Source organism: Solenopsis invicta, chromosome 8, assembly GCF_016802725.1.
Source record: "Solenopsis invicta isolate M01_SB chromosome 8, UNIL_Sinv_3.0, whole genome shotgun sequence".
Taxonomy (NCBI): Eukaryota; Metazoa; Arthropoda; class Insecta; order Hymenoptera; family Formicidae; genus Solenopsis; species Solenopsis invicta.
The window spans coordinates 9,688,682-9,797,294 of record NC_052671.1 but is presented as its reverse complement, the minus strand read 5'-3'; the positions used below and the strand labels follow the sequence as shown (position 1 = coordinate 9,797,294).

General features: G+C 40.8%; 1 protein-coding gene across 1 annotated transcript; it reads left to right on the top strand.

Moving 5' to 3' along the window:
- Positions 1-46,035: 46,035 nt before the first annotated feature.
- On the top strand, positions 46,036-106,823 carry LOC105200897 (toll-like receptor 6). Its single transcript, XM_011168699.3, has 3 exons — positions 46,036-50,793; positions 104,868-104,938; positions 105,353-106,823. Exon 1 carries the CDS (start codon positions 47,091-47,093, stop codon positions 50,775-50,777), a length of 3,687 nt encoding a protein of 1,228 aa, XP_011167001.1. The 5' UTR covers positions 46,036-47,090; the 3' UTR covers positions 50,778-50,793; positions 104,868-104,938; positions 105,353-106,823.
- The last annotated feature ends 1,790 nt before the right edge of the window (positions 106,824-108,613 follow it).

Sequence of the window (108,613 nt, the reverse complement as noted above, 5' to 3'; positions counted from 1 at the left end):
CTTCCGCGCCATTTACGCCGATACCCGATTCAACTTCATTTCTATTCGCAACGTTGCTCCTCGCGTATTGCAAGCCGCGGGACAGCCAGGTACGTCCGAAGAATTGATAAGAACCGTTGGAGGGTGGGAACGTAAATACACCGGGAATGTTAGCGTTAACGCAAACAACGAGACAATTTTTCCCTCGCTCTCCGCCGACCGGGCGCGACCGTAATTCGTTTACGCTTAATTCCTCATTGAGCAGAACGAACGTATTGTTTCGTCGCACCCTCACAGGCAGGCAGAGCGGGGACACTCCATGCCTCGCATTCTCCCCAGCCCCGCTGCACACGTTTAGAACGGTACACCGTACAACTAGCACGTAGTACATTTTATGGCTGGCTAGCCGGTAATGCTGTAATTAACATTTCTTTCATGTACTCTTTCGTTTTCGCCGCCACTTTAACCAGCTGTGCTGCTCGCGTGTGCACGTGCATGTGCGACTGATTGCCCGTAAACAGGTACGCGCAGCACGAGCATGTGGATGGAGGAAACACGTATGAGGCCGCGTACTCGTACGCGTGCGTCAGTGCGGTTCAGTTTTCATCCCTGTCGACCGATGGAGACCCCCCGTTTCCTCCCCCCGCCCCATCGGACAATGTATCTCCGCCTCTTCCGCCACGTTTAAAAAATAATTACCTACTACCTCTGCTCTGAGAGAGTCGGTCCGTTTCACGCAGGGGTCCCTCGCCGTGTAATTTTTCGCGTCTAATAAAGCAGCGCATTCACAGAAACGGCCTTGTCCGATTAACGTGTCGCCTGGTGCCGCTATTCAGCCGCTATTCAGCTTCCCAGCCCTTCTAGGGCCTCTCAATCAAGTTGTACTTACTTCAATCGTTTTAAGTATTGAGCACGATAGGGTAACTCCGATTTATTTGCCGCACCGATTGTAAACTTAATTTATCAAGTATTTAAGGACCAATGAAGTATATCAATAAAAACTTTATATTGTCTACTATTATAAAAAAATTAGAATTACAAAATGCTTAATTATTTTCTTAAAAAATTCTTGTATTTTGGCGTGTACTAAAAGCGATGGGATTTATGGTCACTTATGTGGAACAATGAAATTGGGCAAAGAATAGAGCTAAGCACTTGTATTTTCGTTTACTCCTTTATTATCTCCCTACATTTATGTATCATGAAATAATCAATAAATCTTTCACATTTTTTACAGACAGGGTAATCATTCTATGTAAATTGTAATACATCGCTGTGTCATTCATAACGTTGACAAATTGATTCAATTCAATGGTTTCGTTAATATTAAGAATAAAAAATTAAAATTACAACACAATACTGGTATAACATAAAGGCATACAACGGAGTGGTTGCAAGCAAGAGCAAGTCGTCTCCATTTCTATTATTTCTTCTAATTTTTGCAACATAAATCCCGGAATTATCCTATTTCTAACCCATCAAACTTATAATTTATTCGAAGAATATAGCGTAAAGATTACGCCAGAAAATCTAGAAAAAATTTATTATTTTGCAAGTTCATACCTGCATTTGCTCCGTACTATAAATTATATACACCTAATCATTCAGGATGTTTCTGTCTCACCGAGAAAATGCATTTTACTTATATACGCGATACCAGAGAAAGAAAGAGAGAGAGAGAGAGAGAGAGGAAGTCATTAATCGCATCGCTTTTTAAAATCGCGGATTTTAATTTCTGCATAGCGTTTGTGCATTCGGCCGCTTTGATAAACAATTTTAAAATCCATTCAGCGCGTCGTAAAATCGATTGCCGGCGAACCGGGAATCGCGCACATATACGTCGACGCACGGAATATTAAAAAATCGTTTACGCTACGCGGAGTTTATTTCAATATCAACGAATCGACGGCGGCTCTCCGTCGCTCGATATGAGACATAACGACATGGCACGATTACAATTCGCTTCACATTACTTCGAAATACACATTACGCTTCGCTTATTGCGTCAAATATTAATTTTGTTTGGACAGTTTTAGTCCGTGACGTGATGCACTGTAACGAAATTTTATTGCGCGCATTTTGCGCCCGTTCGCATAACGTAAAATTTATATTCCTCTCTTGCCTTGTTGTGATAGCGACGATAATGCGTTCACTCAGTGATTAAGCCATTCGTCACGAAATTACAATATTGAAATGTATGATATTATCGATGCGCTACTGTGGTACTGCGCCATACTTGATATTTTTAGTTATATATTTTTGAAAAGTGCTGGAAAGGGAAAAGTAATTAAACGTATATTAAAACGATTCATTTGTCATATTTTATATGTTTTTAAAAACACCGAAAAGATGTCCGAAAAATCTGTAAAAGTTCTCGTGTTCACATTCAGAGAAAAAAGTATCAGTAAATAGAAATTCGAGCACAAATAGTACTTCAACTATATATTACAAAGTAAGAGCAATAAATAAGTTATATGAACTAAAAAATATAATATAACCGTTCGTTAAATAACTGCAGAAAATAGTAATATAAATGTAGAATGTAGAGGATGGAAAAATTGAGCTTGCTGAGATTTGAAACCGGAATCCTTCGTTCTTCTATCCTAACACTTTGGATGCGTCATTGTCATAATGATGATCATAATTATTTTGGTCATATATGAATACTTAATCAATTTTACTATCTTACATATCTACACAAAGTCTCAACGAAAAATATATTATTGTTGCCAAAGTGCGTTGCAGTAAATAAGTAACTAATTATTATGACATTCGGCTTTTTATTAAAAAAAAAAAAAAGTTGTCTTAGCTAAAAGAATGTAATTGTCATAACTTGTGTGCATGAAGTCTATATTATTGTTTAGTGTAGCTAACAATAAGCTTATTTCATTATCAAATGATAGTGCACATAAGTTGTTGCATTAACTGTATTTTTTTAGTAGTACTTTGGCACTTATTACCTCGAAAAAGCGACGGTATAGTTTATAGTTGCCAAAACTATTTCGTTTTCTCTCACTGCATCAAACATTAACTGCATTTCCGAGAGGGAAATGCAGTAGTTCCGAAATGCAGACTGAATTCTTATTAAAACACATAATTTATTTGATAAAGGAAAATGCATTTTACTGTACGATTATTAAACGCGAATCAGACATTTAAACTATTCATTATTTGCAATTTTTTTCTTTATAAGATATTTGACAATCTATTTACGAGAAATTTATATTTCTCCGTAATTAAGTTTCGAGATTCGAGGGGAGAGTAAAAAACAAGCTTTATTTTTCAAGTTATTACAAATAAACTTTTTACTTATAACTCACTTTTTTATTCCATATAAAATTTTTTATTCTGTATTGAAATTGAAAAATTATTACAAGTGATGGGTTTCCTTCGAAATTTAGCTGCAGAAAAAATTGATTTTAATTTCGGCAAACTGTAATAATCTCTTTCATGATAAAGCGTTATTTTTTAAGAATTTGAGTGACCAATTAAAAAGCGTTGTATAAGCCAAATATGATATAATATTGGACACACAGCTTGTCTGCAATATTGCTTTGCAAAGAGAAAATAAAACAAGCAGTTTTTAATATACGAAATTAATAAATTTTTGAGATATTGGCAAGAGATATAGGCAAGAAGATATTTCCTCGATATTAAATATGATAAATTGTATAGATTAAATCGATAATAATTTACGAATTCAGCGATATATGTGTTCGCGGTTGTATTGGCGACTGCCTTCGCTTCCAATATACTTGGCCGTTCTCCGCATCGCATTGTTTTTTCTCTCTTTGTATTGGCATATTTTTATTACTCGCGCCATCCATGGGCATCGGGAATTGAGACGCGATAGAAACGAAAGCACTTTGCATTCGTTGGCGTTGCCGCGCTTCGCGCACATAAAAAGCGTGTTCGATCGCCAATCGAGTCTCTGGTCTGGAAAGGAGAAGTCTCGTAAAGGCACGGCAATAAAAAAAGAAAAAAAAAAGGAATCGTTCGTTCGCGTTGCCGAAGGTGAGACTGGAAACTGGCTGCTGATGAAATAGGGTCCCTCCGATGCGTTTGCGTTTTTTCTTTCGTCGACCCATCTTCGAACTCATTTTTTTCTCCCAATAGCGAAGCTCGCGACGCACTTTACGCTTATTCACGTATATAAGTGAGTGGTCTTGGGACGATGATCGTTTTCCTCCGCGGTTTATTTCCGCGTGCTGCATTAAACGTACGCGAAACGGAGAATTCCGGCAGATCTTGTCGCAAGTTCTCGTAACGATTATGGCCCCCCCGAGCGTGTAGCGACCCGTGCTTTACTTACGATACGAATTTGCTCCGCGTATCCGTTGCGTGCGCGGCATGCACGTACGATACGGTACGTATTGGCCGGCTGTATGCCCACGTACGAGCAACCGGTAGTGCCTGTGCGAAAAGGTATCGCGTATTCTAGACGCGCGGCGTAATGCACTTTCGCGATGCGGCGCGGTGGCCGTTTGCCGCGCGGCGATGCGCTCGACAAACAGCGGCATCCGAGGCTTTCATGTCTACGTCCTCGGGAAACGTGCGATCGCAAAGAAATGCGAGTGTCGCGTCGTATACACCATCGCACATTACGATCTAACTATTAAAACGAGCTAACTACTTCCCTAGAAGCAATGAGAATTTTGCGGAAGTGTGGAATTCTCCTTCTATTATCTATCGAAATTGCGATTTTTAATTCGCGGAATCGTGGAATCGTGGAAGATTTCTATCTGATAATTGAAAAATACCAAAATCTCTGGTTGGAGCCGAAGTAAACGAAAGATTTTGGTGATTTTCTACAATATAGAAAAAACATTTTGTATTTATGTTAAAATCCTTGTTAAAATGTTTGTGTTAAATTTTGAACATATGTAAATGTTAATTTAACATAAAGTAATTATATTATTTGAACATTTCGTGTTAAACTGATATTTAACATTTCTTAGCGTTAAAATAATACAATTTATGAACGAATAACAAATAACATAAAAATAATGTATTTCTACTGAGGTAAACTAAAGATTTTGGTATTTTTTTAATTTTCTGATAGAAATCTTTGACACTTCCATGAGTTAAAAATTTTTTTACGCTTAACCGTTAGAATTCTTTTTGAAGTACATCAAGGATTCTCGTTTTCTCTTTCTTTATAAATATCTTTGAAGAGAACGTGGGAAAGCTCTTCTAAATATTACTAAATTATATTGAAATTTCGAAGATGGAATGCTAATATTACATCGTTAATTCGGATAATCTATTTGCTACATCGCAGCGTCGTCGTCGTCGTCGGCGGCGGCGGTGGCACGGCGGCCCCGGCAATTAGAAATATCCCCTGATTCGCGACATTCTGATAGCTATGCACGAAATATCTTCCGTCGAATAACTTTGAACAACGTCGCCTCCCTTCTGCCCACGTCCTTCCCTTGACACTTCATTACCCTGAAATAATTAATTTCTATCTGGGAGTACACGAGATACCGGCCGTTAAAGTCCGTGACACTCGTAATACGCTCAGTTAATGATATCCATATCGCGCGACTAGATCCGCCGCGCATATACGTATTATAAGCTGACATGAGATGTACAGATCCTCTCTAAATATTTAATTTGCCAGCTTCACTCCCGTCGCGACTGGACTACTATTCAATGTCATCAAAAATAGATTGGCATCATTCGATATTATCGTGCGTTTGGTGGAATCTTGAAGAGAGGGTGGCAGAGCAAAAGGGAAAGATAAGAAGAGCGAGGGAGAGAGAAAAGCAGATTTATTATTCAGAAATAAGTAATTGTATAACTAATATAATATTAAGTGTCGTGAAGATACGTAAAATTGTCAGTATATTATAATAATTGCAATCTATATTTGTAGTCTATATGTGTAGCCTTGAATATAATTATCGTACACATTTAACACATTTGAATTTCAAAAGAACCCCGCACTCTTCTTATTGGGTATAAGTAAAATATTTAAAAAAATGATTTATACGATATTGTGATTTATAGAGTACAGTTTACACAACGTTAAATAAAAAGATTGCATAAATAGGAAGCACAGCATTGTTCAGTGTCAACTGTCGACTGCTTCAGCGTTGACAAATGCGGAACCATATACTAAATCTGCGTACAGCAGGCGCGCAATGGACACAGATGTTCAATGCTTTTTGCAATTTCGATTAATCTCGGATGTAATGTCTGAATAAACACGGCAGCAATAATCGATGCGTAATAACCAAAGTTGAGCTCGGCTGTTTACTTCTTTCGTCGTAGAGAAAATTGAAATGAAACGCGACTCCGTAATGTCGATTGGCCGACTGTGATTTATCGATTTACCGCGGCGCGCGAAATTGCCGCGTGTTCAAGAAATTTAACGTACTTATCCCGTGCACGCGCGAATCGCAAGGCAATAGCTATTGGTTCTCCGGGGAGAAACGAATCGCTAACGACTGCCGTAGCCAATGGTGAAATATTCTGTGTATTGATTCGATAAAAGTTAGATTACAAGTCTTATATTGTTCACGGTAAGTCACCCGCGGCTCAACTCAGCCGTGTAGTCTGCATTTTTCAATAAGACGTCTTATTCGCGCGACGTTTAGATTTCGTTTATTCTGTTCTCGATGTCGATCGTAAAATTCATTATGATTTTACGGCTCGTTGTACACGGTACGCCGGGAATTCGCGAAATCTCGCACCGATCATTACTTGTCTAATTATCGTGTTCCTTCGCGTTCAATCTTAAATAGAGATGTGCGATTTTGCGATATAACGCAAGCAGCGTGATTGTTTTTCTTGAATCGCAGTGCGACGTGCAATTAGTTTTTAATCGCATGCGATTTAAATCGCGCCTGCGAATGATTTTATATAACTGTGTGTCTGTTATTTATTTCTTTTTAAAATGACTTTTGAAAGTTGTATTTTGTTTTAAATAGAGTAAAATTTAAAATGTCACGTAATTCACGTTTGTAATACAAAATTACGTACAGTTTAAAATATAAGATAAAAATCCAGGGTGACCTCTACCTGAAAAAACCTAGAAAATTCTGGAAAGTCATGGATTTCAGATTGTGCCTCCTAAAATCCTGGATTTTCCTGGAAATTTGATCATCAGTTCTGGAATTTTTTGAAATTTTACTTCTAAATTTAAATTTATATATTTTTCTGACAAAATAATTTCCTACATTTTTTAAAATCTAGTTCACTGAAATTGTATAAAAATTATATATAAACATTATTTAGCTTTTCTTTGGATACATAAATTACGTTTATTATTACAATTTTAAATAAGTTATGTTTATATAGTTTTTAAACTATTTTTTCTTAAAAGAGATTTGTGTTAAATATTTTTTGTAATTCGTAAATTTTATATCTCAATGTTTACGTTTTTGCGAAAAAATTTTATGAGTGTCGAGTTTTATTCTATTACCAAAGACTTATATAATTAATTACTCAATATTAATTCCTTCTGTGCTCGATATATATTTTTCAATTAATATAATATTTCTTATGTATCTATGCTAAATTAGCGTAGTATGTTTTATCATTTTTCGAATTCTGCACTTCTAATAGCTAGATCAGTATACATATTGTAGACAGATTATTGTACGGCATTAGTTGATATTGCTTCGTTTCAGTACTTTCTCTAATTTAATATTCAAATCTCAGATGTCTTTTTGTGATTACATATTTAAAGTATGTTAAAAAGTGCGCGTTGAATAAAATAAATTTATTTCAAAGCTGCATTCAAAAATTCTCTAATCCTACTTGGAATTTTGATAAAAATTCCTGGAAAATACCGGAATTTTCATGGAACGAGTTTACAAATTTTAAGTGGACACCCTGAAATCACAATGCGATATATGTCGCATTCATCGCGATTCTCGTTTCTTGTATGGCATTAGTTGATATTGTTTCTTTTCAGTACTTTCTCTAATTTAACATTTAAATCTCAAGTGTCTTTTTTGTGATTACATATTTCAAGTATGTTAAAAAGTGCGAGTCGAATGAAATAAATTTATTTCAAAGCTGTATTCAAAAATTCTCTAATCGTAACTGGAATTTTGATAAAAATTTTTGGAAAATCCCAAAATTTTCATGGAACATGGATTTACAAAATTTGAGTGGACACCCTGAAATCGCAATGCGATATATATCGCATTCATTCTCGTTTCTTAAAATATAAAATAAAAGCCTATAAAGTAAAAATGTCACAGCAAATTCAAATGGTCTAATTCCTTTAGATCGTCGCATACAGCGCATACGCACATGTAAAAAGTACGTAAGAAATCTTTTCCGTGGAGATATCGTGCGCGTCGTGCAAAGTGTGAAATATTCGCGCGCGCGGAGCCTGACGAGATAATATTCAATTTACGTAAAGGAAGACTCATAATTCTGATAGATCGTTCGGCCCAAAACATATGCTCCCGTCGTCCATCTGCTCGACGATCTCGCCTTGCGTGCTCGATAAACCGCGAACGTCGCTTCTCATCGAGACACGGGCACTTCCTCCATCCCCATACAGACGAATGGACGAACGAGTGGACGCGTATCCTGTAAATCGCACGGCTCGCGCGCAACGTAGGAAGCTACTTAACCCCACCACCACACGCGCGCTCATTATACGGCATAATGATATGGCACTTACGTGCGTACGGCGGCAGCTTGCGATCGCGATTCAGCCCGCCTCAATAGACGCGAATCGGTCGGATTGCGGAACGAAGAGAGGGGAAGAATTCATGAGGATCCGGAGGGGAAACAGAGAGACGTACCCCTTTTGTTCCTCGACGTCTTTGCGACCGGCGACATGTCAAACGATCCCTCTTACTCTCTATTCTCAGAATATAAACAAAGAGCCGGCTACACAGAGAGCTAGAAGCAAGTATAATGTCCCTCCTGATCTGCCGTCCCTCCTCCTACCGCGATTTACGGCGTTCCTCGTTCTACATGATCCATACCATCGGGCGTCCTCGTTCTTCCCGAGGAACTTCACTTTTTCCCTCTCTCGCTCCTGTACTTTCACCTTCTCATCCTTTCTCTCACTTTTCGTCTTTCATTCCCCTCCTTCGCGTTGCGTTCCTCTCCTCTTTCTCTTCGTCTCTTCCTCGCTCTTTGGACAGCTTCTTTGCATTGTCAGAGAGCCTTCGGCGAGATCTTAATTCCTCTTTGCCAGCTCCATTCCCGGACTTCTCGAGCGTGAAATCGGCGTTGCGCCGCGCACCCGCGCTCAGCCCGCTTTTCTCATCGAGAAGCCCGCGACAATTCGTAAGAATAAGACCGTGTCCCATTATCGGATCAAGATATTATCATAATTGCCCGAAGCTTTGAGTAGCGTCCGCGAGGAATTGCCGAAGACTTAAAATTAAAGCAAATACGAAATTAAGATTGCCAAATAACGACCTCTTATGTTCGCACATTTGTGATTGCCTAAATCTTAAGAGTATGCAAATCAATACCAAAATAGGTAAATTTTATAAATAGAGCAATATTCCATGTCAATCTAAGGCAATTTACCACAAATATCAAAATATTGATGCTTTTTTTAACTCTCAGGAATTAAGATTTTTCGACATTCGGAATAAAATAAACGATAAAAAAAATTAATCTTAGCTAAAATATAATTATTAAAATATTTTGAGATCTTAAAATTAGGAAATACGTCCAACAATCCTTGCAAAAGTGATTAATATGAAAATTATTTTGTCTTCTGAAGAAGATTATCATCTTATTGATTAAATTATATCTCTTATGGCAATTTCTGCAATGCTGTGCACACTATGCAAATATTCATACAAGTCATGTATAAATTCCATGTATGTGGTTATTTATATTTAATTGAAAAATTATATATTTACATAACTTATATTTATTATATAAAATTTATACATATGTATATAATTATATAATATATATAAATTATTTGCTATTATAATAAAAATTTTATAAAAATTATTACAACAATTATAATTGCATTGTTACACAGAAATAACAACTAAAAAAAATCTAAAAAGATTTAGTCGAGCTAATAAATTTTTTTCTCAGCGTAGATGCTGAAAATAATTTTGCTAGATCATCCAAACAATTATGTAAGTTGCTCAAGTTGATTGCTAAAATGTCAAAATTTTTTGCTACTTAGCTTATCATGCAATTTCCTTTATTTTAATGATCCAACAAAAATTTTTTCAAATCTGTATCTAATTAAATTTTTAGATACTTCAACAAAACTCTTTCCACGTAGGTGTAAGAGATATTATAATCTTATTTCACGAGGCAAGAATTTTATCGTTTTGATAACCATCAATGTAATATTTATAACCAAATTTATGACCATTTGGCAAATCTACGTTAATTTTATACTTGCTGAATTTCTGTGCAAAAATAAGATACTCATAATACTTCTAGATTTTAGCTTCGTAAGAGTCTTAGCTTAAGTAAGAAGATTTGGAGGAAAAAAAAGGGATAGTAAGTAATAAAGATAACAGGTTTTTTGCGGTGCCATCGAGGAACATCGAATGAAATACGGCGGCTAGAGAAGCTAGTACAGTTGGAAGTCTAAAACATTTTTGCGGTGGCGTAGGGGAACCAAGTCTCCCCTACTCGTGCACGTTCTCCCGTGGATATCCATGACTCTTGGCTTGGGATGAGGGAATTGCCAGCACGAACGTGCGGGAAGTTTAGCGTGATCTATTGGCTGAGTTTTCGTAGCGCGGAAGCGCCGTCGGAATTTAACGAGCCACTCAGAATGAATATTTTGTTCTCGCGGACACGGGTAATGCATGGCCGCGTTCGGCTTTCCTCGAATTTGTTGCCAGGTAATGAAATTGATCTCAATGATCCGCAACCGGCGTCACGAGCGTATAAATAATCGAAAAGACTGGGCGTCCAATAAATCGTTGCTGCCTGCCTGCCTGCCTGCCCGTCCGCCCGCCCGCGTGATCTCCGCGCGAGCGTTAAGCACCCGCCGCCGGGCGACTTCCGCGACTCGGTTTCTAAAATCGAACGTTCGTCGCGACACTCGTGATTCACCTCGGCACCTCGTCCAACGCTGAGCTTATATCGTATTATATGCCCGAGATGATTAAGTAACCTTGCCGGCGTGCACCGCGGATTATCGTGGGCATCAAATTAAATTTTCATATCTCGGAAGTTACCGCGCGAGCGAGCCTTTACGAGTAATATCCTCGTGATTACGACCGAAGTCGGCGATGTCGAAATTGAGATATGTCTTAATTTGCACGCCCGAATCATCGGATCGCATGAATAGTATAATCCTCAAAGCATGATCCCGTATAATCCTTATGAGTTCGCGGCGAACACCGCAAATGTGATCATCCCCTCCCCTTCCCTCCCTTCCCCCGTCTCGTATCTTCTTCCACGCCTGGCGTAAATATTTTGCGCGACGTCGGCCTCGGCTTCAGCCTCGACGGCACGAGGCGTGCAACTGCCATCCCGGATTAACCGCGCCCTTACCGAACCTAGCCGAAATTCGACCAGACTGAATTTAATTATTTACTTTTGGCCGCCAAGCGTAATGGCAGACGTCTGGTCTCGGTGGCGATGCAATGCCAGACTGAAACCGTGGATCTTTGTTTAATGAATTACCCTTCTCGACGTGGCATTAGATTAAATCCGAAGCAAGTCGATGGACGTCGGGGTGGCTGGGGTAAATTGATACAAACGACACGCTGGCCAGGCTCTTTCCCCATCTTCCACCGGTTTTCTCTCTTCTCGCTTTCCCTTTCCCTCTCCTAGCCCTGGTTCACCCTCCCTCATCCGACCACCTCCGGCTTACCGTGATTGGAGAAAAGGTGTTCGAAGTTATTTCGCCGTCGTATCTCGCCGATCAAAATGCTGAGAGGTGCGGGAATTAATCTCGAAAGTACCTCTATTCCGTCAAACGTCACCTACCCCGACGCGTCTCTCTGATAAGTGTGCGTCTTGTAAATTGAAATTGAAGATCGGCAGGTACCCGAGCCCTTTTTTCTCCCGAGACCGGTTAAATAAGGCGCGAGAAATAAAATATCCTGATATAACGTGGAAACTAATGTGAACGGGCGTGGCATATATAAATTTATGCACATTATACATCACGGAACGCATTCAATTAAGTATAAACTTGATTTCCTAAATTATTCAGTATACATATAATGGAATGTTACATTTCTGCTTTTAAACATTCAGTGACGCAAGGAGTTTGCAATATTCTATTTAAAAAATAGCTGTATCCTATAACCTATCTAACTTTGTAATTTTTTCTAATTTCTTGCTCAGTCCAAAATTAAAAAGGGAAAACATTAATTCATACTATGGGACAATTTTAAATATTTACATACAATTTAATGAAGATGTTTTAGAAAAAGTGCCATTTAGGTCGTATTGGTGTTCTTTTTCTTTTACACAAAAAAGTTAGAAAAATGATTAATAAAGTGATCCAATGTTACATTTATATGTTTATAAGTTTAACATATTGACGTGTTTATTGACATATTAACATAAGAATACATAAAGAATTATTTTTGTCAATAATCTATTATAAGTAAGTAAATTACGAATCGGAGTTTAGTGAACGGATTAAAATTTATGATTTGAAGTAATAAAAATAAAAACCGAAGAACATTGTGTTCATATTATACTTTTTATTGATCTAGGCTATATTGGTTCTACTTTACAAAGAGTTTTTTCTTTTTTGACTATAAACGGGATGCCATGACGAAAAAATATATAAACAAAATACAGCAGTGTTGCAAAGTAAAAATATAGAGATACAATAATATGAACTATGGAAATTAATAACCATCACTTGATAATTATAGAATACAATACTTTTCTATGAAATATTAGATCATAAGAGAAACGTAAGAAAATTCTATTTTTGATCTCACTGTCAACAACAGAATGCACAAACTGATCAGTGAATTTTTGCAAACAATTCACGTGGACAACTTAACGACATATTAGCGTTATTTGTTCAATTCACCATGTAACTATTTAAAAACGGGAAGTAGGTCATATTGGATATTAGGCCATGTACACTTACTTTATTTGTAATATTCTAGTTACTCGGTTTTTGCGATGATTATAAAATGCTGTTAATAAAATGTCAACGACTATTTGATTATTGAATTTAAATAATGCGAATCGGATTATTTGAATTTGACAAACGTCAAAATCAATCTGATTTATAAAAGTATTACCAGAATTTATTTTCTGTTTATATTAGTTCGCGCACAAGAAGAAAGAGCGTGTGATGGGAAAATGATGAGTTATAGAAAATTTCCACTTTTTTGCAGCGTAACGTTTCGTTCGATTAGAATTTGTCCAAACCACACAGGACGAATGCTCTGCTTTGAGGTACTTTCTTTCCGTTTGCGAACGGTAGGTTTCATGGGATCGATTTATCACGCGCCAATGCATCCGGGAGTCTATCACGGCGGGTGGCGGCGGGTGGCGGGGGCGCGGACGGTGGGAAAACTCGCGGAGCCCGGTTTTTTCGCCGATTCAAAATACCTAATATAAAGTTTTCGCGATTTACGCCGGCCGACTTGTTTTTCAGCGCTGTTTATCGCGGAAAACTCCCGGCCGAATGACGTGCATTTTTCCTACGCGTTTTTTTCCTCCCTCCTCACCCCGGCCTCGTCCGGATCGCGCCGGCGAGCGCGGCGGGAATTGCAGCGTCGTTGCATCGACGTCGGCAGTCGACGTCGGCACTTATTTATTCGCTTCGCGGCTCGTTGGGTTTCGCCTATTTCGCCGCGGCAGCTAGTAAATTAATTTTAGACAGCGGGGCCAACAAATTTCTTCCGACGGCCAATGAGATGCGGCGAATTACGATGAAGAGAGACGGAGGGCGGGAGGAAGACAGAGAGCGCGAGAGCCCGGCGGGGGCCACCTAAGAGATTATCCTAAGAAAACTTTCACGGGAGTTTCTCGTATCCGGCGTTACCCGGGGTTAAACAATCTACAAAATTGAAATAATATGCAGATGTAATTTCGAGTAACTTTATATTGCTCGCTGCGCTGCCCCGGGTCATACCCCTTTCGAGAGTGTCCCAGGGCGGCGCAACTTCAGGAACGATACTCTCCTTCCGCCCCCTCCCTCTAACCCTCTTTACCCTCTCTGTCTCCAGGTCGTCGAGCAACTGCGACTGCGAATGCAACCGACGAGACGTTACGACGGGGACAAATATTTTTTCAGCGCCAGACCTCGGTTATTATATCCCGTCTTCTGGCAAATTAAACTCCCGGTTCCTTTCGATTGAGACGCCTTCGCAGATAAACAAGTTTACCTTCCGACTGCCTGCGGGCGTGGTTTAAAAGAACGCAGCCGGTAAATAAGATATTGGCTAGAGAAATTGAAACGTTAAAATTTGAGGAACAAATACATAATACCCGGAAGTATTGAGATGATTCTATAATGGTGAGGGGGGCAGGATGAAAAATTGGAAAATATTTAAGTTTTCGTATTCCCCCGATATTTGTGGAGATCCAAGACGAAAATAACCGAACGGAAAGTCGTATTCGAAATGGCTGAACGTTCCCGAATCCTCCATAGATCTGCCAGTGTCATGAGACGTCCGGCGTGGGCGCGGTCCGCCCCCGCTATCGACCATCGATCGGCTGACCCGCGTGAATTTCAGATTGCCCCTTTTACTTTAGGGTTCATCGTCGCCCATAAATCTCGGTCGTTTCTTCGCGCGAATAAAACGGGCGACGTTCGAAATGCAGCGGCGGGAATTATCGCGGCTCACCAGGCAACCGTCGTCGCTGCTGACAATTTCTTACCTCCCTCCCTCCCGCTGGAGGAATTCCATTGCCGCACGGCGGCGACGGCGACGGCGACGAGCGACGGCGATCGTTATCCGCGAGAGTCGTATTTGCCGCGCGCGGCGGCGACTTCGCGGTTCCAGTTCACGTCTTACGCGGTCCCAGCGGTTCGCGGAAGCGCACGACGGCGGCGTGGCGCGGCTCCACGGCCACGACAGAGACGCCCGCCACCGCGAATTCTTGCCCGCGGCGCCTCGCGGGTAGACGAATTCGCGTAATAACGGCGAGAGAGAATGGCGCGGGCGCGCGGCCGCGCGCGCGTGTGTACCCGTTGCCGAAAATGTCCGGTATGCGGGACTGTATATCGTGTACGGTCTACCGCGGCTTCCAAAATGCCATGAATACTCGGGCACGTGGCGCGGTAGGTAGGCACTCGGACCGCGAGTGAGAAGAAGTAATATCGATCCGGCGTCATCCATCATGGCTCAGTCTATTAAACCACCGTACCCTATTTTCCCTCTGACCCCCTTTTCGCAATCACTTTACTCGTCCCGCGTAAACCTTTCTCGCCCCTTCGTTTTCTCCCCTTACGGCCTCGAAATGCCGGAGAGAGTACCCTTTCGATCTCTCGCGGCTTTGCTTCTTCTCCGTCACACTCGTTCTCTTTTATCCCAGATCGATGTTATCCTTCTTCCGCCATCGCTGCTGCTGCTGCCGTCGCTCTTTATCCCTCGGTCGACATCACACGGATTTCTTTTCTCTCTCTCTCTCTCTCTCTCTCTCTCCCCCTCTGCTCCTCCTCATCATGTCTCCACCGGCCGACTTGCTCGGTTCCGAGGTTTTCGTCAGCAACGCCCAACCGAGACAGCTCTGACGTATGTGAGACGGACGCCCTGCCTGAGTTTACACCAGGGCTAATTACGATCCTCTCCCTCGAAGGGTACGAGGAAAGGGCGTCGTTCCTGCCTGCTTGCCTGCCTGCCTGTAGTCGTTTCATGACGGAGACGAGGCCCGGACGCGCGGCACGCCAAGTGGCTCGTTCGCGTGTTAAGCGGAAATAAGATTTCGGTGTAACGCGATTTAACGCTGCTCCGTGAATTTTCTCGTAAGCTGCAGCGCAAGACTGTATTTGTAGCACTCGCTGTATTTGTCGCGTCGTCGGCAGTGGCAGCGCAGCGACGGCAGCTGACCCGCTTCTTGTCGCGGATAATATAATTTAAAGCGGCTTCCATTTTAAATGCGACTTGAGCGCATAGATTATGCTGCCGGGGCTCGGGCTACGTGTTAAAGTCAATCCTAAATTTAAAGTGGCTTTAAGTTTCCCGTGAGACCCGGACCCGCGCTTGGTCACGTCGTTCACACGTACCCGCGTGAATTCAACGACCGGTAATCGCGCTGATTTTCGAGCTAATGCCGAGTAGAAGGTAGCGTGTTGAAAAATCTGTGCCAGATGCGCGTATCTTTCTGTATAATAACTGGAGTAGCGCTCCTTACTCGTAGCAAAATCTTTCTCACCAGAAAAGAACGAACAAAATTTTTTAAAGCGCGCACAGAAAAACAAAACAACATCATTGTTTTGAAAATATCTTTATTTTCAAAATGTTTAATATTGAAATGAGATTATATAGCGTTAAATAGACGTAACTCGCTTAGCTGAAGAATTTTTTTTTATAGTTTTATCGTGAAAAATATATTTTCATTATTCAACATTAATTTTCATGAGTTGAGAGAAAAAATCTTGGGTAGAAAATCATAATATCTTGAAGAAATGGAATTTTTTTTAATAGTATTATTATAATTATTAAAACAGTCATATTGTGTTTTTTAGATGACTATCATAATATTGAAAGAAAAATAAAAAAAGAGATCTAGCTGAAATTTAAAATATTAAATTCTTCAAAGAAGGTTATATGCAATTATATAAAGCAAGATTATCATTGTTCAATATGCAAATAAGAATACAATTTCTTGTTTATATGTGAAACAATGAGTGTTAAATAGAATGTATTAGTTTTAATTTGATGCTAATGTTTTTGATACTGTTTTTTTTTTGTGGGATATTTAGGGGAGACTGCTGTACCGAAAAACTCTTTTTATCTTGCTTTTTCGAATTTTTTAATCATTTTTTCATTTGAAATATTTATATAACTAAAATAAAAAATTAATAGTTTTTGTAATAAATAATATCTTAATTGCTCTTGTTAACTATTTCAGTCTTCATAAACTTTTCCTAAATACAATTTATAAATGTAAATTCGATGTGATAAAAAACCTCAAAACTGCCATTCTGGAAACAATAAAATTCCATAGAAACACTTTAAGAAGCTATTCAATAACATATCAAACAGAATTTTGTCTGTAATTATATTTAATGTAACACAAAGTATTAAATCGTTTCTCTTCTACTAAATAATCCGAATTTCCATTTTATTCCCGTTGGCTCTATTATTTTGTTGCATTTCAAAAAGCGGAATTTTTAATAATCGGGATTTAAGAATTTAAAGGAAGATTATAGATAAATTATTTGCACTGCATTGCTATATTTATGTACATCCGTTCTGAATGGAAATATATAAAGAAATGAATTTTGAATATCTTTAAGCCGGAGAATGGATATAACATGAAAATTATACCTGTAACATTTTGTCGTGGATATTACATATCGATACGTATATAAAGTAATAATTGAATGAATTAAATAAAAGTTTACGCAATTAAATAGTCTAAGAATAAAATACCATAGACGTTACCCACTGATGAAGCTTTGTATCATGTTAACCGTGTTTGGCGACAATAATTACGTACGGTATTGAATGTAATTTGATTACTGCTGCCTCAGTCAGTTGGAGTTACCTGCGTAATAGCAACGGCAGGCGAGAGAGCGCTGGACTTTATCTAACTTCCTCTCTGCGTTCTAAATTGACTGCTAAAGATTAACCCCTTAAGTCCGCCTAACTCTATTCATGTCGTGTTAGATGAACTTCCGAAAATCAATAATGCGTCCACCCCCCTCCCCTCTCCTTTTCTCTCACTAGTTTTGCGAGATTGAGAGCAAAGTTCGACCCTCGCGCGACTAATTTACTGCACAATATTTTCAGCTCGTTGTACAAAGGTCTCTGACATGTTTCTCGAACGGAGAGGGGGGAAATAAACCGTCGTTCATTAAGAATTCAACATAGTTATTTCCGGGATTATTCAGACGTATTGGTACTAATGATGAGAACAACGCGAGCGCTCAGACGCGAAGGAAATTGCAATAGCAAAACGCAATCCCGAGTAATCGGCTTTGAAGCTCGCGCTTTGTCTTCGGTTCTTTGATCGCAAGAACAAATACGAAGCGTCGTGACTTCGATAAATTCCCGTCAGTATTTCTGCTCAATGAGAAATTGATTAGCTCTTGATAATCCCGGAGAGAGAAAACGATCATCTCGTTTTTACTTAGTATTTGCTAATTGCTAATTGCATCGTGAAACTTTTTCACGAGAGCCCTTTCAAATACCAAGTTTAGAATCTCGAAATCCTTACAAGAGCGAAATTTTCTAGCTGCACTTTATGTAATCAGGATGATCTTATTTATGAGAGTCTCTTCGTGTTAGTGTTACGGTAAAACCAGCTTTGATTTAATATTTATTTATGAATTATGAATAAGTTATTAATAATTTGAGAAGCATGTAGCTCCAATATATATTCATGGAAACTTTGATATTCGGAGCATGGTTAAGTTTGTTTGCTCGTACCGTTTATTGTTAAAAATCATCAGATTTTTCTCGATAAACATTGAAATGGTAAACTCGTCTAGTATATTGCATTAAATCAGGTCAAATCCGATCGCTGCAAATACATCGTACGACATAAAGCATTTCGTAGAGTTCGTGCTGCTCTCTTTCTCGTGCACGCTCGACGTGCGCGCTTCGAAAACAAGAACCGATTTGCCGGTGAGTTTGCGGAAAATATTTTTCGTAAGAATTGAACGCGCACGCGCGTGTGTTCACACTTGTGTGTGTGTGTGTGTCAACAGGAAGAAAGGACGAGGATAACTATACGTTTGTAATACTTCGGTTTGTCTATAAACGCGAAGAGCGTGCCTTCAGCTACGCAGTAAATCGATTTCCTATTATCAAGCACTATTCTTTGCTATAAAGGAGCCGAGTAGATAGATTATCCAGCGTATTATCAGTCCATTCTTTTTTACGAACGACCATAATGGATCGACGGAGAGCCAATGACATGCTCCATTCCCGAACTCGCAACAGGATGACTCGGCGCTATCTGCAGAAGCTGAGAATACACGTTTGCGCGCATAGGCGTAAACACGAGGCAAACGTACCAGAATTATTGATTTCCCTTTGGGGAAAAGGAGCTTCTTTCGCGAAGAAATGTAATACGAAGCAAGCGAAATGTGAGACCGACGGGAAAACCGATCGCGCGAATTCCGATAATATCGACGAATGCAAATAAATCCATCTCGACGAAAAGAGATACGCTGCCGGTTGTGCACGGAAAAACAAAGGGCACTTAGAATGGATCCGAATTCGTAAAATGAAATTGTCTAGCACATAAATATACTACGAGCATTTTCTTGAGATAAATAAGACATTTTCTTGCAATCGTACGAAATATCGTGTTACAAATGTTTATTCACTCTTATATCCAATTTTCTAGAGTACAAATTTTTCTCTCGAGTTTCCTTTGTATAATCATAAATTACAATCATTGAATTTCAAACGTTATGTGTCTTGACAATTAAGCGATGGATTAAATCTTTGCTGACACAAAATCCAATTGAAATTAAGCGGAAACTTTTTTGTTCTCCAAATTTAGTAATAGGGAAATGTTGCCGAATGCCGCTTAAATTATTTTTTATGATACTTCGCGTTTGATGCTGTTTTCGATGCAAATCAAATTTCAAAATTGTAGTTTGATTTTTCAGTTATCTATTATTACATTTTAGACCTTTTAATAACAATAAATTAACTTGTCATAAGTTTTCCTGTATGCCATTCCATGCCACGATAGGTGTATTTTAGAAAAAGTTTATTATGAAATAAAATAATTGAAAACATGAGGAAAAAATCATTAATATTTATTTTATTAATAACTTATAGAAAATAGGGACCAAATATTCAATAATTAATAAATAACAATAATGCAAAGATAAGAATACCGAAACAAAGCTGATTTGAATTTATTTTTGTAATTGACATATTTCTATTTATTAGCCATTACTAGTTTTACTATTATTACTTACATTAGTAACATTTCTTTATAGTAAAATTTGCGGTGTGAATTAGGAAACTTGATAGAGTTTATAAAAATATTGATTTAATTTTTATAATAATTGTAAATGTATATATACAATGAATGTAAAATCTTCTATAACAAGCCTTGTTTTATGAAAATATGACAATACAAAATAAAATTGCACAATTACTTTATCAGCTACATAGTTGACGAAAAGATTGTAAAGGTGTAGCTGATTTTTTTAAATGCTGATAGCATGTACAAAATAGAATAAATCTTGTTAAATTTTTATCTATATTACTTGGTTCTTATTCACTTTTTATTTCCGTCACTAAATTTTGCTTACACGAAGTAAAAATGTAAAATATTGAATAGGCTTTTGGAGACCGGCACACATTCGTCAACTTTTCGCTAAATGTTGGCTAGCTCAATAACAATCGGTGTCAAGCTATTAAAACAACCGCAATTTTTTATTTTTTTTAATAATAATTTATCGTTCCGGCAACTGCCGTTGAAAAGACATTCTGTGGTCTGGAATATTGATATTTGCTATTTCAGTTTAAAGCAACATATGTTACGTGACACGAACACTCACGAGTTAATGACGAATTTTGCCTATGTCCGTAACAAATCGGTAGAAATGAACCCATCAATTGAGTATATTTGTATAAAAATACTTGTCCTCGTGTTGTCGGCGCCGTTTGGGATTAAAGTGATTCTATTTCGACAGCTGCCGCATTATCTCGTTTGACAGAAGTAAAATGTATCGCACCATTGTCAGCCGGTTAAGCGTGCCTTTTCGATAAGCCCATGCAAATGACGCGAACATTTAATCGAGATTGTATATTTTTTAAATATGCGTGTAAGTACTCTTCGAACGTCACGTTCACCTCGATAATCGATAATCGCACAAGAATCAGGCGGAAGGTGACGATCACAGCTTGTCGTTTCGAACGATGAGTTTCCTTCCATCACGATTAATTAAACGATCTACTGTCGGCATTCCTCTTCGGGTGCTCTTTGGGAAAATTACGTAACAGCCAAGTCAGCGCGTCTCACCCACAGCTTCTTGCCGACACCGCGCCGTCGAATTTCCCTTTCAAAGTGCCGTCCGCAGTTTTCCAGCGGGAGGAAGGGGAGACGGTTGGTGGTAGCGCACGAATGACTTTATGGCACCGCCCAAGACCTATCTCTACATTTTGCTGGTTGAGCACCTCACAATAGACCGAGTGTCATTCACGGCGTAACAATCGTTCAGTGAATCTACCAGCGCCATCAGCCTGTACATGTTAACGTGTCTTCCGCCGGATTGCCCATCGGCGTTTTGTCCCGACAACTATCGCGAGAAGCGTAGCGGAGAAGTGTGATAAACTTAATGCGGTGACTATAGGCCAACGCGGGGGACGATGGATCGTCTGGATGCACAGTAAAATGTTCATTACGAAACCTCCGTGTAATTTCACGGCGGATCGTGAAGATTGCCTCGTTTTAAGGAGATTTCCCTTTCGAAGGAGGAGCGTCTGGGAAGAGACGAAAAAATTTTTCACTCGACCGAAAGGAACAATCGGTCCCGCGCGTCTTTCCTCGCGCACTTTAATGGAGTCTCTCGCGAAAGAAAAAAAACGAGGAGGGGGGGGGGAATCTCGGAAATAAAATTCTCGCCAGGATTTAACTCTTGACGACGGCGGCGACCGATGCGACATGTTTCCGGACCGATGGGCTCTCGGCTTGCCCGAGCGAGCGAGCGAGCGAGCGCCGAGGAATCGAGTATTATTTACTGCGCGAGTTGGTTTATTAACGAGCCAGTGAATGCGCGATCCAGACCAGCAAACTGGTTTTCTTGATCGTTAATTAACACTGACGCTTTAACGAGAGTTCGCGATCGCGCCGATGTTTATGTGCGGCGGTGATTCGACGAGCAGCTTGTAAAAGCAAAGGCCTTACGCCGCGAATTCATATTTATGACGTGTCAGCGGAATTAGAGTAACCGGCGAAGAAGGTCTGACAAATGTCTCCGACAATTTCGCAACGCATTACCAACGAAATTGCATGATTTTAAATTTGCAATTCTTAATATGTATAAATCCACCGACGCACGCGACCATCTCTCGCAGCTTTTCGCCTCGCGTAAAATTATCAACTTCCTTCCTGACCCTTTCTCCACCGTCACGAGCGAGGACAACTTGTATGCGCCACATTTTGAGAGAATTATGCGTGTTCATGTCCGCGAGTTAATGCGGAATATGCGCCCAGACGGTAAGGCGAAATATGGAGCGTATTTTTCGCTCCGCCACTTCCAACGGGAAATTATAGTGTTTAATAATTGAACTGCCTCCGTAAAATTGCTCTGTATATACGAATTCTTGAATCTTATCGCGCTTTATATCCACAGATGACTTTTTTTCGTAGCGGTACTAAACACTTTTTTTTGCGATCGCTGAACGTGCACGTGCACCCGTCAGGCTTGTACGTACGAAATTTAATTTTAAATTAGTACAACGTCAAATTATGCGAATTAAACGCTCGAGTTGTCTCGGCGAAACGACTGACTCTCGCGGATGCGAGAAATGCATCTCAAACATGCATATTTGACTATTACGACGGATCTAGTCTCTAAACTCTCTTCAATCACAACTCAATGCGGTTCTGTAAAGGGAACGCGTAATACGTATCGATTAGTGGATTCAATTATGCATTAATACTACCAAAGGGCTTTCGCAACCGAACGATTCAGCCGTTTTCTTACTCCCTAGCGTATCGTCACGCCCGCGAAGCACAGCTCGCGCTCCATTAAGTCAGAATAAATGCGCCGAGCGAATACACGCCAGCCAACCGGCAATTGGGTCGCGCACGGCAACAGGTGAACAGATATTGATATTACAATTCGTAAACTCTGCCGCAGATAGAGAGAGATGAAGCGAGAGAGAGAGAGAGAAAGAAAGAAAGAAAGAAAGAAAGGGAAAGAGAGATTTGTTCTGCCGTTTCCATTTGGTAGATGGGAGAGAGAGAAAGAGAGATGCAGGTCGTGCGGCTCTCTCATTGTCAGTCGCGAACTACATCTGTTTCGGGTTCGAGACACACCCAGAGTCGATACTCTAAATCCCAGGCTGTTTGTCGCCGGTCGTTGCTCAACGCGCCGCCGTCCGTGTTGTTCTACTGACAGCGCGGATGTCTTTCCGAACTGTCTCCGACAACGACTCCGCGAGTTAACTAGACGCAACCACTTGTTGTTGGCCCTTGCTCAAGTACGGTCAGGACTAATTCTCCGTGTTGAGGATTCGGCGGGCGTGCGGGCCAACTTCTGTTCTGTACCGGAGGACGATTTCGGATCGTAGAATCAGTTCTGACGTGATGCTTTCAGCGTCGCAGCATGCTTTCGCGCACCGACGAACAGTTCGAGAGAAATAGAGAACGGAGAGAAAGGGAGAGAAAACTTGCACTGTCCTCCATGAATTTAAAGAGGAATGAGCACAACGGAGCGCTTACTTCGCTCGCTGAACCGTCAAGATGCGCCGGAAGAGTAGAAACGCCGACCGTCGTTTGAAATAATGTTTAGCGTCGCCGGAGGGATTTGTGGCCGTGAGCTCGCGCTCGAGAGAAATGCCCTCGACCCCGTTTAATCCGTGCTTTTTTCTCGTTCTTCTTCGTGCCGAGAATTTGTCGCGCGTCAGCTGGCCTCGAGAATGATTGTCATATTAAGGGGGTCTCTCGCTCGCGGAAAACGCTAAGTTCGCTATCTTTTCGAAATAACACACCGACGAAAGGGACCCCGTCGGAAATGTCGTCGCGCCGTTATTACGCCATTCGTATTTCCCGGAACGGCGCGGCGCGACAGACTCCCGCATTCTCTCGCGAGCAGAGATTATCTATTATTTAAATTACACGCGAGCACATCTCATTTTTGATCTATTGCGCTCCTCGCCGTTACGACAGTACGTCGCGTAATCCCGCTCCGTAATAATATAAATACTTTTGGATTTGGATTTACGAAAAAATTTGCACAGTTTGAACTTATTTAAATGGGAGAGTAATTAGAGAACTCTTACGCATTTTACATGTTTTGCGCGGTATATTTTGTAATCACATTTGTCGCTCGCGCGTTATGGTGTGAATGCTGCAACGTTAACTTACGTATATTATTTAAACAAAAAAAAAAGAGCGTTGCGCCGCTAAAAAATAAAAAAATATTGTTAAAAATAAATTTTTGCAGAGCGTAAGAGATTTTAGTTGCGTGTAACGTGTAAGGAAACGTTGACAACTTTTTAAATTTCATACAGAATTTTTCACATTTTATTTTTTCAGCTGTCGCGCGGTCCAGATGTAAAAACCTAAATAATACTACGTTCTCGAAAATTTGCATTTCGTCCAGCAAGCGCGTGAAAAACACCAAATCCTCTCCGCATCTGTAGAAGTAATAAGCATCGCGCAAACGAAAATAAATAGCGCGCAGTTTACAAATACGAAATTTGTGAAAATTATAAACTACGTACGCCATATTATACGCCATTTTTGCGAAGATGGACTTTTTTTGCAGAAAATTCATTCGTCTTTCTCTCTCTCTTTCTATTTCGGAGTTATAATAAACTAATATTAAATTCATCGATTCTCGATAACACTACGAAAAATTCCACTATGGATAATAAACACAACGCCGCGCGTCGTTGGCACTTTTTTGCTACGTTACCTTTATTACCGCGGCTATTTTTCTATACGCGAACGTTGCAGCAACAAAGATACGAACCTATAATCCAGATTCCAATGGTACGGCACTATGGCGGTATCTTAGAATACATTTTTTGCAGGATCTTCGTATAAAAAGGGAAGCAGGTCAGAAAGTTTCCCTTGGTATCTGTGATCTCGAAGAAGACAGTAAAACGTTGGCTCAATTGAAATATCAACGACACTATAAAACCTTTCGTTTTTTTTTTTTTTCGTTCTTTCGTTCCTTTCGAAAATGCTTTTGAGTTCGTAATTGAGTATAATTCGTCGTAATTCGTCGCATAATGATTATTAAAAAAACTGGAGCGTAAAATAACAATCATTTGTGTTTCTGTAATTATATATATTGTCATACGTCATAATGAGGATAATCAAATTTTAAAAGATAATCGATATGAATTTTAAAAAATATTAATGTTGTATCATTTCTTACATCACAATAATCTTTATAATATTTGAAATTTTTTAAGCTTTCATGTGAATATAATTTTTGTTTTCTTTTGCGTTCTTTCTTTAATATTTTATGCTTATGGAATTATTCTACTTGTGATCGAGGTACTTTTAAGAAAATGTTATTTATACATCTCAGGAATTTGTGTCACGTAAATTGAACTTACATTTATATTTCTTTAGATTTTAACAAGTCTGTAAATTCTATTTATGAGTCCCTTGAAATATTTATTATGCAGAATACCAATACAAACATTTTATCTATACATTTATAGATTTCTCTAGCTTTTAGCAGTTCTCTATATACGTTATTATGTTTTTCTAACTGTTAGGAGGTCCCTAGGCTTTTAGCAGGTCTCTTTACTGCTATTCATTTTAGCCCCTTAAGAAAATCCCATTCAAGAGTGTTTCCCCTTTTCTCCTTTTCGGCAGACTTAAGAAAAGGGATAATCGCGGGAAATCTACTGTCAAGGCGTTAAAAACTTTAGGTAAAGTACGGACCACAAAATAAAAAGGAACTGAAAGGAAAAATTCATAAAACATTTGCAGCGAACTGTCTAAGATCTTGATGAGCTGAAGTATATTGTAGAATAGTTAGGAATAAGAAAAAAATATATAAGAAAAATTAGTGCAATTTTTATTAATAAAAATTAAAAATAAACTTGAAAATTAATTCGATTGATTCTTGCTATCGAGCGATATCATAGAAATTCTGCGTTAATTCTTTTAAACAAATGAAGTACTTATAATTATATATAATACACAATTATATATAATTATATAAATGTTTTTATATAATATACATTACATAGTAGAAAATATTTTGTACTTATGTTAAAACCGGTAGAAATTTTTGTGTTAAATTTGTAATAAATCTAAGTGTTAATTTAACATGATTATATTATTTGAACATTTTGTGTTAAATTGATATTTAACATTTCTTAACGTTAAAATAACACACAATTTATGAGAGGACAAATAAATAACATGAAATTAACTTAAAATATAAAGTCTAAGATAAATGAATAAAATCGTACGTGTCAACAAATTATAAATGTTAATCTTACTGAAGAAATATGTTTCCATACTTTATTTGTGTTTTTCTTTTCGTACTTTTTAATAACATATTCTTCTTGTATTAAATTATTATAAAAATTTGAATAAATTGTTTGGGACATATACGATATATGTTAAATTTAATACAAATTTTTCAACTGTGTATAAAACATTGCGCAAAGTGTACTTAATTATTATTATCGAAGATCGATGCCGAATTAATTCCAAAGGATTGTACTTCTAGACTTACATTATGCATATAAAAAATACGTACTTGTTCGCTAAGCGCGCATATCAGAAATTAATTGAAGATCGAAAAGGGGAATCGCTGTTAAATGCCTCCTTATTAATGCGCCACGCGACGCGAGTCTGTTCGCACGCTGTTGCGCAGCGTGCGAATATGCTTGTGAGAAAACAACAGGCCGGTACTAATTGCGATTAAATGCCGTGGCGGCTACGCGATATCGACGACCGTGTGGCAATAAATCAAGAATTACTTTCGCCCGCTTCGTTCTCTCGATAATAAACGCGTCGAAACTCGTTCAATATTGGCAATCCTCCCTCGACCGCCGAGTGCACCAGGTAGACGTCCTCGCTGCTCGTGTGCTGCATGTACGCTTGTACGAGAGTCAGGACATGTATGCACATACGGTGATACGGCACGAGGCGAGAGACGAATTTGCGCGCGCGCGCGCGCGTTTGCACGCACGCACGATACATCAACGACTGATATTACCGAGGGATGGAAAAACTCGGAAGGACCCTCCATCTCTTTCCGTCGTTCCAACCCGGAGGCTATGTTTGATCAGTTAGTCACTACCGGGACCTGGGATATTGTTACCAATAGCCCCGGTTAATATTCTCGGATTACTCTCATGGTGGATAGCGGCGTGGCGTCAGCGGCGGCGGCGACGACGACGACGACGACGACGATGACGATGACGATGGTGACGGAACAATTCGTTTTCGAAACATGACGAAATTCTCGCGAAGCGATATTGATGAGGACGGATCGTCGAGCGTGCGTTAATTGGCGCACTTGGCAGTATTCATTGCGCGATGGAATTTCACCGGTCGAAATTAATTGCAGTCGCTAACGCTCGCAGTAAGCTTAAAACCGATAGGACTTGATTTTGTCAATCAGCGCTTTGACTCTTGCAAAAATGACGAATTCCATCGTTCTATTGTACGCATGAATGCGCACCTGAATTTTAGTCGGCGAGATAGTTTCGTATTTGGAATGGCGCATAGGACGACGGAGAAATAATATTATACATATATATTGCTTTCCGATATTGATTTGGATGAAATTGAAATACAGAGGAAGAGAGAGAGGGGAGGGGGGGAGGGTAGAGAGAGAAAGAGCTTTTATTATATTAATACTCTCACGGTGGACACGTGGATTTCATGCATTATAATGCAATCGGCACAAAACTGTTATTGGCAATATATTCTGCACTCTACATAATTGAAATAATTTGTAAATGTCCAAGACTCTCGAATAAGCAAATGTATGGGAGAAATTTGCAACGGTAATTATATCTTGGTGAAGTAGTTGCGAATTTTTGTCCCGATGGTGTTCTTTTGCAGCACCGTATATTTTTTATTCGAGTAGAGACGCAGAATCGTCAAGAATAACATGCTTACGCATTTTTTATTTTTTACATTTCCCATTTACAATTGCTCGTGTCGATAAGAACAAAATTGGATTCTGCCTCACCACATACGGTCGTAATGAAATGAAGAAATGCTCGTTTCTTACCGTCTTTTGTCACGTACACCCCGTGTTCCACTCCGGTCCAGGAAATACCGATAAGTGCGTGACCGGGGTTTTGAGCGCGAACGCGTCGATAACGAGGCGATTCTGCGGCAAAGAGGACGATAAAGCTCCGCTTGCGCCCGACGGTAATTAATTAAACGTTAAGACCACCGTTTACGGCCAGATCTTCCGTGTGCGGCGAAGGATTTTCGAGACAACGACGTCTAGGCTGCACTCGGCTCCTCTCGCTCGCCCGAGTTCTGCTAATTGAACGCGTAATTGATGAGGAGGCTGCAGTCTGTACTTACACAATGCTCCAATTGTGCTCAGCCAAGCGCCGGCACGGTGTGCCAATATTAGCGATGCACTCGACGTCCCTATAACGGACCCCTCTCCACGCACAAATAATGCCCCAAGTACCATAAATACTCAACAGCTTCCGCAATATGCCGCCGTTGCCCGGCCGGGACTTTTCAAAAACTCGAGAAATCCTCGAAGAAAACGAGACCGCGCATGCTGCAAGGAACAAATTGATTTTACCTGCCTCCCGCGAACCTAATCGTTACCCGGAATATCCGCGAAATTGCTTTGCGCGCTCATTTTCGTATCGCTCTCGTTTTCTGCAATTATTACACTTGACAAGTAGCATTTAACACAATAAAATAGTTTATTACAGCAATCATAATAAGATGTAGTAGTTTCTTTAGGCATTGTTTGAAACCGTAGAAAATAAAATAATATTAAATTGACAATTTGTACGCAGCAATAACCAGAAAAAAATTATATTTAATCGATGATATCGTTCCTTTGATTTTTTTTAAGTCGAAATAAAAATATCTTTGAGGAGAATAAAAATTTATTTAATTTCGACGCGGAAAGAACAATTATATTGTAGTATCTAAAAATTTAGCTAAATGCAAATAATTATGTGAAACGTTCAAGCATGATGATACTGCTGCGAAAAGTTTCGACGTTCTAGCAACTAGCTTAAATGTCTAAAATAAATTTTTTAATAATTTAACATAATTATTTTCAGATCTGTATTTCAGTAAAATTGTTCTTTCCTTGAAGAAATGACGTTATTAGTCTTTTTTAAAGTAAATAAATTATTTGTTTAATTTAAACTGATAATTTTTTAATTCAAAAAAAGTACTGACAGAAATGTAAGAAATAATTTAATTGTTCTGGTTTTTAAAAATATATTTTGTTTATTTAAACAAAGATTTGCGTTGCATAATCAAACCATTTTGTTTAATTCTAATAAAAGGAACAACCAAAAAATTTTTTCAAATCAAAGAAACTTTTCTTCAACCGTATACAGCAATACATAAATTTTTTGATCCAAATATATATATATATATATATATTTTTTTTTACTTGGAAAAACATTTTTTCTGGATGAAAATATGAATATAAAATTAATGAATTTGAAGTTTATGTCAGCGAAATGTGTAATAGAGTATAAATTATTAAACTTTACAGTAATTGTATATAATTTCAATATTGCTATATTCATACTAAAGAGTGGATAAAAAAAAGTTGCTTTTTTTTAAATCTACTCTTTAGAGGAAGGAAGATAAAAATTCGAGCGAGTTCGAGCAACTGAATGAACTTGTTAAAAAAAGATATGAAATTTATTCTTTCATTGCGCACGAGAAAATATTATCTCTGCCATACGTAGAACGGGGCTACGTTCGCAATAGAAAGAGTAAATAGAAAATTCGATCGGCGCGAATAATTTAATCCTCAACGTTTACCATTAACAAAGTAAATACTCCCCTTAATTATGCTCCTGTATGCGACTTCCTTACCGTTCGCCGGCGGATAAACGTGGCAAGTTCTCACGCGACGGTGTATAATTTAAATGCGTTAAGCTTTTAATTTACCAAGCTCCTCCCGGAAAGGAAAGCGCACTCGCGATCCCGAGTAACGTCCTCCGATCGGCAAAATATCCGTTCGTACGAAATTTTTTTTAACGACATTTTGTTTGCCCATATAATAAAAAACAGCGCCCCGTCTCGTGCAAATACACATCAACCGTATCGGCCGGTATCGGTCTACGTGTGCGTTCGTGCGTGTTTGGGCTCCGCGCCGGAAATACGGAATTAAACCCTCGCGCGCAAACAGTCAATATCGCGGGGCGAGGTATGAGTTCGCGGCCACCATCTCTGGATATTTCCATTTCCGGGACCGCTGCCTATCGTCCGGCGATATTATTTGTAACTGGATAAATAAGTCTGATTTATATGCCGAGCGACGTTGCGCGCCCTTTCATCGTCCCTTCATGCAAAAAATAATGCCGCATCGCGTAAAAATAGCGTGGCTACTGATGTACGCTTGGTTTCTCGACTCGGTTTGCGCTCGAATCGTTTCTACCGCATGAGAATGAGAGGAAGTATTATACTTGAAGAAGATACGAGATACGAATTCGGAAAGATGTTGTCGAATTGTTTTTACGAAGTTACAACTTTTGGGCTCTTTAAAAATTCGCCGCGGCTTTGTGAACTCACGACCTGTGTACTTTATATTCGACACGGTTTTGCCGGTAAAGAAAGCTTATCAGCTTGGACTTGCGAAGGTTTTAATATCGTCTTCAATAACTCTTCATTGTTTAAATTTTGACAAATTATTGAGCCTACAAGCGGGATGAATTGCAACAATTATAATAATATTTTTATAAGATGTTTGCTTAAGTGTTGAGTACATGTTTAATTGGAGTTTTTGAGATTGATTCATCGATTGAGATAAATTGTTTTTTGTTTATGAGATGTTTACGATTGTTTGATGGACGTCCGAAAAATGTTGCACGTTTTCAGAAGCATGCTGCAAATGTTCAAAGGATGAAAAACATTTTACAAAACATCTTTTGAACATTTGCAACATTCTGAAAACATAGAACACTTTTATTAAAACATTCCCCGAACATTTGTAACGTCTATCAAATTGTTGCGGACATCTCATAAACAATTCCATCTCATAGACACTTCAATAAATGTTTAATAAGCATACTATTTTCGCCAGGGACAAGAAATTCTAATTATTTTGAACGAAATTATACAACGTAACATGATTAAAAAAAAAAAAATGCTTCTATAATTAAAAATGAAGTAAAGCTGAGGGGGAACGAGACGAATAATTCGCGACAAATAAGATCATATCGACCGATTGAGCATCCTCGTTCGACTGTGGAAAGTTGTGCGCCTTGATGCGTATAAAAAAAAAAAAAAAAAAATACGCCCCGCGAGACACTGAATCCTTGAATATACTTAACTCGTGTTTTTTTGACCCTTCCTGTTGAAAGTTGCAGTCACGTATATGAATACAAAAAGTCCTGCTCGGTTTTATGAGGCTCTGCATATATACGAGCACGTACAGAACGAGACAACGACGACGACGACAGCAGCGACGATGGTGCGCGATATGGGAGGAGAAGGAAGTTTGCGTTCCGAAACTTTTATAATACACGCAGTGCGGGATCATAGATTTGAATTAATTCGGCGGCGAAGTTTCGCCAGGCAAATAAAAATAATTCACTATATCAATTTAATATCGCTTTATGGTCGCCTCGTATTCTGCTAGTGGCGGATTGTTCAATGGGCGCTTTAGTACAAAAAAATATATGAACTGGTATAAAAAGATTGCACTCCGAAAATATAATTTTGTAGCAAATCCATATAAAATTATTTCAATTAATTGTTATCATAAATATGATTTTCAGAAAAACATTGTGCTTATCCTTTATTAGTTTTTCAAACGTAATTATTACTTCTTTGATACATGAATATATCCCATCTTTCTTGTTTATTTTGCGTTGCTGTAAACTGTTTCGATAGCTGGAAACAGAATTAATTACATCGGTGAATTTGTTCCTTTCATGAAACCTTTTATTTAACAATTTAAATTTAAAACGCAGTGTACTTATCGATCTTGTATGCTTTTGGCTCCGATTTGCTGTAACCTTTGTGAAGTTAACAGTCCGTTATATAAAATTGGCATTTCATATATACATGTATTAAAAACAACTATTCAGCATTTATGTGGTAGATAGAGTACACACCATAAAAAATAAATAAAAAGCCTTACGATGTTTATAAATCGCGTTCTGCATGTCCTCATTCAATTTCTATACCTACTTCATAACAGAAGATTTCATCGGCAATCAGTCAATAGTCATCAAGCGGTGATTGTGGATCTAAATATTACTTGGTGACTACACAGTTATAAGGTATCGTGCTAAAAATGTCAGTCCATTACTCTAATTAAGAAATGGCAGATATATTGAAGTAAACATCGCATGCGACACGTAAAAGCCAATAAAAGTCATTTATAATGCTAAAATGTAGAAATGTTTGTATCTCAGAAACGGATGAGCCTTTCGATCTTTGTCCACTAAGGTTTTTTACTCAGTATGATGTGTACTACCTACCGTGCTGGTTTTTCGAACATTCCGTGCGTGTGTATGTATGTATAATGTTAAATTAGTATTTTTATATTTAATCGGTAAAATTTTTTAGCGCATAAGTGGTCCTAGGATTGTATGAGAAAACGAAAGAGAGCTCTATCAATTATATCGGAATTCTGAAAGTAGAGTGCTAATTTTACAAAGATGAACGTTTATATCGGACGCGGCGGGAATATGGTAGCGCAGCTCGCCGTGGATCCACCGAGCCGCGTAATTGTAAGCTTCTGGCCGACCTTAATTATGGATTTTGTCTACAGCGAGATCTTATCGACGTTATCGTCTGCGAACTTTCCCCGTCTGTTCGCGTATATAACATCGCGAACGCCGTCGTTCTGTCTAGAATTTATTAGAGACAGCGAAGCAACTCTTCTCGAGTACCACGATCGATACTCGCGAAAGAAGGAAATGACTTTCGTACATGTGACAAGAGTGAGCGGCGAGTTGTAACGAGAGCCATCCCCCGATGACACTTCTAATTATAGCTGAGCATTATCTTTTTATCGTTGCAGTTAACGCAACGGGATTTTACTTTTCGCCACCCCTGTCGTCCTTCGTCGTCTCTCGAACTCGCCGCGATCTCCTTCCGCGTTTTCCCCCTGCGTGGAGAATCTTCGTCGCTGGCAACAACTCCGCAAAAATGTATTTTTGTCGTTTTCTGACAATTTTTTTTTCTTTGTAAGTGCTGTTTCGCGACCGCGACAAATCGAAGTCAGCAGGTGACGACTCAGCAGCAAGTATAAGGAAGAAGTTTCTCTCGTACTTTGCGCGGTTTACTTGCAGTCTAGACGTACTCGAAATATTGTATGCAAAGCTGTCGACGTCTATTGGAAGCTTTCTTCGGGGCTGGAATTTGAAAAGTTACATTGCGTACAGCGCCGCGAACGCGCGTCTTCGCGAAAAATAAAAGGAATCTCTAATAAATCGCAAAACATAACGCTGCACAAATCTGCAGGGAAAAAAAAGAAGAGTATTTGTACGCGCGTAGCTGATGAAGCATAGCAGATCACTAAATTTCGCCGATATGTCCGCATCATTTTCAAACTGTCACGCCGAATTTACGGCCCCGCTACTACATGTATTGAAATATGCATGGCTTTTTTTAATTATCGAGTTCTCATCGCGCATTTATGACCGTATTTTTCTCCGCACGCTTTTTAACCGCAGGTTTCGCACCTAGAGCCCGTCGAAAAAATTCAGTCCGTTGAAATATGTTATTATCGTTTATCAATGCCGAAATGTCACATGATAGTCTGGCCGGCGAGAAAGCGCGTCGCTCCCTGATGACTGATGTCCACGGCACAACGCAGCGTAAAAGTTCGCCATCGCAAATTGTGCAGATTCACAGCCGTAATGCCAATAGCCGAAAAAAAAAGATATATGGACCTGGAGTAGAGGTTGTTTCGGAATTACTACTCTCTTCCGTCGTTGGCGATTTATTTGAGTTTTAACAAGATGAAACCTACCCATCAGTTAATTTGTAGATCTTACGTTAAAAGAACTTTAATTTAAAGTTGAAATCGTTCAAACATTTAATATCGAAAATTAAATAAATACAAGAACGTTGGGTACATGACGAAAATGTTTTCCTAAAGGGGAAATTAGCAAACCAAGTTTTATGGCTAAATAAATAAAGTGACATTTGATGGGAAAAATTAAAGAAATTTATAGAGGAAGACTGAATCGTTCGGCTGCATATTTTTCTTTTTTTTTTCTTTTTTTTTTTAGAAAGAATTAATGCCGCATTTTCGCGAAGAAATTTATCACTGCGGGGAAACATTAATGTATCCTATATTGTATCTTGCTTATGTATATCATCGCGTCGCGGTCGTTAAAATATTTCCGAAGCGTGACAAATAATCTTGATGAAAATAACACGTGTACGTGCGCGATCCATTTGCGTTCGTTCTGTTTTCCAAAATGATCCGCTTTTTTATTTATGGTACGCGATGCGGGGCTATGCTCGCGTGCACGTGCAAAATTCAGAGTTTGCAATTAAACCATCTCCAGCGAAATGTTATCTCTGTATAATCGCGCAGTGTGTTAATGCATACGTGCATTTATATACACAGACGCGAGCGCAACTGCATGAAAACTTGGCTTGGCGCCTCGCGCGCCGTCGTCGTGCATTCCAAGGGGTCAGTTTTCCGGGACGGATATAATGAACTGAGCGTGTAATAAAAACACGTGCATCCGAAAGTCGACGAGTGTCGAGATGCGGCGAAGCTGGCGTTGCGATGGCATTCAAGGAAAAAGATAGAGAGAACAACGTCAGCGCGTCGGCAGCGATGAGTGTTCCTCTCGAAGGAGACGAGAGTGAAGAAGGAGGAAAAGAGTACCAACGACACGAACTGAATCCCGCGTAGCTCTTGACTCACGGTGTGCCGCGACTAAACACCAGTAATTAAAACGTCGAGGTTTCGCGCAGCTGTCTCATTTATTTGATATTTGTTCGGTCGTCGGCACACCGACTCGATTCAAGAGAGCGAGGTAGCGAGCGAGCGAGCGTTGGGGGAGAATTCCGCGCGCGCTCCGGCTCGCTGCGGCTGCAGTTCGCGGCGTAGCTCGCAAGCGTGGGCGCAATAAAGATCGCAGCAGGAATGAGGACGAAGAGACACACCGGGATCATTGACTAAAGCGAAAAGGAAGAAACGGAGCGAGCGAGACAGCCGAAACACTGCGAAGATTCGCTGTAACGTAGTTTCGGGGCAAAAAGAAGTAAACCTGAGAGAAAGAGAGAGGGAAGAAGAATGAGACACGCTAATGCGTCGACGACTGCGAGAAAGAGACACTCGAACACGGCTAGTAGCAAGGGGATGCTGGGATGAAAGGGGAAAGAGAGAGAGAGAGAGAGAGAGAGAAGAGGAAGAAAGATGAAAAGAACAGGGACGGGATGAAACGGACGAGGACATCGAAGGCAGAGAAAACCGCGAGAGGCCGAGGGACTACCGGTGTGCGCAGCCACTTCGTCCCGCAGCTGTCGCCAAGGCAGTGTTACGACTGCACAGTTTGTTCATTCGGCGTGTGGCACGGTGTGGGGCGGCTCTAATGAAAGGAGTTTATTAGGACGCGCGCCGACGGACGAGAGCGGGCGGACCGGCGGGGATTTGCATCCCTTATGCGTAATTTCGCTTCGATATTAGATTAGTCGCTCCCCGCGTTATCCGCGCGACACGCCGCTCATTAGTCTGCGAGACGAAAACACGCCGAGTGCTGGCGCACACTGATGCTGCTGCTGCTGTTACTACTACTGCTGCTGCGGCTGCTGCTGCTGCTGCTGCTCTTTTTCTTTTCTTCTTTTTTCCGCCTTACGGCGAAACAAAGGCTCCCGATGGGCCATTGTCTCGAAATTAGCAGTCTGTATCGTAACACCGACACCATCGATGTCGTCGACATGATCGTCGTCATCATCGTCATCATCATCGTCATCATCGTCATCATCGTCATCATCGTCATCATCATCATTATTCGTCGTCGTCATCGTCATCATGCTATTAGCACGGAGAAAGCAAAATCAATCGAGCATCGCGACACATCTCCGTCGAAAACTTGTGAAATCATTTATCGTATAACTACAAGCGTTCCGCGGAAACTCGAGCCAATTAACGCAGTGATATTTAGTAGGTAGAACGATCTTATGTACATCGACTTTCTAATAGTGTCTGTTGTTCGTGAAACTCTATATCGGGGTCAACCGTCACGTACAAACGACGAAAGGCGAGCAAGTGTTAAGTTTATTAATAAAACGAGAAGAGTAATTACGGAATTGGCGCTTGGATCGTTTTATCGAAGAAAGTTTGCTTTTAAACTACGCCAACCACATTTTCAGTTTGTTCTACAGTGTTTTTCTTTTTTGTCTAATTAGAATAGCATTAAGCGAGGAAATTGAGATCGTTGGATAAGTGAAATAATAACTTATTAAGATGAGATTAATAGCTGCACGAGAGTAATTCGAAACAACGTAGTTAAAGCATTCGCGTAATTGTTATTAAAAAAAAAATTAAACAATAACACAATATCAATTTTATCATTGGAAAATTATTGGTGCCGTTCTCATTTACATGAGAATCTCGATTACTCCAATTAACAAAGGCATTTTTTTATTTATTGGAGAATCTGATTCACCGAATGGATTTGGCGCGCAATTATCCCTTTAATAATTTTCCATTCGCACTTATATTTGACAAACGCGAAATATTTAACGTAATTCTGGGAATATGTGCGATACAAGTGTCAAATCATATAAATTAACGCGATGGAAAATCGTGTGTGAAATGCAGAGTGTGAATTTTTTCGAAATACGTGCGGCATTTACAAGCCGTAGTGTACATGTAGTTTAACTTCTTTCCATATTTAATATTTTCGCGAGCTGTTATGAGAATGCTATTTGTTTTTTTTTTTTTTTTTTCTTTCCCTTAAGCGTTGTGTCGCCGAGAATATCTTTTTTTTACATTTTCAAAATGTAGAAAAGCCTCGCCTTCCTTGCAGCACGCGCAGCTCATTTTATCCTCGCGGGACGGCTTGTTTGTCCCGCGAAGTAGTTCTTTCAAAGACAAACATTAAGTGAGCTTTTCGAAAACTTAATGAAACTTTGCTACGTGCACCGCCGGCGTTTATTTTTATTTAAACGAAGGCTCGTGAAGTTTATAAGGCAGTATCGATTTATTCCTAGCGAGAAAGCTACAAGATTTAGTAAATCTCTCCAATTTTTCAAATAAAACCTCGTATCGTAAAAATTATAAATTACTTTTTTACCGGTATTTTTTTATATTTTTTTTATTTATTTTTTTTACGTAAAACTCGAGTAATGAGAGAGGAAGAGATGCAAGGATTTTAGAATATTCGTTTATGATAAGTTCCATGCTATTATTCATGAATCAGATTACAGGTGTCTAGTATCGACATCTGAGTATCCAAGTGTCAATACGTTGTCACTCCAATGTAGCAATTCATGTAGTCGAGATCATGTTCGAAGATACTACATAAATCCGACGTTGCTTTACCGTCACGACGGTATTGTGATACAAACTATGGAATATTCTCTCGTGATTCAAATTTTTTTTTTTAATCTCTTTGCAAATGTATAATCTCGAATATTGCAAAACAGATTTTGGATGCGTTGCAATATTCAAATATTACAAATTGATGGCAAAATTGAAATTCAGAATCCGTATCTCCTCGGTAAGTGATTCAAAATTAGCTTTTTTTCGTTTTTCTATTATGCATTTAACATATTTATATTTGCGATGGAAGTTTTCTCAACTCCAAATGTTTGAACCTATATCCTTCACATAATACGTCCACGCGAATATTTATGATATTAGTTACGAGAGTAGATCTTTGGTACGCGCATGCTGCCTCAGTACGGGAAATTGTCGCGACACGTAATAAATCACGCGGGTAATTGCCTCAATTCGGCAGCTTTCGATATTCGCCGCTCACCACGGGACGTTGATAAGAACGTTAAAAACTCGGGATGATCAATCTTCCGAAGTAAATAATAATGGAAGCTCATTGATTCACGTCCTGCCGGATAGAGGCGCAACATCGTTCAGCCAGCGTTCGCATTGAAAAGCGATTTGAATATTCAAGCCGAACACGCTCGACCGACCGACATGCGAATCTCCGATAGTTAAAAGCCGGAGTCATCGGCAAAATCGGTGGTTTTTTCACCGTCGACGATAATTAATAGAACTTTATTGTCCCTTATTTCTTTTTTTTTCTTCCTCATAATTCGCGCGCTCTCAATTTTATCGTCGGCTTCCGCGAGCATCTGGCAAACCGAAATGTTCAGACCGGCTGACACAATGTGACACAATTATACACAAAGAGCGACAAGCTCAGCTTCATTTTCTCGCGTTTATAGCGCTTACTGCCGTTTTCTTCCGCCCCACGATACGTGCTCCACGATGTCGCTGATCCTTATTGTCGTGCCGGGCACAATCAATTGAAAGAACTCACAACGGTGAATGTCCACCGATATCAAGTTTCCGGTTAAATGTCGTTCGGGTTCTGCCGGTGCAGCTTGAAAGGGATCTCCATCGCATTGAAACGGGCTACGTACGTACGGTCTGCACTTGCATTCCCAACGTTGGACTCTCTATACGTCAAATTAACGATCTAGAATGACTACCACTATGAAAAAAGTCATCTTCCGGCGGAGTTCAAGCCCGATACGCGCGCATCGCTGCGCAATCCCTGAATCGTTGGAAAGATTGGCCGAAGAAAACGTTACCTCAGGCAAAAGATGCGACGGAGAATTTTCTTGAAAACTATCTATTCAAAGCAAAATTCTTTTAAATCCTATTATACAGCATTTGTAGATATTAATCGGTATTACCTCAAATTTTTCCTCGCTATCATTGAAACCATTTAACTTTAATTTTCAATAATACTGATGTAATTTTAACTTCTAATACTATCATTGTAGGAAAATATATCTCTGTAATACTTTTTGCATCTTCGATATCAAAACCTAGACTTACATGAATCAAAACTATGATTTTTTAAATAACGAATATATTTTACGCTATCAATTCTTGTAAATTAGCAGTTATATCTTTTTTACAAGAAATCCAATGAAAGTATCTAATGGTATAAATATTTATTATAGATATAGTTACTGTTCTTTCATAATTTCTATAAAAAGATTCAGCATTGATTTTACGGGTTTCAAAATATGATCTTATCTTTTTTTAATTATAATTTTTTGAATAACAAATTTCACGCTATTATAATTCTTGTAAATTACCAGTTATATCTTTTTTGCAAGAAATCCAAAGAAAATATCTACGGATATAAATATCTATTATAGATTTAGTTACAGTTCTTTCGTAATTCTATAGAAGGATTCAATACGCGCAAATCGAATTTCTTTCAGAACATTCAATTTCTTTTTTTTGTTACATATATAAAGAAAAGAAAAAAAATCGACATTATTTGATAAAGATCGTTTTAATTAACGCGAAATACGCGCCTTTGCAGTTTGTTTTCGTCGGAAGAGAGAGCTCCGAACGAGCTGCATCACACGAAGGAATCGATTTAAATCGAACGAATTGTACGACCGAGCAAAGTAGACAGTTGGAATTCGGTGTAGGGATGAGCGGTTCTAACAAAAAAAGCGTCATTCTCAGAATTGATCTGAATTGCAATGATTGAATCGGAGTAAAAAATTGCTACGCGTGTGGACCGATCTCTTAAAGATTTATTCTTTTTTTTACAAGACAGTTTAACGAGGTGCCCTTCTTACTCGCTGTAAAAAAAATCAAGCGATTCGATCAGTGATACATGTCTCCACATGTAACGATTTAAAAAGTTTCCATCTCGATAGCACAAACTCACTCTAATTACATTCCTCTGCAAGTATTTTTTTTTTCACCTCTACTATTAACGGAATTTTAAATTATTAACAGCAGTAATGAGAGAAACTTTGTCGAAACAATGCGAAATACAAGAGAAACATTCATTTACATGATACTCCAATTGGCGGATCCAAATGAACTGTTATTACATTTGCCGCGCGTTTAACGAAGCACATAAAAATTTCTATAAAGCTAATGAGATTTATGGGGGCCAAACTTAAATGTGCTATTTGCCACCACCTCGACCCTCGAGACGGCGAGAAGTTCACCAGAAAACTGGCGGATATGAGGTCATAGTCGGCACGCGGGCAAATTGTGCTGCAGCAACAATGCAATTTTCGCGGATTCGTTTAAGGCAGGATCAAAGTTCCGTGCACCGTTCCGTTCCGGCAGACCCGGAACGGCGCGCACGGATCGGTGTCTACGCCGATGAGTGGCATTGCGGTTCTGGACTTTGTTCGACGCTGATGGTCAATCTCCTTAAGAAGAACACCCGGGCTCCTCCGGAGGGAAGTGCCTGTCTCATTTGCGGCATCCGGCAGTTTGTTTCTCTCTCTCTCTCTCTCTTTTCCCATTCCTCGCGGATAATACCGGTCGAAATACGGTCGTTTGAAAGTGTTGGCTGCGGCGCGGCAGTTCCTTTTATCCCGAGAAACTTTTCACCGGTGTACTTTCCGCGTGTGCACGCTTCGCGGTACCGAGCACAACGCGCGCGAAATTGCACGTTTAAGTCTCTCTCTCTCTCTTCCTCCCTTCCTCCCTCTTTTCTTTCTCTCAAATTCAGGAGGAATGGCACGTATTAATGGCATTACCTCGCAGTCGTCGCGCTCGCGTGTCCATATTTGCCATCCCTTCTCACGCGCGATTTTTTTCTTTGAGGAACGGCAGCAATGTGTTTCTTCGCCCGCGGGGCACCGCGCCCGCTGATTTGCATATTGGAACAGCAAATACTCGAATACGCTTTAATAACGCGCCGCGACGGCTCGACTTATTCAGAAGTAAAAGTCGCGGCGCGGCACGGTCGCGGAGAGCCGCTCTATAAAATTCCGATACTTTATTGTGCCGAGCGGAGCTTTCAATTCTCCTTTACTGCTCGCCCTTTCCGGGAGAGTCTACGGCGCGTCACGAACTTTCGATAAATTGTAAATACCACCACCGGGCGTTCTCCGTTATTGAAAGACAGTCGCGAACTGATTGCCGATTGCTTTCGTATCGGCGATTTCCCGACGGCGTTTGTTTAAAGACTTTTATTATCGCTCCGCTGAAGTCTTTCGCTCCCTAAACTTTCGTGATATGCAAAACTAATAATGGGATTAAAATTAGCCTTTGTCGCCCTTTGTGTCTTGCTTTGATTTGAACATTATATTTGTTACAGAATCAAACGCACGTCGTAGCAACGCTTGCTGATATAACTCCGCTGCTGCGCAACGGTGTCGGTGAGTGATAGATATAACATTTTTTATAGAAGCTACGAATTTGAAAATTTAAATTGAAAAATTTTGTGATGTGCAAAACTAATTAAAATGAAATTAAAATTAGGCACGTAAAATTAGTTATTAAAGAGAAATCGTAAATCTCTTTGCTAGTCGTTAATCGAGAAGTTGTGAATTACATTGTATTCAAAGAACAATAAGTATATAAAATATTTTATATAAAATATTTTACATAAAATATTTCATATAAAAATTACGTTTGTATCCCTTGTAGAAGAATTCTTTCACTAATTTAGAGTGAATTGGGTAGACATTTTTCCTACCTTTCATTACTCTCAATATTAAGTACCTTCTTAACTTAAATTAAAATTAAATTAAATTAAGTCTTAAATTAAGGTTCTGCAAAGTCCGCTTGAAATTAAGTAGGTAGAAGGATGAAATTTTATTATTTATATTTAATCCTGAAGTTAAGCTCAAAAAGTAGCTTGTAGTTTGAAAAGCTCCTCGTTTATTATTGTTTATTCTGTAATATCTTATTTTGAAAGGAACTTTATTAAAAAATGTTCTAACATATAATTTTTACATAAAAATTTAATCGTGATCACGCTGCAAGATTCAACAGTACCCGACATCCAAGAAATATCTAAATAAATTTTTAACGCCATTGTGTCATCGAGAAATTGTAAACGTATGAAACAGTAAGCGCATCTAGCAACGTGTCATCGTACTAACAACGGATTCGCTCTATGTATTTTCCGTTCGCGTTGGCAGTGATAGACTTGTTTGGCAAACGGACGCGAATCTATTTTGCACGAGACTTCGACATGCCGTGGCCACACGGCGCGCCTGATGTGTAACACACGGCAAAAAAATCCGATATAAATCGAATCACCGTAAAGCATACTATTGTTTGACATAGTATATGTTGTGCACGGTGCCAGTGCATCGAACAATACTCGGTAAAATCTGACGGCGACTGTACGGCTAAAAATGATTCGCGAAACCATTCGCCGGCTATTTTTACGCTCTCATCAGCTGCCTACGCGGTCTTCTGGAAATAGCAAAATGGAATTTATTTGATAAAAATATAAGATATATATATAAAATAGTAAAAAAAATGAACGCGACAAGAGTTATACAGTTAATTCATAATGTACAGAGAGAACGCTAGTGAAGCTTTCGAATCATCGAGAGAGAGAGAGAGAGAGAGAGAGAGAGTCGGTCAGAAGGTCCTTTTAAATTCGCCGTTGTTCACTCTAGCGTGCTGTGCACAAAGAAGCCGCTTTTCGCCCACGAATCACTAGGAATTAGAAGAATTTGATAGGACGAGATAACTCGAAAATGAAAAGGGGGACCCACGTCGGCGTTCATTGTACGCGTGAAGTCAGACGTCCCGTTAATTAGACATAATAGAACATTCACAGCGAGATTTCACGCGCATATTTATACGGATGGCTTTGCCTGAGGTATTTCAGAAGTCGCGAGACTGCCGCGCGGAAGAGACTGGCTAGTTTCCTTTGACCCTACGGTCGTTTTAATTCCTCCCCCGGGCAATTAATCCCTCTTGCTCGATTAAACTCTTATTCTAGGTTTAATTAAAACTTCTTTTTCCCCGCCATTTCCAGGCGCTATTCCGATAAGATTGCGCATCGGTGACGCGCGACTCGCCTCTTACATGGAAACTAAATCTGCTACTAATTGATTTCCGAATCGGATAGGAAAGTTCTTAAGTTAAAGCACCGAGGTAGAATTATTTTCGGCTTGCAATGAAATTCGACTGAGCAACTTACATTGTATTATTGCGCAGCGGAATAGAAATAAGACCTATTTAAGTGACATTCCGAATAAATAACAAGATGTTATTTAACTCTCGTTCAAACTGCTGCTGCTGCTGCTGCTGCTGTAAGGTTGTATTGATTGATGTAGCCTTTCAAGATTTAATTTTGATAGATATTGTAATTTTTCTTGAAAGGAAATGTAACCCCATTTAATTTCGATTTGTTCGGCAACTGGATATTTCGCGTCTTGCCGAGTTTCATTTTGAAGATACGGCATATACAGCGCAACCGACAAGCGTTTTTAATACTGCGAGTCTGTTCTAACATTAGTTGATAACGAAGCAGACGTGTGCTGAGAAATAACAGGTTCGTTTCTAGAAGGCATCCGAGTAAGACTGCGTGTATATCTTTGCCCGGGGGAAAACTCGTTGGATATCTACGGCGCTTATTATTGGAGCTATAACGATCCACGATCGTCGTTATAACGATTTTAATTAAACGTGACTTCCAGAAGAACCCTCGCGTAATGGAGCGACAAATTAATTGCGATTCGAGGAAGCGTTTGATCTTTTTCCGACGCGACATTAAGAAGTGTCTACGTACACGAAATAAGTCGCGTTCGCGTCGATAAATGTAATCGATTCATTATTACTTGTTACGAACGTTTGTTTAGCCACAACAAAGATATATCTTTCTTTCAGCAAAGTTAGATATACTTTGAGAAATATCTTTAACTTTGTTACAAAAAAATCTACATATTATTTCCACGCTAATGCTTTGTACCTAAACGAACGATGCGTTCTCTTCAAATTTGTTTTATCATAACTTGAAATAAATGAGTATCATGGTTGACATTTTTTTGCATTATGTATATGCTTTCAGTTAGAAATTCAATTTGTAGAAACGCCATGTTTCAACGGAAAAAAATTCTGAAATAGAGAAAATTGCACTTTGTTTTTCAAACTCCGTTTCCTACGAACAGGTCGCAATTTGTCCTTTTAGTGTGAGGAATTGGAGTATAAAATATCGTTAGACGGATTAAACATCCTTGCTTTGAGTCACGTTTTGCTCATTATATAGGACGAAGGAAGAGTTGCACGGACAATCTTCCTTCTACGAATTTACCACGCGGCTAATAACTCACAATTTTCCGGAAGGAACCCTCCGGAAGATACAGCAAGTCTCTTTTATCGCCTATGCATCAATTAAGCGGGTGATCCGTCTTTCGTATCGTGCTACAAACATCCGATACGGAACGAATAGGGGAGGGGGAGGAGGGGGAGGGAGGGAGGGAGGATGGGGTCCAACGCTTATTTCCCGTCGAAGTTCCCGATTAAGTGACACTTAATATGAATTAATGCCCGCTTCCTCGAGGGCGAGAGCAGAGCACAGGCAGGCCGACGAGATGAGGCGGAGAGAGGCGAAGCGAGGCGCGCGAATATATTCTGCGAAGTCGAAACCGCAACGCGACCGTAGCCACCAAGTTACAAACTATTTCGAGTTCCCATCGATCAAGTTGAAAGTCGCTTGTCGGCCGAACGAGCATGAATCAGCGAGGCTTATTGAGCATTGGACGTATCTGGAGCTCTCTCGATCTGCCGCGATCTGCAGATCGGGAATACCACGGCGGAGAAAGCGACGAACGTTGTTTGTCGGTTTCCGGAGCGGGGGCGAGGATATGAAATGGGAAGGAACGCGAAAGAGACAGAAGGAGAGAGAGAGAGAGAGAGAGGGAAAGAGAATAGTTCTGGTTCGGCAGCTACTTAAAAATTGATCGAAACCTTTTTACGACTGGTGGTCGATGCAAGGATGAATGCAAGGATACTCCGAATATCGTGGGCCCCAGAAGAAACGCGTTGCGTCTCCACGCAGCGAGGAGAAGGAAAGACCGGTTCGCAGCTGTTCGTGCAAGTTCGGCAATCGAATCGCACAAGTCGTGCACATACCCGTTCTTCTCTTCATCTCTCTCTCGGTAGTTCGCCAGCCACCAGTCCCCTGTGTGCATCCTTCGATGCTGTGACGGTAGCCGGGATGAGTATGCGCTGCGTATGCGTGGAAACGAGCGCGCTACGTGCTCGCGTTCTCCGCCTTCTCATGGAATAGTTCTACTAGAACAGAACGAAGACGCTCTCCGTCTCGAATGAGATCTCGAGCGAGATGGAGACGACTGGTAAAGACGGCGCAAGATGTCACTGTCCCTCTATCGTCGTCAAGGATTGTCCACGACGACGACGACGACGACGACGACGACGACTCACGTAACGCTCGAGCTAGTTTCGGACGTGCACCTAGTCCACGTCTTTTGTCTACTGTCGCTTTGCGTTTCGCCTGGACATTCGAGAAAGGCCTGGTTAAATACAGAAGCTAGCTCTCTGGTCATACCAAGCGACTCGCGACTTGTAGAGCAACGTCACATCCTTAGAAATCGTACAATGCAACTGTTTAATCGTTTAATTACTGGATAAGTAGAATTTAGGTTTAATTAAAACGCATTATCGAATATTTACATACGTGAGAACATTAAAGCATAGCACGAGAATAGGACCATCTCCTTACTTTTTCGATATTTACTCGTAACGATGATAGCGCATTCATCGATATCTTCCTTTTTCGATGCCTCACGGTACGGATATCGATATTTTTTGTCGGCTCTAATAACGAGTAAAGTGTCGATGCTTTTTTCCGATACCATGTCCCCGGTCTCGCCCTGTGCAGGACCGACCGAGAGAACGGCGAGAAGATACAGACAGGTTGCGTGCAATGTCCGCTCGTTCTTCTCTCTTCCCTATACGCTCGTCGCACATCGCGAGTCCGTACGTCGATCGCGTGTAATGGTAGCGGCGCACACGGCCGTGTGCGTGCATTACACCGAGGGGAGAAAGACGCCGCTTCGCGTACGAAACGCAGGACGTCCTCGTCCTATCCCGAGGTCCTGCGGTAGGCGCGTGCTCACTCCACTTGGGTGCCGCCGCTCGCCGCCGCTATGTGTGAGTGCTGCCGCCACCGGTCTCGGTGGGGGTAGAAACGATTGGTGGTGGACGCTGCGTCGAGTTAGATGCCGAGGAGATCTCGCTCGTCAGTCGTGCGGTGGCCGTCGTACCGAGCGTTACGGTCGCCGCTGTCGTAGGGAGACGGTCTCTGCTCCGATCCTCTACCTCTGTCTATTTGCCCACTGCCGCCTTCGTTATCGCGGAGCGTTTGTCGCTTAGGTCGCGAAATCCTCCTTTTCTCTTGTCGTTCCTCTTTTCTTTCTTCGACGGAATCTCTCTCTTGTCTTCTGGAGTCTTGTTAGAGTTTTGCTGATATTTCGATGGACCTTAATCGAGAGCGTGTTTGCTTCAGCATCGACATCAAGGAAGTACTGTGATGTGCGGGATCTTGTAATGGCACATTTCGGAACTCGATTCGAGGAGTTTGCACGAGACGTCAATGTCGCGCGGATAACAGGGTACGTCCCCCTAGTCGGAATGCGGAATGTCGTAGCAAGACGCGACATTAGTTTGTCAGCGAACCACCGTAAGTGGATAACATTCTGATACAGGGTTGATGTCTGTTAAACGACTTTGACGTGACGTGGCGTGATTCGGTAATCATTGCCAATCGTTCTAAAAAAAACTATCGAGTCCGAGTCGAATACGAAGTTTAGAGAACATCGCGCGAACAATAGAATAGCTTATCTTCGTCTGTAAAAACAAAACAAAAACAAAAAAACGTACCAATTATACAGAGTATCCGTACCGCGTCGAACAAATCATCGATGCTTTAAAGTGATGTAGTGTAAACGATCTTGGATATAAGTTGAAGCTACGTGATAATAATTACGATTTCGAGATCATATTAACGAATCGACTATCGTTAATTTATACAGTGGGCGTTTCATGTCAGTCTATAAAGGCTCACCGCTAATCGAATCGAAGTGAGTCTTATATTGCTACGGAGCGAACGGTTTCAGTGACCAACCGCTCGTCCAGGCTTGCGTGAATAAACGCGCAGCTCAGTGGGCTATAACCGGTAACGCGACGCGGTCGCGCGGCGTGTGATGATTAGGGGACAGAGAACCGGTACCAAGCGCAGGCAACGAGTTCACTAAAGATGCGTGGGCTCGTCGGTCGGCACGAAGGTCCCGGGAGAAGATCGCTGTCGCTGTCGCTGTCATTGGCCTATTACTGCCTGCTCGTGCCAGTGTACCACGTGCTCGCTGTGACCAGTGAGCTGCCGCCGAGGCTCGATTTGCCCGATTATTGTTCGTGGGATTCGCGCCAGGATGGTGCGCTTACCTGCGTGCATCGTTACACGGGCAACGACTCGCTCAGGACGAACTTTTCTCAGGCCACAAGCGAGTACGTGACCTCCATGAACATCGTCTGCGAGGACTCGGATCTGGAAGAGGACAATGGCGTACTCAGCGTGGACAGCTTCCTTCATCTATGGCGGCTACGGTCGTTGAAGCTGACCGGATGCAAGTTAGTGCACTGGCCGGCCAAGTTACTCAGCGGACTGCGCGATCTTCGTAATCTGACTGTTAGAACGCTGAATGGACGCAAAACCAAGTATAGTTTGGAGCTGGAAAGCGGCGCTTTCGACAATACGCCGCAGATCGAAAAACTCGATCTGTCGTGGAACAATATCTGGCAAATACCGGATCGCCTGTTTTGCTCTTTATCGAACTTGGTAACTTTAAACATCTCGTGGAATTCGATGAAGGATATCACGGAACTCGGATTTCAAGATGTCAATGAAGAGAAAGTATCTGAAAAGCATCCGCGACGTCAACTGGAATCGACATCGGCTCCTCTCCCATGTTCCTTGGATGTGCAATCGTTGGACGTGTCGAACAATCAAATCTCTGTACTACCAATCAATGGATTCTCGTCGTTGAAACGTCTCAGAGTATTGAATTTGTCTAGCAATGCGATCTCCATAGTAGCGGACGAGGCTCTGCACGGACTCAGGTCCCTTGAGAGCCTCGACCTATCTGGGAACAAAATCGTCGCTTTGCCGACGGCGATGTTCCGGGACGCGACCAAGTCGCTGAAGGAGCTGAGATTGCAAAACAACTCTATCAGTGCACTGTCGCCCGGTTTGGTGTCAGACATGAATCAACTGGTCGCCCTCGACTTGTCAAGAAACGTCCTGACCAGCTTGTGGTTGAACTCTGGGACATTCTCCGGATTGATACGCCTCGTACTTCTCAACTTATCTCACAATCGGATTACCACGCTAGATCCGGCAATCTTCAAAGATCTCTATACTTTGCAGATTTTAAATCTTCAATTCAACGAGATAGAATCGATAGCAGCGGACACTTTCTCGCCGATGAGCAATCTGCACACCCTGGAATTAGCTCACAATCGTTTGAGTTATCTTGACGCTTATTCCCTGAACGGATTATTCGCGCTCTCGCTGCTGGCCTTGGACTCCAACTTGCTCGGGGGAATTCATCCAGATGCCTTTCGGAACTGCTCGAGCATGCAAGATTTAAACCTGTCCGGCAACAATCTTGACAGCATACCGGTGGCGCTAAAAGACATGAGGATATTGCGGACCCTCGATCTGGGCGAGAACCAGATCAGAAGCCTGAATAAGCCCGGTTTCCGAGGAATGTCAAGCCTGTATGGTTTAAGAATGATCGGTAACGAGATCACCAACGTCACGCAGGAAGATCTCGTAGAATTGCCGGCGCTGCAAATCTTAAATCTGGCCAGAAACAGAATCGAATTTGTGGAGGACGGTGCGTTTGCTGGCAATCCGGCGCTTCAAGCTCTTCGACTCGATTCAAATTTGTTGCAGGACATGTCTGGCATCTTTGCGAGCGCGCCCGGTGTTTTGTATCTGAACATGTCTGACAACATGATCACGCAGTTCGATTACAGCTACCTGCCTGAGAAATTAAATTGGATGGATTTACATAAAAATCTTATTACGGATCTCGGTGTCGCGCCACGGAATATGAAATTGCAGACGCTCGATGTGTCGTTTAATCGGCTAACGAGGATACATTCTCGATCGATCCCAGATTCCATCGAGCTACTGTTCGTCAACAATAACTTGATATCCTCCGTAGAGCCGCAGACATTCTTCGCAAAGACGAATCTCACTCGAGTGGATCTCTACGCGAATCTGATCGTCACGATGAACCTCTCAGCGTTCCAACTTACCGCGGTGCCATCTAACAGGCAACTTCCGGAGTTCTACATCGGCGGAAATCCCTTTATATGCGACTGCACCACGGAGTGGTTGCAGAGGATCAATTCGTTTACGCTGAGACAGCATCCGAGGGTGATGGATCTCGAGTCCGTTTACTGTAGATTACCTTACGATCGTCACAAGTCGTTTATACCGCTGTTGGAGGCCAAACCCTCGCAATTCTTGTGCACTTACAAGGCGCACTGCTTCGCTCTCTGCCATTGCTGTGATTTCGACGCTTGCGACTGCGAGATGACATGTCCGATCAATTGCACGTGTTATCACGATGAGTCCTGGTCGGCGAACGTCGTCGACTGTTCCAACTCTGGTTATAAAACCTTGCCGGGTCGATTACCGATGGATGCGACGGAGGTTTATCTCGACGGGAACAATTTTGGGGAACTGAATTCCCATTCGTTCATCGGCCGGAAAAATTTACAGATACTTTATGCGAACGACAGCAACATCATCGCGATCCGTAATCACACCTTCAGTGGTCTGAAGCGGCTGCTTGTACTACATCTGGAGAACAACAAGATAAGCGTGCTCAACGGCGTGGAGTTAATGCCGTTGGAAAATCTGAAGGAGCTGTACCTGCAGAATAATCTGTTGACGTACATTGATAATGGTACGTTCTTACCGCTGCGTCAGCTAGAAGTCTTGCGTCTAGAGAACAATCGACTCGGCACTTTCGCCCTCTGGCAACTGGGCCAGAATTCGTATCTAGTCGACATCGGGTTGTCAAGTAATCCGTGGAATTGCGAGTGCTCGTATCTAGATCGCGTACGGGAGTGGATGTCCCGTAACCGGGCGAAGATCATCGACTGGCGTAGCGTCACCTGTTCCCTCGGCGTGCCCATAACTCTTCCTGCGAACGGATCGGTCATAAATTGCGCGGCATTAACGGGCACGACTTCCGTCGTCGAGACGCATCCGCTGGAGGCTTATCTCCCGTTGCTGCTGGCCACAGTCGTGCTAATTTTCGCAGCGGTCGCGTTGGTGTGCGGCGCAATCAGGCATCGTCGTACTCTGAGAACCTGGGCCGCGAGTAGATGCGGTCTGCGGGCGTGCTACAAGACCGCAGCCTTCGAGGATCAGGAGAAACCGTTCGACGCCTACATCTCCTATTCTGCGGTCGACGAGGCTTTCGTCTCGACGATTCTCGTGCCGGGTCTTGAAACTTCGTATAGGCTGTGCTTACACTATCGAGATCTCGGTGCCGGCAGCAACGTTGCCGACGCCGTAGCCGAAGCGGCTGACTCTTCGAGGCGCACTATTCTCGTATTGTCCAAGAACTTTCTGCACGGCGAGTGGTCCAGGTTTGAATTCAAGGCGGCCCTGAGGGACGCTCTCAAGGGAAAGGGCCGCTCGGTAATTTTACTTCTGGTGGGCGGTGTGTGCCCACGGGATCTCGATGCCGATCTCAAAAAGAGAATTTCGTCGCATACTGTGCTGGTATGGGGGGACAAGTTGTTCTGGCAGAAGCTGAGGTTCGCCATGCCGGACGTGTCTCCTGTTCCCGTTCCCGTTTTAGAGAGACCCCTGCCGTTGCCACCGCCGCCGCCACCACCGGTGCATCATCAATGGACGTAGAGCTGCCGTTATTTAGGTAAGAAAGAAAATAACATGTTCCTTCGTTTTTAGAATAGTACACACGTTAATGTCCCTCATATAACAGAACGTTTGCTTCATGTATTTCAAACTCTGCCTTTGTATGAAGTTATTCATATATCACGAAGAAAAAAAGAAACACGAAACTCTGAAAAGTATTTTTGTAATATTAAACTTCGTACGTTTAACTCATAAAGCAGGATTTTATCAAAATTCAATAAAGAACTGGCTCGATATTACAAATGTAGAAATGGTTTTACAATAATTTCGAATTGATCCTCCATAGTATACATATCTGATGGATATTTGCATATGAATATCTATTTCATATCGTCCAGTAGATTTCGAAATATCCGATAGTACTATTATTGTTTATTGCCGCACGAACAAACTTTTATACAAAAATTATGTTTTGTGATGTTGAAATTAAATAACGCGGAATTAAATAATATTTATTTCGATGACATAATTTAGGAGGAAAAATAAATATAACATAATTGAAATGCATTATACGACATTTTTGTTATTTCTCTTTGAAATGATTTTCTCCTGCATCAACAATAACGATTATTCGTAACTAAATCTATGATTGGATATGACGTAATATATGATATTCATAATTGTGAATTACGAATTTATGCATTTTCCTTTAGCTACTGCAATGCTCAAGTTTATATAACAGATTATACCATATCGTTCAGATACGAATAAAGATTCATCTAAAGAGTTACTGCAATTCTAGACGCACACATTATATAATATCGTATCATTTGGATACATGAATCTTACAATTTCTCATACAGTGTACAAGAGCGAGTATTATTTCCTCAGCAATAATCTTTCTCGATGAAAGATCGTGTACATAACGCGCCTTTGTATCCCAAAATGGGAGTAACGTTGCTTCCGGTTGCTGAATACTTACGATGGGAAGTTGGCTAAGTACAAAGTCGTTCGTCGTTAACCCAATAGAATTCATAATCGATGTTCGCGTGCCCATAAAAGCGCTGAGCGACGCGCGTGGTACCTATATAATGGTAACGGTTCAAATTATATATAATTCCTAAACGACAGGCTAACGAGGCGGTGGTAGTCATGCCATTGAACGCTCTTCTACTCGACCTGTAGCCCATTTAACGGCGACACATTTCGCGCTATTGTGATCGGGGGCATGAATGAGGTCATCTTTCGGCGGTCGGTTTTGCACGAACATATGGGTCGACGGGAAATATACGAAAAGTCGCATTAAATCCGTCGTTACATGTCCGCCAGTGGCCAGCGAACTAGGAAAGTCCATCAATCGTCCGGACCATTTGTGCTCTCATAACTATTCTCACTCAATTAGCGATTAAGTTCGCTTTGTCCGAATCCAATCCCCTGCCAGAAGCACGGGAGACCGTAAACTCGGCAATCGTTCATTCTTAAATGTCGATTTCGCAATCAATTTGACGAAGGTCTCGCATGTTGTACGATTGATGTAATTTTCGTAATAAATTCATTCGTATTCTCACACGCTATTAATATAAATGGATGAGTGACAGCAATCATATATAATGAATTCATTTAATTGAAAAATGCTTTCTCAACAATCTTGTTTTATCAAAGTTCTTCAACTATGTGGAACTGATAATAAAATTGTACAATTATTTATATTCAAGAAAATTATATAATGCAATTCTAAGAAGTCTTGAAAGAGTTGTACAATAAATTTTGCTCGTATAATGAAAAAATTGCTAAATTAGATTCAATTAGTGTAAATAATAAATATTGCCAATAACAGCGATACAATAATAAAGTTAAGTATTTGATATATGGAAATCTTGGCAATATCTTATTGGCAACATTATTTGCACTAATTGAATTTAATTTGCAAAGCCTTACATTGAGTTATTTCTCGGTTATTTAATTACTAAATTAAAAAATTTTTATAAAGTTTTGTTATGTTCTTCTCGAATATTTGAAATCAAAATGCATTACATTTGTAAGAAATAAGATCAGAAAGTTGAACGTTATATTGATTTTCTGATGTAGTTTAAAGAAAAGATCATGTGTTATGAAAATGTAAAAAAGTCTTATTCTTCTTCTTCAAAGTATGAAGTTTAAAATATATAGCTCATGTTTAAAAATATAGATTTCATGTTTAGAAAACATTTCACAATAAAATCTCGCCAATAATTGTCAACTATTTTATATTGTTATGATACATAAGAAGTGCTAAAATTTCTTAATACATTTAATTTTAACTTTTTTAACTTCTTAATTGCAATAGTATTATTTGCCATGATTTACAGTTTACGAAAATAGAGATGTGACAAATACGCATGTCACATCTCCATTACGTTTATATTTGCTTTGTAATAAATGTATACCTAATGTATATTTCGTTCGTCATTTCGTTCTATGAATTTACTACAATAACCAGCTGCAATAACAAGCAAACAGCAAATATGCATTTATCAGAGTTGAAATCAGAAACTGGAATCTAGTTAATACATCTATAATGTTCAATATTGTATTAGACTATGATTATTAGATTTGGTTCAATAGCCTTTCCGTTTACAATAAAAAAAAATATTCTTTTCGCGACAGAGCATTTTGTCTTTATTGTAAAGTAATGACAAAATCGCTTTCACTTTATTTAATTTAATATGATAATTAAATTATATTGTAATAAATTATATTTTACTCTCTTTGTTTTCGTGCATGCTCTAAAAGGAAATTTTCACCACAATCATTTAGTGGCCGTAATGTAATGTATAATTGTCTAAAATAACTCATTATTGCACATTTAACAGCGATTTTATTTCACATTCTGCCCTCTCGCATCGGGAAATGACGAGTAATTTCGTGATCCGCCTGCTCGTCCGCCCGACTCGTCCGCCCGACTCGTGCCTTTGTAATCACCAGCCGAATAGAATTATCTCTGTCGCGCAGATCGGCAATGTGGAAAAGGGAGGCCGAATGCGACGGACGTTACATTAAAGCCAACGCGACGCGCGGGAAAATTAGGAAAGTCAATTGATCGTCCGATTCCCCGCAAGCTCGCAACAATGCCTTTCTCCCCTGACCACAAACTGCCAGACAGGCTCCCCCGATTTTCTTTGTATCAGGTGACCGGCCATTCGCTGCGTTAACTTTCCGCGACACGCTTCAGTTTCAGCTGTTACCTCGAGAGCTCCGCGTGAAATGGTGGTCATGGCTCGAAAGGGCGAGCTGAAGATACGAGAAGGGCCGGGGGGAAAGTCCAGAAGGTCCCTTTTTACCCCATAAACTTCCAGGCTGGCGCCTGCGTGGTCGCCGCTTCCATTAAAAGCTAAGTCGCCGATAAGCTGCATCGATACCAGTTCTCTCTCTCTCTCTTCTTCTTTTTCCCTCTCTCTTTCTTTCCCAACGGGATTACGCAAAGAAGTTATTTAGCCAGAACGTGGAAATGCTTATTGTCACGTTAGTTCACGAGCTCGTCTATTCTCATAGTAGGGTGTCGCAGCCATTCGCTTTCTGCCGGATGGACCGCAAATGGATGCGATTTGCGAAATCTTGAGACGGTTGCACGGAGAACGCCGGCCGCTTTCGCCAGCTTCACGAAGAGAAACGATCTTGCGTTTCTTTTTTTTTTTATCGTGATTTATCGCGTTCCATACGCCTACTGTTAAGGGCGGGATTTCGTTGTCAGTTTCGGTTTCGAGTATGATGTACGACATCGCGGCTGGAAACAACTTTTTATCGATTAAGCTATCATACGATAGTCCGTAACGAGCGTTTAAGCGCCCGTCGCGCGGCAATTCGATATCGTCGTCGTCGCGCCGCCGCCGCCGTCGTCGTCGAATTCGGCCCCTTTTCTCGACTTCGAGCGGAAACTTACGGCCATGTAGAATAGGACTCGTTAAGGGTAGTTTCTCGTATTTTCGGTGATGGGATTTCCGAACGTTCGCGATCTTTTCCCCTTCGTGCGATTCGCGATCCTTCGAGGAAACCATTTAACTGCTCGTCGCGCGATAACGTCATCGTGAAGGCGGAGCTTTTCAATCTTCTCAGAGGAAAAAAAAAAGAAAAAACCGGTCCAGGCGGTCGCAAAGTAAAACGCCTTAATAGAACTCCCGTCGACGGAAGAACGTACTCGAAATGTCTACGAAAGGGCAGGTGGAATCTTCGATCGTAGGTATACCTGCCTGCGCCGTTCGTTCTGTACTTGACAAGGGCGCGCCCGAGTCCAGAAGACAAATGGGTTCGCTGTCGACCTTGCATACTCTCTCGGAGAAAAGGAACAAGAAATTGAAAAGTGATTTGTATACTAATTCGTTTCTCGCACGCTCGTAGGTGGCCGAGCACGTTTCGGCGTACGTTCTAAGCGTATAGACCTTCGGTGCGAGATGGCCGTTCATTATGCTCTCCATACACGCCGTACTTTAGTCATATTAGGGAAACAAGTGTAGTTAAAATACGATCCCAACTTCTATCTAAGCGCGTGTGTCTCCCAAGTACGGGAACTCGCTTGGAATTGCGGAAGCGGAATGCAGCGGCATCCTGAATAATTTCAGATTATTACGAATTTATCATAAGAAACACACTGTTCCGATATAGCGTGTGTTAAACTATGTTATTTAGTTCGTCGCCTGGAAAAATCGAAAACGGTACATGTCGCGGCTAATGTTTGCGCGCTAATTTTGCGCTGATTTTTACAACAGCACGATTCCACGCTTCGTTGCATGCCTTATCCGAAATAGCGCTCGTATACATAATCTAGTGGATTACGTGTTTAAAAGTCACGCATCGTGAAAGGAAATAAGAGTGACGCGGGTCTGCTCGACTCGAGCAGTTGAGCGCGTGAGTTTTTCGTACGTGCGATGCAGGTAAATAAGCGTGTGCTAGACTAGACCGGTAATCGATGCTCAAGAATTCCTGCGAGAAAATGTATCGCGAGAGGCGAGATCTAACGACGGAAATGGCCGAACAAGGCGCCAAGTTTCTTAATTATTAGTTTATAATTACGCTCGAGTTAATTGTAATAACGTAACATATATATGTATATATATGTAATATATGTATATACATTTTTCTTCGTTTGGATCGATTACGTATTCGTGCGTCTGAAAGCATCGCGCCTCCAAATTAATTACACTAGATGCTACGTCTTTAGTATACCTTCGCTCATTATAATTTTCTACACGTTGTACAAACTGCGCGATAAACTTTATGGCACGTATTACGAGGAAGATTATATCTGAGCGTCAATTATGAACACGTTGAGAAAGAGTTGCATCATTAATCAAAATGCGAAGATAACAACAGCTTATGCCAAACAGAAGAAATCGAAAAAAAATTGATTAACGAAACGAGATGGCGGATGTATCTAAAAATTAAGTATGGAGCGTATTGCTAAGATTAGCAAAAAATTTACGTCAACGAAATTGTAGTAATGAAGTAGCACAGCTGTCTTCACACGCGCGACTCCGTCTCGAATTATCCTGCATTAATATTCATTGGTTTTGAACTAAAAATATTTCATATTCCCATTACATCATTACTTTCACTGTTACTCTAATTGAATTATTAACTAGATTTATTAATATTACAGGTAAATGGGTTACAAATGAAAATCTATTATAATAATTGTTCTCTATTTTCGTAATTTAACCTATAAATTATTAAATTGCTTAAATTAACATTACATTTCAACATTAGAAAATGAACAATAGGATAGGTCGATATATGAAAACAACTATTTAAAGATGAGCCTTATTCGATTCTAACTATTCGGTCATACGTCTTAGTGAAGTGGTTAAGACACCTGTCCCGGAAAGTCGAGAGGTTGCAGGTTCGATCCTTGACTGAGGTGTTATTTTTCAACGAATTCTCTGGGAACAGTGTTTGGAAAGGGATATAGATAAGGATACAGATAAGAGGATAAGATATATATATATATATATATATATATATATATATATATAGATATATATATATATATAATATTAGCATTTGATATAGATATGTTTGTTAGCATCGTTTTTATTAAACTGATTATCAATGTAATATCATGATATTATTCTTCTTGTTCAACTTATAATTATGAAAATTTATTCTGCACGCAGTTTGATGAATTTGAAAAAATATGTAAAATCGAGAGAAATATTGACACGAAGATCCAGTTATGACTGAATAAAGCTCATTTTTAATTAAATTGTGTTTTAAAAAAGTATATAAAAAATAGCATTTCTAGTAATGCGTAAAATACATTTGTTTATTTTATATTCTATTTTTTTTATTTGCATAAATACTTAATAACAGCAGATTATTTTACGCTAGCAAAATGTAAAATAATTTATTATCAAAAATCTTTATTTTTATTTTATTTTTAATTTTATGGAACTTAATACTTTTAATGAAAACTGTACGTAAAATCGTGTATTTTTTGTTTTATCTACGCACACAAAAAATTAAAGTGACCTAAATATCTAAAATTTCAACCAGTTCCTCAGTATTTAGCGCGTTTCAACTTTCAATGTAAAAATTAGTTTTTATTAGTTAATTAAAATTTTACGATTGAATTTAATTTAATGAAATTTCTATTTATTTCATAATTTAATTTAAAAAATTAAAGTGTATTGATTTTAACGATATTTATTTCATTATCTTTTAGGCGAGCAATTAAATTACAAACAAAAAATCGCAAATGCCGATCGGTATTATAAAACCCGAAAGGTTTTAGCGACAAAATGCATTTTCGTTTATGCGTACGTTTGCGCTCGCGAGAGATCGATCCTCTCACGGACACGGAAAGTCGTGCAGGCGTATAGTCACGTCTCGAAGTATGAGTCAATGATCCGGAAGACTTGTCTCCGGTGATTCCCGAAAGAGCGACTGACGAGGGACGACGAGGGTTTTCGCGAATCGACACGACTATGGTATTACATTTCCGAGATTGGCATATCGCTCGCCAATACACCGCGGATGCATTGTCCGTCCTCGTCGTTGTCATCGCCGTCATCGTTGTCGGCAAAATGCGGCTCGGAAGCATCCCCGTGTCTTCTTGCCCTTTCATTGTCGGTTCGACGCGCGGTGTTTTACGGCGATTTTCTCCGTCCTTCCGCCAATGCATTCCGAATTGTACACTCCGTTGTCGTATACCTTCGGGAGATCCTATTCTCTCTCCGGCTGTTCGCCATTGTGCCCCGCCTTTAGTGCGGGCTGCCGTCGGAAATGCCGGTGGAAATGTAACTCGTGATGCCCGCACACGAAACGAGTCAAATAAGCCGGCGACGAGTGCACCTTCTTCACAATACCCGGGGAAACTCCCGTGAGCGTTCAACGTTTGACGTTTCGAGCGACGGAACCGCTCGTAAAAAGTATAGGACGCATTCGGAGGATCGGTTCCGGCTTTCACATTCGGTGACAGACGGAGCGCGTCATCGGCATGCAACCGGACGAGTCGCCGCCGTGTAATAAATAAGTAATGATCGGGCTCGTCGATGAACGAGATGGTCGAAACTTCGGTCACTGACACGCGGGATATCATTTCAATCTATATATTGTAATATCCTTTCTAAATCGTGAATAGTGCATCGTTCCTGTATCGCTTAAATATAAAGGAGAGCCGCTCTCCTATATTGGCTCTCCATTTTGTTTTTAAACAATATTTCTTTAAACAAAAGCTAAAAATAAGCCTTTGAAGACATAAATACAAGGTAAAAATTTTTTATCAGATGGTATAGCCGTTTTTATAATACTACTATTTTGTAATAATTGTTTTTGCACCATAATCCAAAAAGAGCGATTGAAAAATCGGCACCCTACACAATAATAGCAGATTTCGCACAAAGTCTCATAGGGAAGAAGTCAACTGTAAAGTAAATTGATAAATTAATTAATGAAATATATTTTTATATATTAAACAACAAAGTTTATTTTAATTAAAATTAAAAGACCAGAACTGAACTTTCTCACTTTTTACGTGTTTTTTTTTGTGCTTTATTAATAGAACTATTGCGTCCGACGATATTTTTCTTACCTTGAAGTATTAAAGAAAATGTGAAAAATGTGAAAATATAAAATATCTATCAACATTGTAATTGAAGATTTTGTAATTATAATCAATTTTCACAGAGGAAGAGAAAAATATAATAAACAAACAACAGTTTTAGAAAGCTACAAACACATAAAATGATCTAATATTATCAATAATTTATTCACTATTGTTTTAATTATGCAATTTGCAAGATAAAATCATGCATCTTTCACTGTCGTTTTTCAAGAATTTGTTTTTAGCAGATTTTATATAGAAAAACCGTTTTCGACAAATACGGGAGGTACCGCTTTAGGAGAGGTGGGCCAATAATTATTGGCGACTTTCCTCTATTTAAATCTAACTATCTAGGAAATCTTTTGAAAGTTTTGTCTTTCAATTACGATCATTATGAAAGAGAGAGAGAGAGAAAGGTTATTCATAATCAGATGCACCTTACTTACCGAAAGTTAAGAAATTAGTACTTGATTAACTTATTTCGTCTCTAGAATCTTATCTTGTTACATAGTTTGGAAACTACTGATATCTCGACGTTTTATTTAAGGAAAAAGCGACTCTAATTTAGTTGAGAAATCTGTTAAAAGATGAAATCGGAGATTTCGAAATAATTTGCGTGTCGCAACTAGGAATGTGAAGAGAAGAAGGCTTGTAGATAAAAACCGGAAATTGACGGCTGTAACGCTTCTAAAACGAGACGCGTGACGGATTCGTCCGTTCTGGAGAAGGTGACGTGACGCGCGAAGTTATGTGGTTTTATGACGGCGGGCGGCTCGCTACGCGGAGCTGCTTCTTAGAATCTTTACTAAACTTATCGAGCGCTGCCGCGCGGTATGCCCGTAAAACACCTGCATCGCCGTGCGACATTTGAGGAGGTCGCAGAACGCTTTTATAGTGCTTTTAGCCCGACTTGTACGCGGCACTGTCATCGTCACTTCACGGCTTTTCTCTCAAGCCAGCCCGATGCGGTAGAACAGCGGGACAGCTTCCCGGTAAAGCCGTTAAACGACTTATCTGACGGTGTATTTGGTCAATTTGGAGAACGTCTTTTCCCTTTACCCTACGATTTTCTATGGTCGCGAATGCCACGCCACGCCACGCCACGCCACGCCCGCTTATACAGCCCTCATCCGGCGAGTTTCCCTGCGCGTCTCGCTTAAGCACCACTCCGACTTTTTAATTTGCGCTGCTTTTCATCTTATCGCGCGACGCGCTTCTCTCACCCTCCTTTTTATTAGCGCTTCTGACTCGCCCTTTGCGCTCTTCGAGACTCTCTTTCCCTTGTACAATGGAGACGGGCGACAGCTCACGCGGCACGACGATGAGGGGGAGAGACGCTCTTGAAAAATTTACACGGTCCTCCTTAAGACACTTGGCGCGATTTGTATACTTTATTTCGACCCCCCTCTTCAGAGCTTTTGTGCTCAACCGCGACCCGTGGATCCTAATAGCAAAATATTTGCCGTATTAATGGATTCTTCTTGTACGCGCTGAAATCCGTATCATCGACGTATTTATACTCGTAAAGATACGCATGAATGTGTAATGAAGCTTGGTGCGATTACAGAAGGCGCTTCTTACGCCCGATCGATGCGGCGGCGCGGCGCGAGGTGTGGAGCGCGGCTTGGTTATGGATATAAATGCCGGCACCATAAAATATGGTTACATTGACTACCTTTTTCTCCCGATGTTCTTACGAGCCACTCAGTGGTATATCAACGGATATACCGTTTGTGCTTTCCCCTCGCGTGTCGCCAACTTATTCGGAGGAGGAGGAGCCGAAGGAACGGATGTGACTCACCGCACGAGGGACCAGGCGAATTTTCGGTAGATTCATAACCGCACGCATAAATCGATACGCTTCCTCCGCCATAAGGTGGACTGGGCGGCGGCGGCGGCGGCGGCGGCGGCGGCCAGCACGCAGAGAACGAGGGATACAATTCTTTTTTGTACGCTACCTCACGTACGCGTTCCGCGAAAGCGTACCGCCGACTCCCCCGTACGTGATTTACAAATTTACGAGTTAGAGTTAATTTGCAATTTACGCGTTGCGAATCCGCGCCGGTTACAGCGGTAACAAATATCGGAGTTAATTCGCTCTCGATTCCGCAATAAACGAAGTTAGCGCGCGCGGGCATGCCGGCGATGCTCGGCGAGGGGCCTTAACGCGAATACCGAGCGAGAAAAGGGTTTCGTGTGTTATGAATGAAAACAACGCGGGAAGCTGCGCCGCCATACATACATACATACATACACATACATACATATATATATATATATATATATATATATATATATGTACACACATGAATACATACGTACCGTTTTATTTCTAAAACTAGAATACTTTACTGTGCCACGCCGCGCCGTGCCGGCAGAACGAATATCTCTCTCAGAAGTCTTGCGTTCGCTTTTTCAGCGTTGCTGCGAAAGTGTCTCGATTTTTAGCGAAGAACAAAGAATTTACAGCCTCTGTATATGATACAGCTATGTCTATACATTTTAAAAGGATAATTTTTCAAGATACGCGCTTTTACCGATACTAAATTTTATTTCTCTAAAGAAGGAGGGAAGGGGAAGAAGTAGTAATAACGTTCCTCTCAGCTTTAATGCACTGCATGATTTCAATTAACGTTCCTATATAATGGCATATATTATCCAATTTTCATTTAGAGTCCAAAAGGTATAATTTAAAATAATAATTAGTGTCTTTTCAGGCTGTAATTCGTTACATAAACTCTCGTGCAATAACATAATCTTAACATCTCTGAAATTTCATACGCGAAAGTTTTCGTAAGCAACAGCGCATTTGAACTTGGTTACGACACGACGCAGCCTTGAGAGTTAATAAAGAGCCATAAATAATGTCGCGAACGTCGCTTACCACGGAGTTACGCGCGTTTCGCAGGGTTCGCACGCATGTTCCACCCCCGCGGTTTTCCAAAGTGCTTACGCAGGTGACGCGCAACGCAATGCGACGATTTTCCGCCGCGCCACCGTGTAATTAACACAACTGTAATGCCGCAGCGTTGCGGCCGAAGTTTCAGGAATGTAGAAGGCGGGTCAAGTCTATTACGATGCACACAGCCGGCAATGGCAGACTAATTACTGGATTCGCGAGCGGCTGACGCGCGCGTTGCAACGTTGTTGTCGTCGTCATCGTTGTTGGGCCGCGTTACGTCGAGATTATTACGTATCTCGCTTACTTTGAAGTGGGACGCACACACGTGCCTTTTCACGTCGTCGGGTCCGCGCGATCCAGAATTCCGACCGCAGACAGGACGATATTGAACGACGGGTGAGACGGGCAGTGGAGTGCGACTTTAAGAAGAGGCGTAGCTCCGTATAAAATCATAACGGAGCGCGCACCGATGGAAATTCGGTCGACCTGTGCTAACAGCAGCTGCAACGCGCCGAAGAGAATTCCGAAACGCAATCAATTTATCAGCAGCGGGTGCGCGAACGTGACCAGACTTAAGCATATGGCCGATTTAACGATGTCGACCGGGGAAAGGGATCCATGACTACTCTTAGCACCGAGAGATTATGCGTTCACACTGATCCTGGAATATATTTTCCATGTCCGCGACACAAAACTGCGAGAGCGAGCGAAAGAAAGAGAGAAAGGGTGAGTGAGTGAAAGGGCCACGGAGAAGTGCGCGAAAGAGAGAAATGCCTCCAATTATGCAGCACGCCAGCGACGAATTTGTTATGGTGCGCATTGTTAGCCGAACGTAACAATGAGGAACGCCGCACCTCCCTTCGCCCCAGCCGCGTCCGAGGGGGATGGAAATTTTCGAATTACCCGACGCACTCCTGCCGGGGTTGCGTCGGCTTTTCACGTCGGTTAACCCCGTCCGAACTCCAACGATCAAATTTTCTGTATCGGTGATTTCACGATTTCAGAGAAACACGTGACTTTCGACGTAACGAGTCGCACGCCTATTTAAAAGTCAACGCGTTTCGATACAAAAGTCTGATTTATACCCGTAGAAGAGGATTAGAGCACAATTTTTTGATTTTGTGTATGTTTTTAGGATAAAACATCTTCTGAACATTTACACATAAATCCACAAGGGACTCATGTTGAGAATAAACTAATAGATAATGATGTGACAGAAGTAACGATAAAGTTGATAAAAATGAAACAAAGACACAGTTTAAAATTGTAATTATTTTATTATCAATGTATTATATGTATGTAGTTTTGGTTTATATTTATTTAGGACGATACTTTGGTAGAAATGTATGCAGTTTTCTTAAACATCTATTCAGTTATTGTTCAGTATTACTATATTTTCATTAGTTGAAACAATATTACATAAGAATTGGACAAGAACTCGACAGAATTTTTTATTTAGTGGCTGAAGCAATTTTCCTGATGAAAATATGCGTAGACACTTGCCCAATTATTGTCTAATATTAATAGATGGATTTAGGTTTGCTTCTTGAACAATTGCATAGTCCATTTATTGTCCCGTTTTTGTTCGGTAAATAAATTTTCAGATTTTGCGCCTCTTTTGTGCACAGTAACTGCAGACAAAGCGATACATCTTGATTGATCGCAATAGTTTTACTTTTCAGCTACTAGACTGCAGAAGTAATAAAACTGTCTAGTAGCTATTGAAAAAGTGCATGAAATTTCTACTAGGGTAGTTTTCCATTTCAAATGTGAGAAGGCTAAAATAAACTTTTAATCAATTTAATTTCAACTTGTATAAATGTGTGCGTGTTCACAATTTCTAAAATTGACGACAATAATTAAGAATTTATAAGAATACGAGCACATTATCGCAGTTGAAAAAGCTGAAATGAAAAAAAATTATGGAAACCTGTTTATCAGTCGAAATATCGGGCACTCGGTCTAGCGCTGAATAATTAAGTCGTTTAAGGAATTGCTTAGAACGAATAGGGTACAATTCACGCGAAAGGATGCAAACGTACCAGATCCCGGCTACATTGTGAAATCGGCTTGAAAAGAGACAAATTTTTCAAGAATGCTTCGCAGTCGTATCTAGGACGGAAGACGGGCACACCGCGGTGGATTCTTTTCAAAGAAACTTTAGGATTCGCTCGGCAGGGCGGCCCCCACGTCGCTCGTTCTCATACCGGCTTCCTCCTTAACGTTCTCTTGTTATTTCAATTGCCGTCTCTCTTACCTGTCACCGTAACGTCAGTCTTGGCCGAGATGCTTGAAAAGAGCAAGCGGGAAGCGGAGAATTTTCTACGTCCATTGAAAGTAAGATAAGCGTGAGCGGGATCCGATGCCTCCGAGGGGTGGAAGCTCGGAGCAAGGAGGAGAGAAAGAGAGTGAGAAAGAGAATCTGTCCCTCGCACGATTTTCTCTTCTTGGAAATCCGCAAAATGGAGCGCGGTGCCTATCATAACATCCTCGTTTTACGGTAACAATGCAGAAGTAACAAGACATTCGCGAAGGACATCGAGCGTGAAAAAATAACGCGAGCGGATGATTCGCGACGGAACGGGCGTTGGCAAACGGGGAAAAACAGCCGCATAATTTTGCGGTCTGCGCGAGAGCCACATGAGCGGCGGAATAATTTTATAATATTACCGAACGTTTCTCTAGAATTTTTCTCTATGCCGGAGCTCAGCCATTTTTGCCGCGCCAAAAGCAAAAATTTTTCTATTTCGAGCTCCGTTCGTTCTGTTTAATAAATACGTAAAAGGAAACCGCGCAAAATATAAGACTGCTCTTTCCAAAAAATACTATTTCACATTTTTGCATACACCTCACGCATGAACACACAAATACTTTTCAAGCATAAAAATAAAGCGTGTACTTTTCGAAAAACGAAGAGAAATAGAGTTTTCAGGTACGTTTCTCCGCGAGACTATCTTTGTTGCTCTGTTAGAAATTCGTAAAGTAGCGTACACGGTTTCTGTTATTGTATTTTTATTTTTGCGACTGTGCAACGACTTTTGTATTCAACGCGAATAGCATAAGATAGGGGCCAACAAACACAAAGCGTTTGACTGGTTTGTAAGAGAACGAGGAAAGGGGGGGGGGAGAAAAAAATTACACGCAAAATAGCCGTTTCCCGGATATAATCTAATTGGAAAAAATGCGGGAAATGTTTCGAAGGTATTTACGGACGTGGAGGTAAACGGGGAAAAAAATTGCGGCGGAAGCGAAAAGTCGAAACGCGATATGCCTGCCACTCGCGGTGGAAACGAGTCGTCATTAGGGTCTTTGAGCCCGCGGACGAAATTACGCTCGGATCTCGGTATGATCTGCGCTTTATTATATCCACTATGTAATTTTCATTCCGTCCGTACCACTTTGGACCGCATGCGTTGCGTTCGATCCGTCAGATGCTTTTTAATACGCATTTCCCGCGGCATTTCCTTCCCGCGTGCTTTCCACCTACGTGCCGTTATAAGCAACGGGCTTTGTTTCGGTATTCCGAGTTAATTGAATTGGTACTCGATGCGAGTGTCTAGTTTTAGATAAGAAATGGAAAGCATTTAAATGCAAATAATATGTTCAAACACCTCGCCGGTGTAATAATGATATTAAAAGGAAATAAAACTAGCGACGAAAGCGAATAAATTTGCAAAGAAATTAAACGATTACGGAAGAGTGATGGAGAGCCACCGTGAAAGGCTTCCGTCTCGATATTTCTTTTCTAATTCGATAGTCCAGGCGCATGTAGCCGTAACAGAATCCTTAAGTACAAATTTAAGGGGCCTCAATGATTCGCACCGCCGACGAATAAAACCGAGGAAAGTTTCGATTGATTTTTCAAGCTGAATTCACAAGCACTCATAATCCAAAGTTTCGAGGATTTTCAAGAAAGAGGAACAAAGTGCGAAGCGAAATGAGATCCCGCGGCGGAGATAGCCGGGCGCGGCGCCGCGTGGTGGTGGTGGGAACCGTGGAAACAAAACTAATGTCGTTAGCGTAAATTTTAAAGAAAATAGAGGGGAAACTCTATTTCTCTTATGGGTCCGCTTTAATTAATAACTGAGTATATATTTGCGCGTTCGTTTGTACAAAGAGCTCGTACGCCGGGGAATAACGTTTCACATCTAATATATTTACTCTCTCGCTCCAGAGTATATTTACATTTATGGAAAATAAGTGCTCCGTGCAAATCCTCTTTACTTAAGGACCAAGACGCTCTCCGTTCGATACTTTTGAGAGATTAAACTTAAACAATCATCTGATTTGTATATTAGAAATGATTGGATATAACGCTTTACGTGCTGGGAATATTTCAATTGATTAATACCCAATAGTTTCGATAAGAACACGTCGCAATCCCTTGTTTTGCTCTCACGAATCTAAGTCCGAGGGGCCAATATGACAAAGGGATGACGAGGATACAAGCAGGTTAAATTGGAATATTTAATGAGTACGCAATCCATCAATCGATCGCCCTAGAATCCCGTAGATTAATGAATCTTTATTGAATAACAACCGTTTCGAGCGAGTCTCGAGAACCGTCCCAGGCAAGCTCTTGCACGATATTTACGTGGAAATGTGCCTTCGTCGTCGTCGTCGCCGTCGCTAGCAATTGCCTTCCACGTTTTCATTCTCCCTTTGACATTAATTCCCGTGCTCGGGGAAATTAATTGGCGTTACACCGCGGGATATGCATGCCGAGTGCCGCCGTAATTAATAAGGCACAGTAACGGCATAGAAAACGAGCTAGTGGAAACCGGCTTGGCGGCGGATGATTAGCCCGGAGGAAATCACGGTGCGATAGCGCAAGATCTCGCGGAACAACGATCCGTCGTACCGGTTTTTACACAATGTCGCACCGTTCTTTTTATCGCGAGCCGACACAACGAGAATCGTGCGCTCTGCGAAAAGGGGGACGGAAGGAGAGAGAATGAGTGAAAGACGGAGAACGGAAGCGAACGAACAACGAGGCATTGTTCGCTTCTCACGAGATTGGTGAAACAAGGATTATTTTACACGATGGTGCAGTGGTCGCGAGCATTAGGCAGGTGTTACGAGACAGTCTCGTAATCTCGTAACAGAGTTGCGCTCGGCGCAATAATCGTTAGAACCGCGCATAATTGCGACTATCCTACGCGCAGTTTGCATAGCGTTTCGTTACGTAGAACCTCTGATTTTACGATCGCCGTCCGCGACGACGCTGCGCGCGGGGTATAGCGTAAAAATGAGTTCGCGCCCAACGGAGCACTCGCGATTCTCTACGATAGTAGGAGACGAGAGTGAACAGTTTCGCCGGAGCAAAATTTTCCGCGCGGAGCGGCGCTGCTCCGATCCATTGGTGTTACGTCGGTGAAGGCCACGATTGTGTGTGGGGGGTGATCCAAGTTTGCTCGTGTAACCGCCTTGTTCGCGGTATCATCCTCCATGCTCGTCGCCCACGCGACCGAACTTTACCATACACGGACGCTATAAAGCCACGTGTAATTGTGCAAGCGCGTTGGCGGTATAATTGAAACGGGAGCCGGGGAACGGCGAAGCGGAAACAAACGCATCTCGACAGTTATTCGATTATTCGTGCGAAAAAATCGCAAATGCGCTAATTAACTCCAAAAGCATTACGTTACTTGTGCGCGCATGAGCTTGGAAAAGCGTATAATCTTAACTTCTCTACGCGCTATTTTTTTTGCGTAGCCGCTATGGTATTTGTAAATTATATTGCGCGAATATCGTGAGGTATTTATTGCCGAGTTATTGATCTGAGAATTTTTATTATTTGTTTATAAAAATTCTATTGTATTTATTCTAGAGATAGAGAAACGAATGAGAAATGCTGAAGGGAATAACTCTATGCTTTATTATTTTCAGATTTCTCGCTTGTTTCCCATTTGGACGGGTTAATTCTTTTAGCTCGCAAACGTTGCACTAGCTTGCTTTATTTTTGCTTTTAAGCATTTTTACGAGTATGTTCAAAGCCGAGATTTAAGGTAACAGATAAGGAGAATATACAAGAGACAGTAATATATAACAACACATAAAGATAAAACGCTGAAATTTTGTTTGTTTTATTTGTTTTTGTAAATATATATATATTTTTTTTTATTTACCATTTGCTAGAAAACAGTATCGTTCATTCGATACGTATACGCACGTAGTATCTTCTAAAATGTCCTGTATGTTTCATGAAATTTATCTACAGCATTTATCATGACATCAATCGAGGGTACTTGTCATCGAGATACATGGAAATATCTCTTTGTAAAATGGAATCCGAAGCTTTCAATTGTGCGTAAATAATGGCGCCACTCATTAATGCGACAAACTCGCGCCATTATGCGCGAAACGCGAAACGTAACACGGTCAAAAATGAGCGATAATGAAGCTCGGCTTTAAACGTACTCGACGAAAACTCGATTACCGGTGCATAAATTCGCCGCGCCGCGTTGGTTAAATTCGCAAGCGCGCGCGTATTAAAAAGTTACTGAAATCGGAATTTATCTCGCGCCATTGGGACTCGATTGCACTTATGAAAGGGCAGGATCAATTTTCCCCGAGTATACCTGAGACGGCGAGTGGCTAGTTTCACTTCTGGCTTTTTTCGAAAGTAACGCGTATACCGTAACGTGTTTGGGCATCGACCGCGTCGATGCGCTATCAGGGCGCATCAGTCGGGCGAGGTGACATCCTCCTTGCTTTTTTTTTTCCCAACCTCGTTGCAACGACCGTCGAGGTTGTCCCGTGGCGGCAATATTTCGCGCGCATGATTGGACAAAAAGCAGCCTCGAGTGGTCCCGGGGAGAGTGGAAGCGGTGAGCGGGTGCATGCCGCGCGAAGAGGATCGGAGGGAGGGCAGATGCTCACTCCGCAGCCTCACGCCCCGATACAATGGGGCTGGATGTACGGGGAAAATAATGGCAGTAAACCTATGGGCCGACTCAATAGGGTTCCATCTTTCTCCTTCTTTTCTCGTCGCTGCGCTCCATCGAGATATCTCTTCCTTTCACTTTCCTCTTGCGCTCACCCACCCGTCGCCGCGTCGCGTCCTTCTCCCTCGTCTCTCCCGATCGCCCGTCTATCTTTCCTTTTCCCTGTTCTTTCTTTCTTTCTGTTTACGCCGAGAAATCCGAAATCGCCATATAATGGTGCACGATCTGCGCGCCCCACGATTTTTCCAGCAAACATTTATGCAGCTTTCGTCGGATATAGAGTGGTGGTAAACTCGTATATAAAGAGATGCAGAGGGACCTTTCGCACATTATTCGACCGTTATTATATTAACGTTTATTTCAAATCTCCGTAATGCTCATTTTTGCCATTAACATTTTCCCCCTCGAGCCGCAAATTCAAAATAATTTCGACACGAAGCTAATGATATTCGAAAATACGGACCTTGATATCGTAAATAAGTGTACGATGAAAATAACATTTAATTTTACGTCGGCTTGATAATACTCTTTAACCGATTATTCACCGATGCATCTATCCTGTTATAAAATTAAACTTTACTATCATTATTTGCACTCAGCGCTCCGCCGCGCATCGACCGTTTTTACTTCGTGCGTCATCAGCAAAAACTACAAAAGTTGCACGGATGTAACAGATATCCACCTTCCTCGTCGAAGCGTCTCATCTTTCCTCGGATCTCTTTCATCCCCATACCTTTCCACGCTCTCCTACCTCTCCCTCCCCCTCTCCCTCTCGCGTTGCCTTTTTCTTTCCGTCCATCTATCTCTCTCGCTCTCGTCTCTGGCCGTTCCATACTGTCTGCCAAGCCAGGAGAAGGCATACGCCCGGCATTGTGTTGATCCTGAGTTACGTCGTAGCGGCAATTGTGTCAAGTTTACGGTCGAGCGCTATTCCATTGACTGCGGCGTATGTATCTAATGTGTGTCGTGGCATGAGCGGCGGACTCACCTAGGAGGGTGGAGTGGGGAGAGGAAGGGACACGGAGAATGCAACGTGGTTCGCTTCAAAGGAGGGAATTACTGGGAACTAGTTTTCTATGGCCTATGCGCCGGCTTCCTTAGGTGAGGTAAGGTCAGAAGGATGATTCCATTATAAGTTTCGCCGGCTCATCGGGCTCTTTCTCCCCCTCTCCCCCTCACCTCTCTTTCTCTCCTCTTTCTTAGTCTCTCGCCTGGTGCTCCGCTCTCTGTCTTCTTCTCCCGTTTCCGTATCGTTCGGCCGGCACGTCGGCTCCTACAAATTGCTGCGGCCGTCGCACTCGGTAGTGCTTATTCCATCAGCGGTATGATTCACCTTTTTCCGGGGTATAATGTATTCCGCGTTTCCAGCCCTTCCGCTCTCTCGCTCCGCGTTTTATTTTCTCTCCGCCTTTCTGTCTTCCCGTTACATCTCTCGCCTGTACCTCCCTCCCTCCCCACTCCTCCTTTTTCTTCTCCTTCCACCGCCCGGCATCCTTACGCGCGCTTGTAACGACGAAATTTCAGCTGTCACACCCGTATTTCCCGTCATCCATTAATTAACAGCTATCTCGCGTTCATTCGTTTGACATCCGGCGCCGGCAGCTCGCGACATTGCCGGGCAAAGAGTTGCCCGTCATGCACGAGACGACGGCTCGAGATCGCGTGAGAGTTCCCTCGCATATCAAATGAAACCGGGGATTGTCGGCGTCTTTGTGCACATCTGGTTTGCTGAATCGCGAGTTAATTCACCAGTTGTCATGCAACTTTTCAACGCGGGAATTAATACATTCGTGATCACGTGTCGGTGGCAGGATTCACAACTTGTCGGACAGATTAAGGGAAGGGATTGGTACATTTGATTGCCGGTATCAGAGCTCGTTATATCCGAAAAATTTCGAGCGAGTGAAAAATTTCATAGCTTGCAGTGGCAAAAATCACATGGCGATCGTTTACCCTGTGTTTATCGATAAATCGAGCGTAGAACGGATAACGTTGGCGGTTTTGATTTCCGCGGTTCCCGTGTATATGTTTTGCCTACCAAAATTGAACTAAAAAAAAATAATAAAAAAAATAAAAAAAAAGATTTGTTTACTTAACAATGTCTACCGTTTGCCACTGTATCGTTTGTTTTTTTCTGAAACGATAAATAAACAAGGATGCATTTTTAATTAAAAACAGCGTGTGCCATTTCCGTTCTAAACGTTATCGCACGACAAAAGGGCATTGATTTTATATTTTCTTAAGTTTGCGGAACCTTAATTAAGAACATGGTTAACCGAGTTATAAAAATAATCTAGTAGAATCTCGCTAAATACCAATGCATTCATCCGTAAGGTTACACTGCACCGATGAATCTGATGAAATAACTTTTGCGATTGCAAATAAATAACAAACGAATAAATGTCATATAGGTATACGACCGTACGTTGCATTCAACAAATTAACTAAAAAACCGAGATGGTCATAGCAAAGTCTTCGTGCTGAAATAATTTTATACGTTTCAATTTATTTTGAAATGAATTTTAATTTCAGAAAAATTTTCTTGAAGATTAATCGAAGAAGATTTAATTGCAAACTTTAATTTTTTTTACGAGCTATTAATATAACGGAGTTTCCTCGGAGGAACGTCTCGTAATAGAAACGCCAAGGCGGGACTTCGCGACATCGTGGCAATCGCAGTTCCTTCCGGTTCACCTTCCATTATCTGCGGTTGCGCCATCCAGAAAACTGCGCGACGTCTGATACATCCTATATAGATACCGGCGGTTATAGATGGCCGTGCGATTCTCGGGCAACAAATATTCGAGTATCTCTTTTCCTCCGAGGAAACGCGCCCAGGGGTCCAGACGGGACGTGACCAAGATAACGAAATGGGGAGGAGGCACGTTCTATTCCGCCGGCTTCGTTCGTGGTGAAGTCGACGCCCGGCATTTTAGTGGCGCCGAAATCTTGAGACCGCCGCCGCCGCGCATCTCCGAACTTTCCGGTGTACCCATACCGTAGTACGTTACGTATAGCGGCCGATGTGGCGTGGCACATCGTGGAGGATCCGTGGTTATAACGTTTTCTCGTTCGAGTGTATCTTTCTTTTATGCAGGCGCGATACGCCGCACGTGGTGCACATCGAGCATCGCCCGCCGAGAAATATTTATTAGACCATCCCCGTGCTGAATTCTTACGAGTTTGACGACGCGACTTTTCGCGTGAGGTATAAACGTAAGAAGTATGTCTATGCACCGTGAAATTACACACGCGCCACGTTACGAGATGAAAGTAGTGATCGAACCTATAAATTGCCGATACTGCATGTGAAATGGAATTGGCTGTAACTTTGTGACGGTGTAAAAAAAAAAGAAGAAAAAGAAGGAAAGAAACGTTTTAAATGTAAAATATCGAGAAAATTAATTAATACGTAAATAGGACTTCGTATGAATATTAAAAAGGAAGGGAGACGGCTAATTAATGAACTAATTTCTTTTGTGTAAGTAAAAAGGAATTTTTATTTATTGTAACGCATAATTACAACTGCGTGTGATTACATTAGTGACGTAGAATCCAAGTAATGTATAATAATGTAATAACGTAATGGGTATACGTCCCATTCGCGCCATTTATTATGGTTAATTACACGTAATCCATATGTAAAAAAAAGAAAGGAACGATCGCGTTTATTTTTAGTTCCGTTGTATCCATTATCTGTACGTGCTTATATTATGTTCTATAGAACAATATGGTGGCTCATTCGAGGCATCTCGCTGGTCCAGACGCCCACGCGCCATACTTATGCTCTTATGTAAATTTGTATGCGATGGGCTTTTACGCTCAGCATCCGCGGTACAGTTTTTTTCCTTCCGTCGCTTCCATGGCAACGCATTAAATCGATGAGGGATTGCGACGTTTTTGTCGTGCTTACTTCGCGTCATTATTTATACGTTTGTTCTTGTACCGCGCGTAATTTCCGCACGTGAGCGGGAAAGTCTGGAAGGAAAAATCGATTAACGCACGGCTGGGATCGTGCCAAATTTCAAGACGGCGGCGACGACGGGCGCGCATATTCTGAATCTAGTATTTCAAATCCAGGTGTCGAGTACTTTTTCGCGACGGGAGAGCAATGTAAATTCGATTTATAAAACGATAAATTTTAGATTTGAGAGAGAGAGAGAGAGAGAGAGAGAGAGAGAGAGAGAGAGAGAGACAGGAGAGATGGAAGAGATTTAATATTACGTAATTGCAGCAAATTGGCCAAACGTGAAGTTTGAAATACTTACATCGGCGCAGACGCCTGATTGATATGTCAATAAAATGTGAATTTGGGCGCGTTTTTAGCTTTTCAGCGCTGCGCAATCTTTCGCAATCAGATTAGACGCACGCAAATGACAATAGTATAATTGCTTTGAAATAATATAACTGCTTTTTAATGGAAATATCTCAAACTTGCTGCGCAATCTATTCCTAGCCGTTCTCTCTCTATTTTGTCAGCTCGGTCTCCAAAGTTACGGGTAGATATTGGTTTGAGCGCCATCGCTGCTACATCGTGCGGCCCGATGCGAGAGAAACCGCGCACGAAACTGCGGCACGGCATTTATCTAGCTAACCGAGCCGTGTCTGTCGCCTGGAATTGCGATTCGTGTCCCATTGTACTTAAACAGTCCGAAATGTCGCCGGTCGATTTAATTTCGGGATACGGCAACTATTTCCATTTACAAGATTTATGTTACCGGCTCCGCCGCCCCATCGCCTGCGCGCCGCCTCGCGCAATTGCCCGTTCGCGGAAAATATCCGCGTCAGGAAATTTTACGACGCTCTATTACGCGACGAGAGAGCCGATTTGTTAATGTTTATTAACTTTCCGGAGAGCGCGACAGGCGAAAATTCTCTTATACTTGCGAACTTCGGAGCGACTTAGAAGTTGCCTTTGCAGTCACCGTTCCAGATAAAACAGGACGGAGACAATACTCTGCCCTCCGGCAAGATAATGCTAAGCACCGCCAAAGTACAGTTTGACGTTTCGTCCATTAGGCACACTAGAGGCGCCTCCGAGTTCGAAAATGCACATCAATGTTCGATATCTGGCGAACGTATTTATTGAATGAAAAGTCAAATAGAAAGAAGAAATTACCGCGAAGTTAATTGATATTAATTCGAATTAAATTAACAATACTCACTGTCACGCAACAGAATTTTTGCGGCTGTTTTTAGATCGACAAACGCTCAACATTTTTTATGGTATTTAGCATTATATGACAAAAATTTACTAAAATTAAAAAATGCATTTACAGTCGTATGCAAATACATAGTTTATTAAAATTAAAGGAAATTTATTAAAATGTACTAAAAAAATTTGTTCATTAATTTTATTAAATTACGAATTTGCATACAACCGTGAATAGATTTTTTTATTTTTAGTAAATTTTTTTCTTAATGTATTACTGTTATTTCGAACATAAAGATGAGAAGGTCAGTAGAGAGAGCCATGAAGTGGTCTATCATTTCGCACAGAGATTAGCATAGCCGTCACTTACGCTGAAGACTTGCTCGATATGCTTCCATGATTTCATCCCGTTGATCCTCACGTGAATCTGCCGGCAGTTGATGCTTCGGCCGCCTGCATCGCGACATCGAGAGAAATTTCCGCGCGCCGTGGAACGACCGAATGCACGATTATGCGACGACCGGGAATACAAATATCTTTATGAATTTAAAATAGCCCTCGTAAATTTCGCGGGAGGATACAGCATGGATATGTGTCGGCGGTCGTCGCGGGCTATGCGTCTCCCCTCTTCGCGCTTCCACCGACTCGCCGGGAAATTTATTCGTCGGCGGTCCATCACCATCCGAACAATAACGAGTAGGGGGTAAGTCTCTGGATACGAAACCTGATCCATATATGGCCCCTCTTGATGTATTACTTCGAGTAAATGAAGCACTCGTGCAACGGCGCTAGAAACAGACACGCTCTCTCGTAATGGCGTATTCGGGTTGTCAGAGAAAGGAGCGTTGCATTCGAAGCTGACATTTATTAGTAACAATAAATTCTTATAAATACTTTGGTAATAATTCGCAGCCATTGCTCACAAAAATTTCTTTATCTATCTACAGCGTATTTATACTTGATTCCTTATCTAATTTTATATCTATAAAACTACTGAATCTAGGAAATATCTTGCCGTTTTCTCATTTATCATAGTCTCATAAAATAACTTGTGTAAAACTGTAAATGATTAGTGTGCTTGACTGCATACGTCTGTAATTTCTTTTGCTTTGTTATACATATTTAAAACTACTTCTATCTAACTTATAACGGTCATAACTAAATCTTAGTGCTAATATTTATTGTGTTATTTTATATACTTTTTCACGTTCACGAAAGTGCGCGTCGAATAAATTTTTCGATCTTTAAAATACAGTTCTAAATTGAACAAGAATTTGTAATATCATCTTATTAAATTGAAAGTCAATTTAATAACAAATTTTAGAATAAATTATCAATTTTACATGTGTAACTGACAATTGATATTATCAATGACCAGCTAACAACACATCTAAAATGTGAGAACCCTTTCTCTTTAAGAAAAAAGATTATATTTGGACATATTCCAATCTGTAAATTTGCCACCGCAACTTGTGATTTTCCAAAGAGAGAGAGATCGATTTTCGAATACAACGCCGTTTTTATCACCGTCGATACTTCAACTGCGTTATCGCGCGGCACACTTTTCTTTACAAAATCGTACTACGTCATTGCAAGTCAGTTGGTCGAAGAGGAGGAGGGGATCGTGGAAAATCTGTTGCGTGCGAATTACCCCATGACCATAATCCACGTTTCAAAAAGGCATAAAGTTACGCGCGGGGCTTTTAAGGTCGTCGAGTATGCAATCGGGGAGGGCTGGTTGCCTATTCGACGACCTTAAAGCCCTCTGCGTGTCGGTGGTGGCACGTGTCTGACCATTGAAATTGAGAAATCATAATCGCGAAAAGTTTTTAATGCGACCGCCATCTGGTCCACGAGGCGCCGCCGGCGGCATTGTGTTCAACGAAGGGGAACTGCAACGGGCGGCAACGAGATGAGTGATAACCGCTCGACGACGAGGAAAACTACTAAATTCCTGCCACCCCCGCTGGTTCTCACGCCCAAGAGAGAGAGAGAGAGAGAAAGAGAGAGAACGGCACCGATCCGGCCGCGGAGTTGGCCGGTTCTTCAGAAATGTTTAAGCACGACGTGAGAGGGAGAAACGACGGACGGACGGGTCCCGAGATGAGGAAGGCATGCTCGTTGCTGCTGGTAGTGGTTTGCGAACGAGTGGTTCCCGAGCCGAGCCGAGAGTCGTATAACGCCGGCCGAGAGAGCAGCAGGTGTTCGCTGCCACGGGTCCTTCTCTCGCCGTACACACAGCTTGCCCGGCAATTTCTTTCGCCTTCGCCTCACGACCCCCGAAAATGATTGGTCGCACCTTGCATCGGCTATGCAGTTTTTACTGCGCCGTGTGCGCCGCCCGGGCTTCCGCGCCCGGACCCGCGCGCAGAAGCTAATAATTTCGGGATCCGGGTCGAGGAGCCGAGCGCGAGAAGGCGAGGCGGATCGCGCGCCGCGCCGCGCCGCGTCCCTTCGTGGAAGAGAGGAGAGTGCGTGTTCACGGCCGCGAACCCGTGCGCACGATCGACGTCCATTAGAAAGGCCACCTCTTCTCGTAAAAGGTGAGAGAGTAGATAATAACGACGGGGAGAGTCTTGCCTTTTAACAGGAAGATGATAATGAGCGGTTACGAGTTTCTCGATCGGACGGTAATTACGTTTGCGCCGTTGCCCGAATTAACGTCCGACCGCTTTTTTTTCCCTCTCTTTTAGATTATGCCAATGTTTTTGCGCCTCGTTGTCTTAAGAGTATCGAATGTTCCCTTCGCGCCTCGCCTGCGCATAATTAAACGACGCCGGTCGCCTTCGACATTTATTTTACGTAATCTGCCGCCGACGATGCTTTGTACTGCCTGCACGTAGCGCAAGAGGCCGTGACAGCAAGAAAATAGAATCAAAGAGCGAATCGAATTTTAAATTGAAAACTCGCTCATTGAATTACCTGGAAGAAGTATCGCTTGGAGGCAGATACTCTTATCTCCAGTATTATTTTCTTGAGACGCTAGTTGTTAACTATAATTCAGTTCATCGTCCAATCTTGTTTACTCGCCGTTATAACGTTAAGTATTCGTAAAGAGAAGGATAATTAAAATTCAGCATCTCTTGAATACGCATAAACGATTAATCTTAGACCAGCACCTCGGTTTACGCGCATGTCGGTCAGCGTAATGCTTCCAAGGGTAAAAATACGTTCTCGCATTACGCTTTAGACAAGTGTACGCGCGAAACTTTGAGGAAAGTTGTGAAAAGTATCTTGAAATTCTGACATGTGAGGAGAAAAGGGTGTGCGTGCGTATGTGTATGTGTGCGTGCGTGGGGCGATACGGTAACGCTCGTATGTAGGATTAATAAAGTCGTGGGCGCGCTTGCAGAGTCGCACGGGGCGACGGTTTAATGGAATTGCGATGACGCCAGTTAGAGGCGAGCCGCATGGCAAACACGCGCGCGCGATTCATCACGGGACGTTGCATGTTTTATGCGACCGAATGTCGGAGGACGGCACCCGGCGTACCGATTAAATCATCGTTCCCTGCCTCTGGCCCACTGGCCCACAATTCGCCCATTGTTTGTACGTGGCTGGGCACCCTCTCGCTCGGCAGGTACGCGTTTCCGTCATACGTACCAATTTATGAAATATAAAGGAGCGATTCCGCCGCAGATTATCGAATACCCGCCGGCGACTCGCGCGCCAAAATGCTTGTGAAACGAATCGTGCGGTTCTCAAATTCTCCCCGGATCTAGAGAGTGAGAGAAAGAGAGAGAGAGAGAGAGAGAGCGCGAGCTTTTTAGCCCTTCGGTACTCGTCATACATCATTGAAGCGCTATCGCGCGGAATTGATTCAGTTTTCGATATGATTTCTTGTCATCATGTAAGTAAATGTCTCTCCGAATTGGAACTCGCGGAGTTATTTCCCCGCGGTGCCTGACAGCGGTTCAACAGAATAGAGTTTGCTTTTGATTTACGTATTAAAAGAATATATATAGACTGTGTAGAAGGTATCGCAATAAGAGCTCCGTAACTCGACTTGCTCCGGAATTATTCTGAGTCGGGAAGTTTCAATAGATATGAGATCTGATTAAAACACGAGATTTGCAATGCATGCTCTATTAAAGAGATTTGAGGTTTAATTTATACATGCAACGGTGACAGGGCATTTGGAAATATAAGACGATTTAGAAATAATATTTTTATTTTTCTGAAAATTCTTCTAAACATTTAAAAGTTACAGATTCGCTCGCGCTCACTTGGATTTTTCTTAAAATAACTTCCGGCAAATATGTAATTGGGATACGACCGTTCTATCTGAGAGCGAGCTATGTAAACAACAGCGCAATAAGATCGAAAATGAATTCGCGGCAACTGTTCAGTCGTCGGGAGAAATCCATATGTCGCAATCTCGATGTTCGCAGCGTCCTGATCCACGCTATGCACTTAAAAGATTTTCGTCCTGCCTTTGTCGCAAGATGGTCCTGGATGGCGTAATTGCAATTGGACAAACAATGTCAGGAGTCTCCTTTCTGCTTCAATCTCCCGCCCCCTGCTCTTTAACCCCTCTCCCCCTCGCCGCGCGATAACTTTTTTCGCTTTCCTTTTCCCCGCGCCTCTCTATCTTTCTTATCGTCCGTCTCTCTCTTCCCCTTTGTCTCACTATCTCAGTCGCTCTATCCCGCTCTGTCGTTGCACCAACCGGAATCTGATCGTAAAGGTCAAAACGACTGTCTCTGATTGATTTACCCACGGTCAATACACGGTGAAGAATTGTTTGAGAGCACCATCGATTCCGTTTCTCTCCCCACTTTCTCTCCTCCCTTTCTCACTGCCTCTCTTTCTCACTCCTTCTCTTATCCCGAACATCCAATTCCGTATCCAATGGAGAGCTTTCCCGCCGAACAGTACTTATTCCTTGGCGCTATCGTTCAACCTGGAATAACCCTCCGGTCGTTCTGGATTGCTACGAACGTTCCTTCTCCCTTCGATCGTACATTAACCGTTTGCACGCGAAACGCGAAACGCGATCCAACTTCTTCCCTTGGCTCCGCCAAGGCCGCCGCCGCCGCCGCCGCCGTCGTCCGTGTCGCTTGTCGTTTTCCCGTTCCTCTCGCTCCCCTATCGCGACAGGAAAAGTCGTTAAGTTCGGGGACTACTTGGCCGGGAACTTGCATCGCGACTCGGATCATCTCAACCCATTTCCGAATGCCCGTATATTTCCGCCCGGTTAGCCCCTTGTTTCCGCGAGCGTTCTCGATAACGGTGAATGCGCGTGCGAGAGAGAGATTGCGGTAAAATATTACGGGACCGACGGTTTTATGAGCCACGTCAGAAAGGGATAAACTGCGACTGTTCCGTCATTTCGGGTTCCCCATCCGCTGTTATCTGCCGCCTATTATCTGCTCTCTCGTTCTCTCTCTCTCTCTCTCTCTCTCTCTCTAGTCCACTGCTATTGTCGCGTATGGAAACGTATGACCGCGTGCATTCGGCCGTCCGGCCGGTTGCGTCGCGTGATTTGTGACGCTCGTCGAAGAGAAAGTTACGCACGGGCATGCGAGGAACCTGTCTGTTTACGCGTTTTGTCCGCGGACCCGGACGAAGAGCAATTTCGTTTGACGTCGCACCGACTTCGCTGCGAATGGATCGTCGACAATTTCGGGAGCGTCGAACGAGCCCGTCACGCCGCGCCGCGAGTTCCGCGGAGTGGAAGCGAAAAATAACGTGCCCAGAGGGTCCAGACACAATAAAATGCAGCACAATTCGGAGCCGTGTCCCTCCCAACTTTTGAATACGCCGCGAAATAAACGATTTCCCTTCCGCGACTTCTGGGGGAGGGGGGGGGTGACAAAAAAAGAACACCCCTCCCTCGAAGGATACCGTCAATTCCGCCTAATGCCATTATCGTTCGACATTTCGATTGTTCGTAATTGTTGAAATGTTTGAAAGAGCGGGAGGGCGCTAATTCGGATCCGCTTTGTGACTTAATTGAGTATTTTATGGATTCCGAGTTAAGTGACGAGTGAAAAACAAAAGTGCAATATTGACGCGGGAGCAGTCGATAGCAACAAAGAAATGAGAGACGTGCGCGCGCTCCGTTTATCCGCGGAAAAATATAAAGAATCATTTCGATATTACATGATTGATTACAAATAAAATATGAAGACCGTGAAGAAATATCCGTTCAAACGAATGCCCGTGCATTGTGTATCGATACACTGTTTACTGTGGGATGGAAAGTTATATTTATTCTTTCTTCTTTATACTCGTTTTTCTCCATCGAGCCAACAGTTATCTTCCACTCGTAGTATGCATCTCATTTATCATCGCGTAACTTTCCGTAGGAAGTACTTGTTACGCCATTATTTTTTTTATTTATTTATTTATTTTCCATCGGTCTTTGTTATTTTTCCACAAAGCGTTCGCACGCTCCTCTTTGTTTGTTTTTTTTTATTTTTCACGCGAAGCACCCTCGGTTAAGAATGAATGCATACTTTCTTCGAGTTTCCCGACTGCAGCGCCGATGATGAACATGTTTCTGCATTCTCGAACGACCAATTTTCACCTACCGTCAGGATAGTAATTATTTCCTCGGGCTCGAATGGAGGGAATGGCGTACCGCAAGAAACTTTTCCGCCCCCTACGTGAAGGGTGACGGGGGGAGGGTCCGAAGTTACTTTCCAAACTTTTGCATAATGCCGACCGAAAGGCGCGCACGTGTGTGTACGTGCTGGCGATCGCCGCGCCGACCTGTGCAAAGCTAGCTGCTCTCACACGAAGCTGTACGTGCGTAAGGGGCGTAGAGGGACCGGCGCTTAAGCGCACTTTCCAAGTAGTTGCCGAAATGCAATTGTGCGCGGCGGAACGTGGCCGCGATAACGGAAATCGTGACGTACGCCATTTTCTCTTGCCGCGACGTAGACCGGAGACGACGGAAGAGCCATTTTACTTATCGAATTTAGGCGGTTCGAGTTCGAGAGCGGTGTTCATACGTAGCAAGGCATGCAAGCCCGGCAACCGGATTATCCCGGTGGCAGTCTCTGTCTAATCACGGGCACGTTTTCGCGATGTAGATTCCGCAGGCGAACAAATTAAACGAACTCCTTCAGAGACTAGTCAAATTTAGGACCACCGCGCGCGACGCAGCGCGGCGGTGCGGCGCCACGACTAACACTTGACGTGTGATTTCGTTTCTCGCGTGAACGAGCAAACTACTCAAAAGGAAGTCTCTCATGGTCTCGGGTGGGGAAAAAAGGAGGACCGAACTAAACGAGCTAAGATTTGAAGTTTCTGATTACTTTGTAAGCTTCAATTCAACTTGGGCCATTACGAATTACGTTATGCGTTCCTGAACCCTTTCGGAGTCGCGTGGTCGGAAAAATGCTTCCGCGAAGCGCCTCGCTCGTTCCCCGAGCGCGGCGAAGAGATTCCCGGGGCCGCGCTGCCATTAAGGAGGAATTAAATGCGACGAATATTGTTTTTATTTGGACTTGTCGCGCGAGTCGCCCGGTCGGTCGGTCCAATTACCCAGCTAATCCCGCAAAAAATCCCGCGCAGACTTCACACGGCAATGGAACCACCGATCGCCGACTCTCCGCGCGTACTTGGCTAAAACTTTTCGAGAAAACCCCGAAATCCGCGGGCGGGGCTGTAACCCCGATCACTATTTAAATTCAACTGCGCGAACTATGTTAATTTGACAGAGAGGAAGAGAGCACAGCGGGTGCGAGAGAGAGATCGAGAGAGTGGGGCAAACGTGAGGTGGATGGCGAGAGAGGAGGTAGCTGTGTCAGGTGAAGCGGAAAATCTAGTAACAGTTTTCAGGGGCGGACCCAAAGCTTTATCCGGTGGAGTTGAAGCGAGTTCAGGGGTGAGGGGCGTGGGTTACGTGGCGAGCAAGAACAAAGCTGCGGAAGAAGGGAAAGTAAAGGGCGCTTGAAAAAATTTATCGAGCGCAGCACTTAACTGCAGGCACGCTTTAAACCAACTCGCGAGATTGTCGGGGAGACCCTTTCCTCGGTATGTTTGTCGAGATTCCTGATTCCGTGCGAATCGTCTTTCATCGGAGATGCAACGCGCTCACGGCTTTTAAAATTACTTTTACCACGCAACATTTTGAGCTCTACACGTATTTAACGGGTATTCTTGTCCGCGGAGCGCAAAAAAAGTTTACCTGTTTCTGGGAATTAAAAGAAACTCCAACACATTTTTCTACGCTTTTACACATCTACTTGCACGCATTTAGTAAATATTCATAAGTTTTTTTTTATATGGTTAAATATGTTATTAATTTTTATGTTGCGTAAATTTTTAAAAATCAACATTTTTCAAGTCGGCTGGCATGACAAATTTTTCAAAAACTACTGAGGACATGAGAACTTTAATTTTTGCATACGTAGAATACACATTATCCGTTTATTGTGTAAACTAGGATGGTTACGATATTTATAAATTAACTATTTTTTATGCGTGTTAAATTTAATCGATTTTGTTAAAAAATCGATGCTTGTTTTTTTAAAACCGCACCCCATTTTAATAATTTGCAATATTTTTCTTTTATCTTAGTTCACGTGATAGATATGTATTTTACGCAAAAGTTGAAGTCAAGCTTTAGTTTCTACCATGATTTCTTGAAAAATACATTTATTTTTAAATGTAAGTAACATAAAAATTACGAAAACATACGAAAATTTATAGATGTGTAAAAAAGTAGAAAAATAAATAAAACTGTTTTATTTCCAAAATTCCCAAAAATATGCCATTTTTGCGTTCTATGTTATCCCCTTAATTATACGGCTGAAAAACATTAGGTGGTTTTAATTATTACTTGTAATTAACACGTTAATATACGCGTGGAAAGAAATATATTTTTAGCAAATAAATTTTTAGTGAATAATATCTTGTATTAAATATCAAGCCGTTTTAGCCGTAGAATTATTTGTTCATTAATCTAATTATTAAACGTGTAAGGAAATGGCAGATGCACTAAATCTGTAAAAACATTTTGGCGCAATCTTCATTGATGATTTTAATAACTGAAAATATATCTTTCTAATTTCCGGAGTTTCAAATATAAACAGAAAATAATAAATGTTCGAGATCATATCAAAAGAATTTGATCGTAAACTTACTCGCTTATTACATTTTCACATAAAATGTGAATATCGTTGTCACCTCTGCAATACTCATGTTAGCGTTATTCCGGGAAAAAGAATTTTATTGCAACCTCGAAAAAATAAACGTACAAAGTGGTGTAAAATGTTAAACGTCTTTGTAACGCGTTGTTTTCGAAACCCAGCAGACCGCCAATGGCGGTACGTATACCGTTCCGTAGTGTGCGTGGCGCGTTTCCTCTGAAGTCGTAGAATTCAGTATTAAAGCAGTTCAGCCCGGATAATCCTTGAACGAAGGGACGACCGTGCAAGAAAAAAAAAAAAGAAGCAGGATAAATTATCAAACAGTACGTACGAAAGAATTAGAGATCAGCGCGGCACGGCGCGGCGCGGTGCGTTTCACGAACTCGTGTATATGCGAAAAGTTAAAAACACAAAGGAGAAATATAGCCGACGGGGAGAAAGGAGCAAAATGCCGTAGATTACGTTCTTTCGACCTAATACATAATTTCGCAGTGTTTCGTGGAGAGACCGGGCTCGTTACTCTCCGTCCGTTCCTCTTTCTCTCTTTTTTTTCGCAGCCGCGGAAAATAGGAGAGCGGGGAAAATGCGAAAGAGCCGCACCATCCATCCCGTTTCCGACGCCGTGCGTACAGGCGCGAAGCTGTGTCACTGGCCCCACCGACAAATCTCGAGCTCGTTTGCACGAAATGACTCTTACATCGTCAGCCGGGATAGCTCAATCCGTATCAGGATCACCGAGCTCGCGCGGCCGCAGGATCGGAGCGGCGAAACACGAGCTTTATACGTTCCTGCGTATCGTCCTGTTTATCCGAAATTTAATTTTCAGTCGCAGTATGTGTACATTGCCGCAGGAATGTATATTCAATTTTGCGCAGTATCGTGTATATTACAGTTTGCAGTTACGTAGTAAATAGTTTATAATCCTATAGCTTATGACGCTTATTATTAGCTGGTCAGGATTCACCAACGCCGAAAATATATGCATCTCTGAATAATGACGCAAAATTGATAATGCCGAGAATTTTCTTTAAACTATTCAATTTCGTTTTAATGAGATGGGATAATTTCTGCCCAATTACTGCCGCTTTTAGCACATAGTTGGCAGTTGATGTGTTTATATTTTGTAGTTTTTTAAATTTAAATATATAATGTATATTTAAATATGCAATAAGCACTTCTTTTCAGAATTATTCAAATGAACCCTTTAATGTAATACATAAAATTAAAGCGGCAAGCTCGAAAACTGATTAATTATTCAAAAATAATGAAGAAAAAGTATATAAGGCATGAAAAGTGCTGTCGCACTTATCTAATATTGCATTTCTATTTACTGCCACGCATTCACTTATGTATGTACATGGAAAAGATAATTTTGCTGAAATATAAATCTGAAAATAACTATATTGAAACATAAAAAAAAATTGATATTGGCGTTTAAACTGATTGATAGACTGTCAAAACTTTTTGCATCAGTATCATCATGTTTGAATCTCTTTCACATAGTTATTTTGATAGTTCAAAATAAAATAATATTCTGATCTGAATCCAACTAAATTTAACATTAAAACGTTTTCATACTTTTACTCATTCTAATACTACAATTGATAGAAGCAACGATAATTGGGACAATAATTACTTTAATATTTCGTAGTTGTCAAAATATGTTACGAGGAGATTTAGAGCGGAACGTAATTCGAAAATTGGAAACTGTCGGCGGAGAATTGCATTTTATTACAAAATGCGCATAATTACGTGCAGGATTATTATTTATCGTTTCATCGCGAAGGCAACGTAATTGGCCAAGTGCAGGGATCGCTCGAACGTTTCGGTCACACGTCGCTCGTTTTAACTTCAGTTCTTTTTTTCAGTTTTTTTTTTTCAAAATTTTTGACGTTACGTCGCGTATATATCGCGTCCGGTGAGCGTTACGTGACGCAAAGAGAACGCGCTTATTATTACTTTCCGGCCGTTGAGCCCTCCCGCATATCCGACGAAAATGTTTTTCAATTCTCGCTCGTACACAACTTCGTGCCCCGCGAACGAACGCGAACTTTATATCTCTTCCTCCCCTCCTGCCCGCCCCTATGCCGCGGTCCTGCTGTTTGCGAAAGAATCAACTTTATCCCGCTATTTCCATAGGACTGCATGCGAAAATGTCAACTTTATATTGCTACCATCGCCATATTATACGCGGTATCGGTACATCTCACTTCCCGGTCGGTGGCCGTGGGATCGGCGGTGAACGCGCGTTCGCACTGACCGCGGCCGCGAAGCCGATCAAACGACAAATCCGCGCGAGCGATATTCGAAAGAGCTTTTACACGTCGCGTATCCTCCGGTCGGAGCGCCGCGCATAAAAATCGGCAGCCGATAATGCGCGGGGAAAACCCGGGTCGCAAACACGATATTTCCCCTTTTGTCCGACGCATCCCGTCGCTCCGAAATTCGCTACATTTTTCAATCAAGCTGTATTTCACTCGTTAACGTCGTTAACGAGTAACATGTTAACTGACATTGCGGAACGGAAAGCGCGTATCTATAAAATTGTATCGCGCGCGTATGTCCCGTGTATTTTCTCAATAATAACCGTTAAATTATTCAAGCCCTAATTACGTTAGCTTCTCGGGCGCGACTGTGAGGGATCAAATTAACGGATCCCCCCTTCTCATTTATTCCCCAATTGAATGCTCATGATTGTTCCGTTAATTAAACTGTTTTCGTTAACTTAAATCGTAATGGTTACATTACCTTGAAATCATTTTTCCGCATCGGCGAACAATTGCAACGCATCCATTGTGCTATCCTACGAATGCGCGAAGTTTCATAAGAATCTAGATTTTCGAAGTCGGGACAAAGTTTTCTCTTGTAACTGTAATGGTGATTCTGTTACGTTTCACCGTAACTGTTATTTGGTCAACGACTATCATAAAATTGCATCTTTGTAAACAGAGTTATTTACCATTCCTTAGTTACTTAATTAAATGCCGCATCATCTCGTTACACAGCGCAAAGGGTGATATAAATGATGTTAATTGCAAAAAAAAAATCGGAAAAGCTCAATTTCATTTTTCAACTGTTATTTCCAACAGTCCATGCGTAAATATGGCATCCAACCTTATTCTTATTTATCATTTTTTCGTCCCTGTTCTATGTAATAAACACAGAGAATGAAAAATATTAGCGAAAACACGCGTTAATTATAAAGTTAATTAACACAGTGTGTTAGTGCTGCGAAGAACACATTTCGAGGTTTGTCTTAAAAACAATTATAATTGATATATTGGTCGGTTTTGATATATTGCGGCGCGCCATGCGATGTGGTCAATTACTATATGCTGATCAATCACTGTACCTGTTACCCTATTCGTTTGGGCTTTATCACACCCTGTCGCGCTAAAGCACGGTTAATAAATAATGTACAACTCATTAGCGGATGATTAATAGAACTTCAACGAAGAACATGTCGGTCACGTATCGGCGAGCACTTCACCTCGCGACGCCATGCCATCGAGAATAGGCGAACAGCGCGTCGTAAGTTTTGACAGCTATCGTTGCGAAAATAAATGAAAATCAAAATGCCATCGCGTCACAATGCGAGAACGATCGTCCGAGCGGAGCGGAGCGGAGTGCTACCACGCCGCTCGTTAGCGCTCTGCCTCCGTGGAATGTGCGAGAGATTTTAATGATCGAGCCTATCGCAAGGAAGTCGAAACACGCGGCTCTAACTGCACGGCCGATCCGCGTGCGTAACTCGTTGTACCTTCATTAGCAGAAATTCGCCTCCGGAATGCGAGAGAAAAAAAAACGAATGGCGAGAGCGGGCGTGTCGAGTTGCTCGGTTGAAAGAGAAATCGCTAATCGAAACTAGGGATATGAGAGGAAAGTATTGAACATTGCTAATTGCTTCCACCCTACATGGAGAATTTGTTGCTCGATTCTGTTGTAATATTTTCATTCATTTCGATACCAATACCATGATATCGTGCAAAAAACAAACACAAAAAAGCTATTATATTATTTGTTAAATTCCAAACTAGGTTAGTTTGCAACAAAAGTTTTTTAGCAGCACGCACACGTAGAAAAATATCACTCTCGTGATAAGAAAAGCGATTACTCAGTTTTTAGTTATTTTCTTTTTAAGTAACGGTTATCTTTGCAAAGAATATCTTCTTAATAATAAATCTTAAAATACACTCGCCGTTTACTTACAACAAGTATAATATTTAACTTAAAATAAACTTCTGCGTACACATAGTAATATACATACTTGAATTAAGTAAATATTATGTATGTATTTCAAATGTTTCACAAATTTTAATAAATTTGTAAATTTATCATAAACATGAAAATTCAAAATATATTCTGAATCCTACGGAAAAGATAATTTTGCTGAAATACAAATCTGAAAATAATTATGTTGAATCATAAAATTGTATTGAATGTTTCAGCTGATTACTATAATACTAAAACTTTTTGCAACGGTATCATCATGCTTAATCGTCTTATATAATTATTTTCATAATCCAACATAAAATTATTTTTCGATTTATATTTAGCTAAATTTTTAGGTACTACATTAAAATTGTTTCTTCTGTAGAAACTTAATACTTTAATCAAGAGAATATTTAAAAAAAATTCGATTTGTTTATTATTTTGACTTTTCTTCAATACAAATTTACAATATTTTACAAAAAATGTACATTTTTTTTAGTGTACGATGAATTTTTCTAAAATTTGTGACGAGCATATTTTAAGACAATTAGCAAGAAAGTATTCTGTGTTAAAGATAATCACTTTAAAAGAAAAAAGTAAATTGAGAGCTTTTCTTATCTGTATTTTTCTACATAGTCGTACATTATTTATCCGTTTAACGTAAATACATTAGTGATACTCTTCTTTTGATGATAGAAACAATGAGTGACATCACTGCTTTTCTCGATGCAGTATCTTTAATCTGAACGACGATGGTTAGACGACAAGCCTAATTGTTCATCGAACATGAAAAGCACCTCTCTGTTGTGTTCGCGCGAGTAAACTCGAAACGCGCCCGGATCGGCGTAAACATCGAATCGAACCGGCGGGGAGGACAATTGGAGCACAGGGGCGTCGGTTCTATGCGTCATTCGACATCAAAGAGCACCTCGCCCGACCGAAGGGCCAAAATTTACATAGCGCGTTGAGCCTCTTCCCTCCCTCCCTGCCTACCCCCTTTCACCCTGGTTACGCTCATCTACTCCTAACTCGTAATGCATTTAAAAATTATTTGTTCCAGAGTTCCACATTCAACGATACTTATTGTGCACTTTTCACGCTCTTTCTCTAAAATATTTTCTTTCTCTCGCTCCCTTGCCTCTCCGAAAGCTTTGTGAGTTCGACATTCGTCTTTCGCTTTCAGAGCGGGAGTAGCACTCGGGGTAGCCGGTGGTGTCCTTAAAACATGTACCTTTGTAAAGGCACTTTTGTTAATGGATGTCGCATTCGGTTCGCAAACTGCTATCGCATCGCCCTTAATGGACTTTATCTATTCAACGGCACAAGTATTAATAACACTGCGGTCATGGGGTCCCGCTGTAAGCGATACTTTGAATATGGATAGGGTTACGTTTGTTTTGCTATATGGACGCGAGCGGTATATGTACAAGTGGTCGTATATACAAGTTAATACTATCGTCAACTGGAGGGTGATCGTTCCGATAGATTGAACTCTGCGATCCAACGCTCCACAAGCCCCTAGTCCCCCAATCTCTAACGGAAATATCAGTTAATTACCTCCTTAGGCAACTAACGCGACACACTCGAAAAAAAAAAAAAAATTTATCTCTTTAACGAGAAAAGTTAGAAATGAATGTTAATGTATTTCTTTACAATTATCTCCGGATTCTGCAGGATTTATGCAGCGCCGAACGGCGCATTTAAAAAACGTGTCACGGGTCTATGGGTTTAATTATCAAACCTGATTTTTGCCATCGCACAATTCGTGCATTCGTTTATTTATTGCATTTTCGATAGCGGGCATTCGTATGCGTATCGCGCATCACGTAATGCATTCATCGCTGAAAACTTGCGGTACGGAATGTATCCGTGGGCGAGCGAAAAATACATGCGCACATGTGAACGCGAACCTGCTCGTTTACACGAGAAAGATGCACTATTGTGCTCGGTCGGACGGCTCAACTTGTATCCGTATCCGCTTAAATGACAAATGGAAGCGTACAAAATGCGTATCGGGTACACGTTTTACCGAGTCTCGAAACCCGCTCGATCGGTACTGTAACCGAAATTAGAACGTATTTCAGGCAACGATATTCCGTCTCTTCCCTCGTCGTCGATTTCTGTATTTATTTTCGTTCCGAATTACGCTCACCAAATCTCCCAATTCAGAAAACAGCAGGCCGATTTAATGCAACATCGCGCAAAATGGAAAGCTGTATCTTTTCCGAGTTGTTAATCGAGAGTTTACATATTTAAATGCGTTCGATTTACCGCTTCCTATTTTTTTTTTTACATATGTATAGATTCTTGTTAATTTGCGGAACTGCCTTTGTCGATACTTGTAACTTAAATGAAGCGCAAATTGCCGTATGTATAAAAAGCGCCGCGCCGCGCAGGGAGATAAATGTGATGTCTTTTAGAAACAAAATCCGCACTCGCGCGAATCTTTTTGTTCCGAATAGAAATTCGATTAACAATGTTCGTTAATCCCTTTGAAGCTTTACATTGGACCGTGTCATTTTCTAGTCGCTTGCCATCGCAAATGAGAAATAATTTATCACTAAAGTGCATTTATCTAAATTGGAACATCGCAGTGCTATAAATTATTCCTCAACATTTTCTCTTTCTCCTCTCTCTCTCTCTCTCTCTCTCTCTCTCTCTTACTATCTCCCAAGATATTATCTCGACATCTTGGGATATTCTCCGGCGCGGATAAAGTCGTTCGAGAGCGCGCGTACCGTCGCCCGTATCTGAAATAATGATCTCTATTCCGCGGGAAAATCATCGAATTCTAATGCATCGACGATCGAACGACAAATCCGAACACGCCTCGATCTCGTTCGCGCTAAACAGTCTTTTACATTGTGTCCAACGACATAGCGGGAATCGCATCGGAAATCGTGGCTCGAAATGGCCAGAATCAAAATTGGCATCATCTCGTAACGTCATTACCTTTCAGAGAATGCTATTACGCGAACCAATTTCAAAGTCCAATGATGCGTTATACGAGCGTGTCTCTTTCTCCTCATCCGCTTCGAATTCTTCCATCTCCCTTCATTTCCTTATTTAAGATTACCCCAAAACAATCATACTTCGATTACGTAGAATACATTTTAGCGATATTAATCCAATGTAATCGTCTTTTTCATTGAATCAATCGACTGCCGTCGATTATTTTAAGGCGCGAAATATTCACATCCACTTCATTATTATTTCGTTTTATTTAAGGTACACATTGAGTTTTTATTTAAAAAAAATTTAATTACATAATTAAATAGATTTGTATGAAAATTTAATGTAATTTATAGCGTGCAAAATTTAATTAGATAATTAAATATATTTTTCTCTGGAAAGTTAATGTAATTTATTGCGGCAACAAAAAATTGACAAAATACGTGCCATTGCAAAAGGATTATAACTGAGCACAAAATAGATTACAGCCAAGCGACTGATACGATGCCTTACCTAATCACTATCAATATTAAACAAAAATAAACTATTTAAATTAACTTATTACATATATACTTTACCAAGACAATTAACATTAATAAAACGATTAGATACACTGTTAAAAGCTTTTAAATGTTTTTAAAACGCAATATAATATATAGCAATTTACTAACACACGATTAAATTATTATGTAGATACGTTAAAATGATATTAAACTTAAGATTGAACATCAAAAGATTTACATGAGATTAATGATAGAAAAACTTATATTTTAATAACTTCAAAAAGGAAATAATAAATACATTTAAAAAATAAAATATAATTAATGATAATAAAATATATACGATAATCCAGTGCGTATGGTCCATTTATAATCTATTAATCGTGTCATATTTTATTACAATGCGCATTTGTTCTTCGCTAGCTGCCATTAACGATTCCGTTTTCATCCGTCCAATTCTCTCCTCCGGTTTGCCTTTTCTGCCGCTCCCGTCGCGTCGGCCACGATGGACGACGAAAATTGTCCCTTTCGTTCTTTTCGATCGGCAACGTTCAATCGACGATCTTTTTGTCGTCGACGAAACGAAACCAGCTCGCTGTTGTGGCGCGCATCTCCGGCGATTTCCATTCCGCTATTTTCTTCCGTTTTCCCGCCCTCCCTTCGGGCCTCCAGCTCGCTTTGTCCGATTGCCGGCCGCGCGTTAGCCAGACCAATTTTGCGATTAAGCAATCTGACGCTCGAACGGCGATAGTAATGACGGTGGAAAAAGGGAAGGAAAGGGAGGAGGTGTGGGCAGGGGAGGGAGGAGATCGAACCGGTTCGCGCGCAGGTTACGACTAATTTAAAGCGGCGCTCGTCTCTCATGCACGCGGAAGAGCCGGAGGTTTCGCGGCGAGTCGCGTTTATTACACCGACGCTTTTCATACGTCGAGCACGCGTTTTTCGCGCGACGTTATTTATTGAAAGTTGATCGTCCGTTCGCACGATAAAATCCTTCTCCCCGACGCTTCGCGTTTGTTTCCCGTGGAAAATTGTGTTTACGTATCGCGTTAGATACTGAATCGCGCTTGTCCTCGTCGATCGAAATGTCCAATAGTCCTGAAGCGATGCCGAATGCCCCGTTGCGTTGGATCGATTCGCTGAATAAACAGCGACTCCCGTATATACGACGAAAGCGAATCCATTCGATTTAATGACGCGAGAGGCTTACCCGGAGTATCGTTTCCGTATAAGTACTCTTTAACATTTCTTTATTTCGCCCCGATTGATCGAATAGTTTATAATTATCCACCGTAAAGCCCCGCAACGTATTTATGACCTAAAGCTACGGATCAAAGGGGATTTGGAGTGTTCCATTTGGACAATCCATCGATTTGATATTATTTTTTAGTGCATTTAAGAAGTTAAAAAATTATTTGACTTTGAATATATATTTTAGAAATCCTCGGAGAAATCCGAATATATAAAAAATTTGCATACGGTAGGGGAAGGTGATGTTTCTTTGACCTTTCGTTTGTACCTTTGACCATGTTATGCTGTGAATCTATTGGATATTTATAAAAGTAAAAATATATAGTTTATATACAGTTTGACTATAGCATTTTGTAATCTATAATTTTAGTAATAAAATATAATTTACATTTTAATAATAAAATATAAAGAGAATTATGTTGAAACGAGCAATAATTCATTTATTGTTTGTGTGAATATATACAAAATATGTAAATAGTTTTAAGAAATTTCTTAATTCTTTATAAATTTGAGAGAAAATTCTTAAAACATTTTTTTATAGATAATTCAAAAGTATATATGTTCTATTTTATATATATTTCAGTTGTCTATATTATTAAGTAGTTATTTAAAAAAATTGTTTAAAATTCAACATTTAATTCAACAATCTTAACCTACACAATTTTTATAAAATTAACAATAAATAAAATGAGTAAATGTACTGTTGATTAGATATTTTATCTAAAAAACGTAAAATAAAGAAAAGTCAAGTTTCGAAAAAAATATAAAAAAATTTTATTTGTAGTAAGACTCAATTTGGAATACAATATTATACTATTGACCTTACATTATTTTAATTTGTCCAAATTAATTTTCAAATATTTTATGTAAAGCTTTACGTAATGTACAGAAATGTTAAAAATATAAATACAAAAATATGGAATTTTGTTGATTTTATACACACCTTTTATGTACATATATTGATACATACATAATGGGTGTTGTACCTCTGATCAAAGTTCAATTCTTTTTCCTAATGTTAAAAAGAGTATATGAAAAATATATAACAATTTAAAACCAAAAAGAAAATGTATCAATATCAATTTGAAAAAAAAATTTAGAATTATTTTGCTATTTTTAGATGAAATTTTCATAACGAAAAGTTTTAAAATTTATCAAAAGTACCCCCTGTATCTGAGAACTGTCGCCGTTTCTCTTTTAATACCGTATATAGAATAAATTAAGAAGTGCTTGGCATTCCAAAGCCGAGTCATTTTATGGTTTCCCAATCCGTAAGTATTTGTAAAATATTAAAAACAAGTTATGCTTTGGGGAGTGCGATTAAAAGTAAAAAGTTACCTTCGGGGAAACTTTAATCCCTCTTTGCTTTAACAAAATTTTAACCCAAGGATTAGGAGTATTATAAACAATTAGAAAATAAATAAAATTGAAGAGAAAGTAATTGTACGATCATATCGTCGTTAAGGAAATACAGTTTCTGGCTGACAAAGAGAAGAAGCGACTGCACTTCTCGAATATCGCAAGTATATACGACGACCGACCGAAAATGCAAAGTAATACTATACGAAAGTACGTTTTCGCGAGCGATATACTTTTATAACGTCGACGCCCATACAGCGATTATGATCGAGAATAAATAGACGGCATCAGGAAACCGTTCCCGGACTTTTCGAAGGCTTTTCCCCGTGTAACAAAGAACTTTTCGCGACGCTGAAAGCCGAGACGCAAGTTTCCACCTTTTCGCGTTCCCGCACGCTTTCGTGCCGTCGAAGCCGAAGCCTGCGAGAGGGAAGTCGACTCGGTTTTAAATACAGCTAGAACGAAGTAACCGTGCACGGTACGGCGGCATGGCATCGTGTCGCGCTCGTTGCCTTCGTGTCATGATGCAAAGGAAAACTGAGAGCGAGCGAGCGAGCGAGCGAGCGAGCTTTCCGCAGACTTTCGACTCGGTTACGGCGCGGCAACGAGGAACCTTCAATTTTAATGAAGCAAACGCAGATGAGAGAGGGAGAAAGAGAGAAAGAGGAAATATACGAGGGAGTAAAAGCCGGCCCTCTCTCGGCTGAAGAAAGTTTCTTCCCCCGGATCGCTCCCTGAAATCCTACCGGGGGCAAATTTTAGAGCCGCTCTGAATATTCGAGCCGAAGTTTCGCCCGAAAATACGCAACGATTCGCCCCCGGGAGCGGCTCGGCTGCGCTCGCGAAAGAACCGGGAATAATACGAAGAGCGACTATTGAGAGTCCCGCGCTATTAATTCGACCAGCGCGGACGCGATCCTATCCGGTTATAGAAGCGGCATACAGACACGGACGAACAGTATTACGTCGCGTCGCGTTGGTATAATAACAGCGGCGTGGGCATGATAATAACGCGCCGCGCGTGAATTTTGTAGAATAATCCGGTCGGATAATAACGGGGCGCCGCCGATCTCGCGCGCTCGATGCTGGCGCGACGAGTTCAATCGTCGAATCGCGCGATTCGGTTGTAATCACGGCAGCGCGCGATGTGTGTTGCCTTTAGATATTCGAACGAGATGTCGCGCACGTTTTAATTCACACTACGATTTCATCGCGCCATCATGTGTGGCTGATCGCGTTAGAAACGGAATCAGCGTTATTACAGGGAGAATGCAGTGATTCAAAATTGTGTACGTTGATTCTATGTTATTATATTAAGTATCAAAGAGAGGGAGAGAGAGAGAGAGAAAGCAGAAACAGATTACCTTCGATTTAATTGATCCGGACTATTGTTTAATTAAAATTGAAAGATTTCCTACTAAATATGAAAATTTCATATTTATTATCTATTTATCCTATAATATTTAACATTTATGTTTTTTTGTAAAATACTAGATATAAAAGGGTAGTATAAAAGAGAAATATTATTTAAATAAAAAGCAATAATTTTTCAATTTTTATTTACGGAATTTTATGCATTTTGAAAAGAGAAACAAGTTTATTTTTTCAAAATGCATAAAATTCCGTAAATAAAAATTGAAAAATTATTGTTTTTTATTTAAATAATATTTCTCTTTTATACTACCCTTTTATATCTAGTATTTTACAAAAAAACATAAATGTTAAATATTATAGGATAAATAGATAATAAATATGAAATTTTCATAAGAATTAAACAAGTCTAGATGCTTTTTTTTCTTTTAAACGGATTGTTGAAATATTAATTAAAGCCTTTGTTCGTATATCTATTATGTGAAAAATTACGACATTTATACAACGGTTTGGAAATGAGAACTTTTTTATTTCCTGAAAATCATTTTTTTTATTTGGTTTCTGTAGAAAAATTTAACTTATTTGATTTTTGTAGCAAACCCTTCAATTTCAATTATATTATTTAAATGTAAAAATATATAGCACATTTCCCGACTCTTGAAGTTTAATTAAATGATGAATTGTTTAATCATTGAAAGTTAATTTAATAGAAACTACTATATTTGTAAATAATTGGATAAGGTTAATTATAGTTAATGTAAACTTAATCGCGCTTAATTGCGCTTCACACTTAAAGCCTTAAAATATCCTGATTTATTATCTCACGACAGAGAAGTTTATAATTTGTGCACTAATTTAGTGCGAATACAAATATAAGGTAAAGTCTTAATTTCGTGATTCGATGTAGAGAAGTTGCTAAAGGCGTTACCTCATCAATATTTTATATTTTTACTACAAAAATATGAAATAAATGAGAAATGAGTATTATAGATAAAAATTTAACGTTACATCTTTTGAATACTTTTATGAATACTAACAACATTAAAAGAAATTAAGTACAATTGATATCAATTTTTTATTAATTTTCGTAACTGATAATGATGTGATTTTTGAAATTAAATTTTTATTTTTTTATATAATAAGTTTTATATACTGAGAACAGTTTACATTTATTATACTTACATACAAATTTGCAATTATTATAAAGATTAAAGCGTTTTGTTAAATTTATCGAGTTTTCTCATACCACCACAAATTTTATTATAATAAATAATTATTTATTTGAGCTTGATAAATGATAATTATAAAACTACTAATTGTATTGAAATATGCCAGTTGCAAAAATAAATTCAAGTCAGTTTGATTTCGATCTTTTTATCTTCTCATTATTGTTATTTATTAATTGTTAAATATTTGATCCCATTTCCGATGAATTATTAATAAAATAATTATTTGATGTCTCTTTAAATTATTAATTATTTTAATTCATGAATTCGGTGCTTGCAAAAATACGATTTAAACATGCCATTTGCAACATGTTACAAAAAGACTTTAAGTGAAAATTAATTAATTTGTTATTGTTAAAATGTTAAACATTGTAATAGTAATAATAAGTACCTGAAGCATCAAGCTATCAATTTCCAATGTTGATTTGCGTACAAATCAGTGCCAGATGAAGAAATATAAATAAAAAAACGACTCAAGTGTTATGCATTCGGTAACTCTCTCCTAATGGAATATGCTACGCTCTCTACGGGATTCTATCAGTCGACCTAATAAAAGCGGAACGATCAATCGAGAGATTTCCGGGGCATAACATAAACTCGGCCGAAAGATCACCTTGAGAAATCTGATTCGAGAGTTCTTTTAGCACCGATGGGCACGGCGGATAAGAATACCGGGGATTTATGGCGGGCGGGCGAGCGAGCGAAAACGAGTGCGCCGCGCCGCGCCGCAAACGTCGGCGAAAAGTCCAGATTTTCGCCCGATACTTCTCCACGGCGCGTATATACGCCTATCTCACCGGGTCGGTCGGTCGGTCGGTCTTAATTAACACACTCGCGTTATATCCTCCCTTGGGCCGAATGGTTGAAACAAAGGATAGCGCCGCTTTGTTCCTCCCATCGACGGAGGCTCTTTCGCACGGTCGCTTAGCCCGTAGGATAGGGCGTGTCCGCTCGCATAAGCGCTCCCTTCGGAACCAGTTTCACTTGTTTGTAAACACACGGGAGGATTTCCATTCACCCGGAGGAATTCCGCCTCAAGACCACGTCGTCGCGCTCGCCCTCAGTCCATTTCATTACTTCTCGACGGGAACTCGAATCGCCATTGTCGCTCGCCAGAAAGTTCCGCGCCGCCCCGAATCGCCAATACGCTCGGCGCTCCCGCGCTCCTCTCCTCTCCTTCTCTCCTGCTTCTTCTTGTCTCTGTCACCTCTCGTTTCTCGGCTTTTCTGCTTAAAAACAATCGCCGTGTCGCCGAACTCTCGCGCGTGAAGCGCACGGAGCCGAGCGAGAAGGCGTCTCTCGGAAGCGACTAAAACCTCGAGCTGCTGCAAATTGACTCATAACGCTTACAGGAAATCCGCTGGCCTGATCTCTCCCTCTCTCTCTCTCTCTCTCTCAACGTGCTTGCCTTCGACGAAGCGAACACGTCGTCGTATCACCGGTCGCGCGCAAGGATATAATTTCATTTTCCGCTCTTTGAACGCTTTGTTTTGCGGATTATTCACGCCTCCGTCGGTTCACGCTCGGAGATTCCTTTCCGAGGAAAGGCCTGTTCTGCAGCCTTTCGCATTATAGCCCCCATTGACTCCCGAAACGATCGACGATGGCGTAAAGTGAGCGGGATTTAGAAGTTGCGAGAGCGGAACATATTTTAAACTGCCAACGCTCTTCTCTCGAAAAGAAGACATAAAGCAAGTTGTTACGATGGTCGAGAACTCGAAGAAAAATAATGTTTATCGTCTTTTAACTTGTTAGATACAATTAAGTCGGTAGTTAATAGGTTTTAACAATAATTAGATTGGGATCGATAAAAGTGTCTAGAATAAAGATGAGAGGGCCCAATATCGGTCATGCAGCGCTCTGTGGCGGATCTCGGTGCCTAATAATAATTTTTGTGTGAATTTTTTATAATCTCCAGCCTAGCGTGAACTGCGCGCCGCATATTCGACGGTCTTAAAACACAATCCTTCGCCGAAACCGGAATACGTAATAACACAGATTAAACTGACGAGCAATTTAATAATTTTGTTGGCCGTGAGTTCATTTTAAAGGGCTGTAAAAAATTTATTGCGAAAAATAATATCTTACACTGAAGAAACAGTCGTTAACTTGACTAAATTTTTCAACTTGATTAAATTTCTTTAGTCCAAGTATTTATGTATTTAAGTTAAATATATAAATGCTTAAATTGGAGTTCTCGTATTTTATGTACTTCTAAGTTAAATACATAAATGCCTGAACGGAAGAAATTCCATCAAGTTGAAAAATTTAGTCTAATTAACCAATTTTTTTTTCTCAGTGCAGTCAGAATTCGAACCTGGATCCCCCTTCATGTGAGTATCTATCAATTCGACTATCAGAGCACATGGTGATATTTTTATCGCAATAATCAATATTAGGAAAACTATTCTTTTTATTAGATATTGTCAATAATAATAGTTTTTAATTTTATGACAATGTCTAACAACGATAACAACATTTTTACTGGGAGGGTTATCATACAATTTTTTAATATCCTGACAATATAAAGCATACATCAGGTATTTTTATAAATTAGACACGTAATGAGATATAGAAGATTGAAGAGATTCTTTCCACAGATGCATCGAGAGAAATAATTTCGTGAGTCAAGTAAATATGTTACTGAAAAAAAAAGTTTCTTCCGAACAAACCATTTCTTTTGATTTAAATAAATATTGGTTAATTAAAATAATTTATTTTTAAACTTAGCAAATATTTTTTTTTTAATCAAGGAAGTGATGTTAAAAAAATACATTTGTTTGAAAATAATTTTCTTTTTGTACATAATATTATTCAAATAACTATTTTATATCAGATCAACAATGCTTCAAAACAAGTAGTATTTATTGCAAACAATTACAAAATATTTATTACAAGCAAACAAGCGATATTTACTTGTGTGATGTAAATAAGTTATTCGAATAGTACTATAACCTCGTAATTTTTTCTCTCAGCGTGGATCTCGACATAAAATACAATCTGTTCGACGGATGACAATTGCGTTTCTCGCAGACATCTCACGCAACTCCACCCGAGGGGGGTTTATTGCCGGACGAGATCTTCTGTCCGCGTACGCTACAATTTAAGTTATCCGGAGTTCTCGCGCTTCCCAAGCAGAGCGCCCGCGCTGGCCTTAGAAAACACAAAGGGGTGTCCATTTGCCATCTGATAATAATTGGAAAAGTTATCGTTGAGATGGAGTTTTGCCCGCAACTAACATTTTCCCTCGAAACTATTCCGGCCGATGTAAAATGGAGAAACTTTCGCATCAAGGAATAACTTCCACCGCTTTTGAATGATATTACTTCTTTCCGCCCGCAAATTCCCAGGAAGTGCCTCCGCGGCTTCTCGGAGGGACTTAAACGCGCCCAGTGATTTGTCTGGGCGGCAAGGGAGGAAAGAGAGCAAGAGCGAGAGAGAGAGGGAGAAAGAGAGTCTTCTTCACCGCCGCTGCCGCTGCCGCTGCCGTCGTGTACACGCCGAGATGCACGTTACTCTTGAGAAGGGAAACTTGTTGTTCGTGAAATATAGAATATTTAATCTGTCGGATGGTGGTTCCGCTCGGCGGTTTCGCTCCGAAACCGTATCTCCGAGGTGCCGCCGGTTCGAGCAGCTTTGATAACGCTACCGCCTCGAGAACTAAGGTGCTTTTAGAGAGCGGAACCACGGATCCCCAAAGTGTTAAATGATAACAATCACTGGGCGAAAATTTGCGTCGAGGATCGGAAAGATGGTGAGACATTCGGTTTCTTCGCGGAGTCGCATTAAGCTCGATCTGCGATAAAGACTTCACGAGCGTCCGCGGAGCGGGATTTATATCCTGGAAATTGCAATTTTAACTTTAATGCTGACTTCTTTCGCGAATTCTCGGGCAATTTTTCTTTAGAGAAGATCGTCAAATATCATCAGTTTTTTAATATTCAACATTAAATGGCAGTTAAAATGGTTTTTTGGTAGTTAAATTTCTTTATTAAACTGCTTAATTAAAATTAAAAACTGCGTTGAAGGAAAATCTAATTGGGTTTAAATAATAAAAAAAAACAAGACTTTATTAACTTAATTGCATCTGAAAATTTCGTAGAAAATTCTTTATCTTTCCTGTAAAATTATTTAAAATTAATATTCTTATTTTAGCCGAGGAAAAAATTATCCATTCAAGCGCGTCCTATTATTATCTTTATTATATAATTATGCAAGAAAATATAACTCCGCGATCACAAGCACACGATATATAAATAGCAAATTATCGAGAGTCGTTTATTATGAGCGAAGGAAAAAAAATTTAAGAATAACAAAAGCGAATTTTAATTTTACCTTCAACGAAGAATATCTGAATAAATTCGCAGTTTGTGCAGTTTAAAGTTGATTACGGTAAAATAAACTCCCGTCGTTCGTGCCTTTTCAGTCGAATATTGGTGACGATCACGTAATCCCGCCTTGGGAAGAGGAAGGTGTAAAATAAAAATTCCCTCGCGAATGCGCCGAAATGATGACTACGTAACTTCTTTCCAAAGCGATGACGTTTGATTGGTTGAAATTCAAGTGAGAGATTTGAAAGGCTGAAATACGAAAATTGAGAAAGTTCAATGTGATGATCGCGTGATTGACTCCGGAGACAGATGTGTGCCATCGACAGAACGCGGATCACTTGCGGAGCGCAAGCAACTTGCGGGGGCGTGCTTGGAGATTTTGTAGAAAGTTGAATTATCCTTCAATCTCCCCCACAATCCGGTAAATCCTTCAACGAAAGGAAAATTCGATAGAAATCTTCGTTCATGATACATTCGCGGAAGTGAATGTTCCTATTCCGCGGTAATGGAAGAAATTTGGGTGAGGAGAAAGTCCTTATCATTAGCCTGCGGTGAATTCGGATTTAAAGAGAACGGAAGCGAACAACCGCTCTTGAAGTCACCGTTAATTTTCGATACATTTGCGGGAACGGGAAATCGACAGGTACGCCGAAGCTTATGCGCCGCGCACCGGCGCATCGCGAATCCGACGCTTTCATTACCCGGCCAAATTGAATTTCGCGAGGATTGTGTTACTTTGCCGCCTCGCGGCCCCGCTATTTCCATTTTGGTCAACTATCCGCGAATATAATGCCGCAGCAGTACCCCGAATGTACGGTTCGTTTATTGCTACTTGACGGTGGCTTAGCAAGAAGAAAACGAGATTGCAACGATGCGTGAATGATTTGCTAGATTGAGTAAAAGAGAGGGAAAAAACCGGGACGCAGACATGCATTCGAATAAAATGCCATTTGACATCTCTTTGAGTCATACTACGTTTGCGAAAGCGCTAAATGCGACGAATAATTTTTCAATAAAGCGCGAAGGATGCAACTGCAAGTTTATTTTTGCATTGCCATTTAACATCTTGTGAGATTTTTAGTTTGAAAAGAAAAATGTTTTAGTTTGAAAATAAAGAATTAAACTTGACTAAGGCTTTTAAGAGAGAAAGACGCAGATCAATTCGTGTATAATATCTCATTCAATCAAAATCAACGTACGTTCCTTTAAATCCTCCTCAATGCAATAATATAAAAATGCACGCAGCATCAATACATCTCCTACCGCTTGTGACTTTTATTCTATGACCTGCATCAAAAGCAAACCACATTCCCAATTGCCATATACAGACATTTACTAAATCAACGTGAAACATTAGTTAACATATTGCAATATTAAAAAATTTTTTAAATAATAAATAAACAAAAAAGGGAATTTGTACTCACTCTGATGCAGAACGTGAAAAGGAGATGCGCTTCCAATTTTAATCGACAATCGAATTAATTCAGCTTTTTAAAGATTCATAGTAAACCGATAATTTAAAATACAGCAAACGTTAAAATATACAAACACGAGAGTATTCGCCGATCATCAGAAATGAAATGTTAAATCGTAAGATTAATTTTGCAGTCATCCAAGTTTAAAAACACGAATGTAACTAATATACATTTAAAGGAATAGTTTTAATGTTTCAACCGTTATTCTCTATTCGACATGCCATTTGTGTTTTGAAATTTCCGTTTTAATGTATTTGAGGACAATGCAAAAGTGACGCGTTTTTAATTAAATTTACTCAATGCAACGTCTTCGAAAAACATACCAAAGGGATTTTATTAAGAGATAACTGTTTGGAGAGACGAGACTTCTTTAACGCGTTGAACACATATTGATCGATCGCTTTTCAAATTCTCATTCTCGTAGCAAAACACTTCTCATTGTTTCGTGATAAAAAAAAGAGAAAAAAAACAAATATTTACGTCGTTTTCAGATAGGGACGAATGAGAGAGCGTTTCAATCGCGCCCCTAACAGCGTTTCGCAGCGGGCGCATCCACGGCGCGTTAAATAATCGTCGCTTCGGTCGCCGATTGTGATCGCGGGATCGCGGGATCGCGTTATTACTTTCAATCGGCGTAATCCGGAGCGCCAATCGCGGCCGCATTGTGCCGGGACACGCACTGACGAGTTGACGCGTCATTTACGGAAATTGTAAACGCTATGAAATTCTCGCGGGTCGCGCGTACCGCGCGCGGATCGGCGCGGAGGAGGATTAACGATCGACGAACGATCGACATCGCGTGCATGCATCGCGCGTCGCTCCAGTCACTCGGAACCGCCGACAGCAGCGCGGCGGGGATCCAATCGGACCTTGGTATTCCGGCTGTGTCCTACCGCCGTTACTGTTACCGAGTTGCGCTCGGTCAAGAGTGATTTTTCGCAATCAATAACTTCGCTGTTTACGCACCGCTTCCTGTGCAGCGCCGCGCTCTCTTCGCTGGCCCCGCGGGCACGGCATTGTAATTACATTTGCACCGCGCGGCGCGGCGTGGCGCGGCGTGGCGCGGCGTGGCGCGGCGTGGCGCGGCGCCGCAAAGCTTTCAGAATTCTCCTGACGGAATTTCATCGATCCCGCCGCCCGTGGGGGGCGATCGCGCGCGATAGAGGCGACCGGTCGCTGGCACATCTATAAACGAGGGCGAGCCCGTTGCGCCCTGCACAGACGAAAGACAGAGCGGCGCGACCGCTATTTGTTGCTTCTTTGAACGTTTAATTAAACTCGCGCGCGGATGTAAGTAAATTTCTCTTATTTCATTCGATCTTCCCGGACACGCCGGCAAGCAGGAACGAGTATCGTCTCTGTAACAACCCTTCCTCTTTCGTGTCGCACCGTATTGCTTAGACGTGATATATATGTACGAAGCTGCACATCAATCTGATCTACAGCGTCTTGAAATCTACCTGGAAGAGAAATTACTTTATTTGCGAGTTTATGTGCGTCCTTTTTAATTACGTTTACAGTCTCGCAACATACATTGCTAACATATCGCTAGAGGAATATTTAAAATAAAATAATTATTAAAAGATACAATAATTGCTTAAGTAAAAAAAAATAGAAGCTTTATATCGACATTTTTTGTATTTTTCTATTCATTGAATATGCACATTATTCCTGCACTGTATTTTGGAAATAATTTTGTTATTAAATTTTACACAAAGGTTTCATGTCCTGGTTAGAAAGTCATAAATTTCTATAAAGTGCTCGACAAAAGTATTGGCACAGTAGGGTTATTATTATAAAACGGCCTGTATCTAAAGAAAATGGTAGTATTGACTTTTGCAAAACACTTAATTTTTATATTTTTGTATATAATTAAAGAATTAATAATAACGAATATACATTTTACAGAAATTAACGTAAATGAATGCAATTACTAAAAGAAAATTGTAAACGTCTCCCGAGAATGTTTCAACCTTGGACAAACCTATTGGCACAATTGATAGATTACGTGTATTCATGTTGGTAACACAATCTATCATTTTTTGTTAAACAAGAAGAATCGCTAGAAGTTTTGATGTTCGTTGCATTCTTTTTATTTCTTAAGTCAATTTTTAACAGAGTTACAAAAAGTAGTAATGATATAGCCAAGAAGATTCAACCTTTACCTTAACATGTATCAAATATAAAGTATGAAATAAAAAAAAAAAATTTGCAGAAATCAATAGTTTATTTTCTTTGAAAATACTATCAATCGTGTACTGTGAGAATATTTTTGTCCAACACTGTATGTATATTATGATAAAAATATTCTTTCTCTCTCTCTCTTCTCTCTCTTTAATAAAATTGCACAATTGTATTTAAATATTTTATGTTCTGCAGTCTAACCTTAGACACTTCTTCCTAAAATTATAATTATTTTCAAGATATTATTATTATATAATATTAAAATTTCATTATATATCGTACTAAAATGTTGAGATTGGATGAAAATGAATAATTAAAAAAAGAGGAGAAAAACGCACGACTTAACAGTGCTTTGACAATGATCTCTGTTCGTGATGGAAGTACATTTGGAAAAAGGCGTCTCCGAGTTTTTGAAAATCGAGATTTTGTCCACCTAGGCACAACTACACGTCACGCCGCTGTGCCGCTCGACACGTTCACCGAAGCGTAACACAGTTCGAGCCAGCAGAATTTCAAAACGGCGGACATTTCCGCCGCGATGTCTAGCGCTGCTGCGGCCGTGACACTGCACAAATGTGTGGCATCGGTTTTTCGTGCGTACTCGCCGCACTCCGCGTCGCGCGAAAGAATCTCCCTGATGCGACGCGACGTGTCGGCGACGCAAAAAGGAAATGCATTTTGACACGGAGCACAACCAAGCGGAAGTTTAAATGCATTTCTAAAACCACGGGGAAACTTTCAGCGTCGCTCGCGCCGTCGTGTCGTGGGGAAAAATTAAAAAATATAACTTGTTAAAACTACTCGGTAGCGGAAAAAAGTTTAATCCCGTATTCAAAAGAGTCTCCCAAGAATAGAACATTTCTCGCAAAATGCAGTACGCCAATTCTCTAATTCTCCACTTATTTTCTCATGCGCTAGGCTTTTATTTCATCTACCTCGTATATTATCTTCTTTCATTTTTCTATTTAAAAAAAAAAAAACGGACACTGTAATCTTTTTACGTTTAACTTATAATCGTTACATTCATTTTCGCGCGATAATTGTACATTGGACATTTGATTAATTTAATGTTTAATCTTTCTTGTGTTTCAGATGTGAACTGTTTCCAAAAGTATTATTGATTCGCATTGCGCAAGGAGTAATCGGAAATCGCAGTGAGGGAGGTAAGCCGATTTTTCAATGGGTAATTGAAATATAAATATCAGAAAATTGTGAAATAATATTTCTCGAAATATACGTGATCGCAGTAATAATCAGCTTTGGCACTGTATCGTACTCCATCTGCGCAAATGAAGTAATATAGTACACATTTCCAGCGATTATAGATAATGATTGATCGCTCGCTTATTGAAATTCATTACAATAATAAACCGCTCTATTATTATCATGGATTTATTAATGCAATATATTATTGTTAATGAATAATTCTTTCTGCGTGATCAATAATTGCGTCACATATTGCGCGCGACACAAAGCGATTTCGATTATTCGTTTTGCTGAAGTGCATCTTGTCTAATGGAAGCAATTAATGGAAACCGTTTCGTCGTTAACCCGTATCCTCTGTTTTTCTGTTACAGGACTCCTGACTGCCCGCGACTTTTCTCTCTACTTATTATCAGAAGCATTTCTTACTATTGCAATGTAACCCGTAACACGGTGTCCCGAATAAATAAGCGGTTATTCGTATTTTTGAGAATCGTGATAGCTTCGTAGTGAGCAAATGTAATTAGCGCGAAAGAAAAACGAGAAAAAGAAAATAAGAAAATTGGAGCATACTACCTGTAACTCGTATTGCAACGAAGTAACGTTTTTTCCTCTTTCTACTCGATGATAGTTTAATCGACGATAATCGATTTATTAAAGTTCTTCGGTAAATCCTCTTGTTTAGTCGAAAGCGGAGATCGATGTGTACATAGCGAGAGTTTTGTATATTTGTAAAATAGATAGGGCATTTTATTATAAATATATATATATAAATATATAAATATATAAATACATAAACAATAAAGTTATTTATATATATTTTAATCACAAAAGGTAAGCGTACTTCTTTCTCTCATCCTGGCACACTCGCGCGATCCGCTTCGCCGTCGTCGCCGCCGCCGCCGCCGTCGTCGTCCGCGTCTCATTGTTTCGTTTAAGCGGCGGGGCGGACGGGCCGGCCGGTAGATTGCGACGCTTAATCTAAAATTCTATCAGCCGTTGTGTGTATAATGTATATCCATTTGTACAAAGTTGCGCGGGAGCATTAATATCATTAACACCGGCCGATTCGTTTGTTTGAACGAAGGGCAACGACGACTACAAGTCGCGGCACAAGTCCGGCGAAGTCGGCGCCAAAAGCATTAAATATTATTACATCCGGCATTATTGCATTTGCCGCCGCCCCGCCGCCGCGCCGCGCGCTGTGCTACGGCGCGCGCCGATGATTAATAGGGATACTCCGCGTAGCGTGACGTCGAGTAATATGTGCGCATTGTAATAATAATAACTCAGTACGAGAGGCATAAATTCGCGGATGGGTTAATTAGTACAAATTACTGCGGTATCAATTCTCGCCTGCTGCTATATTGCAGGCGGTCGGTCCGGCGCGGCGCGGCGCGGCGCGGCGCGACGCGGTAGCGTAAGTCGCGCGGACCGGCGCGGTGGATTAATCCCGTTAAGTCAGAGTGTCTTGCGACGCGAGAGAGTTGTAGAGCTCGTCGAACGAAAATCGAGATTATTATGTGTAAATATTAGTCTTCTGTTGTATCGATGTATCATAATTGTATTAAAAGCTAATGTCCCCCTTTGTAAATGTTGCTGCCTGTCGGGGCAACAGCAATTAACGGAGATTACTTGCGTTTCGCAATAAAAAGAAAAGGCTAAAGTGACAACGATGGCGTCCTTAACTTACCCAGAAACGAACGCTTTACCCGGGAGAGATATTTATTTGTTCTTACCTTAACTTTTTGTTCGCTACCAACTCCCGGTATTAAAACATCAACGTTACTTCTCCCCTTACACAGAGCGATGTCTACTTTGTAATAAAGTTAAATACAAAGAAAACCCGTTTGTTTTATATATATATATATACACACGTACACACATACATGTATTAAGTACACCGTTTTATTTTTCAGATTTTACATATTAATGAGTCGTTGGAAGACACCAAAAGCATTAACCAATTTTAGATTAAGAGACGTAAAAAAAAAGAAATAAATAAAAATACTTTTCCGTGAGCTACGAGTAGTAACGCTTTCTGGTTCGAAATATTCCTCGCAGCGCACTTTTCCACGTGCACTTTCTACAACACATTATAAAGGGGAATTCTTCGCGCAGTTTTATTACGCGACTTGACGGGAAGCTGCTCACATACCTGGAAAAGCAGTTTCGTATTTTTGTAATTATTCGGACCCGAGAAACTGCGGAGCCCAAGGAGGGTAGCACGGCTGGCAGCGTAATAATATCCCGAGAAGAAACTTAATATCTTTCAACTTCGGCTTGCTATCGACAGCTTCAACCGATGACAAGTAGGTATCTTTTTTTTTTGACAAGTCACTTTTAAAGATCGACACGTGGAGAGCAATTAAATCTTTTGTGATCGATACAAGGTATAGCGCATAGTCGCTGAAACTTATCGCAAAATATTTTTGGAGTGTACAATTTTTTTTAATAAACTTGAAAACTCTCAATCTTTCGAATGACGGAGCTTGAAAAAAAATTTATTGCCGGAGCGTTAAAAAAAAAATAAATTGCATTTTAGTTACGCGCGCACAATTAAAGAATTCTAGTTACAGGTATAAATAGCTGTAACGGTGACATGTAAGGCTAGAAGAGAAAAAGAGTTTTTTTTATTGTCACGCTGAAGGTGGAGCTACATTAAAGGGAACAATTCCTATTGTCGACTTATAAAAACGAGCCATGCGAATCGCTTTCGCGATATCCGCGAATGAATGCAACGCAAGATCGATCGCGATACAATGGCGACAGATCGCTCCTTCGTGCGGGCTCACCTTTCGAATCTCGATCCTCGTCTCCCTCCCGCCCCACTTTTGGTTGCCATTTGTGTCGTGCAATGGAGTGCACTGGTCCTGACAGCACTTCAGTCCCCTGCTTTCGCTTTGTCCGCCGCTCCGCTCCGACAATGAGACTCGGCTTCGCGATATGAATGAATCCTTCCCAAGCCCCGGGTACATCCCCCTCGGGCTGGAAGTGCTGCAGGTCCCCTCCCTCCTCTCCGCGCACATCCGATTCCCGGCGTACCGGGAATACCGCCCAGAGCACTGCCAGAGCCCGCTCATATTTCCTCCAATAAAGTCAAACGTTCTCGGGCATGACCCCTTCCGACGGATCAACTGGCGATTCGTCCATATCGACACCTCAGGCGCCTCTCGAGCGGTACGTACATGCGCCTCGTGCGGAAGCGATATTTCGAAACTGTGCGGCTCCTTCGAGATTATTCCCGTAATATCATTAAATTAAGTAATTTCATTGCAGTTATTTTACGTTATGGAAAGATTCTTTACATATTTTACCTTCAAACTTAAATCTCGTGCACCGTGAGAAAAAAATTACTTAAATCAAATAAATATGTTATTTATACCATTCAGATAACTGTTTTATATCAAACCAGTAATAGAGGAAAGTTCCTGAATGTCTCCTAAAGCGTGTCTCTTGAATATTTTACGTTTTTGTTGAATATAAGTAACATTTAATGACAAAAAGTAAATGGGTAATATATAAAACAAAAATTTAACAAGTTTTATCCTGATTGTTTTGTACATGCTATTAGCATTTTAGAATATCGGGTACACATGTAAATTTTTCATCAATTCTTTACATATAGCTGATAA

What these genes read in the sequence shown, in the direction of transcription:
- LOC105200897 (XM_011168699.3), top strand. Translation starts at nt 47,091, where the DNA reads ATGCGTGGGCTCGTCGGTCGGCACGAAGGTCCCGGGAGAAGATCGCTG.